The sequence below is a fragment of the Talpa europaea genome (genome assembly GCF_964194135.1).
Source record: "Talpa europaea genome assembly, chromosome: 8".
Classification (NCBI taxonomy): Eukaryota; Metazoa; Chordata; class Mammalia; order Eulipotyphla; family Talpidae; genus Talpa; species Talpa europaea.
Window position 1 is genome coordinate 111,403,947 of NC_140075.1, and position 107,041 is coordinate 111,510,987.

General features: G+C 42.2%; 1 protein-coding gene across 2 annotated transcripts; it reads right to left on the reverse strand.

Moving 5' to 3' along the window:
• Positions 1–18,095: 18,095 nt before the first annotated feature.
• On the reverse strand, positions 18,096–66,488 carry GPATCH2L (G-patch domain containing 2 like; the record flags this gene model as incomplete). Of its 2 annotated transcripts, none has more annotated exons than XM_084241333.1 (9): positions 65,697–66,488; positions 50,495–50,559; positions 45,503–45,679; positions 43,291–43,370; positions 40,199–40,266; positions 39,158–39,212; positions 36,325–36,410; positions 24,058–24,152; positions 18,096–18,256 (listed from the first exon to the last, which is right to left on the reverse strand). In XM_084241333.1, the coding sequence occupies exons 1-9, from the start codon at positions 66,443–66,445 to the stop codon at positions 18,096–18,098; spliced, it is 1,536 nt and encodes a 511-aa protein (XP_084097459.1). In that variant the 5' UTR covers positions 66,446–66,488. The 2 variants fall into 2 exon arrangements, with proteins under 2 accessions (XP_084097459.1, XP_084097460.1); XM_084241334.1 differs by lacking the exon at positions 39,158–39,212 and adding an exon at positions 39,269–39,308.
• Positions 66,489–107,041: the final 40,553 nt, after the last annotated feature.

Here is a 107,041-nt window from a genome sequence, read left to right on the forward strand (position 1 = left end):
AGCGGTGTATTTCAGTCAGTCTGCCTGTTCTGTTCCCTACTCTGTCTCTAGTGAATCCTCTCACTCCCCACACCTCTGGCCTGTACCCCAGTTCTTGTATGCATAAATAAATCTTTAAAAAAATGTACTATGATTATCTGTGTGCAAGTTTTTAAGGGACATATATTTTCAATTCTTGGGTATATACCAAGGAGAATATGAGTAATATGGTAACTCTGTGTTCAACTTTCTTGAGGAACTGTCAAACTGTTTTCTGAAGTGATTATACCATTTTACGTTCCTATGAGCAATTTAGGAGAACTCCAATTCCTCCACATCCTTGTTAACACTTGTCATCATCCACATTTTTATTATTGTCATCTTCATGGGTGTGAAGTAGAATTTTATGATTTTGATTTACACTTCCCCAATGATTAATGAGATTGAACATCTTTTCATGTGTTTATTGGCTATTTCCTTATTTCTTTGGAGAAATGTCTATTCAAGTCCTTTGCCCATTTCTTTGTAGTCAGGTTGTTTATTTTTGTTGTCTAAAATTATAAGAATTTATATACTCTAGATACTAGACCTTCATCAGATATGAGTTGCAAGCATTTTCTCCTACTCTGTGGATTCCCTTTTCAATTTCTTAATAGAGTCTTTTGAAACACAAAAGTTAAAGATTCTGATAAAGTTAATTTATTATTTTGGTTGATTGTGCTTTTGATATCATATCTACGAAACCATTGCCTAAGTGAAGGTCATGAAAAATTAACACTTGCATCTTCTCCTGAGAGCCTTATATTTTAACTATATTTAGCTTTTGATAACTTTTGAGTTAATTTTTACATGCGGTATATGGAGAGAACCAACTTCATTTTTTATATGTGCATATCCCGTTCCCCATCACCGTTTTTGAAAAGTTTGATTTTGTAAATTAAGCCAACCTTGAATTCTTAAAATAAATCATATCATTGTATACTACTAGCAAATATTTAGTTTAGGATCTTTTAAAGTATGTTCTTGAGGCGTATTTGTCTATAGTTTTTCTTTCTTATAATGTATTTGTGACCCTTTGGTGGCCTCAGAATGAACTGGGAATTGTTTGGGTTTTTTCCTATTATTTGAAAGCATTTGTATAAGATTGGTATCATTTCTTTAAATGTTTAAAAAAATTTCTGGTGAAGAAATCTGAGCCTGGACATTTCTTTTTGGGAAAGTTTTAGTTGCAGATTCACATTCTTAAACACATAATAACACTCAGATTTTCTATTTCCTTGAGTTGGTAAATTTATTAGGTTTTTCAGGAATTCCATTTCAATTGGATTTTCAGATGTTTTAGTGTAAGTTCTTCATAGTATCATCTCATGATTGATAATTTGTGCTTCTTCCTTTTTTTCTTGATCTGTCTTATGAGTTTATCAATTTTGTTACTCTTTTCAAAGAATCAGCTTTTAGATTAGTTGCTTTTCTCTTAGCATGCTTTACCCCTCTCTTTCATGAATTTCTACTATTACCTTCATTATTTCCTCAATTCTTCTTTCTTTGGATTTACTATTGTTTCTACTTTTTTGAAATAGAACTTAAAAATTTACCCTTCTTTTCTTTTATTATATGCAAATTTAAAGAAACATGTTTCCCTTTAAATATATATTCAAATCAGTTGTATCTCTTGAAGGCAAGATATATAGTTAGGTTTTTCAGATATTTATCCATGTGGTAGGAAGCTTCTTTAAGATTACCCCAAATGACCCCCAGTTCCTGGTATTCAAGCCATTAGTACAATTTCTACTTGAGCAGGGACCAAAACTACTCACCTCTAGTGAATTCTGGGATTAGCCATGCTTATAAGCCACTCGGCAGGTATACAAGTGTACCTGCAATTCCTAAGATTGCTGGATTGAAAGATACAATGTACCCTTGCAATTTTGATAGTTATTGCCAACCTCCATAGTTTGTACTAATTTACACAACATATGAAAGTACCTACTCAATTACATGCTTGCCATTATATTGTGTAATCAAACTTTATTTTTGATAGGTGAAAATATCACATTATAAGTGAGGTTTAGCATATTTTCACATGCTTAAGAGTCATTGCCTTTTCTCTTTTATGAAATATAGATTCAGGGCCTCCCCGGTGGCACAGCGGTTGAGCGCTGGGTTGCGAAGTTGCCCACAGCCTCTGCAGCGTCGGTTCGATCCCTGGCTGCTCCCCGGCCACCAGAGGAGGGTCCCACATGGCGCGCAGACCTCTCCTGCTGCCCGCTGCTCCCCTCAGCAGTGTACTTCGGTCCTTCTGCCTGCTCTGCTCCCCACTCTGGCTCTGGTGAATTCTCTCACCCTCTCGCGCTTCTGACTGTACCCAGTGCTTGTATAGATAAATAAATAAAAATAAATAAATCTTTAAAAAAAAAAAATTAAAAAAAAAAAAGAAATATAGATTCATTTCCTTTGCCTACTTTTATATTGGATTCTTGATCTATTTCTTTTTTATTTAAAGAACTCTTCATACTAGATAAATCAACCCTATCTTGGTGGAGTTAAAAATATCTTGGTCAGGTTCTCATTTGCATTTGCTTATGGTAATATTGTCATGAAGAAATTTTTTACCTCTACCAAGTAATCTAGTAATGTTTTCTTTTATGACTTTTGGGTTCTCCACTCAAGTTATAAACACAAATTTCCTTTTTTTCCTAGTACATTTAGAGTTTTATTTTTTATATCTCTGAACTGCTTGCAGTTTGTCCGGATGTAAGGTGTGAAGTATGGATTCAACTAAATTACTTTCCAGAACACTACCCAGTGGTCTCCATGTCCTAAATAATCTTTTCCAACTGGTAGAAACAAACCACCTTTATCATATACTCAATTCCCTGAACTCATCTCTATTCTATTATACTGATCTGAGAATTCATAATTCATTACTGCACTGTTTTAACTGCTATAGATTTAAGTATCTATAGAACCAATATCCATCATCATCCCTTTCTTTCCTGGCTACTCTTGCTTAAGCTAACTTTTTCATAAAAACTTCAGAATCTGTATGTGTCAAGTTATTTTTTTTTAAATCTTATTGGCATTTTTATTGAATATCAAATTAAATTTATGACTTACTAGGCAAAGGTGATTTTTGCCTACCCTTCCTATGCAAGGATATAGTTTATCTTTTCATTTATTCATTTCTTGTTTTGTGTTCCTCATTAGCATCTAAAGTTTTCTACAAATCATATTTATTAAGTTTATTCCTATGTATTTCATCTTTTGCTTTCTTGCTATCATACAACAGGTCTTTTCCTTCCTTGAAATTGGACAGTGGTTAATGATTTCTGAAAATTAATTTTGTACCCATTTATCAAATTCTGATTTTGTCTTTGGTTTGTCTTCTTTAGTTTTTAGGTAAAACTATCCAATCATATAATTTGGAAATTATAATTTTAACTTCTCTTACCTTCTAATTTCTATACCCTGAATTTCTTTCTCTTGTCTAATTGCTTGGTCTAAATCCCACAGAACAATCTTATTTTTATTTTTACATTTCCCTTTAGTTAAATGTATTTTCATAGTATAGTGACTTTTTTTTTACTTTATGTATTTTTTTACATCATTTTTCATTTTTGCACAATGTATGCATTTTCATCTTGGGTATAGTCCCCATACAATTTCAACCCCCCTTATTTTGACCCTAATCCCTCCTCCCCCCATAGTGTGTCTCTGGTTTATAGCTGCTTGTTGATTTTGATTTTTACTTTATTATAATTAGTTTTTTTCCTGGTCCCTTATTTAGGTTTTCAAAATTCCTGCTATGAGTGAGACCATCCAGTATTTTTCTTTTTCTTTCTGGCTTGATCCCTTCCAGCTCCATCCATGTTGCTGCAAATTGCATGAGTTTATCTTTTTTGATTGCTGAGTAATATTCCATTGTGTATATGTACCACATCTTCTTGATCCAGTCATCTATTTTTGGGTATCTGGATTGTTTCCATAGCTTAGCTATTATACATAATGCTGCTATAAATATAGGGGTGCCGGTGCCCTTTGAATTAGTGATTCTGTGTCCTTTGGGTAAATACCTAGGAGTGGAATTGCTGGATCATATGGAAGCACCATCTTTAGCAGATTGAGGAATTTCCACACAGCTTTCCATAGTGGTTGGACCAGTTTGCACTCCCATCAGCAATGCAGGAGAGTTCCTTTTTCGCCACATCCTCGCCAACATTTGTTGTAGCTATTTTTTTAAATATGTGCCATTCTCATTGGTGTAAGAGGGTATCTCATTGTAGTTTTGATTTGCATTTCCCTGATTACAAGTGATACTGAACACTTTTTCATATGCCTGTTGGCCATTTGCATTTCCTCTTTGGAGAAGTTCCTTTTCAGCTCTTCCTACCATTTTTTGACTGGATTATTTACTTTGCTGCAGAACAATTTTAAATAGTTATCCTCAGTGATGACTAGTGGACATCTTTGTCTTGTTCCTGACTTTAATTGCTTCTCTAATTCTCAATTAGCCACAACAGTTGCTTTGGGCTTAGATAAATATATTCTAAAATATTAAGGAAACACCCAGTCAATCTTAATATTAAATGATCCTTTTGCTCTTGAAATAAGCCTCCCTTTGCCATGGTGAAGTACTCTTTTATCTGGAGCCAGCCTGACTAGATTCAAATTCTAAACCTGTTGCTTATTCTGTATTTGGGTTCAAAGAATACTTCTTTTTCACTATTTGTTTATCTGTAAAATGGGGATGATAAGAATATCTACCTCACTAGGTTGTTGTAACATCAAAAAGGAAGTTGAGTGTCTATCTTTTCAGATGTTTAAGGGGTAGCTGCATTTTTTCCTGTGAATTGTCTGCTCATAGTCCTTCCCCATTTTCCTATGGGATCAACTCTATTTTTGGAAGTTCTTTATAAAGGCCATTAGCCCTTAATATGTGAAAGAAATTGCAAATAAGCTTTTCCAGACACCACTTATCTTTTACTTTGCTTATAGTGTATTTTGCATGAAAAAGTGTGTGCATATTTTTTTTTAGCATGGTTAAATATATCTCTTGTATTTGGACTACTAAACCATATTTATTCTTTTTATTAAGCCCTTTAAAAGTGGAATAAAACATTCTTACTTAGCTGCCAGCAGCTCCCATGGTAGGCCCCAAGCCAGATTCAGTTCACAAACCAGTTTGCTCAATTTCATGTTTTTTTTTTCTTTCCAGTAATTTTATGGTTTAATGTTGTACAATTAAACCTCAGACCAATTTGAAAATTACCCTGGCATATAATGTGAGGAAGTCCAAACTCTTTTCCATTGGTGACTCAGTTATCCCAACAACATCCATTTTTATAGTCCATATTTTGCCACCGTCCACTACACTTACTTAAGATACCAACTTATTGTATTCTGAAATTTCATAAACAGTTGGGGCTATTTCCAAATTTTCTTTTTTTTAAAGATTTATTTATTTATGCATACAACAGCTGGGGTACAAGCCAGAGATATGGGGGGGTGAGAGGATTCACCAGAGACAGAGTGGGGAACAGAACAGACAGACTGACTGAAATACACTGCTGAGGGGAGCAGCGGGCGGGCGAGTCAGGAGAGGTCTGCTGCGCCATGTGGGTTGCTCCCTGGCCGGCCGGGGATCGAACTCATGCTGCAGAGGCTGCAGACTGCTTCATAGTGCAGTGCTTACCCCCTTGCACCACCAGGGAGGCCCCTATTTCCAAATTTTCTATCGTGTGCCATTGGTCTGTCTATTCATGTGCTTGTACCACACTTTCAGTTTTAAAGGCTTTATGTTTTAATATCTCGGTCCCCCTGCCCCTTCCTTTTCAGGACTTTCTTGGGTTAGTCTTGCTCATTTATTCTTTCAAATGAACTTTACAAATGAGGTGTCTAGAAAGAACTAGACATGTCCATCATTTTGGGTGGATCATATAAAATCTTTCTACAAAGAATAGGCAATCCTAGATGTTAAACTACTGATTAGATTTATTTTACATTACAGGACTAATCAAACTTCCTCCTTATTGAGTTTTGGCAAATTATTTCTTTCTAGAAATTTGTCCACTGTCCATTGACTAGGTTTTCAAATTTATTGGCTAAAGTTGTTCTTACTAGTACCTACTTAATGTCTAAATTTCTGCTATATCTATATCTATATACCTCTTTTTGTTCCTAATATTATTTATTTGTGCCTTCTCTATTTTTTTCTTAATGATGTTAGTTGCTTTTGTCTTAATTTTTGACTTTGTTGATCTCAATTATCTGTTTATTTTCTATTTCAATAAATTCTGATCTTACCACTATTACTACATGTGTCTTATCTGAGTTTATTCTGTTCTTCTTTTAATAACTGTATATAAGTAGAATGCCTAATTCATAAATTTCATCTTTTCTTCTTCTTTTCTTTAAACATTTGAGACCATAATTTTTCTCTAACTACCATTTTAGCTGCATCCCAAGAATGTTAATGTATAGAATCTGATATAATTCAGTTCTAAGTATTTTCTAACAGCTATTAGGATTTTTTTCATTGATTCATTGCTTTAGATATCTTATTAAGTTTCCTAATGCTTTAGAGAATTATTTTGTTATTGACTTTTAAAATTAATTTCATTGTGACTGTATGACTCTAATCTTTGGAATTTACTGCAGTTTGCTTTATTTTTTTTTTCAGTTTGTTTTATAAACTAGAGTCAATTTCTGTAAATGTTCAAACTGCTTGAAAATAATGTGTCATTCTTCAAATTGTCGGATGCAGTTATTTTATTCATGTCCATTACACCAAGCTTATTCAGTGTGTTGTTTAATGTTCTATATTCACTACACTTTTTGTCTTATCAATTAATGAAAGAGGATATTTTAACACTTAGTTTTGTCTTTTTGGTTATGCATATTGAAGAAATATTATTAAGCTTCACTGAGAATTAGTTTATCTCCCTGGCAAACTGAATCATTAGTAATTGAGCCAACATTTATTATTTCATAACTTACTTTGTTCCTTGTATTTTTTTCTCCTTATATATCCTTTTACTTTCAATATTTCTGTGAGTTTAAGTTTTTTTTTTTTTTTTAATAGAGGCATGTTCCATTTATTTATTTGTCTGCTTGTTTGTTTGTTTTTTGTTTATACATGCACTGGGTACAGTCAGAAGCGCGGGAGGGTGAGAGAATTCACCAGAGCCAGAGCGGGGAGCAGAGTAGGCAGAAGGACCGAAGTACACTGCTGAGGGGAGCAGCGGGCGGCAGGAGAGGTCTGAGCGCCATGTGGGACCCTCCTCCGGTGGCCGGGGAGCAGCCGGGGAACGAACCGGCGCCGCAGAGGCCGCGGGCAGCTTCGCAACCCAGCGCTCAACCGCTGCGCCACCGGGGAGGCCCCTGTGAGTTTAAGTTTTAGATGTGTCTCTAATACATAGCATATAGCTGGATTTTTATTTTTATTTATTTATTTTTTAAGAAGACACATTTATTCAGCATCATGATCAGGCTATTACATTTAGCAATCAACAGCATGGGTGCAAAAAAAAATCTACATTAAAACCCTTTGTTGGAGGGCCTCCCCAGTGGCGCAGCGGTTGAGCACTGGGATGCGAGGCTGCCCCCGGCCTCTGCGGCGCTGGTTCTATCCCCGGCTGCTCCCCGGCCACCTGAGGAGGGTCCCACATGGCGCGCAGACCTCTCCTGCCGCCCGTTGCTCCCCTCAGCAGTGTACTTCCATCCTTCTGCCTGCTCTGCTCCCCGCTCTGGCTCTGGTGAATTCTCTCACCCTCCCGCGCTTCTGACTGTACCCAGTGCATGTATAAACAAAACAAACAAACAAATAAAATAAATAAATAAAACATGCCTCTATTAAAAAAAAAAAAAAACCCTTTGTTGGAATGTTTTACACTTTCCACAGAACAGAAGCTAAAATAACCTGTTATACAATTAGTCACAAATACAGTCCTCGAGATTTTTTGCCCATACACATGAGTATTGTCTAAAACATTTCTTCTTTGTAGCAGCTAGGCCCTGCCACCACTGTGCTTGGCTGAGTTCACAAATCTGTTGTAACCTGTTATAGCTGGATTTTTAAAATGCAGGATTATGGACATTCAACTGAAAAGTTTAGTTCACTGACACAACTGATTTATTTGAATTCTTTTGCCATCTTATTTTATGCTTTTTGTTCTTATCACCTTTTTAGTCTATTGTTCAATCATTGCCTTTTCCTTATATTAGTTTAAACACAATGTTCCCTCTATTCTTTTAGCAGTTATTACAATTATTTTAACATGTCTAGCTAAAGTCCCAAATTAATAAGATTCTTCCCCTCCTCTTGAACAATTAGAGTGGTATACTTTCAACACTGCACTTCAAAATTATATGCTTTTGTTGCCTGGCATTTTGAAGCTTTCATTTCTTGAAATATATTTAAAACACTTTGCTTCTAGTCTTGCAGTAAGCTGTGACCTGAAGTCCTGGTCTCTATGCTGCTGCTTATGACTCACACACGGCCTCTTCTTTCTCTCTTTGGCTTGTGGAATTTTAACTGTGCATTACCCGTATTCTTCATATCCTTACCTGTGGAGTTCTTTGACACTTAGATTGAAGTTTCATTTCTCCAGAGGGAATTTGTACTTGCTTCTGCTGGCCATCTGGGGTTACTACTCACCAGGGCCCAGAGTAAATTAAATTCCTATTTGTGGTATTTTAGAGCATAAAAGAAGAATAAATTTGGGTGAGAAACTTCTAGAAGGGACAACTTATGAAACATGTTTAGATTAAAAAAAAAAAACCTTTTCCTCTACTTAGGATGGGGGTCCAGAAAGGCACACTTCCCTGCATTACTCATGCTTGGTGGGCTTACTGCATCTTCACCTTCCACTGCGAGTGCAGCGCTTGGAGGGTCTCCCGTTAGCGGGAGAGCTCGGACTGAATTCCTTTCCTCCAGTAGGTCCTGCTTTACTCCCTGCACCTTCACGATCATCACAAAAGAGGCACAAGGGGACCAAGTCTCAGAAGATTACTTCAGGGTGAAATGGACTTTCATCTCACTGGCCTACCAAAATATGAACTTCACTTCACTTTAAACTTCTAAGTTCTTCTGTTTGTTTCATTTAGAAAGATATTTTCAGGGGCCTCCTTTTGGGGGCTTAGGGGTTAAGTCTCAGTGCCATCACCACTACAGCCTGAGTTCATCCCCAGCCAGGGAGCTAACCCACATGGCACAGCAGCTCTCTCCTGACTCGCCCGCTGCTCCCCTCAGCAGTGTATTTCAGTCAATCCGCCTGTTCTGCTCCCTACTCTGTCTCTGGTGAATCCTCTCACCCACTCCTTTCCCAATCTGTAACTCTGGCCTACACCCCAGTTCTTCTACGCACACAAAAAAAGAAGAAAGATGTTTTTTCACCCTCAGGAATCAATGATAAATCTAACCCTCAAAGCAAAATAACTAAGTAAGGTAGCAATAAGTCAATAGCCTTCATATATAAGAATAATCAATTAGAAGACATAATGGCAGGGAAAACCCTATTACTAGCAACAAAGACACTAAATACTTAGGAAAGGCATAATAAATAAGAAATGCACAAAGTCTATACAGAGAAACCGTAAACACTCCTGAAAAGTCAGAGAAGTAGGCTTGAACAAGTGGAATACATCTCTACTACTGAACACTATGACTCAACCTTCTAAAGATGTCAGTTCTTCCTAAATTGGTGAATGTAATGCAACCTCAGTAAAAATACTAACACACTTATTTATGGTGTTAGACAAGTTGATACTAAGGTGTATATGTAAAAAGAAATGTAAAAATAGCCGGGAAAACAATGAAAAATTATGAGAAGGTGATTGAGGAGATAAAAACCTGTTTCAGTTCCAGCCTTGCTCACACAACAGGCCGGTGCCGTGGTTTCTCTAGCTGTACAGCAGAGAAATTACCAGTTCTCCAAATCAACAAACCAGTGTGCACATACTGTCCACTTCCCCTGCTTTGTGTCAGCCGTACCCAAATACGTGCAGAGCCTTGCAGTGCCCTGAGTAAACCATGTTCTTTGCTCTTAGAGGGTCTCCTCTTCTTCCATGTAACTCTTACTCATTCTACATTACTTGGTTCAGTGTTTACTGCCTTCCTCCTTGCTGCCCAAATATCCTGATATTCATATCTCAAAATCAATCTATCATCTTACTCTGTAATATTTGCTTTCTTTAGAAAACCACAAACCTCATGAAAGCAGGAATTGCCATTCTGAATATTCAGTTCCTAGCAAAAATACTCAGCATAAAATGTGTTCTACATACTTTCTCAATGAAGGAATATTTACTAAGGGAGACTGTAAAGGCAGCTATTTTGCTAGCAGTTCTTTAGCAAGATGTTTAGAACAGTTCGTATTACCATTAACAAATCAAAAATTCTCCAGATTTAGAGATCAGTTTTGCTTTGGTATGCAAAGGATGATACCTTTTGACTCCTGAAGGTCTGCAGGATTTTACTGACTTTTACTCCAGCCACTTTCAAAAACACTAGATCATTACACAAGGATGTCACAGAACTGCTGTCTTCTTTCAGGGATATAGGATAGAGAGATGAGCCCATTCACACTTGCTTTGATAAATAGCCCACCGGGAGCAACAGGTAAATGGATTGAAAGGGTTTCACCAGATAGCCAGCCCTGGGCCCAGGGGCAGGCAGTTTATTTTTAATATACATGGCTACCAACAGTTTGTTCATATCATGAATGGGGCAGCATAGGGTATTGGTTGGGGATGAAAGTTCTAGCATCAACTAGACTTGAGTTTGAGTCCTGGCTGACACTTATTAGCTATGTGACTGAGCAAGTAAATCTGTAAGTATTAATATATTGCATTGCTTTAAAAACAGACATCAAATTACCTACCTTAGTTGTGGAGAAGTACAGGAAATGTGGTTTAAAAATGGCACACATTAGTAACTCAGTAATTCTTCTTTTTCTTCATCATCATCATTGGCTCTAGACAGGATTCAACTGGTTTCAGTCAGAGGATATCTAAGGAACCCAGAATATCCTGCTTTGGGATACCCTCCTTCCTTCTTCCCTAAGAGGTCCCTAAGGAAGACCAGCTTAGTGAGTGTTTAGTAAATGTTGTTGAGTTAGTGACTAGGGATATGGCTCTAGTGGATCTTTGTTCTTATTGACCAGCACCTGAACTACTTTCCTATTTTGAGGTATTCCTCCATCCTCCAACAGAAGCTAAACATTCCAGATAACCTCATTCTTGCTTCCTGCAGCTAAGACACACACAAGACTATTACTCAGATCCTAGTTTTCTAAAGAAGCCAGGAACACAAGGGGTCTTCTGGTGATGGCGGAACCCCTGCATCATCCAGTTTAAAAGCAGTGAGGGTAGGCAAGTGGGAAATTCCACTTTATTGGTAGTAGGTCTAGTGCCTGAAATCCCAACAAAAATTCATCTGATAGGGCCTCCCCAGTGGTGCAGCGGCTGAGCGCTGGGCTGCAAAGCTGCCCGCAGTCTTTGCAGCACCGGTTCGATCCCTGGCTGCCGGCAAGGGTCCTACATGGCGTGCAGACCTCTCCTGCCGCGCCCACTGCTCCCCTCAGCAGTGTCCTCCATCTGTCTGCCTGTTCTGCTCCCCACTCTGGCTCTGGTGAATTCTCTCACCCTCCCACGCTTCTATCTGTACCCAGTGCTTGTATAAACAAATAAATCTTTAAAAATATATAGTGTTTGTCATTTAAAAAAAAAATTCATCTGATAAAGATCCAACATGGTGCCTAAGGCCAGAAAGTGGTGAGGAAGTCTCATCCCCTAACCCCAAACTAAAGTCTTACCAGCAGCAGAAGTAAAAAGCTGAATTTCACACTAGATAGGGTAGGCTCTTTATATGGAGAAGAGGCCCCAGCTCTCCAACCAGTCCAAGACCTAGGAAAGGAGAAAGCAGAAGAGGCACCACAGTTCAAGCCCCCACTAGTAAATGTGGGAGATCCATTTGAGGATGGGACTAACATAATTCTCAAGGATGCTTTCGTAGAAGTATACGAAAATCATTGATAAATGTAAAGGCTTTACCCAAGTCTGTGCTATAAAAAGTGCTGTCCCTGAAGTAGTCTGGCAATGGAACTCATAGGATTTTTTTTTTTAAGATTTACTTATTTATGCATACAAGAACTGGGGTACAGGCCAGAGGCATGGGGAGGGTGAGAGGATTCACCAGAGACAGAGTAGGGAACAGAACAGGCAGATTGACTGAAATACACTGCTGAGGGGAGAAGTGTGTGAGACAGGAGAGGTCTGCTGTGCCATTTCAGTAGCTCCCTGGTTGGCCGGGGATCGAACTCGTGCTGCAGAGGCTGCAGATAGCTTCATAAGTTGTGTCTTAACCCCCTCGCGCCACCAGGGAGGCCCAGGATGTGTGTTTTTGAAGGAATGGAGGGAAAGGAGATCTGACCTACTAACCAATGCACCCATTGTGTAAGAGCAAGATTAGAAAAGGTAGAATTCCAACAAGGAAGTGGTTACAGAGCACTGAATCATAAAGATCAACTTATGGACTAAGCTTTGACCACCAGCAGACACCAGTGACGCTCCCCAGAACTATTTTAATGGTGGCATAAGAGGTGGCCACTTTGAAGTGGTGGTTGGTCCTCAGCCCTGGCTGTACACGGCATGAAACAGACTGAAGCCTGTCCCGCCTTGCCATCCGATGGAAGTGGTCCATGTGGGCCCATCTAGACAATCAGGACTTTAAAAAATATGCTCCCCAGGTGATTCTAATGTGTAGCCAGGGTTAAAAAACCACTGCTTCAGGGGACTAACAACAGAACATGCAGGTGAAGGCAGTACTTTGGTGGTAGCCAAGGGGTTCAAAGGGCTGAGGAAAGGTATTTTTGTTTGAAGAGGGAGTCTTGGGACATGTTTAAAGGCAAAGCTGTGCATGCCAGGAGCAGCGATAGCTACACTGAGCAAGGCATCTGTGAACAAAGGAGAGGGTCTGGGACACACAGGAAGGGATTTGTCCTGGGCAGGATAGGTACTTTCCAGAAAGAGGTGAGGAAAGTGTGAGGATATGTGAGGGGGCTCTCATCTGTGGAGAGAATCTGGGTTTGTAGGCTTTAGTAATAAGCTAGGGCCCAGTTCAATGCATACAAATAAAATTTAAAGAAAAAATTGTGATGATTACTTCAAAGCATTAAGAGCATAGTACCACATTCTGAATGCTGAATTCATGAGTCAGACAACAACAAAAAAACATGCTGTTGCTATTGGTCCCCAACTCTTGCAGAATCACTAGCTGAAATGCAAAACAAAGACAGTAAGTAAGGCATGACTAAGGGGGATCACTGAAAATTGGTTTTTATATGCTCTGAAGTATTGAGACTGAGTCCTAGCAAGAGATTACCAGTAACTTGACAGGTATTTATTACACAATTGATAGGTATCTGAATGGTTTTTTTCCTTTAAATTTCTTTCCATTTTTGTGAGCCACACCTTAAAGCCTTCATCATGCTGCTGCTAAAATATACATGATAATTTCCTCCCATGAAACAAAGATGTAACGAACAAACACGTTACATTTTAATGGCGGTTATCTTACACAAATGTTTTTACTGGCAATTGTGAAAAATGACTATCACTTACAGGCTGAAAATTCACTGTTATATTTTAATTCACTTTTAAAAGGTTATTTGCATCCATCTAAATAAACATGGCCTTGATGGTGTTTTTCTCCACATCAACCTTTCTCAATATTTCCAGGGGGATCTTTTCAGGAACTTGAGGGGTAAAGTGTGGGAAATAAAGACATTGACAATTTCTACAAAGAACCATACACAAAGCCATCTCTATACTTATGGAGGGAAATAAAGGGCACCTCAGAGCTTAGGGGGAACCAGTATATTAAAACATTTCTTTTTAACTGTGTCAAAGCTAGTGGTTCTAATAATTAGCATGCACCGGAGTTCCCCAAAGGGCTAGTACAACACTGCCAGGCTTCAGCCTCAGATGCTGATTCAGTAGGTCTGGTGGGAGCGAGAATGTGCTGAGGCTGTTGGCCCAGGGACCCAAGCACCCCTGCTCTGACCATCTCCCCTTCTCTTACCCTTGACTTCTCACTTCGGGACCTTGCCAACATTGCTTTCCTTGGTGAACATTTTTAAGATCTGCCTCATTCTTCAATACTATTTGAAAATTTTTTATCCCTAAACCTGGCAATTTTATCAAGTAGTTATCGTGTCTATTGGCAATGGCAGGAAAATTTCACGTGGCCATAGTTTTGTTGTCCTGGGTTTGTTAAAAAACCTTACCATCCACTCATTTTCCTTGCTTCTTTGATAATGGTACTGTTTCTAGGCATCTAACACCTATCTGTTTTCGGACCTTAATATAGGTGAAAGCATCTCGGCCATTTGCATTTAGTGCTAATAGCGGAACTCACCAATTTCAACATTTTATACTACGTACCAGTTTTCTAATGGGGTGGGAACCCATCTGATTGCTGCCATCACCAGTATCTACTACTATCCAGAATGGTGTGGAAGATAAAGAAATACTGACAAGCAAAACCAGCAGTTCAAGTATTAACAAAGGAAGCAGCTGACAGCAAGACCAAACTGTTTCCACTACCCCTCCCACCATCCCAGGAACCACAGGTGTCTTGAAAGCTATGTCTCAACTGAACTGAACTCACAACTGTTAGAATAAGTCACTCTGTTCTGATCCCAGCTCAGGTAAGGTTCAGCAGACACAGAGTAAACTGATTTCCAGCTTCTAATCTAGGACATTCATAACAGCCCTCTCCCCAAGGTTCTGATTCAGAACCTCAGTAATGAAGCCAAAATAAAACAGCCCTGAAGTGAATCATGCATCACCAGGAGCCAAAGTGGAGAACCCATAACCTTAGCAATGACAATGCCCGCTCCTTACACACATGGCTTGGAAACTTGTTCAAGTGACTTCTGCGATAACTGCCCCTTTACTTTGCAGCATCAGAACTTCCCATTCTGTGTCTCTTGTGTTCTATTCCAAAATGCAAATGTGTCAGATTAATCCTGACTTTCACTAACAGTTTAGTGACCTGTCCCTAAGTCTTAAGTTTTACTTAGCAAAGGATGCCATAAGCATTAAAAATCTGTAGTTCAGTTTTTGGTTGTTCTGTTGCCAAGGTGACCTTGTTTACAGCCTGTTTCATAGCCTAGGAAAACAATGTAATCTGAAATTTTCAACAGAATTAAATTTCTAAAGAAGTCAAGGTAAAGGTTGCTTGTTTAACAAGCACAGACCATTCAAAGATCATACCCTGCCTGCCCCAAACTTGGCACCATGTAAACACCTACTAATTTCCTCTTTGGAAAAGTGCCACTAAAAAGCAATGGATGCAAATGATTTTGTTTCCTTTAAAATAGTGCATCTGCAAAATAATCCCAAATTCCCTTAAACCCATAAACAAAACTAAATTTTTATAAATGAAGTTCATGCAACTAGATGTCTTGACTTCTGCCCACTGTGGAAAATACAAAAGATTAGGATACAGACAGGCTGATAGTGCAGCCCACTGGGATAAATCAGATCCCTGAAATAAGAATCCAGCTTCAGTTATTATTTTTGAGCAAATCAAATACACATGAACTCAAGCATCCTCAAAGGAAGATATGTTACCAGAGTTTTTTCAACAAATTAGAAAGTCATGATTTCGAAGTATCTTTTGTTTAATCTAATGTAATTGTCTTTAAATTTATGACATTATACAGTGCCATAAAAAAGGAAATTTAAATTCTAAGATTCAAAATACACTCAATTCTCAGGTTATTTCTCTGGAATTGAGTCCTACAGAAAACAAGCAAAACAAGCCAGTTAATAATTCTGTATACAAGCTCAAACTGGCTTAAAATGAGGAGCACAATTTACAACTCTGTGTTGGAAAATATATTATGTGCTTAATGACTCTTAGGCAATTAATTTTCTTCCCCACTTAGTAACAGTAAGAAATGGCATTTTTGGGTGATCCTTATTGAAGTATTCAAAATATGTAGAAAAGCACACCCAAGAGATGACTGACATTCCCAGCACACTAGATGGGTCTCAGAGTGACTCATGGAGCAGGAGACACCAGATTATAAATGTGGGCAGAGAAAGTCTGAAAATCTGGGATTATAGTATTGATTATGTGATTCTGGGCAAGTCACTAAGCTTCATGACTGTTCTTAGGAGTAGTCACCTACCTTTACATCAGAGATGCTTAAAATCCAAATAAAATTATAGCTATAAATTATTTTTAATCACAGGTAACTACTAGGAAAACTACTAGGCAGTTTGTCAGAAGATGCTACCTGAACTGCAGAAGTCTTCAAATAAGCCACTACCACGGGACCAACTGGGGAGCCACAGAGCTTAGTGTGAAAAATTTCCCCTTAAATCCAACAAATTATGTTAGAAATGTGTGCCTCAGGGCACTATGGAACTAAGGTAAGAAAGGACATGTGACAACAAAACCTACCTTCATCACTAAAACTTAATGGTACCATTTTATATTTAAGACACTACAGTTTCTATTCTACTATGGGTGCAGCCCAGAGCAGGCAGACTCACTACTTCATGAGAGGCAGGGATGGTCCCTGGAGGTGCTGGGTTGGCTTCAGCCCCATTTCTCCCCTGACATCTCTACCTGTTCCTCCCTCTACCACATTCTCTGTTAAGAATAATTGACAATTTACAGTCTTCCATAAAGTGCTATGTAAACTGAGCTGCAAGTCCTGCTTTCTAACTAGATTCACACCCATTCTGCTGATAAGGAAATTCTGGAGCGATCACAGTTATGGACTCTAATTTTCAAAGGGGACACAATGATAGAGCAGCCCATCATGACATTTTGTGTGAGAAAAAGGGGTAAGTAACTGTGCTGCAGGGGAAGGGTCTATCCCACTCAGCATCTATTTAAGCACAGAAAATATCCAGGTGCAGGAGTAGGTGTTCCTTGAGAACATTACTAGAGCAGTGGGCACTTAAAGAAAAAACTTCAGTGTATTTTAAAGAAAAAAACACTCAACAGTACCAAAAAAGAGTCCTTCTGTCAATCAGGCCTCTGAATGACAGACAGTCTTGATAATACTTTTTTAGAAGGGTGGCTTCTCTCCAGCAGCTCTAGGCAGTGACTTATTCTTCATTTTGACAAAGTAGCATCTAACTTCAGGCATGGCTGTATATATTAACTCTCCATGCAGCTAAGCCATCATAAACACGCCAAGTATAATGGCATGTCAAAAAGACATTTTTCCTCAAGGGATAGCTCTCAGCCATTACAATAATAGAGTATGAAAGTCTGTTACAGGTTACTGACCTATAATACTAACAATAAAATCCCGTTTATTACATAGAGGTTAAATGCAACATGAAGTATTAAGAAACAATTCACTGACTACTTGAAGTTGGCTGTACACTTAAAACCATCTTTTCATTACACGATTTTGTGTGTCTATATATTGTCTTTTGGTAGAACATGAACTTTGGAGATGAGGCAAAATACAATGTAGATGCTGGCGATCCCATTAGGCCTTCTAGAAAAAGGAAAGATATTCCTAAGGCCTGTGCTGCTGGTGTCTCTTCTGAAGCTCCAGATTGAGAACTTTGTGGACTTGTCTTATTGGCACGCCACTCAGTGAATTAAGACCAGGCTCAAAGGCAAGTCTTACCTCCTACAGAACACAATTTCATGCTGTTCTTAACTTGAAGTTTATATTTGTCTGGAATTGTCTGCAAATTTGGAACGTCCTCAAGTGATTAAAAGCTCTACACAAAAGGTATGCAAAAGCAACTACTAGTTTTTTAAGAACAGACATACCTGCAAAAAAGCAAAAGCTCTATAAATGGAGCTCTATGTAACTACTGAGACAGCAATAGTAATGTAACAAATATAGCACAGGATGACTTTGTTTTTAATTGCTGCCCCAATACTTTACTAATTTTTTTAATGATTATTTTTTTTATGAATTTCCACAATACGATTTTTCTACTCCTTTGTCTGAAGAAGAGTCAGCCCTGGTGGTGAAAGGACTGGGAATGTCAAAGATATGCAAGGCTCTATAATACAAAGTCTAACATTTGCACAAAAACCAGACAGCTCCTGAGTAAAATACTGCTCTTTAGCTGCATCCAGGGCTCTTTTCTTGTGGCATTTTAAAAAATGTAGTTGCAGCCTGGTCCGTGGCTTTCTCTGTGGCACAGGTCCTGACCAACCACTCAGAGTTTGGAGATTTCTGGGTCTGTGATGCTGGTGTCATAGGCTCCACTGCATCTGAATGAACTGTTACATTAACAGTAGGAGGGGGAAAAAAATGAACAAGACAAATTAGAATGAGACACTTTCATGCAAAATTTTCATAATCCTTATATTTTATGCCTTATTAACCCAAATAATCATATAAGATTTCTCCTTTTACTTTACAAAAAATACAGGCCACGTTTTAGTAAAATAAATACTTCTCTACCTGAGAAATGGGTTTGACCGAACAAATAATACTGGGAGTACAAATACAAAATGTAGTAATAATCATGATCTTATTTCTTAATGCAAAACCATAAGAGTAGGCATTATCATCTCTATTTTCCAGATCAAAAAACTGAAGCATAGAGAGAGCAGATAAATTGTTCAGGGACATAACAGATTTGGTTAAGTAGCAAGATGCAAACTCAAATACTAGACTCAAAGCCCTATCCCTCTTTCTACCACACCCCAAGTCTGCCATGTAATAGTGTCATCAATACATACTGCACAAAAAGGAAAATGATGGAAAAATCACAATCAGGCCCAATGTTTTTCAACAAGGACACTAAAGACATTCTGGACAGGATAATCACTACTTGTACCCAACAGCCCTATATATTTTATGATACTCATCATACTGGACCCCACCCAGTGACTGCCAAAAGCACTCCCCAGTTATTGTGACCTATCACTGCGCTCATATTTCCAAATGCCCCCTGAGCAAAGAGGTACAAACCACCATCATACCCATTCTATTGAGAATGAACATATACTGAAATATAGCAAAATCTTGAAAAGTTACATTTTTACCCTGTCACTCAATAATTTCATTCCCAGGAACAAGCCTAGACTAAAAATTTACAAAGTGTGGATCACAAAAATATTTTTTTAATTTAGTGGGTTGTGACCGAAAAACAACAGGAAGTGTCAGAGTGCACCCAAGCGCTTATTTCATATTTACATGTACACCCCATACATACTCGAAAACTAATTTCTTACTACAAGTTATTGGGGAAAAAATCTTGAATTACTATTCTGCAACAGCTTTCTTAAATGTTTAAGAACCTCAACCACAACAGCTAAAAGTATGTTTGACATCACAATGCAAACATCTCTCTCTCTCTCATACGCACACAATTCATATTTAATTGAAAATAAATTTCATAAAATTATATCTACCATTAGTACTGCATGGCTATTAACCACAGTGAAAGAAATCTACCCAAGAAAAGATTTTCTCTTTCGCTATATATATTTTTATTATGATAAAGTATACATAACATAGCATTTAATGTCTTATATTATTAAAGGTTATTTTTCAAAGACACGAAGCACTTTGACACTACTGCCCAAACATTACCACCATCCGTTTCCAGCACTTCATCATCCTAAATGGAAACTCTGCATCCATGAACTCCCTATTCTTTTCCTCCCTCAACCCCTGGCAACTACCATTCTACTTACCATTTTCACACATTTGACTATTCTAGGATCCTCACACTAGGTGAATCTACAATATTTGTCCGTTTGTGTTTGACTTACTTCAATGAGCATAATGTCTTCATTTGTAGCATGTGTGAGAATTTCATTCTGAACATACTCTTGCATGCATATACCACATTTTGCTCATCCTTTCATCCAGAGATGGACATTTAGGTTGTTTCTACTTTTTGGTTCATATGAGTAATGCTGCTCAAAAGAGTGGGAATTTTTATCTGTTTTGCCACTGCTGTACCCCCAGCATCTAAAATAATCCCTATCTTGTGAATGATGCTGCTGTGAACAGCAGCACAAATATCTGTTCTAATCCCTGCTTTCAATTCTGGCTGGACCATATGAAAGTTTTACATTTAATTTTTTGAGGAACCGCCATACTGTTTTCCACGGCAGCTGCTGTATTTTACACTCCCACTAGTGCACAAGGGTTCCAACTTCACCACATCCTTCCCAATACTTTCTTATTTTTTTTGCTATGATCATCCTACCAGTATGAAGTAGACCTACAAAACTTCTGCACATGTTCTCCCATAGAATGATACAATACTTTTCACAACAGTACAAGATGGGATACCATGTAAATGTCTATCAAGAATGTTTAATTATAGTATATTTATCACAGTCACATAATGGAATAATATATGTATGGCAGAAAAAAATACATGGATTTTGGCAGGACAAAACATGATGAACCTCAAAAACAGAGCTGCATGAAACTTGTAACTTACAAAATGACATTCCACTTACACAAGGTTCAAAAACATGCAAATCTAGACAACATATTGCTTAGCAATATATATGTTTGTTAAAACTATCTGAAAAGGGACTCCCTGGTGGCACAGGCGGTGAAGCTGTCCACAGTCTCTGCAGCACGGGTTCGATCCCGGCCAGCCAGGAAGAAACCCGGCCAGCCAGGAAGAAACATGGTGCAGCAGACCTCTCCTGTCTCGCCTGCTGCTCCCCTCAGCAGTGTATTTCATCAGTCTGCCTGTTCTGTTCCACTCTCTGTCTCTGGTGAATCTTCTCACCCTCCTGCACATCTGGCCTGCACCTTGTATAAATAAATAAATAAATCTTAAAAAAAAAAAAAACAACTGATAAATGATTAACAAAAAAAAAATATCAGGATAATGGTAACCTCTGAGAAGAGTGGGAAGATTTTAAAGTATTTTTTTTTCCTTAAAGTAGATATTGGGTATACATGGATATTTGCTGTATTTTTTCCTCTAGACCTTATAAATCTTCTTTAAATGTTCTTTTACAATCACTCAATATTTACTGAAAAAAAATTTTTTGCTTTACAAAGACATAGTGGGCAATAAGAATCTGCCCTATGACTCCCATGACAAGGGCCAAACTCAAATAGAACCAAGTTTCTATCATAGGATTTGAATCACAGGGTAAGAATAACATTTCAGTTTTAGGATTCTATTCACTTATTCACACACAAACATCAACTGAGTTTGTTCCATGTGCTGAGTATTATTTTAGATGCTGGGGGCACTGCAGTGGCAAAACAGATAAAAATTCCCACCCTTGCAAACGCATGTCTAGCATCACTGGCCTGGCATTTGGAATCTGATGTAACTGATTAACAGGTTACATGTTGGGTACCTTTCCCATTGATGCTCTAAAAACACATAACCCTACCCCAGAAAGAGCAAGGTCAGAAAAGGCTTTTGGAATGGCTAAAATAGGGCTCTCAATACATCCTATCAGTCCAGTTCTCCTTGACATAAAGCTATGTTTTTACTTTTTTGAAGAACTGGGATTTGTATCCCAAGGCTCTGATCTTCCATGCTAATGAAGAAAATCATGGTAAAGAAATGAGTTTCACCTGAGTTCCTTATGTTTCCTATAGCAACTGAGTCTTAAAATTTGGAGGGGAAAAATTTTTTTTTTCTTTTTCCATTTACATTCTTGAAGAGTACATACAGCCAGTTCACTTTTGCGTGAGGTAGAGACTTGCCAAGCATTCCCTGTTCTGGTGTATGGGACTTACAAGCAGGTTTACAGTTATTCAATAAGATTTAGGGGTGGCTCTGTGCTGCATCTACCTGCAGATAGCCATAAAGGGAAAGGAGGTGGAGATAAAAAGAATATAAAGGTGCTATACTTTCAGAAAGTATCTACTTAAGGACCCTATGAGAAGGACTTTTCCTTGGCCCTTTGTTAGCAAGGAAGACATGTTATTCTTTCCTATTCTTCAACACTCTAGTCTTCGTAATATCTTTAAATCCAGTCAATTTCAACTCAAAACTTTACCCCAGTGGGGGAGGGGAAAAGAAAAAGATCTGTGGCTGCATGTTTAAGAAAGAAGCTGAATTCATCACAGTGACAGGGGAGAGTGTAGGCAGAGATCTGAGCTATTTATTCTTTTAGGAAAATCCTATAAAGAATGACACAAGGAAGCCTCTATCTGCAGTCTTGTTCATCACAGTGGTGAAGAGTCCGATAACAGATGTATGCAGTAGCGTGATTTAGTGCCAGGAGCTGGCCCCTGATGTGTATTAATACAGCGGCAAAGCGGAACGCACCTCTCTTCATCACTCATTTCTATAAAAGAGGTGGAATCCGAGATGGCCCGATGTTAGGGAGAGCAAGCCCATTTGTTCTACTGACTGATGGCTCCGGCTCCAGCTATGTCCTTCACCTCCATGGGGCACTCAGGTTGTGGATAGAAAAAAGGGAAATGTTCAGTGAAGCAGACCTTAGTCAACAAGTGAGGGGAGGAGCTGTGCTCAGTAGGGGAGATGTTTAATGCTTAAGTCTTGTTAATACCTCCCAGTACATTTCCCGATTTGAATATGGAATAAGGACTTATACTCAACAGTTCTTCTCTTAAAGAATTAAAAGCTAAAAATAGAAGCTAGACATTAAGACATTAAGGAGGGAATAACAACACAAAACAATAAATGAGGGGAGACTGAGTTTTAATGCTTCCAATACCACTGACTGGATGAGGGTCTGGGTTTTATGTGGAGTCATAGTTTGGATCTAATACAATAAAAACAGGACACCTGCAGTGTTTAAGAGGACTGCCTACACTCTTAGAGAAATAGGTCTGATTCTGGCTCTGCAATTTATCCATGTAGAAATGAGTTGACCTGCAGAAATGAGTTAACCTGTCTAAACCTCAATATTCCCATATGAAAACTGGGAATAAAAACAGTATCTGCCTCACAAAGTTGTTGCAAAGATTAAGTGAAATAAAGCATGCAGTGTTCATTTATTTACTCTAATCATCAAGATTATCCAGTGTGAACCATTATTAAGCAGAGGACCTAAAAAAGCAGCTCATAGAGGTCAATTTCAGAGTATACTAATACTTAAGTAAGGGCAGGGCAAAAGAGTTCCCCACTTGCTTTCAACGGCTCTGATCTATATAATAAAGTCTTTTCTGAAGAAAAAAAAGAATAGCTCCTTGATATACTCAGTTTCCTTAGAGTGAATTACCATCATCAAAAAATAACTATAGGTATTTCTGATATATTCTACAGCTAATCTTTTTATCCAAAGTAATTCACCCTAAATATATTGAAACAACATGAAGGACTTCACTAATTATGCTTAACTACCTTTTCTTAACTCCAAAAAAAGCATATGAATGGAACTCCACCTTCTTTATTCACTTAAGAATGACATACATAAAAAGGGCATAAATTATCAACGTGCAACCTAATGAATCTTCACATGTGTACAGACCCTTGCAATCCCCATTGAGTTCAGGATATAGAGCCTTTCCAGCACCCCGGAGACTTCTTTAAGTCCTCTCCAGCTCACCAACCCCCACCCAAAGACAGCCACTATTTCATTTCTACCAACTAGCTTTACCCAGAAAATTGAAAGATTATTTTCAATTGAAAAATTATTTTTAATTAGAAATTTCATGACTGGTAAAATGTTAGCACTCTCATATGCATAAAAAGTGAGAACGTCCTCTCTGTCCACCAACTAAGAAAGTAAATAAACTCATGTGGTTTCTTGGCTACCGTTTAAACTGTGACCCTAAGTTGATTTTCATTCACCTAATTTTCTGTCTGTCTAGAACAAAGCTCAGGTAACTGAAGATTGTTGACAGTGGAATACAAGGGATTCAAACTCAAGAAAATTGTGTGACACAGTGAAAAAGATTAGGCTTCAGGGTCAGAGAAAACTAGGTTAGAATTTTTAAATTATGTGTGACATTGGGCAAATTACTTCTCACATTCTCAGTTTTAGCATGTAAACAAGGAAGAAAATAACCTACCTTATCATAAAGGTTAGATGTAAAAGAATATAAAACAAATAACTTGGTGCCTGGCACAGGAGGTGCTTAATAAGTGATAACTATATAGAGTTACCTGCATTTGGGCTAGACAGAGACGCTGTGGCCACAGGTTTCCGTTTCCTCTTGATGTCACGTGAACATGGGGGTGCCAAGTGTATGTTAGTCTGTCTGCAAATATGTGAAAGAAAAAATATTGTTTTAATTTTATTATGATATGAGACAATATGTTTAGCCCAGATGAAATCCTTGACCCATTAAAGACAAAACGAGCACCATCCTTTGCATCAAGTGTCAATGTAAGATTATTCAGAATTAATCATAACTCATTCTCTACACACATAAGTATCTACCCCATTCTAAACTTTTTACCTGATTTCAGAGTAGCAGACATTCAAAATTAATTTCAAGAAATATATGTTTCAATACAACCTGAGTTTTGCACAATTATTTTTTTAAACTATATATTTTTTAAAGATTTATTTATTTATGCATACAAGAGCTGGGGTACAGGCCAGAGATGCGGGAGGTGAGAGGATTCACCACAGACAGAGTGGGGAACAGAACAGGCAGATTGACCAAAGTACACTGCTAAGGGGAACAGCGGGCAAGTCAGGAGAGGTCTGCTGCACCATGTGGGTTGCTCCCTGGCCGGCCAGGGATCGAACTCGTGCTGCAGAGGCTGCAGATTGCTTCACAGTGCGGTGCTTAACCCCTTGTGCTACCAGGGAGGCCCTGTACAATTATTTTTTTATAAAAACTACAGCTGCGGGCCTCCCCGGTGGCACAGTGGGTTGAGCACAGCACTGTGAAGCTGTCCGCAGCCTCTGCAGCATGGATTTGATCCCTGGCCTGCCAGCGAGATACCCACATGGCGAGGCAGACTGTCATGGCCACTGCTCCCCTCAGCAATGCTTTCGGTCCTTCTGCCTGTTCTGCTCCCCACTCTGTCTCTGGTGAATCCTCTCACCCTCTGGCCTGTACCCCAGCTCTTGTATAAATAAATAAATCTTAAAAAAAAAAAAAAAACTAAAGCTGCAATTGTTCTACACTCACTAATGAAATACCTACTCCCAAGTGGTAATATATTGAAAAGTTTAATGCTGCATGAACACAGATATTTGCATAGAATTTTAACAGGAAGCTTAACATTTCTATCACTATAAATCTAGATTTTTTATACTGTCTATATCAAGAAATATGTAAGTTTGATTTCTTGATTAAAAAAAAAATTTAATTATGTGCTAATGTGTTCCTCACTGGAATATTCAGCTTATTCTAAAAACAAAACAGTGAGGGGCCTCCCCTGGTGGCGCAGGCAGTTGAAAGCAGCGCTGTGAAGCTGTCCACAGCCGCTGCAGCGCCGGTTTGATCCCGGCTGGCCGGCGAGGGTCCCACATGGCGTGACAGACCTCTCCTGTCACGCCCGCTGCTCCACTCAGCAATGTATTTCGTCAGTCTGCCTGTTCTGTTCCCCACTCTGTCTCTGGTGAATCCTCTCACCCTCCCACGTATCTGGCCTGTACCCTGGTTCTTGTATAAATAAATAAATAAAATCTTTAAAAATAAATAAATAAATAAAACCAAAACAGTGGACATTCAGTTTATTTTAAAAACAAAACAGTGAGAGTTTCAAAGCTAGAAAAGCAAGACTCTCTGAAGAACAGTGAACTTAACACTGAAATAACTAGTATACTATTTTATTTTAGTTCCTTACTTCCCCCTTCTCTAAGACAGATCCTACCCCTGATTAAGGACCAAGTTGTGAGCGGCTCTCCTGGTAGCCTGTGACTATTTTCCTGTTCTTAATAAACCTGCCCTTTTAAAATGCTTTAAAAAAAAAAAAAATAGGACCGAGTTTTGCTTTCACAACAAGCTTTCTTTGAATATTCAACTGGTGTACATATATCTTGTTTCACTAGACAATCTTGAGAAGTAGCACTATATTTATACTTTTTTCATAATTTGCCAATGATTTACCAACCTAAGCACAAAACACACAGCTTATCTCCATTAAATATCTACTGATTAGAACAGATATGAATAAATAAGAGAGTGAATAAAAATTCCAGAAACTAAAAAGCCAATTATATTCTTAAAAGTGATAAAGTGGTATATTTTATGCCTTGTATATTTTATCACAGTAAAAAATAAATAAATCACCATAGTATACAACATTAGAAGGAAACTGGTAAAGTTATACCAGAAGAACTGGTATAGTTATACCTGAAGTTAAACTTTAAACTGGCAAAGTTATACCAGAAGAGTTATACCAGAATTGGTAGTTCTAGATTGGGACAAAGTTTCATGGTTCAATAGTCTTAAAACAGAACCTCAGACAAATCGAATAGAATATGGCTAGCAAGGCACCAAGTTAACTGAAAGGACAAATTTTCCTATTCAGAGAACCCCAATTTGGCAATTTCCATGGTTTAAAAGCATGTACACACACACATTCTTTCCTCTAAAAGCAAAAGCTCTAGAATCAATTCAATTTCTAAACGAGAAAAAAGAAGAGGGCCTCCCTGGTGGCACAGGGGTTAAAGACATAGCTATCAAGCTATCACCAGCCACTGCAGCACCAGCTCGATCCCTAACTGGCCAGGGAGCTACCTACATGATACAGCAGCAGACATCCCCTGTCTCGCCTGCTGCTCCCCTCAGCAGTATATTTCAGTAGATCTGCCTGTTCTGCTTCCCACTCTGTCTTTGGTGAGTCCTCTCACCCCGCACCTCTGGCTTACACCCCAAATCTTGTATGTCTAAGGTCAGTGCAGGGGGCCTGCTGAGGGCCCCAGGCTGCGAGGACAAGGAGGGGCCTTGAAACGGCAGAGGGAATTCCACCTTTGCCTCAGCTCCTGGAACCAGAGGCCTCCACCCGACACAAACAGCAATCAACCAAAAACCTCCAATAAAAAACAACTTCGGTTCCACATACCCAGTTTCCCGCCTAACCTTTCTTCACCCTATAAACAGGTGTGACTTCTCCAAACCCTGCGGGGGTCAGCGAACCTCACCCAGGAGCGCAATAAATTTCCTGCCTGTGAGAAACTTAGCCTCGCTTTCCTTTTCTTTACTGCACCAATCCTTTCCGTATGCATAAATAAATCAAGCTTTTTAAAAAAAAGGGAAGAATTTCACTGAACTCTTAAGAAAGTTTTAGAATTCAAAGAACTCTACAACAGGCAGAGGTTTACAACAGGCTGTGGTTTGGAAAATTCCATCCAAAATCACCTATTATCAGTTGTTCTCTTCTACATGGCCAGAGTTACCTTTAAGCACCCCATGAATAGTTAATTGCAATATCCTAAAGTGAATGTAAATATAAACATGTAAAGCAGGGAAAATAATTCATTTTTCATACCTTACAGATGTACTGGGAATAAGTTTAAGCCAGCATGAAAATCTGAAAGTAGATGACAGAATGTCAAAGGTAGACAGGCCTTCAGTCTAAATGGAGAGGTGGTAATTCCTTTCAAAGCCAAAGACACAGGTATAAAAGAAAGTGACACTACAAAAGTTTGTTTCTCATCAAAACAGAGACAAGTACAAAATAGTTTCCATACACAAGGTACGCAAGTGCATTCAGACCCAAACTCAAACTGTCCAAGCACTTTGGTTTAATCCAATCACGCTTCTCCTAAAATACTTTAGAAAGAAAAACAAGTCAAAGGGTAACAGGTTTATTCATGATCTTTCTTCTTTACCTTAAACTCACTAAAGGAATCTCTAAAACTTCTTAGATTAAATCCTAACACCATTTCTTCCAACTAAACTGTTATTGGACATTAGGACAGTTTGTACCCTTAAGCTTGGGGATGTGAAGCAGGAGGGACAGTAGCTAGAAAAGACACAAAGTTCCTGAGTTCTTTCTGGGAAACACAAAGTTTCTGGATCTGGGTGCTGGTTACTTGGAAGTGACTTTATGAAAATTCACAGTGCATACATTTTTCTGTATGTATATCACCTTCCTCCAATAGGAAGCTTAATTTACAAAGTACTTGTTGAAGATGCTGGGTTCTACCAGATTGATGCAAGGTGAAAAGCTTAAGGAAAGTACTCAAAAGGGTTTTATATTAATTCTCAGATTATCAATTTTATATTAATTCTCAGAGTACCATCACTACTTGTGATGGTAAGGGATTTAGGGCTGACCATCCCTATATTAAATGGCTGCCATGTGCTAAGCCTCCGGACTGTTATTTCTCTCTGCAGCAAATGATATACTTCTGCCACCCCATTCCCATTCCTCAATGTGATAAACATTCAAGGTTCTTCATTTTTTTTTTAATTCCTCTAGCTATGACCTAGGAAAGGTTATAAGGCTTTCCAAGGAAATCAAGTAGTGAATCTAATTAAAGTCAACAGCCTTACTTAGAAGTAAAAATATGTATTTTTCTTTGTCTATTTCCCTTTCTACTCAGCAGATGTTTTGTTACTTTAATTGTTCACTCAGTTTTTACTGAGCACCTACTCTGTGCCAACTGTTACAGTGGACACAAAGGATGGCGGTGAACAAAACAGAGTCTTCACTAATAGAACTGGCAGCATATTCCTACTTCCAGCTTCATAACTTTTCTGGTTAACAGAGGACAAAGAACAACACAGAATAAACCCTGTGTGGGTACTTGGAGCAAGAAGACTTAAAGGAGACAGGAAACGGAACCTGTCACACTGCACAGCACATTCAGAACAAGACAGGCCTGTTCCAGATTAAAGAATCATCTGTATGGGGCTAGAAGGGTCCTTGTGTTATTTGGGGGAACCTAAGCATGAAGTTAGGCAACTGCTACAGCCTCAGCTTCCTATTTAAGAGACACTTCCAGTTTTTTGTTTACCCTAAAACAACTTCCTATTAGTCAACTGTAAACATAAAGATTTAAGGAAGGAAAGGGAAAAAATAAAGAAATTGACCTCTCCCCACCCCCACACTATTTCACTTAGGAAACATCTTGGCTCCCTTTCTTTTTATTGTGTTACATTTATTTCATTTTTATTATTTTACTTTAACAGTATCACTTTCTACTCTTGCAGGATAGAAACTGAAAAAGGACAATGCACAAGTGTGGAGTCACAAATGACAGGGGAAAAATCTGAGCTTCCTTTCTCATCAACACATGAGCACCCTCCCTAGAGGGAGAAAAGTAAGATTTACAAAATCTGAAAGTAGAAAAATCTCTTTTTCAAGAGCAGTATAGAGGTTTCCTTGTGTTGTAAACCATGTACTATATGTGATTATATACTACATATGGTTTTGATGAAAGGTGCAAGAAACACATAAATTAAACAAAAATCTCTACCAAGTTTATTTCCTTCTCAATTCAAGTAGCAAACGGTTATCAGAATCATCTAAGGGGTTTTTACAAAATACACATACTTCCACCATGCTGGGATGGAAGAAGAATCAACAATATATTTACTTTGAAATGTCTCCTCAGATAATTCTGGAAAGCTTCTACCTACTGTGAATATCACGGAGTTAAAAAACAACATACCATATTACAAGCCTAGCTAGTAGATAAAAGATACTTAAATATTAATTAGATGAAGATACATTTAGGTCAAAATACTGACCCTCCCAGTATACAATTAACCTGACAAAAGACAGGCTACACTTGTTCTATTTCATCTGACTGAAGCCTTAGCATTCTTTAGACTGTTATTTTCACAGTGCTAGTAATGGATCAGTACTTCCTCTAAGAATATCACATTCAGTGCCATTTGCTGAATGTAGTAGGGGTGGTGGGGGGGGGCGATAGAGAGGGGGGCAGGAGGAGGGGAAGATGAGCATTAAAGGCAATAAATACACTCTTTAAAATTTCTTATTTCAGGAAAAGTCAGTAAATTCATATCATAAATGTGAAGGTCAATGCTGAAGATTACTAGTTAATTGAAAGTATATTCTGTACAGCCACGCATAAACATAACATTTCTATTTTATTTTTTACTGCAGGTAACTGAAAGATCAGGTGAGTTGTTAAAACTGCAGTGTTACTTAGGAAACTGGGCAGATCATTATGTCCCTGGGGCAGGAATGTACTTTTAGGGGGAAAAAATTACTTTGAGAAATACATGCATGTTTAATAGAACCAATTTGGCAAAAAGATAACTGAAGTGACTGCTTTAGATTTAGAACAAAGACGTGTAGAGTCACTCCTAAGGAGAAAACTGTCTTTACCTGTCAATGGCAAGCCAATTTAAAGAATAGTTCACCTTCAAAAATCACTCATTTTTAACACCCATTGAAAAGTTCAATTTTGTGTATGAAATAAAGATTATTGTAAAAAGGTATTTATTTGTTGTACTTTTACTTAGATACATATAAATAAGTAAAAGGAAAATTATTGATATTTCTAAGGACCAAAGATCATCTGTATCATACATTCCATTTATTCTCCTTAATTACTATTTTATTCACCTCTATTATTTTTTAACAAAAATTCATGAAGGCTCAGTCTGCATAAAGCACTACGCTGGATGTGGAAAGGGTGTTCACTAGATGACTAGGGGTTCACAACATAGTGAGGAGGCCGAGGCAGAAAGAACATAAGAGAACTGAAGGAACAAGCCAAATGCCAGGGGAAAGTGGGGGGGGAAAAAAGATTAAATCCAGGGAAGCAGAGACAGCCTTTCCTCACATGTTATTTTCTCTTCAGGGTTAGCTGACATTTATTAAACACCCAGTAGGGGAAATATTTTCACAGACTTGCATGTAAGAAAGGATCCAGGCCTATGACACTAACAGCAGCCAGGGAGAGAAAACCACTTCACAATTATCAGAGGACACAGAGGAGGTTTATCTAACAGGAAGAGATCCTGGCAATTCCACTGGTGGTTTTCACTCCAACCTAACCCTCAGCAGTCTGTGACAAATGCTCACTAGCACTGAAAACTCTCCATAATCGACTTCTCCTGAATGGGCCATGGTTGGCATATCATGAAGCTGTTTCATGCCACCCACCGGAGCAGAATAGTTTCACATCAGCTGGAAAGATGGATATATTACAATGGGAAAAAAATGCCTTTATCCACTCCTCTTAGGCAGCAAGATGTGAGGCAGCTGAGAGCTGCTGTAAACAAGACTATCCAACAGAGGACAAAAGGGTGGAGAACTGTGTGCTATATGACGGGAGGCTCCAGCAGGACAGGGCAGCCTACACAGTGTCAGCAGAAACATTTCGTCACCCATGGTCAAAACGAAGGGACTACAGAGGTGGGCAAAAGCTGCCATGTATCACAGCATTCCCAACAGGCAGGAAACTAATAAAAAGGTTCTTTCCCCCCAAGCCCTGAGGTAAAACCTGAGGCTGTTTACTATGGTTCCAAAGGTCACAATTAATAGCTTGAATTGAGTCTTCTTCTTGCTCTTTGAAAGTCCTTGTCAAGTGGCACAGCCAGCTGGGCACACAACTCTGATATGCAGATCATAACGTTTGTGAACAGATAAAATGAATTACAATGAGTTCATCCTATCAAATATCAACTCTCTAATGGGCAGGAAGGGCTCTCTTTTTTATGCAGCTACTGTCTCCTTTTTTGGTCCATTTGATGCCATTCAAGCACCTCAAGAATCTGTACTCTGGAAATGACTCTGGAAGCCCATTCAAAGTCTATAAAACTGCAAAGATCCTGAGGACAGGGAAGGGGAGTAATTAAATGCAAATAAAAATATTAGCTACCAGTATGCTAAATATTTGAGTATAGTATTTCATTTCAACTCCCACTAATCAAATAAATAAACAACCATTTCCATTTTTAAGATTAGAAAATTGAGGCATGGTGAGGTGAAGTCATTTGCCCAGGTTAAGCCCAGATTCTTACCTGGGTCTGCCCTCACACTAATATCCATTGCTTTTAATCTCATACTACCTATGCCAATATGCTGTGGAATTGGAGAATATAGTAGAAACTATGAAACTTTCCTTCTCAATGAGGAACATATATAATAATTGCACACCAGGCTGGTATCTGAAGCCCTTCCTGAAACCGGTAAAAAGATTTCTCAAAGGAAAACCAATTTATTTACAAAGGACCTATATGACAAAAAAAAGTTAAAAACTTTGCTATTTCGGAATTTAAAAAAGGAATAAATGGGAATAGTGATAGATCACCAAATCACCACTCAAAATAGAGGAAAGGTCACTAAAGTTGGAAAAAACTCAAAACTGCCATGAGACACTCAAAAACTACAACTGGTGACTTATGCATCACACAGAGAGATGGAGCAATTGTGAAGTTCTAGACACAATTTTTTTAAGGCAGTAATGGTAAGCAAAGCCATCCTTCATAACCAACAAATCTCAGCTGTCTTTTTTACCATTCCATGACTATGTCTTTGACAGCCATTCCACTGCCCCTAGACACACCGATCACACCATCTGCTGTTTGAGTGGCAGCAATTTTTAACAATGATACCAATTATTACTACTTTATTAACACCACCCCAACCAAGACTACCAAACAGTTTATTTATTCATTCCAACTATGCAACTACCGGTATACCCACCAAGCAACTCCCACATATCCACTCAACAACCCAGCCAACAATTCCATTTATTTCTTTCAATTTAATTTTTTGGGCCATATATGATTTCTCCCTCAGGTGTGGCCACCACAGTTCTCCCATCACCAAAGCACCTACAAATATTTATTTAACAATTCCATTTGTTAATCACTATGTGCTAGGCACTGTGCTAGATCCCAACACTCTCTTCTTCCCCAGCAGCCTATTCTCCAAAGCTTAGAGAGGTCTAGTGTTCTACCCCCCCCCCCAATAAGGAATTATGTACACAATACTAAAGCAATGAGCACAAAGTGCTCCTGCCAATTATGAAATGGGAGTTCCTGTTAAGCAAATTACAAAGCACCAGTCATAAAACCATATGCTTTTAGGGCACTGGTTCTTAACCATGGCTGCATATTACAGTCACCAAGGAGCTTTAAAATAATGCCAATGCCTGGGTCTCATCCCAGACCAATTAAATCAGAGTCTCAGGAGGTAGGGCTCAGCATGGCTATATTTTTTTAAAACTTCCCAGGTGATTCAAAAGTGCAGCCAGGGTTGAAAATCACAAAGCTTAAGTATTTCTGAAATCCACAAATCTATCAGGTGACCCAAAGACCACAAAAACGTCCTTTCCCATGTACGGCACCTGTCACTGGGCTGTATTAAAATGAGACATCAGTAGTGTTCTCTTAACACTGAGGTCTCATTATGTCTTTGTTTATGGCAATGGAATACTAAACGGAGAGTAGTTTGAGGTCACTCATCGAGAACCAGGCCTCACTCTGAGAACCAGGGCTGTGTATGGCTCTAGTGGTGAGCATGTGGCTGAGGAGCCATCTTTCCTGCACAGTTGAGTATATGGCAGAGCACAGCCAGTCTTATCCAGGCAGGAAGCAGCCTCAGCTCAGTAACCCGACGGGAGAAAACCCTCACAGTTCAGGCATGATTATCAAACTCTTTGTGCTCTTAAAGGAGAGTAATTATAGGCATGTGAAAAAAGGGAAGCACTCCCTGAGGAACTCTTCCTCACATGCTTCCCAAGAGGGACCGGGGCCATTAAAAATTCCATGATGAAGAGGAAAAACAGCCTGGGAACAGCCAGAAGGCAATACAGCAAATTAATACACCAGCCCTCCTCGGGGAAAGCTGTGATAAAACAGGAAACACTTCTCTCTTTGCAAAATAAAATTATACCACTAATGATAACAGAGCCACCACACACACACAAACCGCTCTAATGATGGGTGGGAAATTCCCAGCGCTCCCCAGATGTCCTAAAAGAAATCTCATCCTACTACAAATAAAATGGAACAAGAAAAAGGTAACATTTCCATTCGAAGCAATTTTTAACACAGTCATTCGGCTGCCTTCCCCAACTACCACTACTCTTCAACATTCCCTCCTGGGTGCCAGGCTCTGTGGCATGGTCCACTCTGTACCAAACCCGCCATCCAGTGCTAAATCCAATGTCATCACCTGGCAGCACTGGAGCTAAAGGACTCCTTCTCTACTGAACCCCTTGCCCGGCAGGGACCCCACTATTTCAAAGGACTGAGAGGAATCCCCAAAGGCTCAGTGTTTCCTCATGAACATTTTCTAACAGCGCACATAGGTCACCTGCACGGGCCACCTCCCAGAGAGTAGTGGCTGCCAAACTACTAATTGCAGATCCTCATGAATAAAAATTTGGGGGCAGAGATTCCTCAGAAAGGTAATACATACACATAAAAATATGGGCTACTAGACTAATATATGTCCAATTTAAAATAAAAAATATTTTAAAGCATAAGATAATAAATGTAAATTGAAAAATTTCTCCCCTTTTCCAAAGAACTTACATGCATGCAACCCACTCTCTATCCACTGGCCTGGGAATGATGTCCAGAAAAACAACGATGAACTATAATTGTCCACATTCTCTCATGCTGCTTTTAGCAAAGGTCTAAAGCAATAAGCAGTATTTCCCTAGAGCTGAGCACACCGGAAGCATAGCCTAGACTTCTTTGTGTTTCCAAGTCCAGCCACAAGCACTGCCAGTGACAAAATGAAGATAATGATGTGGATAATGAGATACACAAAGAAACAGGAAGCTGACACTTGCTCCAGCTAGGGTGAGGCTTTACAGGCAGCACACAACCCAATAAAAGCACAGACACTGATCTTAGCTCAGTACAGCATAGGTCCAGGTAACAGAGGTAAAGTGAGGCGGGTAAATTATCCACTTTCAGCATCTGACATCCTAAGGCGCTAGTTACGCAAGCAGTCTTCCCAAAGTGTAAGTATACAGTCATTATTTTATTTGGTATTAAGACAAAAAGCTGAAGGGTCATTTCCCCATCGATTAACATTTTGTGTCTTCCAAGGCAGTTTGTGCACCACTATCACCTCTAAGTAAACCTCCCTGAGCCTTAGTCACGAGCATTTGTGCTTCACATCATTCTGGTGCACACCTTTACGCACTTGAACTCCATACTGTAATAGCAGATTTCCACACCTGACTCTCCCGAGAGAAAGTAAGCTTCTTGAAGGTAGCATCTAAACAAAGAGCCTAGCAAAGAGTAGGAAATCACAAATTCTGAATGAATGAGTGATGAATAAACAGCATGCTACTGAAGTAAAGGTCTTACAATGGTAGTTTATCATCCCATAATTTTCCATTTCTTAGTAACACCATTTCCAGTGGTCTCTCCTTTCAAAAGACCTTCCCCATTGAAATATTATTTCTCCAGTAGAAGATCTGGCACTAGGTGCGGAGTTTAATATGGTTGAGAGTATATAATAGCCCAGAGTGGAATTGACTCACTGTATCCATGAAAGAATAACATCTAGTGTAATCTGTCCCCCAACTCTATGAACATACCCAGTTCAGAACATATTAGGCAGGAAAAATAATCATCAGAACCTCGGAAAGAAATTCTTTGCACCATTAGAAGAAAATTTCTATGGTTCAGCTTACTAGCTGCTCTTTTGTATACAATAAGCTTGCTAAGGGAAGCTAACACCAAAACCCTATTTACTTCCCATGTCACCTAACATAAGAGAATTTATATTGAAAGATGCAGGATTCATTCTGACAAACCCACTGAACACCTAGTTAAGTGCCAGACACTGTATTAGGTATTGGGGATATATCAGGGAACAAGACAAGGTCTCTATACTTTGAAGCTTATATTCTAGTGAGAGACAGGAGCAAAGAGTAGGGGAGGGAAAAAGCAAATTCATCACAGACTGTGATGAAAACTATAAAGGAAAGAAATAGATAATGAGCAAAGGTGGAGGCAGCCCCTTTAAATAGGATGGTTGAGAGGCTCTCCCTGAGGAAGTGGCCCGAGTTTAGATGAAGGAGATAATAATGACAAGAGCTCTGAGACAGAGGTGCAGGCAAAGGGAACAAGTGTGAAGGTTCAGAGGCAGGAAGGGTTGCTATTTTGGAGAACAAAACGGAGCTCCATGGAGCCACTGGCACTACCCTCTGCCCCCATAAGGAGGAAGAAGTATATGAAAGGAGTTTGGACATGTGGGCAGAAGTCAGATTATGCAGTTTTGCAGGTCAGAGCAAGGGCCATTAGTAATATTCTTTGAAGATGGGGCTTTTAACATAAGAAATACGGAATATGAGCCAGATGACTTAGATCAAAACTGAGACTTAAATCACCGAAAGAAATATATTTCTCACTCTGCCTCAGCTTCTATATTTATAAAACATTTACTGACCTCAAAGAATTGTTGTAAAGATCAATTTGGACACCATACAAATATACTTTATAGTTTGAAAAGTGTTATTCAAAGGAAAATGGTACTGTCTAAAGAAAATAACAGCCACCAAAAGATAATTACCTGGCAGAGCAATGCGCTGGTGAACATCTTCGATGAGAAGCGTCAGCAAGAACATCCAGAGAGTAAAGGGGAGAAAGTGGATTAAACTGCAGGAGTAAGCGAGATTGTTTTATTATGGTTTATATGAAACAGACCTGCTCCTAAAGAGTTATCTGTTACTAGATCACTTTTCCCCTTTGACTGCTTGACTCTTTTGCCACACCAAGACACCATTCAATAAAATGGCACATATTCAGGAGTGTGCGATGAGTTGGCATACCTGATCTAGCACACCTCATAAAAAGACCATTCCTTGGTAAACACAGATTTTTCAAAAACTTCTAATACACAATAATACTTAAGTGGCAGAGGATAGTACTTTCAAACTGACATAAGGAGAACTTATGCCCACTGATTATCAGCTTTGTTCCCAAGAAAACTAGCATGAAACTACCTTTGCATTTCCTTATGCTGGCAAACGTTTCTAGTTAGTAAGTGGTTAGCATATCCCAACAGCACAGTATAGTGGAAACAGAACTAGATTAAGACTTAGAATACCTGACATTCAACTCCAGGCTACCACCCAGTTGCCATGTATTCAAAACTACATAAGCTCTTGAGTTTTACTATCACCACCTGTAAAAGGATGTTTTGTGATATGTCTTATCTATTTGATAGGATTATTGTGAGGGTTAAATGAAACCTTGCTTTCAGTTTATGAAGTAATTTCAGTTTCCCATCTATAAAACACCTACTGACCTCAAACAGTGGCTGTGAGGTTCAAATAGATACTATCTGTAAAAGTACCTTTGTATTTGCTACTTTTCTTGAACTTTTTCCTCAATAGAAAATCCTCTCCAAAAACTTAAGAACGAAAATGTATTTTAGACTGGAAAAAACTCTGAATGGTAATTTCAAAATAATTTTTAAAAAATGCAACTATCCTGGGGCCTCCCTGGTGGCACAAAGGGTTAAGTCTCAGAGCTATGGATCAAGCTATCAGGAGCCACTGCAGCAGGAGTTCGATCCCCAGCCAGGGAGTTAACCCATATAGTGCATAAGACCTCTCCTGTCTCACTCACTTCTCCCTTTAGCAGTGTATTTCAGTCAATCTGCCTATTCTGCTCCCCACTCTGTCTCTGGCCTACACCCCAGCTCTTGTATGTGTAAGAAAATAAAATCTTTAAAAAAAAAAAGCAACTGTCCTATCTGTCATAAAAATTCAGTCCCCCACCCCCACTCCCCCAAAAAAGATTCAGTTCCAGTTCTACCAGCTGTATGACTTTGGCCATATAGTTTAAATCTCATTTGTAAATAACAGATCTGGACTGGGTAGTCACTACAGGTCCCCTTCTGCCTTTAGATTCTCTGATGAAAACATAATCATTACTCTAGCTTAGTGTTCCCCCCAAACTGCATCTCTTACATACCACCTTAATGACTTTTCCTTATCTACCTCCTATACTATTATTTACTTAATATTTTTCTTCATATCATTTATTTTTCTAAGTTTTTTCCTTATTGTACATCTATGAAATAACAAGTTTGATATGATTTTTCTAATATAATTATAATTTAACATAAAAATTACATGTCCATAAACCATCTAAAATCACCTTATTAATGTATACCAGTTATGTCTACCATTGCTCTAGTTCATTTTGAAACAAAAACTTCAAGATGAAGATTCAAGTTTAAAATATCTATCAACTTGGTAAGCCATTAAGTAGTCCAAAAAAAACACCTCCTGCGTGGCCTAAGGGTTAAGTCTCAGCACTATCACGACTATGGCCTGAGTTCAATCCCCGGGCAGGGAGCCAACCCACATATGGTGCAGCAGACCTCTCCTGTCTTGCCTGCTGCTCCCCTTAGCAGTATATTTTAGTAAATCCATCTGTTCTGCTCCCCACTCTGTCTCTGGTGAATCCTCTTACTCCCCCTCCCCTCCACCCCAGCCTCTGCCCCAGCACTTCTACGCAAAAAATTTTCAAAAATAAAAAAATAACAGGGCCTTCCCTGGTGGCGCAGTGGTTGAGCGCTGGGCTGCGAAGCTGCCCACAGCCTCTGCAGCACTGGTTCAATCCCCGGCCGCCGGCAAGAGTCCCACATGATGCGCAGACCTCTCCTGCCATGCCCACTGCTCCCCTCAGCAGTGTGTTTCATCAGTCTGCCTGTTCTGTTCCCCGCTCTGGCTCTGGTGAATTCTCTCACCCTCCCGCACTTCTGACTGTACCCAGTGCTTGTATAAATGAATAAATAAATCTTTAAAAAAAATTTTTAAAAAATTAAAAATTAAAACAAAAACAACCAGCAATAGGAAACCAGAGAATTTTTACCCGCCACTTTTTAAAATCTATTTTACTACTAATTACTGTGATACAGTGATTCCTCACAGCCCCGAAATCTAAAGGCCTCAAAGAGGACCCAATCAACAGCCACTATCAGTAATTTTTAAATTTTGATCCTTCAAAGAACGAGATATGCCAAAGGCCCTGTCAAGGAGTAGCTAAAGAAAAGACTGAGAAGGCAAGGCTCCCAAGTCTCAACCCCACTTCACCTAAACAGCTCTACCTTCTTCTGTTTTATATATTTAGGTTTCAGCATTGTACTTGTCAGCACAAGATGCTGATGTTGAAATAAACCATAAGCTGATGAGTTTCATCAGATATCTTACTGCAAAGTTCAAAAATAAAATAAAAATGAACTTCCTATGAAGTATATGTTACAAGCAATAAGCTGAAGATCACAACTGAACCTAAAAAGGAAAATTGGCTACAGTTCCTTGTGATAAATACCAGGATATTCTTGGAAAACGGCTCTCCAAGAAAATCAGAGTAACACAAGGGAACCTTACCTCATTTGCACAAGTAGAAATGTGAGGAAAATCAGAAGCCAATGCTTTATTCTTTCTAAAGAAAAGGAAATCAAATGATAAAATAAAGATGACGAAGAAAAACAACCTTACCTGATTTCGTTCTCTCTTCCCAGCTGATGACAACCAGAAACTAAAGAGAGGGAGAGAAGAACAGGAAAGAAAACAATAAAAGAAGTGGTCGGAAAATTATAAACAGAGAGATTAAGAGATGTTGGGATAATGATGTGAAGACAAAGAAAGAATCAGGAAAAAGATGGAGTTGGAGGGGAAGAGAAAGACATTAAATGTGTGTGAATTCTTTGTAGTAAATAACTCTTCAAAGGAAAAAGTCTTCTGATGGGATATAAAAGGCTGGACTCTAAACATAAACCCAAGATTACAGCATGACACTAGAGCACTCTCGGTTTGCAGGGATAATCAGGACATAACCTCCCCCGCCCATACACACCTTGTCAATTTTTTAAAATAGAAATCTGACCGGGTTAGACATGCACGGGATCATAACTAAATACTGGCCATGACATGTACAGGAGACATCAAAGAGTCAATAATATTAGGAGAAGAAGCTGCCACAAGAAAGTACAGAACAATTTTCCAATAGCTACACCTAAGTTTTCCAACTGCACTGACTGTATTAGTTAGGACAAAAAGATACTTCTCTATATAAAGGTCTAAAAATGGGAAGAGCGAATAGAACAATATAGAGGCAATCATTCATTTTAAACAAAAAAAATTTTACAAGACAGAAAAATGAGTTTAAAATATAACATCCACATTAGAGGTTACTTTTATAGTATAGCACCTACAGATATAAAAACCAAAGAAATAAAAACAAGTCTAGGAGGAAAAAAATCACTACCATGGGTTTAGGGTGTTAGTCATGTTAACTGTTAGAAAACACAAACCTTTAAGAACTCCTCTTTCAACTCTTAAAGTCAGAATTCTAGGTTCCTTCATAAAGCTTCCCTCTGCCTCCTTCACCAACAGGCTAAGATAGCCGGTAAATACATAAGGACTCACTCTTTCTGCCGAGGGTCACTGATGATGTGGCCTATCCTCTCAGTACCCAATGTACTTATACTGGTCTCCTGAAAAAACAAGAAAGGCAGAGTGTCATCTAACCACAGAAACACACATGATGTATGATCTCTCACCAAGCTCACACTTTTCCTAACTGTGCTAGCCAGGGCAACCTCAACAGCACATCTCAAATGTCAAATCTTAAACTCCAACAGCCAGTATTATTTCTTTTTATGGGAACCTATCTTAAAAGAACTATGTTATCCCAGACTTATTTTTCTCCAGTGTTCCAAAAAGTCATTATAAACACTGTTTGCCATGTATGGTATTTTAATATAGTGTAATGAATATCTACTGGAGTTATCAAAGCATATAGGGATAGAAACACTTTTTTTCAAATATTCAACAGCAACCAATTTTGAACAGGCCAGCATGCCAAGCTCCCTGGGGTCATGTGAGTATACCAACAGCCTTCACAATAGGACATTTATTGAGTCTTCACTGGTAACATGTAAACAGTTGCTGACAAAATGGATGAAGAGCAAAGGATTTTCGTGACTGACAAAAATTGTCACCCTCTATTTTGCTGTTAAATGTCATCTCTTAAAATAAAAACAGGAAGGGGGCCTCCACTGTGGCGCAGTGGTTGAGCGCTGGGTTGTGAAGCTGCCCGCAGCCTCTGCAGCGCAGGTTCGATCCCCGGCTGCTCCCCGGCCACTGGAAGAGGGTCCCACATGGCGCGCAGACCTCTCCTGCCGCCAGCTGCTCTCCTCAGCAGTGTACTTTGGTCCTTCTGCCTGCTCTGCTCCCCGCTCTGGCTCTGGTGAATTCTCTCACCCTCCCGCACTTCTGACTGTACCCAGTGCTTGTATAAATAAATAAATAAATAAATAAATAAATAAATAAATAAATAAATAAATATTTAAAAAAAATAAATAAAAACAGGAAGTCTGTATAAATTGGTTTCAAAATTTTAAGACTGTTATATGAAATCTTACCCATAATACCATAAGTAATTCAAAAACCCATTATCTCCCAAAAAAATGGAAAATGGCAGAAGGTATTTACCCTTCATTTAACTTTACATTTACAATGCACATCTACCACAGTACCTGACGAAACATACTAAGGTGAGAGTTCTAGACATATGAGTAAGTGATAAGATGAGTGAGCATAAGTCATGGACATGCTGCCAAGCCTATTACTTGAACACATTTGTTTCCCATCAAACATTGTTGTCTAGAAACATCTGTGTATAATTAGCCTAAACATTAGGATACATTTTAGCAGAACAACTAGCCATAGAAAAATTAATTTGCGATGAGATTCTGAGTGGTAGTGGGGCTAAATGAAAAGGTACTGTATACTGTATTCGTTGTTATTTCTCATCCTTTACACCTATGCCTCCTGGTCACAAACACAGCCATGATAGTGGGGCCAAGGGAAAAGATGGGTGAAAAATGAGTTATTTGTTACAGCAGAAAAATTATTAACTTAACGTGCCGTAATGTTTAAATTTACAGTTTATTACTGTGTAAATTACAAGCAGTACTTTGCGTAATTAGCAGCTCGCTGGCAGGGAGCTGTGAATGAAACTCATTATTTATGATTACAATTTAGAAAAAGAGGAGAGAGATGGGGGAGGGGGATAAAGGGGGCAAGACAGTGACCTCTGCTAGAAATGACAAATACCCCTTTAAGGTGATGAAGATGAATTAAACAAGAAAATACTATTGTACTCATTTGAAATCATTAGAGGCACATCTAATAGACCCTAGTTACCTTCCAGGCAAGTAAAGGGAGCCTTCAAGATGAACTGATTTACTTCCATGGAAGTGGAAGGCTCTTATTTATAGGAGCTGAAACAAAATAAGGTAAGTGGTAGGAAGAACATTATCTGTCATGACTAACCAATAAATAGAAACAGTAAAACCATCTCTCTGTTCCCTATTCCCAACCTCCTGCCTTCTCTCACCCCATGTACTCCTACCCAGTAGCTACACAGTAAGAAGAAGCTCCCACAACAGCAAAAGCAGCATCTTGTTGCCTGCAAAATGAGTGAGCCAAAAGAAGGAATCATTCTACCAATAATCAAATGACTTTCTAATTAGATATTTGAAATTGAATTTAAAGAAATGAGTTCATCTGGAGATAAACAACTTTATTCCTTTTGCCATGCTTAAACTTCAGAAAACATTTCCCTGATTAAACTATAAAATAGTAGCCCACTGAGGGCAGCCAAAATGTGGCTCTGACCATGATACCCTAGGTTTGGCATATAGCCACACAGCAATCACTCTGAGTTTACTGAGTTAACAAATTAACAATGAAAATGCCTCTCCCTTCTGTACTCTTTGCCTACCACCATTTTCTCTAATTGGGTATAAGCCCCAGACTCAAACTACTTCAGTATCCAAGTTAGAGTGAACAATACAATAAAAATTTTGAAAATTTTTAATCAAGAAAGATAAAAGGGAAATAGATCTGGGTTCTTTATTCTGATACTTCTACCTGGGAAACCTAAGATATTTCTTAACTTCCATGAACTTAAGTTACTTTCATTTGCTAAAGGGGATCACACTTTTTACAAGGGTGTTGGGAGGATAAAGTGAATTGAGTGCCTGGAACAGTCCCTATCAAAGGTAGAACTGAGTGAACAGTAGATATTCCTCCCTTGTGGCCAATGGGGGAGTACTGGAATTTGGTAAGAGTTTTCTTTTTCTTAAAGAATTCTAGAATAAAAGATGCATTCAGGAATTCAGGAATCATGAAAAAGCCGAGTATTTTATCCTATATAATAATATTAAACAAAAGAGCAGAAGAGACATAAATTAGGCCTGTAGATTTACAGACAAGAGATACTGGCATGACAGTGTTTGCTCTGTCAGAACTTCAGTATGAACTAAGCTTCATCTTTTATATTTGTATCCATTTATATCCTACATAATGTTCAGTCTTGTGAACTTGCAAAAAAAATCAGTTATCTTAATTAACTCCCAGGAGTGCTACAGCACTTTTGGTAATCAATAGCTTATGCAAATTATGGGAATATTATCATCCCACTGAGCCTAGGAAACAGCGAGAGCTATCACCTTCCCAACAAGCCTTCTTCGCCCCTTTCTGAGGCATCGAGCTGCAGCTCCCGGCAGACGATTCAAGCGTGCATGGTACCCTTAAAGAAGAAGAAAGACCTCAGTTACTAAATGCAGAAGATTCATTAGCAATGACGTGTTTCTCTTATACCAAAGGATTTAGCCCCCAGGATCTTACTAGATTGACCCTTAAACTAATATCACTAAGCTACTTGCCAAGAATTTATTATTCCCATATCTTTGTCACTAGCAGAACGATCTTTTACCTCTGACCTAGGCATCTCTTTTTAAAGAAGGATAATTATTTGTTCAGTTCTTTATTACAAGGCTGTTTCAAGACCAAATAAAATAGCACATTGCAGGAACCTTATAAACTGAAAACACCACACAAATATAAGGTAATATCAGTAATTTCTAATTATAAACTAAATGCTACCTACTACCTCAAAAAATCATATTTTTCTAACCACCATATGTTCCACATATTAAAAAAGGCAACTGAAAGAGGCCAAAATGCTATCAGTGACTTTGTCTCTAGTAGTGGGATTACAGGCCATTTTAAGTTTCTTCTTCCTATTCTTCCTTATTTGTGGGCAACAAAAGAACTTTCAGAAGTGGTCAATGAAATGTTCAATGAAAGTTATTAAAGTAGCAAAACACGTGCCTCAGACTGGCAATAGTCTTTACCAAAACCAAACTCCTTTGAGAAGGTCTTTCATTCACCCAAATTCATCCTAACAAGTTACAGAAAGGAGTTCACAGTTCTCAGGTTAAGTGCAGTGCCAACAGATACTCAACAAATATGGGACAACAGGCTAGCTGGCTGATTACTGATTACTGGGAGTCCTGGAATGATAAATTTAGAAAATTAAAAGATACTACTGAAACAGCTCTGTTCAGTGTCACAGTATCTTAAGTGATGGCTCTGGTGTCCCAAGGAAAAGAAGTGACTCTGTCACAGTCACAAAATCAGTCAAAAATGCTAAAAATCTTGAGTACCAGAAAGTATTACCATCATGTTGCTTTCTCCTTTGTCCTAGGCTCTTTCCACTCTGCCTCACTGCACCATAATTGAAGGAAAAGCAATAGATGGTTGTGTTAAGTCCACCATAAAGAGAAAAAGGAGCCCTCTTACAGTGCTAGCGGGAATGCAAACTGGTGCAACCACTATGGAAAGCTGTGTGGAGGGTCTCAAATTAATAAAAATGGATCTACCACATAACCTAGCAATTCCACTCCTAGGAATCTATCCAAAGGACACAAAAACATTAATTTGAAAGGAAACCTGCACTCCTATATTTACTGCAGCACTACTGATATTAGCTAAGATATGGAAACAACCTAAATGCCCAAAAACAGATGACTGGATCGAGAAGATGTGGTATATGCATACAATGGAATACTAAGCAATCAAAAAAGATAAAGTCATGTCATTTGCAGCAACATGGATGGAGCTGGAAGGCATTATACTCAGTGAAGTAAGTCAGAAGGAAAAAGAATGCTATCGGGTGATATCTCTTATAGGAGAAATACAGGGAAACAAAACAAAGGGACAAAAAAAAAGGCAAAACTTGTAGGCAACTATATACCTAAGGCTCACAACAGGGGAGATGGAGGGAGAAGGATCAAAACAGGGGTGGGAAGTGCACAAGGGACCCTGTGACAGTTCACAGGTGAAGTGGTAGTGGGATATCTATGGGTACTACACCTGAAGGGAGAAATCAAATACTGTACAAAAAATGAACGATGCAAGAAAATTAAAAAATCAATTTAAAAAAGTCTACCATATAGAGTTATTTAAATGATTATCTATTTAAAAAGTGCCATTTTATTTTGCATGTCAATGTGCTCACTGAAATCTGTTCTCCTACATCCAGTACTCAAGCTTTCACTGAGCACTCAGCCCATCAGACTCACAGCAGGATAAGCAGCTGTGACACGCTGCTAGGATTCCTAAATTTGGCACAAAAGGCTGAAGGAATGTCCTGCTAAAATATATTCCCAGAAGTCTCCATGATTGATTTAGATAAGAACGGACAGAAGCTCAAGCACCAAGACTTACCCTGAATTCTCTAGAAAAGTCCCTGGACTAGTTCCAAAATTCTGAGATAGTTAAAAGTGTGCTTAGAGGCAGGAGATACTTGCCATGGGATGATGCGCCCCAAAACAACTGCAGAAGTATGAAGTACATTTTGGTCTGCTCAGTACTCACCTCTTTGAACTGGTCGAGAAGGTAAAAGGAATGTGGAATCTGAAAGTTTATCGCGTCCAGAATCCACTCTTTCTACTTCAGAGCAGTGATCAGGAGTCCACTTTGGCAGAAGATTAGGGACAGTGAATCCTGGAACACATTCTCCTTCATAGAACCAATCGCTCTGCTCATCATCACCTAGAGTAAGAAGATCATACCATACCATGAGCTGGAAGATTTCACCATGCTCTCTGAACAGCCAAATGGGAACATAATTTCTCAGTGTTCGAGGTTTCAGTATACTTTTTTTTTTAAATTCACATATATATTTTACATCACCGTTCATTTTTGTACAATGTATGCTTATATACTTCCTCCTTTTAGGTATATTCCCGATTATACTTTTTAAATAAAGTAAAAGTAGGGAAAAAATGTTTTTATCCTTCCTGAATAATATTATGATGAAAACAGCAACACCAAACCAGTCTGATACAAACATTATACTGGACTGCTTTTAACAGTTAAAAACTAATAAAACGACCATTTACTAGACCCTTACCATCTACCAGGATTCACACTAAAATTCTGTAAATATGTTAAATCGGGCCTCCCTGCTGGCGCAAGGGGTGAAGCACCGTACTATGAAGCAATCCGCAGCCTCTGCAGCACGAGTTCGATCCCCAGCCAGGGAGGTGACCCACATGGTGCAGCAGACCTCTCCTGTCTCATCTGCTGCTCCCCTCAGCAGTGTATTTCAGTCAGTCTGCCTGTTGTGTTCCCCACTCTGTCTCTCTGGTGAATCCTCTCACCCCCCCACATTTCTGGCCTGTACCCCAGCTCTTGTATGCATAAATAAATAAATCTTTAAAAAAAATATGTTAAATCTCCTCCCAACCTTATACTAGTTTTAACTTATAAATGAGGCAACTAAAACCTAGAAGTCAAGATCAAGTTAGTGAATAATGAAGCCAGGATTTGAACACAAAGACTAACTTATTTTCTAAAAAGTAAACTTATCTTCTAAAAAGTATCATTCTCAGTGATGTATACAAACTTGGGGATTCAAAGCCCACAAATGTGTCTTAACTTAAAGCTAGCTGTTCCTGAGGGATTTATTATATTTACACTTCTCATAATGGCTGAACAAAGAATGTATACCCATACCTTATTTCTTTGTCATTAATGGGACAGAAAATCATCCTGATACTAACAATTCAAGCTACTGGAAAAAACTAACCATAGAGACAATGTAATCCCCTAAGGTTGTCAAGAAGTTATACCATTTGCCAAAGACCATACTCTTTATTAATGACAGTCAAGCCTAGACCCATATATCCAGACTCTTGTTTGAAACTTTTATTTACTAAATGACAGCACCTCAGTTTCCACATGGGTTTATTCCTGCCCACAAAGAATAAGAGAGATAACTTTGCTAACCACAGCTTTCAGAATAGCAAGGATGAAGGAAATTATGACAAGAACATGTAAAGTGATCACAATGCATTCATTTTCTAGTTTATGCTGGACCCCAAGGAAGCTGCTCAGGACGTGCTAATCATATGAACGGTTAGATTCACGGACCACTAACACCCAAACAATGGTAATTCTTAAATCACTTTTGAGAGCTCTAAAAGGAGACATGAAAGCTGTATACTGGTGAAAAGTAGTAGATAAGCAACAAGTGAAGTTACCCAGTGTTCTCTATAAAAACACACTACCAATAACTGTTTGTCTGAAACTGGTTCTTAACATGTAGTGCATATCACAATGGATTGTTAAAACACAAGCTGCTGGGCCTTAGTTCCAAAGTTTTTGATTCTGGTCTGGCAAAACTAAAAATTTACCTTTCTAATAAATTCCCTACGGTGACGCTAAGTTGGCTTGAAGAACACATTTTCAAAATCATCACTCTAAAAGCATCTCACCAAATGGGTTACATAGGGATGAGTTAAAGATAAGCATGAGAATTAACAATGATTAGATATCACCTCACACTTACACACCTCACACAGATATTTTCCAAGATAAGAAACAAGTGTTAAAGAGGATGTTAAGTGTTAAAAAGGAGAGAAGGGAACCCTTGTATACTATTGGTGAGAATGTAAATTGGTACCGTCATTATGGAAGGCAATATTTGGAGATTCCTCAAAAAATTAAAAACAGAAGTTCCATATGATTAAGCTGTCTCACTTCTGGGATTCAGAAAAACACAAAAACACTAATTCAAAGAGATATATATACCTTCATGTTTACTGCAGCATTATTTACAACAGCCAAGAGCTAAAAACCACCCAAGTCCCCACTGTCAGATGACTGGATAAAGATGCGGTATCTATACACAATGGAATACTACTCTCAAAATGTATGAAATCCTGCCGTTTGCAACATAGACCAACCTAGAAGGTACTGTGCTTAGTGAATTAAGTCAGACACTGAAAGACAAACACCGTATCATTTCACTCATATGTGGTACACAGACTGTCAGGCCAATTAAGTATTTACCAGAAGGGAAGGGTAAGTTGAGTCAACAGCTGTTAACTGTGTGGTAAAGAGAATTGGACCTTTAGTGATAAACTTAATGTAGTGTATAAATATGTTGATTTTTAATGATTAACACCTGAAACTTATACAATGCAATACTGTAATGCTACTTCAATAAAAAAGAGAATTAACAATGATTAGCTTCTCTATACTTCAGTATATTAATTGAGGCATGTATCCTCCTGCCCCTTTGGGATATGCTTTAACCAAAACAGTTTATCATTTTATATAATTTTATAATTTGAAGTTCTATGTACAAATTCTGCTTGAAGGTGAAATAGGAGAAATTTCCCCTTATCTGGGTTTCCCAATAGTTATTAAAAGTTAACAATATGCCAAACAGGAGTGGCAGCCTTCAGCTGACAAACACAACCACTGTCCCTAGCAGTCCAACAGAAGGGGAGCCAGAGAAAGTCAGCATCCAGTGTGGTAGCCCGTATTAATTACTGTAGCCTGTATTACAGTAATCATTCTATTACTGTAACAGAATTATACATCCACACTCTTTGCCTTTGCCTCGGGATTCCACGGCATCTTTTTCTTGAAGCAGAGTACATTTCCTCAGTCACTAACATTGTGCTTGGTCATATGACTTGCTTAGATAGATTATCAAGATATGAGCAGCAAAAGCTTTAAATATTTATGCCTGGTCTAGCTTGGTCAGTTGGCATTCATGTCCTCCACCTTCAAGAAGTCCATGTAGCAGAGAGTCATTGCTCTGTTAGCCTCGGTCCAGAATCATACACAAGAGTAGATATAAACCTAACTTAAAGCCAGGAAACCAGCTAAGCCCAGGTAAGATCAGCAGAACAAGAATCAACTCCAGTCCTATAGCAAGAAATAAATGTGGTAAACCACTGAAATTTGGAGGCTGTTAAGCCGTATTACCATAATAAAAACTTGATTAATAAAACCTATCTCCTTCACTTCCTACCCTCCAATTTTCTGCTGTGCCTCCTATTGGCCAAACCCAACAGGAAATTGAGAGTAAGAAATCCTAGTGATGTAGGTTATGAATATGCCCCAGAGAGGCAAAAGGAGAACTGGGTCTGGGAAGATGATCACACATTCAAGAATAGATGGGGATGAGATTTCAGTCAGAGATCAGCGTAAACAAAGATGTGGAAGCAGGAGATAACACACCTTTTGTTCTGAGAACTCCAAGCATCTAAATATGCCCAGAATGTGTGAAACTAAGGCAGAAATAGAGAAGAGTTGGAGTTATAGAATACAATCTTCCATGATAAACATGGATTTCCTTATCAGGGAAAGACTTTCCAAAGGTTAAAAATTTAATGTGCAAGAGGCTCACACTTTCTTCTACCTCTATATAATTATGCATCAAAATCTTCAAGAGGTATATTATATTTCCCAATGCAGCGAATAAATAAATATTAGCAACTCTGAACATACACAGCATCTTATTCCTGGAAAGACAACCAGAATCTCCTGATACGAGGCAAAAGGATCAAGACCCCGGCTAGAGCCTACCTGAACGTCTCCAACAATACTCAGCTTCCTAGCATAATGAGATAGCAATATACTCCTGCAGCCTGCTATAATAGAGCAACCTCACTATAGTATTGTAAGAAGCTCAACAAATCCACGACGATGAAATTGTCTCCAGGTCCACAATTCTGAAGCCTGGGAGAAAGAATTCTGAGTCTCACAGTCCCAGGATCCTTTCAGTTACTAGGGAGCCTACCTGGATCAACCCAGACATACAAGCACTGTGCCTCAATTCTTCAGTCACTTGGGGAAAAAAATCACTGATTTCAGAGTGAGAAGGGGCTTTAGAGATCTATAAATTCCTTATTTAGATTAAGAAATCAATAGCCCAAAGGCACTATATAAAATTCTTACTGGTACACAATTAGTGTGGCCCTAAGCAAGTGTACAGGACAAGAACAAAGCTTCAAATTGCAGTTTAGGTAATAAAAATAAAGGACTGATAATTAAAATATACCAGTTCTATTCACAGTGCCCTGTACCAAACTTCAGGAACTTTAGAAAGATGTTTTCTGCAACATATTCACTAGAACACTTAATCATTAATAAGACAAATTATAAAAATAAATTCTTCCTATGTAATCATAAAGTCTTAACATTCCACAAAAGAGTAATACATGAGGATCTGTGGGGTTCTAATAAAAAGCAGTTTCCCAAAATCCTATTCTTGACATAAAACCCCCTGGGGTTCAATGGTTCTCACAGTATGGACTACCTATATAAAAGTCATTACAGGTGTTTGTAGAAAATGCAGATTCCAGGAGCCAACTTTAAACCTATTTGACTTCTAGGTGCTCAGGAATTCGCAGTTTTTTAACAGTTCCCCAGACAGCTCATCTATGCCATAAAGTTTGAGAACCAGTGCCATTGATAACCATTATATTCTCAGAGAGTGGCTTCTATAATCATTAGACTCTTCCCAGAAACACTGAAGCAACAACCCAGAACCAGAATCAAGATTACCTTGTCGTCCTTCGTCATTGGTAAAGAGCCCCGTGTCACTGCTGCTACACACACTGCTGGTTTCACTGGGGAAAAAAAAAAAAGAGTAAAGCACAAGACATCAGGTCCAGTCAAAAACAAAGCAATGACCCATGTTTCCCTTATTTTACTTCAGCCAATTAGCCAATCAGAAATGTAAATGTCATGGGGAACCTATAGGGAGAAATTTGTTTTCCCTCACAACCAAAGAAATATGAGAGAATACTAAAACTTACCTACATTTCAAGTAACTTTAAAAATATCTAACGTTACTTTATTAGTTTAGATTAGAAAGTTATTTAGTAAGGCTCACAGGAATAATCTCAATCTGGTTTGACATATTCACACAAATTTACAAATATTTTTATTTTTACAAATTTTTTATTTTATTTCTACAAATATTTTATTTTTATACACTGTCAAGTATCAGTTTCAAGTAAAATTTATCAGATAAAATAAAATTATTCAAACAAAATTTCAACTTTAAGACATCTAGCAACTTTTGTTTTCCCCCATTTACAAAGCAACAGAAATTCATGAACATATTTTAAGTCAACATGACAAAAGTTGTATTTTCTATTGAGTTTCCTTCTTGATATAAATGGATTCCACAAAATTCATTTTCAAATAAGAAGCTAAGGTAAAAAGAAAACAACAAACTCCATCTGAACTCACTGAAATAAAATCTTTGCCCCACATAATTCTGTCCAATCAACTTCATTTTCTAAGCTATCGCCAACAATTTATCTTTTTTTGATTGGGAATGTTTCTTTCCACTTCATTTTTCTTTTTCACCTGCTCTATAAGATGGAAAAAACCAAAGCAAGCAAGATGCATTCTTACCAAAAGGAAGAGACTGGCAAAATCCCAGTGTACATTTCTGAGTCAAAAATCTGAAAATACTTTGTATTTTGCAGTATTTCCAAGTATCTTGCCAACACTAAGTCCTAAAATGTTGATTACATTGAATAGCAGTGCCTTCCTCACTTAAGCTTGTCTCTGAAAACCAGATTCAACAGACTGGTTGCAAGAGACAGAAAACATACCTGATTATTTAAAGGTTCTTTCACTTTATTTTCTTCTGTTTTTGTAAATAAGTACAGAAGGTGTTACTGCAAAAAATGTCTTACAAAAATGTACCACTGGATTCTGATGGTTTCAGGAACTTCAAAGAGCTCTCCAGTTAAATCCAGAAAAAGTTCTCATAAGTACTGCATTCTTTCTACATCTGAGTTTAAGCAACTATGCCTGCAACAATGAATGTGCCATATTTATAGTTTTAGCAAAATCGCAGGAATATTATGGGTATAACTCTATTGAATATTACTACACAGTTGCTCAGATTATGATTTCATTATTCTTATCTAGTCTTAAAAACAAAGCAAATTTGGGCCTCCCCTGGTGGCGCAGCGGTTGAGCACTGGGCTGCAAAGCTGCCCGCAGCCTCTGCAGAACCGGTTCCATCCAGGCCAGCCGGTGAGGGTCCCACATGGTGAGGCAGACCTCTCCTGTCACGCCCACAGCTCCCCTCAGCAGTGTATTTCGTCAGTCTGCCTGTTCTGTTCTCCGCTGTCTCTGGTGAATCCTCTCACCCTCCCGCACATCTGGCCGGTACCCTGGTTCTTGTATGCATGAATAAATAAATCTTTTTTTAAAAAAAAGCACATTAGGCCACAGGACAGATCTTCTACTCCACCATGATATTATATGCTCTCCTGGTTACAAGAATCACTAGCTGAAATTTAGGGGTAAGCAAACAACGGTCCACCACCTGCTTTTGTATGATCTATGAGCTAAGAATGGTTTTCACAGTTTTAAATCAGGGGAGGTTGGGGAAGGGGCTCAAAAGAAGACTATTTGCAACATATGGAAATTTGAAATTCAAATTTCATTGTTAAGAAATAAAGTTTTATTGGAACACAACCATCATCATTTATTCACATATCATTATGGTTTCTTATACACCACCGCAAAGCTCAGCAGTTGAAATGAGAACTGCCCACAAAGTCCTGAAATACTACCAAGCTCCCCACAGAGGATGTCTGTAGATCCCTGTTCTACATATAACTTCTGAACATTGCCAATTAAAAAATTTTAAATAATGCTTTATTACAAAGTCTATAAATTCGTTCTCCCATTCATTTCCAGGCACCTGTAAACATTGTAAGATAAAATGCTTACCTGATCCTTTTTTGCATGGATTCCATTCTCTCCTCACAATCTAAATAAAGGAAACAAGCCCAAAGAAATCTGCTAGACCAAAATAAGTGTAACCTAAAACCATTTTGCCACTGAACATTTTTTATTTTTGTTAACAGCATTTAAGGAGGGTCACTTTTCCTAAAAGAGTTTGAAGCTGCCTATAAGTTTCCTTTATGTATAGTTATTGGAAAATGGCAATTATGTCGATTTTTAAGACTATGATCAAGGGTGGCATCAAGAAAATAATACAAGAAAATAATACATGTCTTACAGAATATTTACTACACAAAAATATCTGGAAATGAGTATTTCCCCTAATAGCATCTGCTAATTCCATTTTTTCCTTCAGAAAAACTTGCAATGTGAATATCTTAATCATCACATGCAAGACATTTTTAGCATGATTTGCTGCAGAGGAAAAAAGCAAGAATTTTATGGCATGCTCACACATAAACACATGCAGAAATACAGTGCTACCTATAAAGCAGAAATATTTCCCTTTCCGAGTTATAAGCCAAAGTTGTCCAATACTACAGACTTCGTTCACTTCTGGCTTAAGAGATTATGATTTAAAAAAAAAAACAAGGGCCTCCCCAGTGGCACAGCGGTTGAACGCTGGGTTGCGAAGCTGCCCGCAGCCTCTGCAGCGCCGGTTCGATGCCCAGCTGCTCCCCGGCCACCGGAGGAGGGTCCCGCATGGTGCGCAGACCTCTCCTGCCGCCCGCTGCTCCCCTCAGCAGTGTCCTTCGGTCCTTCTGCCTGCTCTGCTCCCCGCTCTGGCTCTGGTGAATTCTCTCACCCTCCTGCGCTTCTGACTGTACCCAGTGCTTGTATGTATAAACAAACAAATAAATAAATAAATCTTTAAAAAATAAAAAAACAATGATTTAGTCAACTATAAAAATTAATTTAGCTAATTAAATAGAATGTCTAATATTATTAAAAATAAGCTCCTACCATTCGATAAAGAAAATTTTCTTTTAGCATCTTTGTAGATTACAAGGTCAGAAAGTTAAAACATGTGAGGCTTCTACATTTTTTTCCTATTCCCAAACCTTCATATTTGTTTATAACCTTTTCACTGTGAGCTATTTTACTACACAAGGAAAAAAAACAGCTGTTTCTCATTTTTATAAGAAAAATAACGTGATCCTACCTCTAGTATCCATTCCACTTGTGGTCCTCTGAAAAGCAACCCTCCTTGAATGCAGGAAGATTGAAATTGAGCCTTTAATTAATCTTCAGAAAAAGTAACAAGCAAAGCTCACAAAGAGAGCAGGTAATGAAATCTTGTCTTTTTCTAAAATGGCAGCAACTCCGAGAGGCACCAGTGCCTCCTGTCTGCCTCAGGAGTCGTTCTCTCTTCCCTGTTATCAATGACACTAATCTATAAATAATTTACAAACAAAATTTGCCTAGAATATTTTGGAGCAAAAATGTAATTAGCTCTAAAAATAATATATATTTCAGTCAAATTCAATCCCAAATTGGGAGAATAAAAAGTGTCTAACAAAAAAAAAAAAAAAAGAGGAGAATTTCCTCCTGTAATTTCTCTTAAAATTTCATTCACTGGGCCTCCCCTGGTGGCGCAGGCAGTTGAGCGCCGCACTGTGAAGCTGTCCGCAGCCTCTGCAGAGCAGGTTCGATCCCCGCCGGACCGCGAGGGTGCCACATGGCGGGCAGACCTCTCCTGTCTTGCCCACTACTCCCCTCAGCAGTGTGTTTCTTCAGTCTGCCTGTTCTGTTCCCCGCTCTGTCTCTGGTGAATCCTCTCACCCTCCCGCGCATCTGGCCTGTAGCCCGGTTCTTATAAATAAATGAATAAATCTTTAAAAAAAAAAATTTCACTCATTCACTTATTAAGCATTTGTTATTTACCATATACTACACCATGCTATAAGCAGCACGAAAACTAACCAAAAAACATGTCAATCACAATTTAAATGCATGCATTTTTATTAAGAAAAAAAAATATTAGCTTAGACTGTCAGAGGAGAAATGTCTGAGAAGACAGAGCCAAATGCTTTCCAATGAAGAACATTCTGCATTTAACAAGCATAGAATTTAGCCTCTGAAATCATCCCACTATAGAAGCCAGAAAATGCCTCAAAACTATTCATGAGAATAAAGACTGTGATAACACATCCACTTCTCTATAATGCCTCGCACTCAAAAAAATGATCCCTTCATTCACAGTCATCATTTTAAATAAGACTCAAACAAAATTAAAACCTGGAGTTTGGACCACCAAATGTACTACCTAATTATTATAATATTGTTAGAAAAACAACTGAAGTGCAAATAATTGCTAGCCAGCAGTTCCAAAGGTTTTCTTCCCCCAATATTTTATTATGAAAACTTAAACATACAAAAATTGAAGGGGCCTCCCCAGTGGCGCAGCGGTTGAGTGCTGGGCTGCGAAGCTGCCCGCAGCCTCTGCAGCGCCGGTTCGATCCCCGGCCGCTGGCGAGGGTCCCACATGGCGCGCAGACCTCTCCTGCCGCCCGCTGCTCCCCTCAGCAGTGTACTTCGGTCCTTCTGCCTGCTCTGTTCCCCGCTCTGGCTCTGGTGAATTCTCTCACCCTCCCGTGCTTCTGACTGTACCCAGTGCTTGTACAAATAAATAAATAAATCTTTAAAAAAAAAAAAAAAAAATTGAAGGAAGTTATAACTACGACTCACATTCCATTACCCAGATGCCACACAATTAACTTTTTACTTATCATCCACCTAGCCATCACACCTGCAGTTGCAAGCATCTTTGTAACTCAAGGCATTCCTGGCAGACCAGGTATTAGTTGGGCACAGCATCTACTGCAGAGACCATGGGAACAGAGCCTAGTAAGAGGCAACTGATACCTCAGTGATACCTGTCATTTAAATTATTAATTCCAATGCAAACACTGCTAAAGATTGTAAACTTTGGTACTAACTTTAAAATGTTTATCTGAACTGATCTTCCCATGTTCTGAAAAACCAACCGTGGACCCCTTTTGAGGCTAGTGTTTTCAAAATAGCAAGGACTTTCAGTATTTCGATTACAGCATTTTTTTTCTGAAATTTTTTTAAAGATTTATTTATTTATTTATGCATACAAGAACTGGGGCACAGGCCAGAAATGTGGGGGGGTGACAGGATTCACCAGAGACAGAGTGGGGAACAGAACAGGTGGACTGACTGAAGTACACTGCTGAGGGGAGCAGCGGGCGAGACAGGAGAGGTCTGCTGTGCCATGTGGGTAGCTCCCTGGCAGGCTGGGGATCGAACTCGTGCTGCAGAGGCTGCAATCCTCTTCACAGTGCGGTGCTTAACCCCTTGCACCACCAGGGAGGCCCCAATGACAGCATTTTTATTTTATAAAACTGATCAATGTTTTGGTCATGCTAAGTTCTCTAAATTTGAAACTCATGCTGGTAAAGGTAGAATCAATGAAGTAAAAATCTTATCTCAGGACCACCAGAAACATCTAAAGCAGTGGTTCTCAATTGGAGGTAATTTAGCCCACCTTAGTTCTCTCCAAAGCCCCACTAGGGACAATTTTTTCTGGCGGTGGTGGGGGGAGATCAGGACTTGGAAGGTGGTGAGGGAGCTGGTGACCTACTGACATCTAGTGAATGGAGAAGCAGGAAAGCTGTTAAACATCCTATGATGTACAGGTCAGCCTTCACAACAGAGAACTCTCTGAGCTAAAATGTCAAAATACCAAAATTGAGAAGCCTGATCTAGAGTGATTAACAAAACAAAGAGCATCAAGTTGGAGGAAAACCACGTCAGATGAGGAGAGGAGCCTGTGCACTTCCTTCAGTCGGGCAGAGCCAGCCTTCAGGGCAGAGATGAACACCCCAAGGAAGCAATGATGTCACTACCAGGACGGGGCCAAGATGTCCAGATCTCAGAGCCATTGGACAGTAGCTGGACCTTCAGGCAAACTGGCAGAACTGAAACTAAAGAGTTGCACAGATCGCCCTTCCCTGCCTAGCCCAGGCAAAGAGAAGATACTATAAGCATGGAAGAAGAGTCAGGCTAGGGGAAATAAAGGAAACATCTTGTTCATCTCATTAGTTCCAATGCCCAGCAAAGCATCTGGCACACCAGAGGGGTTCAGTAAATGTTTTGTAAATGAAATTAACTTGTTCTAGATCAGCTCTGCTGCTTTGTATGACCTTTGTGGCATGTCATTTCAACTCTCTGAATACTGTTTCTCTGCAAAATGATGCAGATGAGTTGTTCTGAGGATGGAACAATAAGAGGCATGTTTGGGCCTCCTGGGTAGCGCAGGGGTCAAGTTCAGCACTATCAGGCTATCGGCAGCCACTGCAGCATGAGTTGGATCCCTGGCCAGGGAGCTGACCCACACAGCTCAGCAGACCTCTCCTGTCTCATCCACTGCTCCCCTCAGCAATGTATTTCAGTAGATCCACCTGCTAAGCTCCCCACTCTGTCTCTGGTGAATACTCTCACCTCCTACACCTCTGGCCTACACCCCAGTTCTTGTATGCATAAATAAATCTTTAAAAAACAAAAAATAAGAGGCATGCTAACTTAAGCCTACTTTGTGAACTCTAGAGCATAATACAAATGCAAAGAATGAAAGATTTGAAAGCCAATTCTAGGTGTTAATTCTCATATGTACCCAAATATGATTATTTCAGAAACAATAGAAGCAATTTCCCTACTGGCATCCTTCTTATTAAAATAGTAATCTAAATTCTATAGGACTCAATTCTACTTTCTTTTTTTTTATTTTTGTGTAGAAGAGCTGGGGTGTAGGCCAGAGGTACAGCAGGGGGAGGGGGTGAGATGGGGAGGGGAGAGGTGGTAAGAGGATTCACCAGAGACATAGTGGGGAGCAGAACAGGCAGATCTACTGAAATATACTGCTAAAGGGAGTAGCAGGCAAGACAGAAAAGGTATGCTGCACCATATTTGGGTTAGTTCCCTGACCAGGGATAGACTCAGGCCATAGGTGTGATAGCACTCAGACAACCCCTAGGCCACCAGGGAGGCCCTATTTTCACTTTAAATGGAAAAACAAAACGCAGCCATTGAAATCTACTATTTCCTTGAAATGGATTCCATCCAAAAGAGGGAGACACTGATTCAGCAGCTATTTAGGTTACAAGTGTCTCCAGCAAGGGTGTGGTATTTTGAATTTAGTTTATTTGGAAAATTATTAATATACAAGGCTATACTATTAATTATGGATACTAGTAATACAATTTCAGTTATACAACAAGTTATAAGTTATACTACAAACCAAATACTAAGTATTTTATATTTATTATTATATTTCTTCCACCCTAAAAGTCTATGAGGTAAATATGCCAACCTCTTTTTCAGATGAAGGAATGCAGACTAGAGAGGCTAAGCAACTTAGCACACCACACGGTGAGGACTGGAGCCAGGGGGCAGCATCTCCAAAGCCCACGTGCTGGCTGAATGTCCACTAAAACATGGGTCGATTTACCTCATTTACTAAACGTCAATCCCATGTTTCTCTATTCTTAAGATATTTTTGAATTTCAGCATTTCTCATTTTCATTCTCCTGAAAATACAGATTAAGCTAAGGAAAAGAGTATTCCTTTGCTTTTTGCTACTTGAAACATTCAGACACAGCTGAAAGTCTACTTGTGCTTTAACATCTATCACTCTTCAGCTAAAAATGCATCATACAGACTGAATACCATGAAAATTAAAAGCACCTCAAAAAGAATTCCTCCCTTTTAATGTGATAACTTAATTTAAAAAAATAAACATCCAATTTCAGCACACTTACTTAAAATATACTAAAATACATTCTCAGGGATCCATACTTTGCTTGCCCCATGGTTACTATCACTAAATCACCTTTGAAATCAAAGTAAAAACATTCTTCCAGAAAGTTCTGGGAATGTATTAGTTTGAAAAACTATTCCTGAATTTAGGTTCACACCAGATTAGGGAAAAATTTTAGTAGTCATCTGTGGTAACCAGATTCCAAGATGACTACCATTAACCCCACAATGATTGGTCTGTGTAACCAATGGCAGAAGGCAAAATCGGGACATGTTACTTCTGAGATTGGGTCACAAAAGACTACGGCTTCCACCTTGGGGGCACTCTCGTCACTTGTTCTGGGAGTAGCCAACTACCATGGTGAGGATGCTGACAACTCTTTGGAGAGGCCACATGGAAAGGAACTGAGACTCTTGGTCCAACAACCTTTAAGGAAATGAAATCTGCCAATAGTCCTGTGAATGTGCTTAGAAGTGGATCCTTCAGCCCCAATCAAGCCTTGAGATAACTGCAGGTCATGTCAACAATTTGACTGCAATCTCATGAGAGATTCTGAGCCAGAACCACCCAGATTCCTGATATGAAGAATAGTAAGACAGCTAAGTATTTACTGCTTAATGCTGCTACGTTTTAGGGCAATATTTTCTGCAGTAATATTTAAAACACATCTTTATGAATTCTTTTCTGAAAATAATTCCCTACTTTTCAACTCTAATGAATGGCAACCTTTCCCCCTCAACACTCTTTTAGGGTAAGTAGCCCCCTCACATTTATTTATTAATTTTTTAAAGGGAAACCCTCCCCCTTTTTTTTTTTAAAAGATTTATTTATACAAGAACCAGGGTACAGGCCAGATTCACAGGACGGTGAGAGGATTCACCAGAGACAGAGCCGGGAGCAGAACAGGCAGACTGAAGAAACACACTGCTGAGGGGAGCAGTGGGCGCAACAGGAGAGGTCTGCTCGCCATGTGGGACCCTCGCAGTCCGGTGATCATCGAACCGGCTCTGCAGAGGCTGCGGACAGCTTCACAGTGCAGCGCTCAACTGCCCGCGCCACCAGGGGAGGCCCAGCCCCCTCACATTTAGTACCATAGAGATGATTACTAATCTTACTGTCATCCCTTTTAAAATATTTCTTTATAGGGCCTCCCCGGTGGCGCAGCGGTTGAGCGCTGGGTTGCAAGGCTGCCCGCGGCGTCTGCGGCGCCGGTTCGATCCCCGGCTGCTCCCCGGCCACCGGAGGAGGGTCCCACATGGCGCGCAGACCTCTCCTGCCGCCCGCTGCTTCCCTCAGCAGTGTACTTCGGTCCTTCTGCCTGCTCTGCTCCCCGCTCTGGCTCTGGTGAAATCTCTCACCCTCCCGCACTTCTGACTGTACCCAGTGCTTGTATAAATAAATAAATAAATAAATCTTAAAAAAAAAAAAAATATTTCTTTATATATACTCCAGCCGCCCCTACCAACCAGGTAGAATACAAAAATACTGCCAGCATATGTCTAAGAGAGAGGTCTCTCTTCATTTGTTCTCCCTTTTAATCTTATCACTTAATTTTTTCAACTCAGAAACATTTTCCCTTCAGTTAATATTTTTATAAATCATTCTATTTCAATGATTTTAAGATTCATTCTTGGGAATACTTACATACCAGCAGACTAGGCCTCTATTATCTGTCCTGCAGACCTATCACTTTCCGTCAACTTTATCTCCTACCTCTGCATTTTGGAAGGGCTTCCCAAGTTTTTCACATCAACTCAACTGTCTGCAAAGTGAACTGTTCTTCATTTTAACATTGCATTTACATTTCAAATTCCCCTCACACATTATGGGCTTTTAAATAGCCACCTCTATATCCTGGCTTACTATTCCTGGTTCAAAATGATTATATTTTCTTGTGTCCTAATGAAAATTTTCTAGAATATTCTTCTGGTTCCCACAGGTAGTCATTTTCAAAATGTGCTCTTCCTCTGAACTTGTACAATGTTCTCTTTCCCTTTGTGCTGCAGAACTTATTTCAAGGCTTCTTGTTAAGAAATGGTTTACCTAGAGTCTGGTATTTGCCAATAGAAAGAGTGTAAAAATTTCCCTTGACCCCATTCTCTACTACTTTGGATATGAGTAACATATTCTTCTTACATTTACAACAAGTGAAGAGGATGTACGGAGCCCTTAGCCTAATTCCCAGTGTTAATCATAGGCTTTTATTTCATATAGCTACACTGGACTGAGAATGATCTTTAATCCTCATTGCCTGATTCTGACCCCATTCCAGGAGTGTATAACAAATAAAGGTATATAAATCACCACAACCTCCTGAATGCACTAAGAGAGACTTTTTTTCCTCTGCCCAGCCAATGGTAACCTTTAACCTTAGGTTCTGTAATTCTCGGAACTCAATATGCTGTTACTGCCTCCTACTCCCAAACACAATACACAGAAAACACTAAGTTTCCCATTCAGATGTATTCTGGAGTTTCAGTTTCCAAATAGAAATGCAAAGATACTTATTAGGAAATAAAGGATGAACAACACCTCAAACTGAACTGCCTTTTCTGACTGACATTAACCTTTTGTTTCTGAAGGAAGGGCTGATTATAGCTTGGATGCAGGATCTGGCTCTCTACCTTCAGGGCAGGCTCAGCACTGTGGATGTGGGCTTCCAACTACACTCCCCAGTACAGTTCCATCAGTCCTGCAGCGTGAGGAAATCTTGGTGATAGGTAAACTCTATGTCCTAGTTTCTGGAGATGTGACTTTGTGATGTTTTATGTTCTCCAAAGCATTTTAGTGGGGTTGAGGTTGCTTATCAGATGCTTTTTAAAAGATGAATTACAACTATAGGAGGGTGGTCATGATGGAAAAGAATTACAGAATCTCAGTGCTGCAAGGAACCTCGGAGGTTGTTTAGCTTAACTTTCTCAACTCTAAAATAACTCCATAAGTGGCCAAGCCCATGCCTGAATCCCTCGTGATCTAGAACTAATTTACTGGTGAAATAATTCACTTCATTTTTATAGAATTCTAATTTTTAGAAAGTAAACTTTTATACTAATATACGGTTACACTATGTTGACATAGACAACACTCTGAACTTTCTATGAGTCCTAGTCCCTTGTTCTGTCCCCACACACAATAAACATAACACTTTAAGAGACAATCTCCAAATGCACCTTGCAAGCTGTCTTTTGCAGTTGTTCGGGGTTGACGGGGTTGAATTCTGAATAAATCTCCATAAGCACACTATGCTAGCATTCAATACTCTCCAACGTAATACTACCATCTGCAAGAACGGTAAATATACTCTTGGTCAGCTACTACTACCATCTGCAAGAACGGTAAATATACTCTTGGTCAGCATCCCTATTTACAGAACAGAACAGAACAGAACATCCTCAACCTACCACATACATTCTTTTCCACAGCTCCAGTAACCCCTGATTAATGACCTCCACTTGCAAAGGAGGCTACTTACCTTAACCATGAAATAATGAATGCTATTGATCCAACAAGCTATTGCTATAGAGTGTTATTGATCACCCAATCTTTGGTTAAAATGGTCCTCATTTAGCAATTTCACCATCACAAATACCTGGAGCAAAGCAGGCTCATAATTAAAGAGTTTGGGGGAGTTAAAGTGAGAGGTGATGGACAGAGATCTCAGCTTTCTCCCATTTATTCTTGCTTCTGAGCTATTGTTTGTGTCAGAAGGGATATTGATTTTCTATAAAAATAAGAAAACAAGAGGCACCAAGGGGCCGCAGAAGGTCAGCTTGGACTGGGGGAGGGGGAAGGTTCAGCACTCTATCTCTGTCACTTGCCTTCCAGGAGAAGGGAATATTTTCTTTCCTGTAAGATTGGGCCTCTAATACATCATGAGGAAGGCTCCTGACTGCAACTTCAGGCCATCACCCAAACCAATTCACTTATGAAAGAATAGAAGCTAAAACTACATTCAAGGAGAACAAACAGTTGATTTGTTAGTGAAGAATACAGCATAATGAGACTATGAATCACCTAACTGATAGGTGCTATATAGGCAATTTGAATAAAGATCAGTAGAAAGCAACTTTTCAAAAAAGAGTTGCTCTATTTTAGAATATTCACAAACACACATGCACAGAAAAATATTAAAATAAGTTCGATCTTTTTGCAAGTATAAAACTATTACATCATAACCATTTTTGGTTCCTTAGGGGACTGATTGGTATAAAATCGAAGAACAGAAACAAAAGTTAAACTATTGCATGTTTAGTTAGCAGAGAAAAATTAAGGAAATCAGAAATAAAGCTGATTGAGATATTTTCAAACCTGAAACACCTAGCACAGGCTTTTAAAAAAACAACTATTTCTAAAGAACTAGACTAAGCTACGCTTAATAATCAACTTCATTCTAATAATTCTGTGATGTGGATCATGTATTCTGGCAACCGTCAGTACCACTGATAAAAAAGCTTTTACTTCAATCTGCATGTAAATAAACTGTAGCACATCCAAACAGAATTATGAGAGTAACCAAAAGGATTCTTCCAAGTATCTATATTAATGCAGAAAATAGCAGGAAAATTTTGACAGATGATTTATACTATCTCAGAATATTATACTATCTCACCAAGATAGTATAATATTCAAATCATAAACTATTATCTCCTTAAACAGACTCTAATGCTAGTCTTGTTTATAAAGTATGCTTAGCAAGCAAGGGTGGAAAGAAGATTTTAGTTCCACTTTACTTTGAGTGTGGGGAGAACGGTGGGGGCTGGGGGGACAAGATACTAAGCACTTCTGTTTCTAACAACAGATGAATCAACCTAAGTCAAGGTGAATTTAAGATGCTAAGTAATAAGATTCTAAAGAATTTTTCTTACTCTATGTGTACACTCATTTTCTCTCATAGCTACAAGGACTTTGGCATCACATTATTGAAAGAACTCTGAAGTAATAAACTAGGAAGATAGTCCAAATAGCCTAACAAGGTTTCCTCAATTTGAGAAGAGAGGAATGTGCAAGAATTGTTGCCTACTTCCATTCATGCAGACTCCCAGAATTTATGTTATCACATCCGTCTGACTGTAATGTGCACTGGATGAGTCTTCTGGAAGAGGCACAGGAGAGACCAGATTATAGGCTCTGCCTCTGGAGCCATACTTGGACAGTTATCTTCAAGTAGACAATCTCCCTGACACAAAATTACATCAAAATTTAACAAGAAATTAATTCTGCTCAAGAAATATATACAAACTATCAGTCCAGAAGGCTATCTTTATTTTTTTTAAAGATTTATTTGTTAATGCATGTAAGAACTGGGGTACAGGCCAGAGGTGCGGGTGGTGGGGGGTGAAAGGATCCACCAGAGACAGAGTAGGGAACAGAACAGGCAGACTGATTGAAATACACTGCTGAGGGGAGCAGCGGGCGAGACAGGAGAGGTCTGCTGCGCCATGTGGGTTGCTCCCTGACCGTCTGGGGATCAAACTCGCGCTGCAGAGGCTGTGGATTGCTTCATAGTGCAGTGCTTAACCCCTTGCACCACCATGGAGGCCCTAGAAGGCTATTTTTAAAACCACTATACTCAACAATAAGAAAATTACCATTAGTTAAGTATGCTCAATATTGAAACAAACTTCAATGCCTCAATTGAGGGTTTCAATATTGTGAAGGGCTACATACAATCAACTGTGTTTTTCTTTTTAGTTAAAAATAGCATGATGAGAAGGAAAAAAATATTATCCAAATTACACACATAAATTGTGTAAATTGGCCAGAATATACATGAGAGAAAATTAGAAAAGGCTGATTATAAGCCTGTCTAGTTGTACAGACTGCCAAATATATAGTAAGAAAAATTTTACAGGGGGATTAAAAACCACTCATGAAAGGTCCAGGCATCAGACGTTAACAGCTTTTCCTGTTACCGGCATAGCCTCACCTCACAGTTCCTAAGATTTATGTCTTTGTTTTTCAGACAAATTTCAGAAGAAAGCAAAGTCCTAAGAAAGGTCATCTGCTCTACAGTTGTGAAAGTTAAGATGAGACAGAAAAAGAGCCATCAGAAAGGCAAACTGAAAGCAGCGGCAAAATACAGTGGTTAAGTATGGGCTCTAGAATCAGGGCAGATTCTTTTGCCACTGCATGATCTTGGGCAGGTTACCTAAAAGTTCTTAACGTGTTGTCTCTTCCAGAAAATATAAATAGTGCTACCTACCATGCAGTGCAACTGTGAACATTAAAAAAGAACATAAGCTGTGTACAACAGTACCATGCCAGCATGTTGCTCAGTGCCTAATAAATGCTAACTACTATTATCAACAGTAGAATACAATGGTTCTCAACCAGAAGTACTCAACCCACAAAGGCGTAAGGATTGACATTCTGAAGGGGGCTGGGAACAATGCAGATGTGAAATACCCTGCAAGGCATGGGACAGTCCCTCACCACAAAGAACTGCCCCATGCAACACAAGTAACAACCTCCCAGAGAAAAAAGGTATCACAGGTTATTATTAAATATGAAGCTGGGGTATATTAATATTCCTAGGACTATCTATCCGAGGTGTGAAAAATAGTCACTCAAGACCATACTGACTTTTTAAACATGTGCCCATCAGAGACAAACTTTTCCAGGTCCATCAGACTTAGTGGAAGATTAATGTGATCCAGCACTGTTATTTTCTAGGCCTACCATGTGTTTGATTGTTGGCCATAAAAAGTCAATACAGTCAAACAGTAAGAAGCAGAGAAGAGAATTATAGCCCAGAAGTATCTAGTCATGATTCTTAGCAGGTAAAGGGAGCTCACCAGGAACATTTACAAACTCCATTTGCCGGGCACCAGCATTTTTTTCTCTCTCTCACACACACCAGCCTCTGCTGAGACTCTGGTTCTAAAGAATAATTCCTTTGTATGAGCTACAAGCATAAACAACAGCCAATTGTTTTCAAAATAAAATTCTTGATCATACATTCTAGGTACACATTTTAAACACTTTTTTGAAACTAATGTATTTTTATTACATAGCCTTCTTGCCATAGGGAAATAGAATCATGAATGTACTTTAAAAAGCTAGAAAGAAACACAAGTTGGTTAAAGGAAGGCTACAAAGGAAAAGCATAGGGCCTGGTTTGAAAGAAAGTTGAATTCATCGGGGCTGTGGATTTGTGTTTTGGGTAAAACCACCAGGGAAATCTGACTCAGTAAGGGGAGATCTCACCATTCCGACATGTTTTCATCAGAGCCCTGTTTTTGTTCATCTGCTTCACACTCCATTCTTTCTTTCCTTCCTGTTTTGCTCAGGAAAGTCCTATTTTCTGCCGATTCACACAACCCGCGGCCTGATGAGGTCCAGGGAGTATTCTCCTTCCAACGGGACAGGCGCTGCTTCTTCGCAGACTTGAACCTGCAGCCTCTCTCATAGCTCCAATCTGATACCTTAAGCTTCTGCTGAAGACTGGCAGCCACTTCTGACGTCACTCGCTTCACCTTCCTACGGCGCCTGAGTGGTCGACAGGGCGCATTTTCAGTAAAGGAATCAGATTCATGCCAAGAATGCTGCTTACTCTTAACAAGGGCATTGAGAGCTGGATGCCGTTTAGCTACCATTGTGTCATCAGAGTCACTAAAATTGGTGACCGGGGCCATTTCTCGACAGTCCTTAATGGCCTCATCCAGACTTGACTCAGAGGCCTCACTGTAACAGCAGGTATGCTCTGCCAGGTGAGTGAAGTCTGAACGGCGCTTCCGGCCTCTCCGTTTCCGAAGCTGCCGCCTCTGCTGCCGAGGACTGAGAGCCATCTCCTCCCACAGTTCACCAAGCTTGCTCTGCTCAGACGTCTGCTCCAAGGCTGAGGCTAAGTCATGTACCAGCTCATCCATGAGGCCACATCTGTCAAGTGTTGAAAAAGAGAAAAAGAAAGCCTGAACAGGTTTGTTGTTACAGAATAACTTTACGAAAGAGATCATGGCACTGCAGTCCACCCTACCTACAGAAAATAGTCACCTTTCATTTGGCTACAATTAAGACTCTGTTCCCACCAACCACGCTCCCTTGGGTCACAAAAAGTAGGTGTTTTGCCCTTGTTAAATGCCTGAAGTCAACATACTCTTAAAGATAAAAACCTAAATGTCACCAGATGACAACTGGGATATTACCCAAAACAAGCAAACTCAAGGGAATAGGTTGTCCCCTCTTACCCAATTGAACTTGTCACTAAATTACTTTGTGATAAGCTTTAAAAAGGTAAGAAAATGTCCCATTATACAGGAGCAGAAAAACACAATCTTAAAACTAGGGATGAAGGGACTGTTTACTACCTGGGGTCACTGAGAAGAATGCTTGTGGCCAGGCACAGAAAGACAACTTAGCAGCACATTTTAAGGAAGACTGCTTCCAAATGATCCAATAATTTGTAGTGACCCAGGTCTGTCATTAGAAGGGAGGAGGGCCTCCCTGGTGGTGCAGGTGGTTGAGCACAACGCTGTGAAGCTCTCCGCAGCCTCTGCAGTGCAAGTTCAATCCCAGCCGGCCAGGGAGATACCCACATGGCGCAGCAGACCTCTCATGTCTCGCCCGCTGCTCCCCTCAGCAGTGTATTTCTGTCAGTCTGCCTGTTCTGTTCCCTGCTCTGTCTCTGGTGAATCCTCTCACCCTCCTGCACATCTGGCCTGTACACTTGTTCTTGTATAAATAAATCTTTAAAAAAAAAAAAAAAAGAATGGAGGGGGAAAATGAGTTTTTTGGCCCCATTCTGGTCCCAAGTACTACCTGGAAGCTACATTGTTTTTAAATAATAGCAACATATCTCCATCTTTCAGAAAATAAGTGATCATCTTAATCATGTGCTTTAGTAGCAGACAATCACCAAAAAACCAGGATACAACTGAGGTTGAAATGAAAGGGATGGGTGCTCTCTCAGATATCTGGCTAACAGCTTTCCAAAACTTCCCATTTTTCTCAAACCCTTATAACTTTAGGGACTACTTCAGAGGCAAACCTTCCAAAAGATGGGAGTAATAGGAGCAATTTTCAATTGCTCATTTCCCTTTTAGAGGGAAATGCCTAATATAATTCACAAAAAAAAAAAAAACACATATTAAATTAACATTTCTTCCCTATTCCGTGTCAAGCCCAAAGTATTTCAAGACAATTAGAGCTTGAAAACTCAGCGTGGTGCTAGTCTCAAACCACATTTCCGTTAGCAGTTTACATTTTGCAAAGAACTTTCTAAAACCTATTTTCATGCTGTCCCCATGCCAAGGATTTGAAAAGCAAGAAAACAGTCAGCTGGCTGATCTGCCACATCTGTGGACCAATTGGGACACCTAGTTCCAAAACTACCAGCCAAATAAAACTTCTCGACGGGTCAAAAACCACACAATAAAAAGACCATGTTCGAATTCTTTAAGCAATGGTTAAAGACGCTAAAACTAGGGCTTGGGAGACAACAGTCCCTAAGACCAAAACAGATAAACAAGGGGGAACAACTTGTCTAGATCTACGTCCAGAATAAACAACTGCTACTTTTTAAAAAACTCAGGCAGAACTATACAAACTTGAGCGTGGAACGAAGTTACCAAATGACTGGAGTGAAATCCCTGTGCAGAATCCTTTCCTGCCTCAAAGCCTGTAACTCGAGGACGAGGTGACAGAAGATCCCGGGTCCCCACACCCCCAGTCTCGGGTGCACAGCCGACAGCAACCCCTCGGTCCAGGCAGACCCTCGACGAGGAAAGCCTGGCCGACTCGCGCGAAGGAATAAATAGGAAAGTGCCAGAAGCAGGCAGCGCAGGGTCAGGCTCAGAGGGGGAACCCGGGGTGGGATTGGGGAACAGGGCAGAGGGGAGGGACAGGGGGGCCGGGGGGAAAGCAAGAGGCAACTTCTCCTGTGGGTTCACCAGCAGCAGGGGGTCTGGGCAGAAACTGCCAAAAATCAAGTTCTGGCGACTAGGCGCCTCCAGAGCAGGGTCGCAACACGGCATCTGTGTGGGCAAAGCGCCTCCCAAGGGCGCCCCCACATCCCCGCCGCCCCCGAGGACTAGAGCCTCCAGGGTTCGGTCCACGCCTCGCTCAGTCGCCGGCCGGGAAGAACCAGAGAGAAAGGCCCGGGGGGGGGGGGGGGGGGCCTGTGGCTCCGGGGACCGCGCGACCCTCACCCGGGAGGCGGACGCCGGGCCCTGACGAGCCAGGCCCCGCCACCGCCCTCCTCCCGCCGCGGCCGCGCGCCCCAGGCGCCCCCGGCCGTTCGGCCGCGGCCCGGAGCCCGACCCCCGTTGGCGCAGGCCCCCGAACCCCGACTTTCTCAACTCACTCCTCCCCCTCACCGGCTGCCGCGGACACCTCAGACGGCCTCCGCTTTGGGGGCCGAGTCTCCCCGCCAGGGTTTCCCTCTCTGACCTCATTTCCGGTTTGGGCCGGAGGGGTGGGGCCTGGCGTTGTGGGCGGGGCTGAGTGAACCAGAGGCCCCGCCCCGGCCTTGCGCTTCCGGCCCGAGGCCGGTCGACTTCCGGGTGGGGCTGCGGGGAAGCGGGGAGAAGAGGCAGGGGTCCCGGGGGCGGTGCGCGGGCTGGGCAGTACCTGGGCAGTCTTCCCTGGGGGCGTCGGGAAATGGGTGCAGGCGGAGCTTGGGTCTCGCCCTGCCTTGCTGACCTGATTTTATAAAGGGTGTGTGAAGTCGAGGGCAAATGGACCCTCTTTCTTAACCCTGAGAGTTGATCTGACCTTTAGAAGGGGAGCCCTGGGGTTATTCACTGTTACAGGCAGGGAGAGGGGTACCCCAGACCCCGCAATCCTGCCTGCTCTAAATAAGCTCTGCCATCCGCCACATCAACACAAAACATATGAGACTTTAATGGGAAAGAACTTTAATACACTTAGGAAATAATAGAGGAAGGGCAAAGAATATAGTTTCTAGATCAAGCACCCAAAGTTACCCGTCCCCTCGAGGGTAAAACTCCACCCAAGCAGGATTGGCCCAGAGCAAGGCCCCAAAGCCTGCCACAAGTCTAAAGCATCTTCCAGTGGGGACCCACAGAAAAGGATCAGAAACAACCAGACAAGTCCGGAGGAAAGGAGCAAAATCAAAAATCAAGACAAAAACTGCCATTGTCACCTCCCCACAGGTCTCATCCACATCTGTGTCACCCAGTCCACGACCAAAACGCAAGTGTAGTTTCTTCAAGTGTCTCTCGGCTCCATGTGCCTCCTCCAGGTCCCCTTCTAGCTCTCCATCCTGCTTCCCTCCTTCCTCAGTCTCCTCTGCAGCTTCTTTCTCTGCTCAGCTCCACCCTCCTTTTGAGTAGGGCAGAAAACCTGGAACCTCCTGCTCTCCTGGGGACCACCCTGTTATAAGAGTATTAAAAATGAACATGTTTTGAGCAACATAACAAATAATAAATAGCCCAATAGAATTGGATTATAACAAAGTATTTAAAAAAATTGTTTTCATGATGACATATGTGAATTAATGATATGAATACTGATATGACTAAATCAGGAATGAGAGTTAGGAGTCTTCTGGTACAGAAGAATTTCAAATAATAAATATAGGTAGGCCATCATGGTAACTCCCAATTCCATAAATCAGGGCTGTGCAGAGTAACTTCCCAGTGTACTGTAAGGGAAGGGGAGGAAATGGAGAAACAATGGAGAAACTGATCAACATTACTTCACCCCAGTGGTGAGCCTTACTTACCATAAGTGGTGGTGGATCATGTTGATAGTATGTGCACTATATGATGAGAGTATCTTTTTTGGTACTTTACTTTCAAAAACCATAACCCCCTGGGTCTCCCTGGTGGCGCAAGGGGTTAAGATGCAATCCGTGAAGCTCTCCACAACCACTGCAGCATGAGTTCGATCCCCAGCCAGCCAGGGAGCAACCCACATGGTGCAGCAGACCTCTCCTGTCTCGCCTGCTGCTCCCCTCAGCAGGGTACTTCGGTCAATCTGCCTGTTCTTTTCCCCACTCGGTCTCTGGTGAATCCTCTCACCTCCCACACCTCTGGCCCGTACTCCAGTTCTCGTATACATAAATAAATCTTAAAAAAAAAAAAAAACATAACCCCAGTCTAATTATAAGGAAAAAGTCAGATAAACCCAATTATGGGACATTTACAGAGTGGGTGACCATTATTGCTCAAAATTGTCAAGATCATCAAAGACAAGCAAAGTCTAAAAATCTCTTATAACGAAGAGAAGCATAAGGATATGTGACAACCAAATGCAGTGAGGTGCCCCAGGTGGGATGCTAGAACAGAAAAAGGACGTTAGGTTAAAAAACTAAATATATCTTGACAAAGTAGGTCTTCAATTAATAATTCTCAATGTTGGTTCATTGTGACAAATATACTAATGTGAGGTGTTAGTAATAGAGGAAACAATTCTGAAATAAAAGTCTTATTTTTGAAAATGCACATGCCTTTTGACTAAGAATATCTCTAACAATTTCATTCCAAAGAAAAATTGGAAATATCCTCAAAAATGTTACCTACTCCAGTGCATACTCCTACTCTTTGCATTTGCCAGTGTCTTTATTAAAGCATTTTATTCATTCACTCTTGAATTAGAGCCAGTTATGTGCTAATTTGCCATCCCAGCTAAATCATTCAATAAATGTTTGTGACACACCTACAACATGCCAGGCACTATGCTAAGCTCTGGAGTTGTAGTTGTGTCAACAAAAGAGAAGCCTACTGCATTATTCCAGAGATTCTGCCCTAGAATAGTCACAGTCTATGGAACTGGGGTTAAACCTTCAACATGTGAATTTGGGGGGATGCACAGTTCAGCCCATAGCATCCCACTAATCCACATGTTCACAGAATGCTGACCTCACCTCCATCTCATGGGGTGGCCAATCCCATTCCCCATGTGATTGTGTCATGAGTGGGCATATGACCCAATAATGAGGGGAGATTTGAGGGGAGGAGGGTTTGTACCTTCTGGCAGAAAACCACAGGAAGAGACCATGTCTCTTCTTTTTCTGGAAATTGCTGTTTCTGGATATGACATCTAGAATTGTCACAACTTTCTTACTCATATCCTGAGGATGAAGTTAACACTGAGGACAGTAGAGCAGAGACATGAAAAGAAACTAGATCTTGATAACACTGTTGAGCCTTGAATCAACCAACCCTGAAGGATCTATTCCAGAACATATGTGTTCTGTTATGTGTCATACCAAATATCTTCATTGTTTAAGAATTTTGGGGTTGCCATTTTCTGCAACCAAGAGCATATTAGCTTTTGTACCTGCCCATCACTCAGGCCACCCCTTACTTCTATCATCTTATTCACCAACATCAGGACCAAAAAACTGTTCTGTCACTTAACTCTACTCATGTGCCTCTACAGAAATGACAGTGAAACATGTATTCAACCTTCTGTGCTCATATGCATAAAAATTGTCCAGCATAATTGTGTTTGAAAGGTGCTTAACCAAGGTGCAGGTACCAGATGGGCAGGTAATAAGGGGCTGAAAAAACCAAGCACAGATTACTCACCCTCAATGCTTGGCTGGGCTCATTCTTGCATGGCAGGCATTTCAAGTAAAACAAAGCAAGAAATTAGAGTGTTCACAGGACTGAACCACATATTTACATGTAAAGTCATCTCAAAGTAATTTTGTCAAGAGGCTAGAAAGGAAATTTAATATTTTTGGAACTGCCCTAGAAATGCATAGAAAAGGGGCCTCCCTGGTGGTGCAAGGGGTTAAGCACCGAACTATGAAGCAATCCACAGCCTCTGCAGCACGAGTTCGATCCCCAGCCTGCCAGGGAGCAACCACATGGCGAAGAAGAACTCTCCTGTCTCACCCGCTGCTCCCCTCAGCAGTGTGTTTCAGTCAGTCTGCCTGTTCTGTTCCCCACTCTGTCTCTGGTAAATCCTCTCACCACCACCACCATCACCACCACCACCACCACCACCACCACCACCCTGCAGCTCTGGCCTGTATCCCAGCTCTTGTATACATAAATAAATAAATCTTTTTAAAAAATAAAAAAACAAATGCATAGAAAAGACTAAGTTAGATGGTAAAATAATAGTAGTGAACTCTGTTAAGCATTTATCATTCTAATATATTAAGGTGGATTAACTCAATCATATCATAGGATTTCATAAGAAATCCTATGATGTAAATACCCTTTTTTTTTTCCAGGATAGATGAGTTTCCATTTCAACTTGTCTTTTTTTTTATTGAAAACATGCACATTACTTTTGATGTAAATACCCTTAATATCATTATTGATATGATTAGTGCATTAGTCTATTCAGGCTGTCATTACAAAGCATCACAGACTGGGTGACTTATTTGTTTTCTTACAATTTTGGAGACTTAAAGTCCAAGATCAAAGTGTTGGAAAGTTTTGTTTCTTCTGAGCCCTCTCTTCTATGCTTCTAGATAATTATCTTCCCCCTTTGTTTTCCCTCTGTGTGCCTGTGTTCAAATTTCCTCTTCTTATAAAAACACCAGTGATACTGGATTAGGGCCCACATTAACAATCTCACTTTAATTTAATTACCTCTTTGGGGACCCTATCGTCAAATATTATCATATTCTGAGGTACTGAGAGTTAGGATTTCAACATATGAAATTGGGAGGTGGTGGAGAGAACATAGCTCAGCCCACAACAGTTAGGTTTAAATAAACTATTGTGTTATTTATTTCCTACTGGTCTTGTTCGTCTGGTCTTTGTTCTTGCTTTTTCTACCTTCTTTTGAAGTTAGTTTATTCTCATCATTTCACTTAATCTCCTTTCTTAGTTTATTAGCTCTACTTCTGTTTCATGTTCTTATGATAAACATCTTTAACCTATTCAGTCTGCCTTCAAGTAATATCATAGTTTATGATATTATTTGCCTAGTATAATAAGTTTACAACAGTATATTTCCATTTCCTCCCCGAGTCTATGTACTATTTGGGAAGAAATTCCAACATACATTTTTTTTCCTTTAAATAATCAATTATCATTTTGAATAAATTTTTTTATTTTGAATAAAAATATTTAGTATCACAGAGTACCATTTTTGGTAATTTCATCCCTACCTATTCTCTATGTGGCATATTTTACTTCTACCCAAAGTATTTCCATTAACATTTCTTATAATTCTCATATGTTAGTGATGATTCTTTTAATATGAAAAAGTCATATTGCCTTCATTTTTTTTAAAGATTTTTTTTTATTATTTTTTATTTATACAAGTTCTGGGGTACAGGCCAGATGTACGAGAGGGTGAGAGGATTCACCAGAGAAAAAGCGGGGAGCAGAACAGGCAGACTGATGAAACACACTGCTGAGGGGAACAGCGGGTGAGATAAGAGAGGTCTGCCACACCATGTGGGATTCTCGCCGGTCGGCCGGGATCAAACCTGTGCTGCAGAGGCTGCGGACAGCTTCACCGTGTGGCACTCAACTGCCTGGGCTACAAGGGATGCCCTTTGTTGTCTTCATTTTTGAAAGATATTTTGCTGAGTATAGAATCCTAGGGTGGCAATGTTTTTCTTTCAGTACTTTTAAAATCTGTCTCCATTATTTTCTGCCTCACATTATTTCTGAGAGAAAACCTTCTGCCTGTCCTTATTTTTCCTTTTATTCTATTGCCATTATTAAAAGATTTTCTCCGTACCACTAGTTATGGTCAATTCCGTTATGATGTGCCTTGGTATAATTTTCATTATGTTTCTTGACCTTGGAATTCATTGAGTTTCCTGGACCTGTGGGTTTACAATTTTCATGGAATTTGGAAAGTTTTTTGCTATTATTTCTTCAAATATTTTTTCCCTCTCACCTCCATTCTACTCCAGTCACACATATCTTAGGTTGCTTTAAATTGTTCCTTTGCTCCTTTGCTCTTTTTTATGTGTTTCTTCTTCCTTTTTTTTTTTTTCCTCTCAGTATTTTATTTTGAATAGTTCATGGTGTTGTCTTCAAAGTTACTAACTTTCCTTCTGCATTATGCAATATGCTATTAATCCCATCCCACATATTTTTCACCTCAGACATTGTATTTTTAGAGAGGTTAGATTTTTTTTTTTGCCTTCTATGATTCTTTAATATGCCAATTTATCTACATTTTTTTTTTAGAGGCATGTTTTATTTATTTATTTGTTTGTTTGTTTGTTTTGTTTATTCATGCACTGGGTACAGTCAGAAGCGCGGGAGGGTGAGAGAATTCACCAGAGCCAGAGCGGGGAGCAGAGGAGGCAGAAGGACCGAAGTACACTGCTGAGGGGAGCAGCGGGCGGCAGGAGAGGTCTGCGTGCCATGTGGGACCCTCCTTCGGTGGCCGGGGAGCAGCCGGGGATCGAACCGGCACCGCAGAGGCAGCGGGCAGCTTCGCAACCCAGCGCTCAACCGCTGCACCACCGGGGAGGCCCTATCTACATTTTTAAATAAGTGAAATATAGTTATAAAATCTGTTTAGTTCCTTGTCTAGTAGTTCTGTTATCTGCGTCATTTCTGCATCTGTTTTATTGATTGATTTTTTTCTTTATATTGTGGTTGCATTTTCCTGCTTCTTTGTTCCTGATAATTTTTTTATTGTTTTCAGACATTGCTAATTTTAACTTATTGGAGACCGGAAATTTTCATACCCTATACTTATTTAAGATGGGAGCGTAAATACATGTCCTACTACTCCATTAATGCCAAAAGTGGAAGTGTCGAGTCTTGCATTATATTGAGAATATTTTATCAGCAAGAATGGAGATAAGGGCCTCCCTGGTGGCGCAGCGGGTTGAGTGCAGCGCTGCAACACTGGTTCGATTTCCCAGCTGGCCAGGGAGAAACCCACATGGCGTGACAGACCTCTCCTGTCATGCCCACTGCTCCCCTGAGCAGTGTAGTACTTTGGTCCATCTCCCTGTTCTGTTCCCTGCTCTGTCTCTGGTGAATCCTCTCACCCTCCTGTGCCTCTGGCCTGTACCCCAATTCTTGTATAAAAATAAATAAATCTTAAAAAAAAAAAAAAGAACGGAGATAAGAAACAGTCTTTATTTTTCCAATCCAGCAAGTCCCTCTGATTTAAAATAAAATTCAACTGAGTAAATTTAAAAGATTTTAATTGGCTTTATTCATTGATTTATAAATCAGCATCTAATCCAGCAGATAGAAAGGAGCTTCAAGGAGTTGTACAAAAATCAAAGACTTTCATCAGTAGAAGGAACACAAACAAGGACGTTTAACCATGCAAAAATGTGGTGGGTTGGTTATTGCTAAAATCACTTTCCTTTAAGGACTGGCAGGGCCTAATGAGAAAATGACCTAACTAGGGCTGATTAGGTGATTCTATATTGACTGATTTAAGATTCCACTTCTGAGGGAGCCAAAACTGTAATTAAGTCTCAGTTGGTGACATGGGCTTAGCCTAAGCAATTCCACCTTGGACCTGTTGTCTTGTTTTTAACATCTGTAAACTCTTCTGACAAACTAGTCATTTCCATTTTTAGTTCCTGTCTTTCTCATAGTAGCTTATCATACTCAGTTAGTTATAGCAACTGATCCTTTCAACATTCTACCTGAAAATCTCATTACTCAAATCCATAAGTTCATTAAGTCCTTTTTCTACCTTCTAAATTACCTCAGACCAGAAGGAGGTTAAAAAAAAAATGGAAAAGAAAAATCCTTTCAGTTTTATCAGTTGCTTCACCACACATAATACAGGTCACCTTTCTGCCAACCTACCATGGCCGTTTATCATCTTTTCTAGCCTCAGCTTATTTTCAATCCCAAAGCCAAAACTATATATCTTAGGGTTGGGTTTCGCTTCGTTTTTATTTTTGATAGCATCAAACTTCTCGGGACTAATTAGCGCATCAGTTATTAATTGTCAAAATATCAGCACATAACAAGCCACCCCAGTGTTCAGTAGCTAAAAACAACATCAGTCTACTGTTTCTCACAAGTCCCTGGGTTGGCCATCGTGGCTCTGGGGCTGGCAGATCTTGCAGGGCTGGGCATGCACATGCAGTCTGGGGACTGGCTGGACTAGGACATCCACGTCTGGAATAACTTGGCTCTCCTCCAGGTATCTCCCACATGCCTCCAAAAGGCTCACATAATCATGTTCTCATGAATGGAGGCTAGCCTTCGTATGTTTTCATGGCTCTGATGGAGAGGCTAAGAGAGGGAGCAGAAACAGAGCATTTCTTCATGCCCAATCCATTGACCAAAGCTAGAGACGTGGCCAAGCCACGAGTCAGTAAGGAAAGATGCCAACAAAGGGTGTCCATGAAAAACCGGGAACAATCCGTTTTTCCCACCCTATGAAATATCAGTCTTACTGTCACCACCCCCGTTTCACAGACTGGAATGGGAAGCACAGAGAAGTAACGTGCCCAGCTATTGTGAGGTGATGTGCGGGTTTGAACCCGGTGCTCAGGTAATGGACTCCCTGTGCAGCTGCTGTACAAACCTCTGGGAACAGGCCCAAGGCTTTAGGGGAGCCTCTAACCCATCTGGATCAAGGGCCATCCAGCCTCCCCTAAGGGCATTTCAGGGACAATCTCAAACAGCTGGAAGCCCCAGACCTCCAAGTCGTGGCCCCTACCAGCCCCTGTTTCTTGGCCTCCCCTGCCTGTGGCCCTACAGCAAAGCCTTTCAGGGGTTAAAGTCACGGAAGAGAGAAACAAAAGAAGGAATAAAGTCAAGAAATGTGCCATGAAGCTTCTTGCAGCGCAAAGCAGAGAAAGTCATTTCCAACTTCTTTCATCTCCTAGATGAAGCCACTAAATAAAGGGGCAAAGCGGCGAACACAAGGGCTTTTAATCTGTCTCATCTCCTTCATAATAACTGCAAATTTTCCCGGGGCCCCTGGGAGTGAGCCTCTTCCCTGCTCGGTCTTATCTCCCCCTCCACATTTCGCCAGCGCCGCGCCGCTCCCCGCGCGCGCTGCCCGGGCCGTCCCGGCGAGGCCTGGGGGAGCCGGCGCCCCCCGCCTCATTGTTCCGGCCGGCCCGGGGCTCGGAGGGGGGATGAGGCCAGTCAAAGGGATGCGGGCTCGCCGCGCCTTCATTAACGGCGGCCTTTCAGCGGCGCGCATATCAGAGCCAGGCCTTTTCACAGGCGCTAATTAGCAATTTGGAGCCTTCCCCCCTCTGGAGAGGCGCCTTCAATCTAACAAGTGGGAACCGGGCTGAGCTTCTTTTTTCTTGCACTTAATATTTATTGTTTCCCTCTTCTCCCTCTCCTGCTCCTCCCCTCCCAGCCCGAGGCATTGTCCAGCTCGCCCGCAGATAAGGGCTGCAGCGGGGCGGGGAGCGAGGGTGCATCATTCATCACTCTTTTAATTCTCTGCTAATGATAACTTCCTCTCGCGCACGAGAGAAGTTAATCTTTCTCGGGTGTTAAGAGAAAGGAGAGCACTGGGTTCCGTCTCAGCTGTCTCTGGGGGTGAGGAACACCACAGGGTGGAGGTGGTAGAGGGATGACTCTAATCTCCCCAGCCTCCCAGTTCCCCCAACTTGCCAGACCTGTTGGCATTACAACCAGATGCTGCTCTCCTTCATCCAAACTCCTCGCCCGGCCCGGCAGCCGCCTTTCTGAGCCCATAGAAATTCAACTCCCTCTTCAAGCTCAGCTTAGAGGTCACCTCCTCTGAGAAAGCAACCCTGATTGTCCTCCTGTCCTGTCGGGATTTCTCTCCTTCTTCCTCTTGAAATCCCATAGTATTTTCCACACAGCACCATTAGGGGATATTTTGGCTACATCATGGTTATTTCCAACTTGGCTGCAGAGAACTCCAACTCTTTAAAATATCTGTACCCGGGCCTCCCCGGTGGCGCAGCGGTTGAGCGCTGGGTTGCGAAGCTGCCCGCGGCCTCTGCGGCGCCAGTTCGATCCCCGGCTGCTCCCCGGCCACCGGAGGAGGGTCCCACATGGCGCTCAGACCTCTCCTGCCGCCCGCTGCTCCCCTCAGCAGTGTACCTCGGTCCTTCTGCCTGCTCTGCTCCCCGCTCTGGCTCTGGTGAATTCTCTCACCCTCCCACGCTTCTGACAGTACCCAGTGCATGTATAAACAAAACAAACAAATAAAATAAATAAATAAAACATGCCTCTATTAAAAAAAAAAAACTCTACTTAAAAAATAAATAAATAAAAAATAAAATATCTGTACCCTCCATAGTGTTATAGGGCAGCCCCGATATTGAACGGGCTGCCTGGCTGTGGGTCCTCACCCGCGCGCTTACAAGGGACTTACTAATACTCCACCACAGGCACACACAAAAGGGTAGTAAAAGGTTTATTTACAAGGGACAAGGAAATAAGGAAAATGTACAACTCAGGGAGAAAATAGGGAAATAAAGTCTTTAATGCATCCTACCCGATCCGCCGACCTGGAAACTCAAAGTCACTCTCAGAGCTGGCCGGACAATGCGAGCTGGCGGGGAGCCAAAATGGGGGACCCCTCCAAAGCCCATGTGTCTGGCTTTATACCCACCTGGCTGCTTAACCCCACCCTCAGGTCCCAGCCACCTTCCCTTGGGTGGGGATGGGATTTGGAGTTCCCAGTGTCTTTGGCTTTGGCCTGGGGTGGGGGTGGAGTCCACAAAGCCTGTGTGGACTTAGCTTTAGGACAGCCTTTTCCCCTAACAATTGGACCCGTGTGTGTCTGTGACTACACTTACCATCTGATAAATTCATGACTACCACAGCATGGGCTGCCTGCCTGCTTCCCTCTGTCCCGCTCAGCCTCCTTCCCTCGCTCCCTGGCTCCTCCCTTCCTTTTTACCTTCTTTCCTTGCTTCCTTTCTTCTTCCTTCCTTCTTACCAAGCATAGAAATAGCACTTGCCAATGCTGGGCACTAATCTAAGCACTTTCTAACATTCACTCATAATCCTCATAAAAACCCTATGAAGTAGGTGCAATCCCCATTTTACAGATGAGAAAACCAAGTCACAGAGAAGTTGAGTAACTCCTGTGATCCTGGCAGGACTGTTGAGCAACAAAGCTGGGATTCTAACCCAGGCTGTCTGGCTCCAGGGTCTGTGTTCTTACAATCACTTTGCTAGCGCTTGATAGTTGGCTTTCATACAGGTGCCTGCCTCTCCACCTGGATGGAAGAATGAGCTGAAAGGAAGGCCCAAACCAAAAGTCTAGGCAGGTCCAGAAGGGATGGTAAAAGTGGCAAATTAGCCAACTCCTCACCCGGAATGCCCCCTGACCTGCCCAACTCTCCATGTGCCTTTGGTATTTAGCCACTAAGTGAGCACTATCAGTAGTGCTCCAGGCCCTGAGCCCCTGAACCATGGCTGTACCCCCCTGGCTAACCTGATCTCTCTTCCCACCCCAAGCCCATTCCACAAATTGAGGCCACAGGAGTAAAATTCCCAGCAAACTCTGAGAACTACTCTAGAGAAGTGAGTGGAATGGAGTGCCCTGGAGAGGGAGGGAGGGCTGGAGAGCCCTCGAAAATCCCCTCCGAATTATAAACATATCCTCTTTAAGTACATTTCTAAGGATAACATTTGTATTACTCTGTCCTGTGCCTGCAGATAGGGCCGTGCGTATCTCCCCCATCAACCCTCCTTTCTCTCCACTCTGCTGGGAGCCGTCCCTATCTGAAGCGACGCTGGCAATCCGCTTCCCTGCAATTGTTTCGATCGAGGAGAAAAATTAATTTCTGCCTATCGTTAATTGAGAGAATTGTGTGGAGGGCGAGGGAAGGGGAGGGGGCAGGAGAGGAAGGAAGGAGGCGGAGGGGAGCAATCGTGTTATTAACCGTGTCCCTTTCATAAGCAAATATTCTGATTGCCATCAGTGAGATGAGAGGCTCATTAATGCAGGAAGCAAGAGAGGTGATTAGAGAACTTTCGAGAGCTATTGAGCTGAGCGGGAGGGAGGTTTGCCTGGATCTGAAGGCCCAGGGAATTTGGAAAGTACTGGACAGGGGAGCAGGAGAGAGCCATTGGCCTTCTAGATAGGCTTTCCTGCTCTGCCCCTTCTTGTTCCTCTCCCCATGTGGTCCCAAAGCCATCCCTTAGAGTTGGGAAGAATGAGTGAAAACTTTTCAAAAAGTCACACCTTTTCCCAAGACTTCACCACCTTTATGCCAAGCTGGTATTCTCAGGCTAAAATTTCTCGCCCCCAAACAGTCTTGTCTAATGGTGTATGTTCTTTTTTTAAATTATTGTCTTGTCTTTACAAGATTGTGTTCATGCTCTGATTTGTCAGTCCCCGTCAGTTCCTGTTTATTGCTCACATCTGCCTCACTTGTTTGCCCCTGCCTGGTGTGTAACAACGTCTGTGTGTGCAGCCCTCCATGGGGCAGAGAAATCTTGGGAGCTCTGGAAGTTGGGGGCTGGCATGCAGGGGTGGTGGTGGTGGTGGTACAAGGAGGTGAGAATGTGGGAACTTGGCAGGAGTAGATGCTTTTGATACTTCACATCCTCCCAGACCAGGTCTGACTTCAGCCAAGCTGTGCCGGTCAGGCTCCACCCATCTCCTTTCTCTCCAGTTGTTTGCTCTAGGGAAGAAGGGGCCTCAGCAGTTCCCCTCTATGGAAAGGTTGATACCCCCAGGGGCAACCCTTACCCAGTGGAACATGAGCCTGTGAACAAACAGCCCCAGCTTCCCAGGAGGAGAATTCTGGGACGCATTCTGTGCCTGCCGCAGAGTCAATCCCCACTATCCAGAAGAGCCCTCCTGCCATCACACAGTTACTGACTTTTTCTCCTTATTGGTCTCGCTGGTGTTACCTCTCAAACTATCTCACACCAAGTCTGCTCAAGCTCTGCTTGCAAAGTGACACAATCTTAGACAGTGGCCAGATGTGTTCCCAGGACAAAGGGCAGGAGATAGTGCCAGGAGAAGTGGCAAGCACCACATCAGAGAATGGCTGCGTGTGGCTCTGGACAGCGGTGGTGTTAGAGGCAAGGGCATGTGCAAGGCCAGAAGAGCCTGGACCAGGAACCAGGGCGGACGTGGAAGCTATAGGTTGAGATCGGTTGGTTCAGTTGGTGAGAGAAAGCTGCCTGGGCAGCCAGAGATGACAACGTCTAAAAACTGAACTGCCTTGGGCAGAGAATGTACACACACCGGGGCACACAAGCCAATGGCCGACTTCCCAGGCTGTGACCAGCCACGGCCCCAGGCCTCAGGGTGCTCCAGCCACTGAAGGGCCACATCTCGGTGCCTTCAAATCTCTCCCAACCTTATCTCCCAAATATGGGTATGAGAAAGTCCCCATGATAAACAGGAGCCCTGCCCGGTCGGCCCTTCCTCCCAGCCAGCTTCTTTAGTCTGTTTTCAAAGCAAGACGCTCCCAGCACAGAGAAAAGCAGAATCTGCTTCTGGAAAAGGGGCCTGAGGGAGAGACAACTGATGCAGGGTTCACGGGCCAGGGGGCGCTGGCAGTTCCAGCCCCAGCACCTCCCATCCAAACTGGATGATTTTCTGGGAACCAAATGCCCCCTCCCAACATATTCTGACTCTGAAAGGGGGACAGCCACCAGTGAAGAGACCAAGACTAGAAAGAGGAGGAGGAGAGACTAGGGAAGAAGAAAAGAAAAGAAAAGAAAAGAAAAGAAAAGAAAAGAAAAGAAAAGAAAAGAAAAGAAAAGAAAAGAAAAGAAAAGAAAAGAAAAGAAAAGAAAAGAAAAGAAAAGAAAAGAAAAGAAAAGAAAAGAAAAGAAAAGAAAAGAAAGGAAAGAAAAGGAAGAGGCAAGAGAGGCACTCGGAGATTTTCAGAACAATCTCCATTCTGCACGGTGCTTTCTGTTTAAAAAAATGAAAAAGGAATGATGGAGAAGGGGAGAGAGTCAGACAAGTTTAATGATGTGTGTTCAAAGCTCAGATTGGAAAAATGACAGAGAAAAGCAGCCTGTTTCGGCACTAATAAATTGTTCTCTGCCGTAAGAGGCGCCTGTCGCGGCATTAATACAGGCCCCTAATACACGGGTCAGGGTTAAGTAATTCTCTCCGGCAACTTAAGCGAATAATGAAGCTGGCAGCGGCTGGTGGTGCGGTGGGAGAGATGGTCTATGCCGCCGGCACTTTGTCTTCATTTATTATGCCAGCGGCGGCACGGATGGGAAGCCTCCGCCGAGGAGATATCGCTTCATTTCGGCAAGGTAATGAAAGCCGGGCTTGGGGGGAGGATAAACCAATTTGCCAGCTGACACTGGAAGGAGTGATTTGCAGACTCAAGAAGGGGAGAGGAGGCCCTTGCACAAGGAGGCACAAGGCTAAACCAAAGTGGGCCAAGGCCCTTCACGGTGCAGAGTAGTAGGGGCAGGCCCCTGAGTGAGGACAAGTGCCTGGGGGACAAGAGTGCCATGCTGAGGACACAGGTGAGTGAGAAGGGGGTGAGAGGACCCACTAGGAGTGAGAACAAGAGCAGAGAAGGGCCCAAGGAAAAAAATAGCCACAGATATTGAGACTGGAAGTAACAGAGAGCCAAGACCAGGGAATGAAGCATTGTGGGGAAGAAAGGAAACTGAGGCAGAAGCTCGAGGCACAAGTAAAGATCAAGCGAGTCAGGCATAGAAAGTTGGATGGGAATTGCCGGGGAGAAGTATATTTCAGCCGATAAGAAACTTGGACTATCTGGCATTATGCTGTCATTCAATGGCGAATCTGAAATTCCCCCGCAACATCTTGATGGTCTGACAGTTTGATGATTATTTCCTCTATGATTCTGGTCATCAGAATCATCTTTGGGGATTCCTGCTCTCCGATGATATCCTTAGGTCGTAGTCTGAGCTTGAGGGGACTAAGTTGGAGATGTGATCCCAAACCTGTAGCATCTCTTCCCTCTGAAGTCATCCACATCTTCCCCGCCCCCCACCCTGAACCCACACACACCCAGTTCTGTCTTAAAAGAGGGGGGGCCTCTCCTGGGTCAGCTGCTCAGGTGAGTCTGCCTCACAGTTGAGGACCTCCCTCCAGCAGTCTGGTCCAATTACAAGTTGCCACATGGGCGATAGGCAAGAGAATGGCAGAACCGGTGAATGGACCCGCTTTTGCTAGTTCTTATAGAATGTTGGTAACAGTCCGCAACAGAATGTTGGTCATATATGCATTTAAGTCACATCTGAACCAGGGGAACATGACACCTATAGGAGCAGGCATAACCCCAGGGATCTGGAGAGGCTTATGGAACATTTCTGTTACTTTCCTGAACTCTGTCATCGTTCATTCTTCCTTTCAGCACCAAGATCTTTGGACAGCACCAGTCAGGGCTCTTTCCACATTCTTGCCCCATTATCATGTTTTCAAGTTAACTAGGCCCACCCCTCTTTCCTTGCCCCAAGATCGAAGTGAGCAGATCTTCAACAGTCAATAAGTGGAGAAGAATCTCAATGTCCCCACCCTCCCCTTGCCAACATGCACTTCTCTCTCTCTCTCTCTCTTGCCCTACATCCAGTGCCCCTTCCCATCATCCTGCCCCCACCCCCACATGCACACACTCCCCAATAAGGCTGCCACTTTTCTCCCCTGATGTGGGTTAAGGATTTCCAATAAGGACCAAGTATTTGAAGCTTAACACTGCAGTCTCTGGAGGAGCCAGGCCAATTTCACACTAATCTAACCCATGAAGGGAGAGAGCATGGGAAGCAAAAATTACATCAAAGAGAAGTTAATGCCGAGAAGCAGGCGACATAAAAAGGAGCTGCTTTCAGTTTCAAATGACTACACCAATCTGGATTAAGAGATCAGCCTGCTGAATGCCTGTATCACCATTTCTGAGCCCGGGCACCAGGCAGAATGAAGCCTTATCCTCAGGGGCCACTCTGAATGGGGAGAAATTGAAGCCTCCATCCTAATGCCACACTCAGTGACATAGGACATGACTTGGGCTGAGGGCTTTTGAGGGGGGATGGAGGGAGTTAAAGAGACATAAGAAAAAAGACTAGAAGGAAACATATCAAAATTCTAACACCGTCTTCAGGTGATGGTGTCCCCTCTCTATTGCTCCAATTTTTCCGTAATAAAGTTATATTACTTTCATAGTGACAAAAATAAAATGGATGTATAAGCAGCAGTGGAAACAATGTTTTTCTCTCCATCTGGAATTCATATCTCCAGGCATTTTCCTGGGTATAGCATGTAGCATAGTTATGTTTAGATGTCAAAGGCACTTTATAAATAACTGTCCTGAAGAGCATGATGGTGTGATCAGTGATGGAGAGTTGGAGGGTCTAAAGGTCATTCACAAATGCTTAGACAGAAAATGGCACCCTGGGAAGTCTTAACATGATAAGTCTCCCCTTTCTAGCAGGTTGGGGGAGGGAGGCTCCATGAGCTTGAATCCAGCAGCTCTTTACATAGAACCTAAGCAAATAGCATTTATTCAAAGAGTTAAGGTATGGAAGAAAGGAAGAACAAAGATCTTTTCCATTTCATTTGACCACAGATAGAATTGCTCCAAAGCAGTCAATTTAAATCTATCTCTAGTTCCCCACAGGGCTACCTTTCTCCCTCCCAAACATGGCCTGGTGCCCAGGACAGGATGCTGTCAGCCCTCACACGCTCCCAGGGGACAAGGGTTGCTCGGGCAGCCAATAACCCTGTCCCTGGGAGAACCCACCTCGCCCAATCTGCCCACTGCTGGGATTTCCCGGCTCCCGGAGCTTGAACTCCACTGTCTCTGGAATGGCCCACAGGACGAAGTGGAGGGACCGCACAGGCAAGTGGGTCCAGCCTGTGCTGCCCTGGGGGAGAAGCCGCCAGTCATCCCATGTTAAGTGGAACTGAAGTGAGACCAGCCTCCTAGCCTCCCTCCCCTGCCCACCCCCAGGCGGCAGCCTGACAAGTGTAAATCCCAGAATGAATGAAGGCGCCTGGCCTCGTGGAGCTGGTGTCTCCTCGCGCATCTCCGCGCTGATTGACTTGTCGCCTCTGCGAGGCTGACTCTATCAGCTCCTCTGCGCCTCCAATTCCAGGTGTGATTTAGTTTGGAGATGAGAGGTGACAGTTAACATTGGTACTCGTCACTGTAGATCAGGCGCAGTCACGCTGTCTTCCCCCACGCCTCCTCCCCAGCCAGCTTGGGCCCTCCTCGGCAAGCCTCGGTCAGCACAGACTCCCACAGCGCCCGCCCACCGCCTGACCCCTGGCATGGCCAGCTGTGTTCCTGCTCACTCAGTCCTGCCCTTTGCGTTCCCAAAGGTTTCCTCCACACCCCACACCTTCCTAGGGTCTGACCCCCGAACAGCCCAAGAGCCCTGTGTCTCCCTGGGGAAGCCTGAGAGGCTTTTCCTTTCTCCACCTCCTGCTCCTCTCTCCTGGTTAGCCCAGCCTCAGGACACTCTCCTGTTCCTGCTGGGCCCTGGTGGGGACCCCCTGTAGAGCCAAGGGAGACTCCCCAAGCTAGCGCCTTCCTCCATAAGGAAAGGTTTTGCTTTTGTCTTTTGCCAGATTCTTAGTTCTAGGGCACAGTGACTTTTTACATATGTAACTCTCATGGGGGCAGTCAGCCAGACCTAGCTACAGAACATTCTAGCACCCTAACTGCCTCCCTCCTGTGTCCCTCTCCTCCCCTACCTCCTACCAATAAGAACCTTTTGGGAAAAGAGACCTGGATGATGTGTGGGTCTCATAACTGGAGGACCCAGAGGAGTCTGCAAGGTTCTGTGTGGAGAGGGAAGTGTTTCCGTGCCAGATCCCAGGAGCACATGCCCCAGGCAAAGAACAGCCAGCATGGAAGTCACTTCTGAGCTTGTGCTCACATCCACAGCCAGCTCCTCTGCTTTGAATAGTGGGACTCCAGGAGTAGAGAAGAGCATAAGAGTCCCCCAAACGGGACCACATCCCAAACCATGCTGGTCTTCCCTATTTTTGAAGGGTCACCCCTGTTTCAGCAATGTATCACCTTGTCAGAAGGATGGTTTACACTTTCTCCAAACTCTTGAACTCTTTCTCCTCTTGAAGCTCCTTTCATTCATTCAATAGGCCTCTGTTAAGGGCCAGATGGGGATAAGCCTCACAGTCTTAACCATACAGAGATGGAGAAGACATGGCCCTTCTTAACTGAGCTCTAGTTTTGCAGGGAAAACAGACAAGACACCCAATCTCTATTCTGCAAGACTAAGTAACTACTCTGTAGAGAGATCAGCAAGGAGAGGAAACAATAGTTAATTCTATCAATGAGGGTGGAGGTAGGGTGGGTAAAAATGACACAAATATTCCAAGTATGGCAGAGTGCTGGGGATAAGAAACTGTACCAATCTCCTAGTTCTAGGCTGCTGAAGTGCCCGTGGTGAGCACCTCATAGGCCTCCCAGCCCTCAGCAGCATGAACCTAAGTCAGGCCTACCCTTGGGATGGCCCAGGCGGATTAGCATTACGAAAATTCTTTTTTTTTGTGCAACCACTAATTACTGGGTGGTGAACAAGGCAGATGAGAAACTCATCCTTACAGAACTTAGGGGAAGAAGACAGACAACCATGTAAGATAGTTTTAGGCTTCAGTGGTGGAACTAAGAGTCTAGAGATACCAGATCATTTTATTGTGGAGGAACACACATGCAGTAAAATGCACATGCAGTAAAGGACACAGCTTTTGGTGCACAGCTCAATGAATAGGCATGCACGTGCCCACCCAGCAGTGTGCTGGCACATGTTGAACTGGCTCTTCAAGGAAAAAAACCCTATTGTAATATCTGCCCATTCCCATGGTGTAAATACCCCGGCTGTGGCTGATTTCATGTCACCAATGTGATGCCATCAGTATGATGTCACTGAACACTGAGTTGGTAAGAGAGGCACCCAGTTGGCTTTCATGAGCCAGTTTGAGCCAGTATGGGTTGGATCCAACACCCCTCCAATTACCGTATAACAATCTTATGGACTCAGATCAAGCTACAGAACAGTCCTAGCATCCCCTGGCAGTGCCCATCCTACCTCCTCCTCATCAAGGGAAGGTTTTTGAGTTCATATTGATGTATTTTTAAATAAAATGGTATATATTTAAAGCATACAACATGATGCTTTGATATACAGATACATAGTGAAAGATTACTATAATCAAGCTAATTAACATATCATCTCCTCACATCATTACCATTTTGTGTGTATTGTGAGTACACATGAAATCTACTCTCTTAGTACATTTCCAAGATTCAAGACATTATTATGATGCAGTTATCAATCCCACACTTTAGGAATCTAGTCTTAGTCATCCTACATAATTCCAAATTTGTAAGTTTTGACCTACATCTCCCAAGGGGAGGTTTTTGAGAGTGACAGTCTTGTTAGGAGACCTGGCTGAGAGTTCAGCAAAGTCCCTCAGGCCATGGAGGACCCAGGGAAACCTAGAAAGTTGGTAAGGGAGAAGTTCCTCACATACTGCCCCCTTCTAGGTTTCTAGAAAGCGAAATGTTGAGTGAGATGAAGGATTTTAACACTGCAACCTTCAGAGTTTTAAGGGCTCCCAGAAATGATTCAGGGACCACTGATAAGGGGGTAGCCGAGGAGAGTGGTGGGCAAACCTCCGGATGCCTTTTTCCTCCAATTCAGCTTTAGGGACACCACTTACATCCATGATACATATTGGGTTTCTGTGCAGGATTTCATTTGAAGAAAAAGTTTTGGAGCTAAAAATAGCCTGTGCTCCCTTTGTGGCTCCAAATCATCTCTGCAGCACTAATATGCATTGATTCTCTGACTACTGTCTGTTTCTAGAACCTTCTTTAATCCCACCCACCTTCACTGAACCCCACACTATGCTAGAGATAGGGAGCCCATCTTCTCAACAGAGAAATTCCAACACCTCCCGCCCACAAAACACACTTCCATTCTATCTTCAGGTTTCTTTGCACCAACAACTGCTAGGAGCAGATTCCTGACCTTGGGTACCCTACCAACCTTGGGGATAACTTGGGGGGCCCTTGCTGTTCTCCTGGAGAAAAATGGGGGAAAAAGGAAAAGAGGAAAATTTGGCTAATGTTTTCTCCAACCCAAGCCAGAATTAAAAGGAAGTTCTTTTCCTTTCATTGACAAGGACCCTACAGATACTTTGATTGACCTCAAAGTTGTTCATACATGAGAAAGAGAAAAGCAGCTCTGACATCAAAGAGTGGGCCTGGCAGTCACAGCTAGACCGTGGTGCTTTCCTGGGGCTTATAAACAATTTCACAGAACGCCAGCATCAGACAAAGCCACTCCATGATGAAGCAAGGTGAGAACAAGACCACTTCAAGATCACGTCTGAATACTGACAAAAACAAGAACATCATCCAAAGGAAAAAATGATCAACCCTCTTCCTACCCTGGTTAATTGGATGACAGCTGCCTCTTCACCAATTACAGCTTGAGCCTAGACTTATTCTTGTTTTCTTCTATATAAGATCCATCAAAATACCCAATCATAGAACTACCCTAGTTTTCTGACAGTACCCAACCCAGAGCAAAGTCTTACTTCCTCAAACTCTCCGACAAATCAACTAAAACAAGTCCAAATGCTATAATAATTCATTTCTAACACCTTCTCACTGAGATATCCCGCAGTTCCCATAGTACGCTCCCTGCTTCGTGGCAACAAGTCAATAAGCCTAAATTTTCTCAACTACAGGTGCATTCCTGGCGGATTTGCTGGAGGATATTGGTACCAGATTGCATTTCCCCCATTCACTTACCTTAGCGTAGAGACTCTAGGGAGGAAGTTGTGTGCACGGGGCAAGGGAAGCCAGAGGTGAGTGTGGGGGGAGGGGAAGCAGGTTTCAAGTCACTGTGAAATGGTGACTCACATTTATGGGTCAGGCATTTATCATATATAGGACTTTAGAGATCACCATGATCTAGTAAAGTGAGGGATGTAGCCCCATTTTTATAGCTAAGTAATCACAGTTTGAGAAAGGACAATAATTTGCCAAAGTCACAGAATAAATGACTAGGATTCTAACTCAGGGGTTATGGAATGAATGTTTGTGCCCCCCCTTCCCTCCCAAATTCTCATGTTGTAACCCTAACTCCCCAAAGTGATGATGTTTGGAAGAGAAAGCACAGTTTTTTGTTTCTGTCTCCCCTACGCCCCATCCCTGTGTGCATATTGTGAGGATACAGGAAGAAAGTGGTTTCTGCAAGCCTGGAAGAGCTCTCTCGCCAGGAATCAAATCTGGTGGCCCCTGGATCTTGGATTTCCCAGCCTCCAGAACTGTGAGAAATGTCTGAAGCCACCTAGTCTATGGTATGTTGTTAAGGGAGCCTGAGCAGACTAAGTCAACAGGTTTGTCTAATTTCAAGGTCCATAGAAAGCCAAACTGCCTGATTGTCCCCCCTTTTAACATTAAAATTTAATTATAAAAGTAATACAAATTAAGTTCTCATAAATATGTAAAATGTTAATAATGTTTGATTAACCTTTAGCTGTAGTCTCCTCTTGATCCCCCACGGGTTATCAGCATTAGGAATTTGGTGTGTCACTTCTCAGCTCTTTTTCTATACACTTACTCATATACCAATACCCTTAGGAAAAAAAATATCATTTTTCCATGGTGTGGTTTTATTTTTTTACATAAGTGACTTTCTATGTGTTGTTCTTCAACTTGCATTTTTCACTTAGGATTGAGTGGAAGTCCTACAAGGTCAGGGGTTTTTGTCTGTCCTACTCATACCTGTGTCCCCAGGACCTAGAAGAGAGTGCCTTGGACATAGCAGGTGCTCAGTTAACATCTGTTGGTCCGATCATGTGAGTGCAATAGCACCCTTTCACCACTGTGTGGCACTGCACAGTGGGCAGGCAGGAGTCCACCCTGGATTTTGCACACATCACCCTCTATTGATAACTATTCAGGATGTCCTGGTTTATCACTATGGCAATGCAGACGCCCTGCTTGTGTTGCTTGATGCACATGACATGTCTTTTTCTAGGCTGGACACCAAGAAGTGGCATTGTTGGATCCTAAGCAATGGTGACTTTTAATAGTCTCTCCACAGAATCTTTCAAATAGGCTTTACGATGATCACTTTCACCCCAGTGATGAAAATGCCCATCTCCCCACACTCTTGACAATATTTGATGTGACCACAATTTTTTTTGTTACTTCTTTTCTTATTTCTTTTCTTATGTGACCACACTTTTTAATTCTTCCTTGTTTGATGGATGGGAAATAGTACCTGCTTTAGCTTTTCCTTTCCTTAAACCAAAGGGTTCCTATTATATTTTTCTGTAGAAGAAAAGTAGGGAGAGAAATGGAGGAATCTCTGGAATTTACTCAGAGAAACTGGGAAAATTTGTAATAACTGTAATAACAGGACTGATCACAGTCGATGTCGATGTTCAATTCACATCTGGTGTCAGTCCTGGCCCTGCCTCTTGCTCTCAGTGTGAGTCTATGACAGTCCCTAGTCTTTCTGACTTGGGGTCCCCCCATGTATAAAGCATGGATAATACTACCATTTACTTTAAAGGGATGTTGAAAGATTTAAATGAATTACTATCAGTCCAGCACTTGCCCATAGTGCTGGATTAGAGTTTTTCAGATCATTAAAAACTTTCTATGCTAGCACCTATGTGTTTGATATATATTGAGTCATTGGGCCTCACATAAGTTCAATGAGGTAAGTACGACTGTTAAGTCCATTTTGCAGAAAAAGAAAGTAGAGCAAGGACAGGTTAAGCAAATTTGCCCAAGGTCAATGGCTCTGCCTCAATGGACAGAGCTAGAATTTGAACCCAGGTTGTCCAGTATCACTTAACCACTGCACTATGTGTCAAGGTTATGAAAGGGAAAGGAAGGAGCCAGATTGCTTGTCTGGGGAGCTGTGAAAAGTGGGATCAAGCTCTTAGAAAGGCATTTAGGAAGAGGCTACCACAGCTTCCATCAGAGAGTACCCCAGCCTTGTCCAGACTGTCCCAGGTGTTGGGATCAAGGACTGCTCCTGAGTTCCTCCTTGCTATTTCTAGAGTCCAGAGTCCATCAGCCCTGTGCCCACACCACAGACCCACCACTCTCTTGCCATGTGAAGTCAGACTCCCCCATCCTGGAGAGCCTCTGTTTTGCCTTGTTTAAATGCAAACCAAGTCTCCCTAAGAACGAAAAACAATAGCACCTGCAAAAGCCCTGCATGCCACAGAGGCCCAGGAAAACCTACTGTTCTTCCTTCTCTGGGCCTTTGGGACATTTCCAGATTTGAACTCTTCCTAATTCTCTCTTCTCAAAGCTCTTATTGCCATGAGGCAAATCTAGGACCTGTAAGTTCCATGGGTTCGGTGCAGGCAATCAGAGAATAAGAGATGCATGTCTTCAATTGCTTAAGAACAATAATGAGACTGAAAGTCAGTCTGCTTTTTATTATTACTGTGAACTCACAGTTCTTAACCATGCTGGTGATAAACTGCTCTTCCCTGAAAAAAACATGTGTTAGTCTAAGTTCTAAATGCCTGACAACATGACTGAAAGGAACCATTGTATTGTTAATGATGCCGTGGGCTAGCTGGGAGGCTCAGCTAGAATGGCTTGTCCCTGGAGCTTGTGGACTTGGTCTGCTGCTGCAGTTTGGGCTGAAAGATCCAAAGTCCTCCCTCTCATGCACGGCCCCTCAGCTGGAATGGCTGCATCTTCTCCCTTCTCACAGTCTTCCATCCTTAAAGGGCTTCCTCTCTAGATGACTTCTTTAATAGGATGAACCGGATTACTTTACATAGTTACTTAGAATTCCAAGAGAGCAAAAGTAAAAGTCATAGCCCTGTTAGACTTAAGCCTAAGACATATATGACCCCATTTTTGCTGAGTCAGAGGCCAGTCCAGATTCAATTCAATGGAATGGAACCAGGGTGTGAATTCAGAGCAGTCAATATGACACCCAGCACGACGCCATCTTGAAGCTGTGAAGCTCCTGCACTTAGGTAGTGGCCAACTCGGGTGACAAGGCTGTGTAGCCAAGGATTCTTCTTGAAGCCTTCCTTAGCCTCACCCAGTGCTCAGCCTCTGGGCAAGTTCTGGTCTCCTAGGACCCTTCCAAGCCCATTCTGCAGAGTAACCCTTTCTAACTCCCATTAAAATCAGGACTGATGGGCCATCCTGATCTGTGCTAAACTGTCATTCAGCACACTAATAAGCCCCAGCCAGTCCTGGGCCTGGCCCCCCCAGCTCCCCAGCAGTGACAGGGGTCTTCCAGAGCAGCAATCTGGGTAAAACTTCCAGGCATTGTGGCGAGTGGGTGAGCAAGTTTCCTGGATATTTATTGGGTCACCCATGTTGCTTGAGGCCCCTGATGGGACTATATGCCAATGGCAAGCACCAAACTGTCTATAAACTTGGCAACCCTCAGCCCAGATATTTAGGGGAGATTTCTCTGTGACATCCCAATCTTGCTCCATCTGGTCCTTTTCCACTTGTTGTCTTTAGAGCCCATCACCATCACTACAGCGACAGGCACTTCCCCCGTTCCAGGCTTTGTGCTGCGGACTTGGGGAACATCTCACTCTGCCCGAGGTGCTGCCCTCTTGGGGCCCCATCAATGCCCCTCCATTCCTCTTTGCTCTCAGCTCACCTGTGAGGCCTGTTCCACACAGTGCAATCCCGCAGGTCCTCCGGCACCTCTTAGCATCACCACCCTCCCCCTCTATTGGATCTGCACCCAAGTGTGTATATCTATTATAAAAGGGGGACAACAACCCAGCAGTATGTCACGGGAGTGATAATTACATCCCAAACTCCCATCATGCCGTCTGCTGCTGACCTCTCACCCTTCCTCTCTTTTAATCACCCCCCAGCATCACTCACTCTGACAGAGCAGCAGTACCGGCCCTGTGACCTGTCAGCCTGGGGACATGACTTATAGGGCCTCGTAGGTGGACAAAGGGAAGGGAGATAGGCCACATAAATCTCCCCAGTGAATAAAAGAGAGTAATGGAGTGCGCTCCCCAGGCCTGCACTAGCAGATTCTGGGGTCTTGTTATTTGGCTCAGAGTTACGGCGATGAGGAAGTGGCCTGGGCTGACATGTGGGTTCCAATCAACCTTGCCAAAGCAAGCAGCCTCCAACGAGTCCCAATGTCATGTCCACCTGGTGTCCCTGAGGAGGGTGGAGCGGCAAGCACAGCAGGACAAGGGGTGCAGGCTCTGAGGCAGTTCACTGCTCCCTGAGGGGAGGGGGTGTGGAAGGGGCACCCGCTTCATTCCAAGCAACCTCTGGCCTGGCCGCTCATCAAATGGGGCTCTCTGAGCAGCCTAGGCAGAGGACAGGGCAGAAGCTTCACCAGACTTACAGGTCTCCCTGATTTCTAGAGAGAATGTGGTGTGGTATGGTGCCTTCTGGAGAGAGGTTACCTGAACAAAGGACATTAAGGGGATGACATGATGGGTTGTTCTCAGGACCCATTGGGGCTTTCCAAGCTTCACTGATTATCATGAGGGGATCTATTTCCACAAAGCCATCCACAAAGGAATGGGAATCTGATGTCCAAAACCCTGAGTTGGGCAGGCATGCCCCTCTCATGAGTGGCCACTCCAGGCAGATGAGCTGGTAATTCTGAAACACACTTGTTCATAAGACATAACAGGTTTCCAAGGCCTTCTTTACCTACTCAACTAGCAGAAGGACTGCAAATGAGACCAAATATGGCCCCATCGTGGTATTTACTTGGACAGCAAGTGTTTTATCAACTTGGAATTTGCATTTCTTCAGACAGGGCAGGTTCATTCCAGCCAATACTCCCCAGATGCCTGCCACCTTTCTCCATCCCAGTTCACTGACCTGCCTCTTCCCACTGCAAGTGTGCTCTGAGGAAGGTCCTGCAGGCCCAGCCTGGCTCTAGGCTGGTCCTATTAAGACCTTTATCCTGTTAATAGTCCTTCTTCACCTCACCACCTACTGTAAGCCTCTTCCATCTAGATTACAGTGCATTAACTTCCTCAAACCCTTACAGCTTTCACCACATCCAAGCCTGCTAAGAACCCCTAAAATAATAAGAGAGCAGAGAGCACATCCTCATTTGGGTAAAGCTCAAACATGAGTTAGAGAGATTGACTGCTTGCTTTGGGCAATTCAACTGGTCAGTGAAAGAGAGATGAGGGTCTAGAGAATCTATTCTGTCTCTTTCCACCAGAGGTAATTGTATTGAGTTGTTGTCCTCACTGCACCTAACTGCAAGTACTTCCTCATCTTCCAGGAGCCCGGATCTGAGAGGGTCTCTCACCACTGCTGTTGGTTCTTAGCTGCTCTCAGGATCCACATGGAAAAGTCTCATCCAACTTAAGAATTTGAAGACCCTTTGCAAGGTCATACAAGCTCCATTGCTGTGCTAGTCAAAATCACAAAGGACAAAAGCCCTAACCCCAAGGGAATTTATTGACTCACAAAACCGGCAAAGTCCAGGGATAGGGACTGTGGATCCGAGCATTCAAACAATGTTTTCGGGAGCCTGTCCCCCTTCTGCATCCCGTCCTCCACATTGACCCTACTCACACAGGTAACCCCATTCAGTAGACTTTGGCTTGACTCAGCCTAAGCCCCACCAGCTTAGCAAAAGAAGAGTTTCTCTTTCCTAACAATACCAGCCAAGGCCAGGGAGGGGTAGTGCTCTCTTTCATGGGACTTGGGTCATTCATCCATCCCTGAACCAGTCTCTGTGTCCAGGGAAAGGCAAGTGTCTGAAGGGTCAGGGCTGGGTCAAACATGCGCCCCTCACCTATATGACATGGAATGTGGGGTAGCTTTCCCTAAGGAAAACTATGGAGCTCATTCCTGAATAAGGGAGGATCAAGACTGGGCCAAAACTATATGATTAACTATTGTAGTTACTGTGGTTTTGGCCCCCACCCCCCATCCTGGCCACTTCCTCTGTGCATTTACTGTTGCTAGTTCTCTGCAAAGATCCCAGTTTCTCATGTGTGGTGTCAACCATGAAAAGTGGCTTCCAGGCCTCCCAAGTGGCGCGCCGGGTTGAGCACAGAACTGTGAAGCTGTCCGCAGCCTCTGCAGCGCTGGTTCAATTCCCAGCCAGCCAGGGAGATTCCCATATGGCGCGGCAGACCTCTCCTGTCTCCCCGCTACTCCCCTCAGCAGTGTGTTTCGGTCCTTCTGCCTGTTCCCCACTCTGTTCTCTGGTGATTCTCTCACCTTCCTTCATCTCTGGCCTGAACTCCAGTGCTTGTATAAATAAATAAATTTTTTAAAAAGAGGCTTCCAAGCACCCCATTTCCATCACCTCAAAGGGTCCCATTTGATATTATGTAACCACAGTTCTGACTCCTGATCCTGCAGGCAACTAACATGCCAAGATCTTCTGACTCATGTACTGCTATTGAGCCACTGATCTTCCCTTCTGTGCTTTTAAAACTAAGGTGTGTGGCTTTCTATGTCACCCTACTCAATCTCAGCTTGATGGCTTCAGCCCCATCATTGCAATGCACTGACACCATCTAAGCTATGGCTGTGTGTTTCCTGCCCAAGTCCTTGGTTTTTATAAAAAGGCTTGACAGGGTGGGATTATAAGCAGAGACTTGTGTCCAGTCACTAGACACTCCACCTATGTGGACATCAATGCAACAACCAGACATCTTTAGTGAGAATAAGAATCGCAGTTATACCAGGTGGTGTCACTTACATGTGGAATATAGAGAAACCAAAAAAAAGGGTCAAACAAAGACAAACTATAAAACCAATCCTAGAAAACTGACTACAGATCTGAGGCATCCAAGTAGGGAGGGGGAGACGAGGGATAGGGATGTGGGGGTGGGAGCACAATGGACTGTGGTGGACTGTGGTGCTTTGGTGGTGGGAGAATGACGATGACCACACCTTGGGGGGGAAATCCTATAGTGTCAAAATACTAATGCAGATGTGAAACAACGGTACTTCATTAATGAAAAATTAATTAAAAAAGAATAGCAGTTATCTCATGAAATTGTCATGATGATTAAATGAGTTACTCTTTCTAAAGCACACAGTAATATGAAGACCATGAAGGTGTTTGTTAAACAAACAACTGGGACTTGATTGATCTAGAGAGGTGAACTAGAGCTATGTTATTATTCAACCCACATTTCTGTATCAGGGCCCTAGTCTATTGTGATAGGTTTTATCAAACACCTTGACATACAAGAATGTGATTATCTCTGGCCTTTCCTTCATCAATCTGAAAAACAAAAACAGGGAAAGTGAAGTTTGGCTGCTGCTAAGAGCAATGCTGGCCCCCGTCACCCACACACATTTCATGAGCTCCAAATCCATCATTTGAGTGTGCTTGAGAAAGCAAACTGTTCTAAAACTATCTGGGGAATAGCAATCCTCCTGACCAAGAATGTGTGGCACCACCTATTGGAAGTTTGGGACAATGTGGTATTATCTCTCTCCCTGGAGTCAAAGGTTAAGACTTGATCAAGAGTAAGTTTGGTCTCAGTTTCCTTGAGACCCAAAACAATAATCCCCCAAATTAGGACCTTTCCCTTGATAACTTATCAAACTAAGACACACCTTTAGCAAAAGAGGAAGGCACTTATGTCAGGTAATAACAATACGTTATGTAAATAACAGAATATTTAGCCACCATCAAGATTTGTATTGCCTACACACCACAAAGCCCAGAGGCTGATGGTCTTAGGAATGATTTGGTAGCTTTTCCACCTATCATGGACCCAGACTCTTTTTGCTTCTGTTCTGTTATCCTTAATCATTTGTGCTTCATGGTCACAAAATTGCAGCTGCAGTTCCAGACATCATGGCCTTCTTTTGGGCACAAAGAAAGAGGATAGATCAGCTCCAGTGGATTCTCTTCTCTAGGGAAACAAAATACATTTCCTAGAAGCCCCCAGTAGATTGACTCTTTAATCATCATTAGCCAGAAGGTCACATGGCTACCCCTAGCTACAAGCAAGTCCAGGCACACGAGTGTTGATACTCCATAGTGAGTGGTGGCAAAGGAGAAGAAAAGGGGGTTAGAAATGACTGCTCCGACAGTCTCACTGGCAGGATCTCAGTCCTCTTGATCCACCCCTCTCACAGCTCACCTTTAGAACTGGAAGTATCTGAATTTATCCTGTCCAATTGGTATCATAGCCTGGTTTGGCTATGATAAAACAGGCCCAAAGAGAAGACTTGCCCAATGTCAGAGGGCTCGTTAATTGCAGAACAGTGTCCTTCTCCATAAACGAGACTAACACTATGTTTTAGTCTGGGTCGGGACTCTCCAGAGAAGCTGTGGCAGTTTTCTGTGGCAAAGACCAACGTGGAAATGAAAAGCAGGATGGCGCTGTTTGATCTAATTGCAGCGTGTGGGAGACACAAGCTGCGGTCAACAGACACACCCATCCCAGTGGGATGTCGTAGGGGTTGACAATAACCTTGAATGACTAAATGAAATCTTTTTTTTTTTTTTTTTGGTTCGAGGTATATGCAACATTTTCCCCAAAGGTCAAGCGTTATGAAGACAGGAATGCTTGAATTGTTCAGACCTAATTACTTAATAGACAAGTTCGAGGTGTTTCTTTCTACCAAGGGGCATCATGAAAAAGTGACTGAGATGCTGAGTGCCACAAAGGGAGAACATCTAGGACCTTCTGTGCTTTCTCCTCCCCTCCTGCTCTCATTGCTGCGAGCCACAGCTTGCCCACACCTGAATGTGCTGAAGGACAACAAGGAGGGTGTGGACTTTGGCTTCATTCAACTCAATCAAAAAGAGTCCAGTCCACGGCTGAATACTTACATGTTGGAGGCAGGCTCTACTCCCTGCTGGGGCCGAGCCCTGGACAGGCTGAAGAACCTTCCTCTGGTAGGCTGGAGAGAAAAGGCTGTGAAGACCTCAGTCGGTCATGGGAGAGTGACCACCACCGGTGGGGTGGGGGTGGGGCTACTTTAGGTTGAGCTGAAATTGCGCGAGTGGTCAGGCAAAACCCTGGGGTGGGGGTGCGGGCAGTCCAGGTGAAATCAGCTGTAGGGCAGGTGGGCCAAGCCCAAACCCAGGAGGCTTTCCCTGTCCGGGATAGTAGATGCTGAACACAATTCCCTCCAACATCTGCCCAGATCCCCCACCCAGGGTCAGGCACCCCTGAATGGCTCCATTCTTGCCTGGGAAGGGGTTGCGTGTAGTCCTGGGGAAAGAGAGGGAGAGAGAGAGGGAGTGGGAGAGACCCTCCCTCCCCACCTCGCCAGCTGGGCCAGTGCCTCTGAAGAGCTGCAGTGCGCAGCCCCCCTGCACACCCCCCATCTGCCGTTTAACGATGATGGAAGCTGCTGTCAGTGCGTGGCGACAGTAATAAACACTCTTCTTAATAACACAGGGTGTACCTCTTATTAAAATGAATGGACTCCCACGGCGCAGCCCGGGGCCGCCCGGCTGGCAGCCAGCCGGGGACAGCAGCCCTCAACTGGAGCAGTTTATCTGCTGTAATTACTGGCAGGACAACGCAGTGGGGGCTCCTGGGGGCAAGCTGGGAATTGGTCCAGGCCCAGGCCGAGCTCAGAGATACATTCACTCATTCAGAGATGCCTTTATGGAAGGGCCTCAGGCGTCACACGCAAGGACACCCCTTCCCACATCACACCTATGCAGGAACACACACACACACACACACACACACACACCTGGAGCTGACACAGGAATACTAGGTGGCAACAAGCATCAAGACAACCAGCCACGTCCTGAGGGATGGCCAATGCCACGAAAGGCTTTTGTGCGTAAACAGAAGCAGGCACAGACCCCAGGGCTCAGAGACCACATGTGGGGCCATGAGGTTGGGGCGGGGGGAGCACCAGGAACCAGTGTATTTGACTGTGAGGCCAGAAAGACACGGATCCCCAAGGAGATCTCTGAGCTTACGACGTCACAGAATCATGGACACAAGCTCTCGTGGCATTTAACAGAATCATCACCCATCATTTAAGGATTCCTTACATAGTTTGTTGAAAGGACAAGTGAGTGCAACTTAGTGAGAAATTTCACAGGAAAATATGAGGACACATGTGAGGGTCTTTCAGGGAATCCAAGCACAGACTCACCATATGCACACGCAAACACATGTAGACAGACACGTGCATGAACACACACAGGCACAGGTGTACACAAGCACGCACAGAACCATGCACACTTGTCTGACACACCCCTTTCTCTGGGTAGCTCAGCACTAGAAACCAACGTGCTGTCCCCATCAGGCCGGTGATCTGAGACTCACCCCCCGCAATCTGGCTTTCTAAGTTATGTGTCCCCTTGAGAGTGAGGGAGAGGTGTTCTGTGAGGACCAGAGAGAAGACAGGCCCTGGGGTTCACCAACACCCTGAGACCTCTCTGGGACCCTTCATGGGCTGGGGGTGCCAACTTCATCCTGTGGAGCTCAAGACTTTATAGGATTTCCATCAAGGGAGACAGTGGGGAGACGAGAGACAAAATGTGTGTGTTTGCGCATTTGTGTGTGTTGTGTGTGTTTGTGTACCTGTGTGTCTGAATGAGTCTTCCTATATATGTGTCTGTGCATCTGTGTATCTGTTGTCTCCAAGAGTCTGTGTGTATCTGTGTGCCTGTGTGTGTTTGTGTCCTGCATGTGTACCTGCATGTCTGTGTGCACACACATGTGTAGGTGGTATGCGTGGGCCTCTGTGCATGGCAGACATACTTCCTACCCTCCTGTCACCTCTCCTTTTCTGTCCAGTGCTGGGACTACGCAAAAGAATTTGCCAAGAGTCCTACTGATTACAGATCTACAAGCCCTGAAAACCACCGGCCCAGCCTGGGAACATCTGGCTTATTTTAGCCCCAGCTCGCAAAACTGGGTTGGGGGAATGAGGCTTTTAACCCGTGAAAAGCCTATAAAAGCTTTCATTTCAAATCCCCTGAGCACATCCTCTGTTCCAGGCCTGGCTGTGCTCTTTAGCAACATCTTGTCACCCATCCCCACATCAGGCCTCTTGCCACACCACTTTCTGAAGAAGTTTCTTTATGAAGTTGCTCAAGCTTTTAACCACTGAGCCGTGCTGCTTCTACCATAGCTGGAGGAGCTGGCCCCGAGGAAAGAGAACAAGTGTCCATGAGATGAGGGGCAGGGGACGGTAGTGGCCTCTGTCATATTATCGGGGAGCCTAGCTGAACACAGGTGGGGAGTGAGGCGCAATGACTGTAGGGCACCCAAGGGCTAGGGCAACCCTGGAGGTGAGGCTTGCAATGAATCTCACTTTGGGCCCCTCCGTTACTTGTGTCCAGGTGACTTCAAGAGAACCCTTGGGTGGACAGGAAGCTATGAGGGAGCGAGGGGCTGGGTGGGAGGCGGGACAGCGCTGCATTGGCAGTGATGATGATGGTAACAAGCAAGTACTGTGAGCTGAGAGTCCACGATGAACCAGGCACCTGCGATGACCTTCTATATCCTCGTCACTAAAATGACCATCGTCTGCGTCACCTGTACTAGGAACAAGTGTACTAGGAACGCAGACTCCCAATCTGTACCCAGACCTGCAGGGAGAGAATCTGCATGTCAACAATTAGATCCCCAGCTGACTCCTGTGTGTGGTTTTCTGGCTTGCTCACACTGTTTTTAGTACAGTGTTTCCAGGAAATGGGCTTTTTGTCTTCAGATTTTACACATAGGGAGACTGAGGCCCAGAGAGGTGAAAATTCATTGTGCAATCCACAAGTTGGAAAGAAAGGGTAGCTTTGGAATTCAAGCCCAGGGCAGTCAGTATAGCTTCAAGGGCAAGCAAGAAGTGATAGGAAGTTGATGAGCTGATTCTCTGACCCTGAACTTTTGATTCTTGTTTTTTTAACAGCCTCCCCCAGGCTGTGCCCCCTGCCCCCCTCCACCGGACACCTGAAAATCCCCAGGGGAAGGAAGTTACTCTAGGGCTGTTCTGAGGTTCAGCCTTAAACCCATGCTAGGCAGCCCCCAGGCCCCATGAAAGGCCTGGGGGGCACTGCTCAGGTGTAACAGGGACACCATCTTGCTCGCCACTCCTGACAGTCCTGCAGCTGCAGCCTGGCCCTCCTCCGGAGGACACAGGAGCCCGCTGGGTGAGCATTTCCAGAGCCTGATGTTTTCCCACCTGCCTGGGGCATGAATGCATTGAAGCTACGATACTCTGCAGCAGCATCTCTGCCCATGGGACTGAGGTTCACGATGCGTCTCATTCCGAACCCCTCCATCTTCCCCATTAGCTGAGATTGCAGGTTCAGAGCACAAACATCGCCGCCTGTCACTGCTGCCGCACGTCAGTCATCAGCCGGGAATGGTCTCGTCTCCTTCAATCCATCACGCGAGGTTTCCATTGCTCTCACTGGAGACCACTCTGGGAGCCCTTCCCCTAGCCCCTGGCCCAGGAGATTTGCTGCCCTGAGAGGCAGGCGGGAGAGGAGGCTGGAGAGGCGAGTGGAGCATGAGAACCATACCTGACTACAGGAACCTCTCAGGCCCTCAACCCAGCAGCCGTTGGAGACTCAGCTACTCTACAAAGCAGGCTGGCCTCAGGTCCAGAGGAGGAAGATGAGGGAGTGGAGGGAGCAGAGGCCTCCCCACTTCTCCCAAGACATGGGATCTCTGCTGGCTGCCTCTGTGGATGCAGTTACTCCGGTTGGGATTACAGCCCTGGGGGCCCCACCTGTGGGCATTCTGACTCCATGCATGTGAGGTGGGGCTGCAGAACCTGCATTTTTTTTTTTAAAGCTTTCCAAATTTCTTTTTTCTTTATTTTTTTTTTAATTATTTATTTATTTATACAAGCACTGGGTACAGTAGAAGCACGGGAGGGTGAGAGAATTCACCAGAGCAAGAGCGGGGAGCAGAGCAGGCAGACTGATCAAATACACTGCTGAGGGAAGCAGTGGGCAGCAGGAGAGGTCTGCGCGCCATGTGGGACCCTCACCCGGTGGCCGGGGATCCAACCGGCGCTGCAGAGGCTGCAGGCAGCTTCGCAACTCAGCGCTTAACCGCTGCGCCACTGGGGAGACCCAGAACCTGCATTTTTAATAGGGCTGCTCCAGGTGATTCTGAGGCAGTTGGTCACTAACCCCAAAGCTGAAAACCTTTGCTGGTGGAACACTGATATATCAGCTAGGTTAGGCTGGGGTGCACTGTTGTAACAAACAGCCCCCATACTTCAGTGGCTTGAAACAGCAATATGTTTCTTTCTCAAGCGACATACTCCATGCAAGCTGGCAGGAAGCTCTGCTCATTGCAGGTACTCAGAGACCCAGGCTGACAGAACTCCATGTCAACCAGGTTTCTATGCTCACCATGCCAGTGAGGAACAGAGTTGGAGTGTCCATATTAGCACATGAACGTCCCAGCCCCAAAGAAACACTTAGTACTTTTGCCCACAATCCATTGAGGAGAACTAATCACAGGACCCTGCTTGATTTCAAAGGGGTGGAGGAAGATAAGCCTCCCGTAGGCCAGGAAAGAGAGAGTGACTGTGGTCGAACAGCTAGAACATCCCCCCACCAGCATTCAGGATGAAAGTCCAGCCCCTGCCTAGGGAAAATTGACCACTGGCTGGGTGAGCATGGCAGAAGATGGCAAACACAGACAGCCTAGGTCCACCATTATTGATTCTTGCATGGCAGGATTATTTATAATCAATGTATATTAATTATATTGTTTACTTTCATTGATATCATATCATATATTATATACTTACAAGTTTGTTATACTATTACAATAGTATACTATTATACTATTACAATTGTATTATACTACTGTATATTTTATAATTATAATATTGTATAATATTTTCATATTATAATATAATAAACTACAAATATTCAAATATATATTCTATTCATTAGCTTCCAGAGCAGGTCACATAATCTGTTAAAGGGAAGGACTGAGTTTAGGGTCCAGGTGTTTGGGCTCCTAGTCCAGGGTCTTTCCAATGAGGTTGGCCAACATGGTCAGAGCAGGTTGTTTTGCAAACTAAGCATTTATTGTTTTGGGTCTCCTGCAGTGAGCTAGGACCCTGTGCCCTTGGAAATCTTATGTTAGGTCTGCACAGGTCCACCCCCTCTCCCCTAACCCTTCGATGCTGCTGGCAGCCCTAAAGATAACTGTTCTTGTTCCTCCATCTCCCAGATGAAGGGAGACACTGTCAGCCTCAACCACCAGCATTCTCTCCATCAGCACGCCTGCTCACCTCTTCAAGCCTAGCGGCACATGCAGGATTCAATTCAAGGGCAGTAGGGAATGCAGGTGAAGCAGAGGAGTAGTGTGTCTGCTGCTTTCAAGTCCAAAGTCCTGGGGTAGAGTCCCTGGCTCAGTGATTTCCTCCCCACATGGACTTAGTAAACCTTATCCTTTCTGATGAGAAAGGATCTACAACATAGAGCAAGAAGAGCAGTCTAAGCCCTTTCTGTTCATTCCTCTAACAAACATTTATTGAGGATACCATGTGCCAGGCAATACTCTAGGAGGTGGGGGCACTAGGGGAAGCATGACAAACATATCTGCTGTGCTCGCAGGCCTCTGGCCCAGGAGGTTCAGAGGAGTAGGTAATAATCAGGTAAACTCAGGAGGTTTTACAGGCATGGTGAGTGCCACAAAGGAGGTAGTCAGGATGAGATAAAAGATAACAGAGTTGAAGTTGGAAGGCGACAGATTTAGACTGGGAGGTCAGAGAATATCTCTGAAGAGGTAACATTTGAGCTCAGGCTAAGGTGCATGTGAAGATATGGAGTAGTGTGTTCAGGCTGAGGGAAGTGCAAAGGCCCTGTGGCTGGAAAGGGGGCATCCAGTGTGGCTGGAGAAGAGAGAGCGCTGAGTGAACCCACCTGGGAGAAAAGTAAGCTCCAACACAGGTCACAAATGAGTGAGGTTCAGGGTATAGAAGGTGGAAATTCCAGCCTCCTGCCATGCCACGCCTCCCCTCAGGATCCTTCCCACTGCCACTGGCGCAGGGAGAACCAGAAAGTGTTCAGCAGAAACTCCTGGTCCAGCCAGGCTGCCCTAGGACCACCCTCTCACCAGCACCCAGGCAAGCTGAGTACCTGGCTGGCCCAGCTCGCAGGAGGGGAACAGCCCACCCCCTCTAGCCCAGAGATGTTGGAAGGTGGTGCTCACACACCTGGAAAGGTGGGCCAGAAAGACCCCTCACAGAGGAGACAGCTGGGGTCTGCCACCCACTGGAGCAGCTTCACTTCTGCCCTCTAGACGGCACACGCAGAGGAAGAGTGACCTCTAGTGATGGATGCCCTGCAGAGAGCTCAGGGCCCAGCTGGCTGCCGCTGGGCCCTTGTTTCAGAAGCCCAAAGTGGGCAAAGCAGAAGCCAGGAGGGGCAAGGCCATGTGGGAATTGAAGAGTCAAAGTCATCTGTGGGCCTGGAGCATGGCTGTTCACTGAGGCGTGGAAATGGCCTGGAGCGCTGGCAAGGGCACTGGGCATTGGGGGACAGGAGTCCTAAGGGGAGTCCCAACTCTGGCTCTGATTGCCTGGGTGATGTGGGTGGCTGAAACTTAGCCAGCTTCAGTGTCCTCTTCCAGGCATTGAGATCTCACTGAGTGTTACATCGGGACTCCAAGCAGGATTGCTGTCTCTACTTTAGACATGCAGATGTGGAGACACAGCCAGGGCTACACAGGGCTGGAGCCGAGGTTCAAGTTATAAGTGACCAGACCTAAAGTTCATCCCTTTCCATTGTGCCTCACGCCTCCTCTGCTTGGACCTCATCAGGGCACCAGCGCTTCTCAGGAAGCCCTTGAGTGCCTGAGTATGGTGGGTTCTCAGGGGTCCTCCTTGGAGCTGCCTGGGAAAGGAGGCAGGGCCGGTTCAGTACAAGTGAGCAGGAAGCAGAAGCTCATGTGTACAGGGTCTGTGTGTATGTGTGTGTGTGCGCAGGTTTGTGTGTGTGTGTGTGTGTGTGTGTATGTGTATGCGCACATGCACAGGGTTTGTGCATATGCAGGAGTTGCTTGTCCAGCACAAACCATGTCTCCCCACCCCCAGCCCTACCAGCCCTCCTCCTTTTGTTCTTCCACAGGAGCTTACCTGGGCGCTGAGGGAGGGTGGAGTTAGACTTCAGATGTTCCACTAGATCTGGGCCTCATGTTCATTGTGCATTTCAATCTGCACAAATGAAGAAGCTGAAAGAACCTCGAGGGTCCTGTGCATCTTCTCTACAATATCCAGCTTTGGTTGTATGCTCTGTGGGGGGCTCACTGCCTCCATCCCTGCATTCCATTCCAAAGTGGGGTATCTGGTATCTGCAGAAAGTTCCTCTTTATATTAATCTGTCATCTGCCTCCACGGAATGGTGAATCAATTCTTCTTCCTAAAGTCATAGAAGACAAATCTATGGAGCCTTTCTTATGATACCTCGTATCACAAGTGTCACCAAAACACAGCATTTTGAAAACTCTTCTGAGGAATGAATAGTTCTATTTCCCTTGCCCATTCCTCATGGAGTCCATCCCTCAGCTAGACTCTCCCCTGTCCTGATCTTGTCTCTGGCAACCTTGTCTGTTTGACCCAAGTTACTCTTTAAATACTTTGGAAAATTGTATGTGAAATGGACGTATCACAATAAAGAAACGCCAGGGGAAAAAATGCCATAAACACAACCAATTATACTGTGTATGCTACATGTTCCCACAAAATAGGGAAAACGACTGGGATCAATCACTTTAGAAAGCAATGGTGGCCTATGGGTTAAGTCTCAGCACTGTCATGCTATTATAGGGACCTGGGTTTGATCCCTGGCCAGGGAGTTAACCCACATGGCACGGCAGACCTCTCTTATCTCACCCGCTGCTCCCCTCAGCAGTGTATTTCAGTGGATCTGCCTGTTCTACTCCCCACTCTGTCTCTGGTGAATCCTCTCACCCCTCACCTCTGGCCTACACCCCAGTTCTTCTATGGATCAATAAATAAATAAATCTTAAAAACAGATAAACTGAAATAGCAAGGTTTCTTACTTCTGTTGATTCAACTATTCCAAGTTTTCAACAACAACAAAAAAATCTATTTTAGCTAGTCAAAGTATCATTGTTTAATGAATAGAGAGGGTAGGGGACAGCAAGAGAGATGGGGTCTTCCCCACCACACTTTGTAACCATCAACTACTGGACACTGGATCATATGCTCAATTAAATACATATTTATGGAGAATTTGGGGGCTTAGAGTTTCTGACTCACCTCCCTATTAGGGAATAAATCCTTGAATTGCCCTTATATAATGTGATCAGATTTTTGGAGAAGAAAAGAGGCCAATCTTAATGAACTGACAAATTTTTTTTAAAATAAATTCTATTTCAGAAGAAGACACAAAGAAATGGAAAGACATCCCCTGCTCATGGATTGGGAGAATAAACATTATTAAAATGGCCATCCTTCCAAAAGCAATATACAGATTCAATGCTATTCCAATAAAAATTTCAATGTCATTCTTCAAAGAAATAGAACAATTATTGATGAAATTCATATGGAACCACCAAAAACCCCAAATAGCCAAAGCTCTCCTGAAAAAAAAAAAGGGAATGGAGGCAGCACACTCCCAGACTTCAAACTACACTACAAAGCCATAATCATCACAACTGCATAGTATTGGAACAAGAACAGACACCCAGACCAATGGAATCAAATAGAAAATCCAGAAATAAACCCACAGATTTATGGTCAACTAATCTTCGACAAAGGAGCAAAGACTATGCATTGGAGCAAAGAAAGTTTGTTCAATAAATGGTGCTGGGAAAACTGGGTCGCTACA